Here is a 144,179-nt window from a genome sequence, read left to right as displayed (position 1 = left end):
ATTATTGTACACACTCCCCAAGTAAAGGTCCTTATGTGACATGGTTCTGCAACATTCAGAGTTTTAAACACCCAGTTATTAAATAATGTAATGATTTTCGAGCTCCCCCTGGGGAGCTATGGACCCACAGATGTGTCTCTAGAACCACCCCACATGCCAGCGAAGAGCCTAGAGGCCCTAGCTCTCTGTACCTTGATCCCACGTTAGAACATCTGACCTGTTTATATTCATTTATAAAGGGGTAAAAAGAGTGCCACTGTTCACTGGAAAACAAAACAAAATGCCCCTGTGAGCAGTAACCACATTTAAAAGTCAGTGGACTGCCAGGCTCATCGTACAGCTCTGTGTCGGGCTCTGCCTTTGTCTTCCCAGTTTGCTGAACCTGGATTTTTCTATGCCCCTCACTGCAGGCCAGGCCTGCTGGTGCCATGGTCAATCCTGTTTGGAGCAGGGAGCTTCTCAGCTGCCTCAGCACCACCCTCTGATGGGCATGGGATCCCACGGTGCTGCCCACATGGGTTCCTGGACCCTGTTGTCACCATCAGGCTGCTGTGGTTCCTACTGACAGGCTGGGGTGTGTGCCCAGTTTCCTGGGGAGAGGCAGTGAGGCTTAAGATAGAATAGCTTTGAAGTCAGACAGACAGGGTCTAGCCTGACTCTGCTATTTTTTAACTCTTTGATCTTAAGTAAACTGTCTCACATCTCCAGTCCTGCTTTTTAAGTATAAGCATAAGGGCATTCACCTTTTAGGGTCATTATGAGGATGCAATTAAATATGTAATGAGCCTAGCATATTACCTGATATTAGAAGGTACTCAATGAATGGTAGCTTTTTTTTTTTTTTAATTGCTGCTTAAGGTTTGTGTTGCCAAAGTGTCCCTTGTTAGTTGACATAACGCCACTAGACATTCCAGACTTCCCAAGGGTTCATATTTAGTTTCAGCTTGGAATTTGAAGTTATTTGGAGATGAAAGATACTTTATGTGCTGGCATTTAGTTAAGTGCAGAGTATTTGACAAATACCTAGTGATAAAAGAGGAAATAAATTAACCCAAAGCTAACTAGGGTTTGAGGAAAATAATAGAGACGTTTGGGGGAATCAGACATTAAGTGGGAACTTATTGTCTATCCCAGGTTTGCAAAAACATTAGCTCAAATCAGTATTAATTTTACCCTAGTTATAACTACTTAGCACCATTAATATATCATTTTAGCTTGAATTCTCTATTTTAACTCCTTCTAAGGAATTCTGTAGTAACATTAGGCTGTCAGACTCAAATCGCCAAGGTGACCTACTTCTTATTATCATTATCTAAATTATGTGGAATGCTCAGATTCCCGGGCACTATGCTAAGCATTTACACACTAATTTTATTTAATCACCCTACAATTCTCCGTATTAGGCAGTATTGCCATTCATACTTCACAGGGGTGGACACTAAAACCTGGGGGGTAAAAACCTGTCCAGGGTAACAAAGTTGTGAGGGGCAGGATGGCACTAGAACCCTGGTTATATGACACCAAGTTCACACTGAAGATTAGTTAACACCACGGCACTCAGTGTCCTTCAGTAGGGGCTTCACCAGAAAATGAAGAACAGGGCTCTTCCCAGCCCGGCAATTGCCCCTCAGTGTCTCTTTTTCGTCTGGTTCATCTGTGTTCCCAACTAGCAGCAATTCAACTCTGTGTTCAGGCCTTGGAAAAATTAAAGGAAGACAAAATTATCATTAATTGATTTTGCTGCAGGGGAAAGAGTGCTTCCATTTCCAACACTGAGATTACTTCCCTTGCATAAACATAATAGCTGTCATGATTTAAAGCTTTCGCCAAGAGGATGACGAATTGTTGCATGTAACACTTATGCCACCCAATGGAGTGTCTTCACCCCGATGGGAACCAAGGCACAGAAACTCAGTTATTTCAATACGATTAATTCGTTAGTAAATGATGGAACCAGGATTCCAGCCCTGACAGATCCGATTCTGAAGTTTGTGCTCTTAACTTCCACACCACATTGTCTTTAATTTTTGTAAAGGACTTATATATTTCTCATTCACATTAGTCTTCATTCGATAAGTATCTTAAAACTTCACTTTTTTCCCCCCACTTTCCTATGGGGTCCAGTACAAAGCAGTCTTCCCAGTAAAAGGATAATTTTGTTATCCAAGGGGGGGGGGCGGGGGAGAGGAGAGGTGCATTTACTAGCCAAATTTCTTTTGTCCTGCTGATTTCTGTGGACAAGCCTTCTCCCACGGAGAAATCTTACAGATCTGCAAAGGTGTGTGATTAGGTTTTCCCCGGGTGTGCAGTTTATCAGCCTGCCTTTGACTCTCCTGATAAGGTGCAGCCGATTTGCATGACTATCTCCGAGAGCCAGGAGGTTGCTAAGAAACGGGAAAGGTGACCTGAAGGGTTTCCCTGAGTGCCAGTGTCTCAGGCTGGGACCCATGCCGTTTAGTTTACTCTTCATTCTAAACATTCATCAGCCGAATGGCAGGGCTCTAGCTTTCTACTGTACAGATGTTGGTGTCTGTCTCTGCGGTCCTTGAATTGATACTGTCCTGGGAAAAAGACATGAGGCAACAAAGGAGACTCTGTAAGTCTGCCTTCTATGGCACTGAAACGCAAATACCCACACAAAACAGATTATAGTCTTTATATTATTTTCATAGTGTTAATTAGTAGAATTTACTAAGGTTTTCCTACATAAAGCATTTCACTTAATCCTCAGAACAATGCGGGAGGTAGAGATTATTGTCAGACGATGTGTAGAAGAGGAAAATTAGGTTTTAGGGGTAAATAACTCACCCACATAGCAACAGGGTTGAGATTTTAACCCAGGTCTTCAGGAGAGAAGTCCACTATCTTTTTTTTTAATAATATAGTGACATCACTTTAGTGTTGCTTTGAACTGGTATTTACAGTTTTACTCGACTTTTAAAGTCTTTTAATCTCATTTCTCCGTACTGTGTGTTGCTAGATCTCTTATGCAAAATTATTGACACAATACTAGAGAATCCTAGCTAAACCTTTTAGCCAGTTGGATTGTCCTCTGTTTTCCATTCCAGAAACACTCCCGGTAGCTCATCACAGCTACCGGGATCCATCAAAGTCTTCTAGGAGTTCTTGGGTGATAGCCATGCTTATGGTTACCTGTGGAAAGGATTTAAACCTGTGTTGAAAATTGTTTTTTGGGCATAGTTATATAACAGAATTCTCAACTGAACCTAACAATGTGATAAAGATGATGGTCTTATTTACCTTCGACTCACTTTAAAAATGATATTAGAGTAGTGCAACAGGAGAAGCCTCTACACAATATGAGAGCAAATGTAATATTCTCACTTGAGTCCTTTGCAATAGAGAGACAGGAGGAGAAAAATGGATCGGCAGATGAAATTCTAGACATTGTAAAGTTTCTCCTCAACCCATCTAACTTGATCATGTCTAGAAAGTCACCATTGTAGAGACTGTGTTAATATTAAAAGAGTTTTTGGTAAAGTAATAATGCAAGTGTTTTTGAAAAGTTACTAATGATTATAACAAACAAGTAAAATAAAAATGTTGCATAACAAATTTTATGAGAGTTCTAATATGTACTTGCAATGCGGTTTGATATCATGAACCAGGATTAGAATGACAGTATGGATTTCCGCTACTTTAAATGCTTCTGGAAGCAAGATGAGTAAATAATAATTTAAAAAGTAATTTCTCTTCAAGTCACGAGCTACCACAAACCTGATTCAGCATAGATTTTGGCTCTTTGCAGCTCATGTGGAATAAACATTCTCTAATTGGAACTTGGCTTTTGAACCAGTTGATAACAAGAGACTCATAATATTTAAACCGAGATCACGCGAGGTGATCTCAATTATTCTGAAAGTGCATGGCATTTATTCAAAGCATACTTACTATGCATCTACTGTAGGCAGAGGTATGATGTTTTAATTGTGTAGTTTGGCTGCTGCCACCACAGTCACCTTCCCATTGATTTAAAAGCTATCTTTAATCTTTCTGTAGGTTTTGTGCTTAGAATGTCAGCAAATCCAACCCATCACCTCTCTGAATACATTCATCTTCTGGTCAGTATAAGTGCAGTGTTTTTTTAAAACCAAGTGGGAGCTTTTCATGACTGCTTAGTTTCTGGTCCCTTAGTTTCTGTACCCATTGGCTCCATTTTTTCCTTCCTCGTAACTGTACCCTAAAGCAACTCCAAGCTTCTCCTGTTTGTATATTCTCCTGATTTCCAGATCTTGACCATGTTTTACTTCTAGTTTCTGACTTCCTTTCATTCTGAGTTGCAGTAGCTGTGTTTGTGTGTATTTCTTCCTGTGCTGCCATCCCTAGAATTCAAGGGATCATTCATTTTTTTACATTCGTCAACACCTTGGACTATTATGTGTAACCTCTTATCAAGAGGTACAATTTACGGCTACCACTTATTGAGGGCTTATTATGTGCCAAATAGTATACTAGTCAACTACAAATTTAAATTATTAATTATAGAATAGTAATTTAAATTATTTTCTATATATTTTAATAATTATTAAATATTAATTATAAATTTAATTATTAATTATAAGTTATTTATGTAATCTACATAGTAACCTGGTGATGTGACCACTATACAAGTAAACAATTTTTGTTCTCAAAAATCTCACAGTCTACATTTGAAGCGCTATGTGATTATGAATCATTTGACCATTAACTACAATAAAAACATCAGGAGTTCAGATGAGAGAATATTTTGACCTTGGTTTTGGAAAGCTTTTTAGAAGTTCAGTATTAAGCTGAGTTCACAGCTCACATTGAATGGTGGATAAGGCATATTGTCTTCATTAAAGTTTCACAGACTTATTCATATAAATCTTGCACATCTCTTGTTAAATTTATTTATATTATTATGTACCCTTGAGTTATTGTAAATTATATCAGTTTTCATCATGTTTTTTTCTAACTGGCCATTGCTGGTATATAAAAAGTTATTGATATTTGGATATTTTATAATCTATAACCTTGGTTGCAGCTCTCCACTACTTTTTCTTTTGATTCTCTTAGGTTGTCTGAGTAGTCAACAATCATATCATCTTCAAATTAAAATACATTTGGCTTTCCCCGCCCAAAACAAATATCTCTTAAATTCCACTAGAGCATTAAATAACATTGGTAACAGCTTTTATCCTCATCTTATTCTGAATTTTAATAGAAATATATTAGAACTGCGCTATTAAATATAATAGTGACTATCATTTTAAGATGAAACTCCTTCATCAGGTTAGGGAAGTATTCACCTGGTTCTAGGTAACAAAGTGTTCTAAATAGTAGTAGATGTTGAATTTTATCAATTTTTTTGGCATTGAATGGGTAAGATGTAGATAGAATAGAGTTGTTTGATTTAAAAGTGGGAAGAAAGGCATAATCAAAAGCGCTGCAGCAGAAATGCACATGGTATGCATGTCTGGTAGGCCAATTTAGTTGAAGAGGTGGATTCATGCTGATGAAAGATGTAAAGAGATTAGAGATTCAGATTTGAGTGGAAAACTTTGAATTCTAGGCTGAGGTACTTGGGCTTTACTTTGTAGAATACATCGTGGGAAGACAGTGAAGAATTTTAGAGAGAGAGATGATGTGAACAAACGATGCACTTTGGGGATGTTGAATCTCCCATCTTTGTTCAGAATCTTCTGGCTAGGAATCTTAGGTTAAGTCCATTATAATCATTGGGATGTAATATAAGGAGGGACTGGCCAGGCTACCCAAAAAGAAGAGTCTGAGTACAAAACCAGTCAGCTAACTCCATGGCATCTGGTGGGGGAGTTATATACCCAGTATGTGGTGCCCAAGCAGAAAGAGGACAGTGTCCGACATAAGGAAATGTCAATTTGAGCCATACTAGTATGTGAGGAGAGGAGTACAGCAGTCGTTTCAAATATAAAAGGAGGTCAGAGAAACAAGGAAAATAAAATCAAAGTGTGACAAAGTCAGAAATAGAAAAATAAAAGGTGGTAACAAATGTGAAATCAAACTTCTTAAATAGATTGAATGAAACTGAAGTGGTCAGAATTAAAGTTAGCTGTGGCTAAGAGAAAGGTACAGGCTGGAGGCACAGGTCTGCAAAGGATGCGAGCAATAGCAATAACTCAAATATTGGGAGCTAATCACTTTCCCAGGGCAGGGAGGCAAACGTAGGAGTTATTTAGGAAAGAGAATGAGTGTATAGAAGTGCATCGGAGTGTGCCCAAAGTATGTACATAGGTATTTTCTGGGGAGAGAAAGGAAAATGGCCTCAAGTTTCGCAGTGAAATAATAGATGGGTATCTTCTCAGAAGACAGAACCAGCCATAAGGATAGAAGAAAAGCATGGTAACAACTGCAATGTGGAATTTTCTAGAGAATTAATTAGGAGGGAAAAGTTCTGAACATTAATTAGGAGCAACCATCTGAATCTCTCCAGGGTTATTGGGCTAGAAAATGAAGTTTACTCAGTGTGTGACCTTTTCTAACTGTTTCTAGGGCATGAGGTGATCTAGGATTGAGACTGACATGGGGAATGGGCAAAAACTACAAGGGGGCCTAGGGCTTGGTGGTCAGAGTGACTAAACCATCAAAGGACTAACCAAAGTATCAAGACTGGGTAGAAATTCAGCAATAATGTAATTAGATTATTACAGATTATATTTATACAGCATTTATTATGTACAATTCAACAGGAGAGAAATAGACATAATTGTTCAAATCCTTAGCTGTGTAGTCCCAATTTTAACACATATCAAAAAAGCTGGCCCTCGAGCTACCTAATCTTAGCAGTAGAGTTTGGTGAAGCATGCTTTATCTTTGTGGTGACTTTATCATGGCACGATAGCGCCCAGTGAAGTGAGAGGGAAATTGAGTTAGAAACCAATACTCCTAGATTTTCAACTTTATTTCTGCTCCCAAGCTCTGTAATTTGGGGCAGATGGTGTCACCTCTTTGGATCTCGAGTTATCACCTGTTAAAGAGAGGGGGTGGGGAAAAAGGGAAAGGAGGGTAGAAAGGGAAGGAGGGCAAGAAAGGAAGAAAGACACAGAAGGAGAAATATTAAAGTGGGTTGCGTCAAAGGTGTCCTAGTTCTAAGAGTCCATGACCATAAACCAGTGAGCATGCGCCACGGCCTCAGAGCGCCTTTAACATCCTTTTTGAACAAGATCCTTCTTTTCTCTTTCAACTCTTCTCCATGAAAAGTGCCCAGCTTGTCTCCAACCATTTTCCTTTTTATTTAAAAATCTCCCCCCCTTCTTCCCTCCTTCTTGAGCTCCTTCTCCAACACAGGCTTTAAAAGATTAACGCCATGGTTTTTCTCATAGAAATTATTCACACAACCTCTTTCCTTCTCTTCCATGGTTCCCTCTTCCTATTAGGTATCTCTGAAGTCTTTTTAAAAGCTATAAGTATTATTTTATTACCATTATCATTATTATAGCATTGATGCTGCTACAATGCCTTCTACATAAAAATTATTTTTACTTTTAATATAGTATTTAGTTAGAGTCCTGCTAGAGAGGTTAGTAGAACTGTACAGAGGCCCCTGAGTTAAGCTCAAGATTGTTCCACTTTGGGCCATTGGGAGCTCTGACAGTTTGGTCCCTGTGTCCTTTGGACATGAGTCTATTTTTTCCATTTTTCTTTTTCTTTTCTTCTTTCACTTTTAAAGCATTTTCTTTCTGGCACTACAAAATGCTCCAGGCTCATCTTATTTCTCTTGCCCCAGCCAAAGAATCAGCCAGTCTCCAAGGAGCCTTGTTAACTAACTTTTGACTCATGAACTCAGAATCTTAAAATGAGATTTGTTTTCACTTAAGTGTCTGACAGCTGAGGCAAATTTCTAGATGGTGCGTCTTATGGGTATAGATCTTCTCTTGCTCTTTCAACATTTTCAGTGTCAGAAATCATATCTGGCATGCAATTGAAGAACTTATAAGTTATCAGAAAGCTTACTGTTACGGTTTTAACCAGATGAATGCCATCTACACAAGGTGAATATTCCTGCTCAATCAGATCTTTGACGACCAGGAATGATTTCATTAAATTGTACCCTAAGAAATAGGACAATCACAATTTCTGTTTTTGAATCTAGTGAAGGAGACTGGTGTAAATTTTTTAGCTTGCTCTTTCTAAATATATTTCCTAGTTTATCTGTACTGAAATATTTTACCAGCATTGTTGAGCTCTGGACAGCTGGCCAGAGCTAAAAGCAAGCTATTTCCCCCATGAGCCATATGTTCTGGGAACCACTCTGCTGATAGATTTATAACCTTTTGCCGTGATCAGGAGGAAAGGAGGTGTGTCTCTAAAATACACTACATACCATCCAGGCATGACAAGGGAGAGCAATAGTTCATTGCCACTTCTCTGGTTTTCTGAATACAAACAGTACAGAAAGTGAAATTTCAACATGGGAAAAATCAGACTATAGTTGTATTGTCAGGGAACCACATTTCCCCTGAAATGCTCCTTTGTTTAATCTATTTCTTTCTTTAAAATATTATTGCAACCTTCCTAGATAAGTTGAATTTGTTTCTCTGACTTCCACATCAATATATCTCACAGCACAATATCATAATATTGAAAAGCTAGGAAAAAACATACTTTTCAAAAGACCTTAAGTCTCCATGATACAATGCTTATTTGATTCAGTGCTCCAGTGTGTTCTTTTTAATAATAAGCTGCTTTGGTAATGGTCAAAAATCAGCAGTTTCATTGTCACATTTCTTCAATTTTAAAGGCCTATGTACTACTAGACACATAAATTACATATGTATATATATCACAGTAAAAATATGTTGAGGAAGAAACTAAGTCATGTTTATGCTTGAACACAGAGAACCAGTGTGGCCTTAAAAAACTAATTCATCAAAACCTTTGTTTCAACACTTCTGCTCTTGCATTATTGAAAGAAATTTCTGATAATATCATTCCCTATAGAACCTGAATGGGCCACACTGGTCAAGTTTCCATTCTGCCCCATCATTCACAATGTCTTTAGCTCCATGGAAACAAGCAAAACAGAGGGGAGAAGAAAGGCAGGTCCAGCAATTATGTCGGCAGGTTTCACACTATTACAAAATGCTCTCTGTGCTCCCTCTCTTTTGATACTCCTGTCAGTTATACCCAGACGCCGACTCAGGCCGAGCTTCTTGAGCGTCATTTCAAACACCCGAATGCTTTCACTAGCAGCAGGATCAGAGCAGCAAATAGGGAGGAAGCTCCAGGCCTTCTTGACACATCCAAGCCACCTGAGGATCTCCAAGGAAGCTAGCTCTCCCTTGACCCAGAAGCCCATAAAGTGCATTTAATCAGAGAATTTCCAGAAAATAAAAGGAACACAGATACAGTAGGGGGGATTGGTGGAGTGACACCAACGGCATTGAAGAACTGAAACTATGAATGGCCTAAACATAAGGCTATAAAAAAAGCAGTAGTTGCTGTTATTGTTTCCAGTTTTTTTAATTAAGTGAAGAGCCCCAGGACAGATACTGTAGATAAGAACGTGAGAGGTTCTATAGTGACAGAAATCTCATGAAGTAGCCAAGTTCACCTACACTGCTCCATTCCAAGAGCACCAGCTTCAGCTAAAGATTTACTTACGAATGACAGAAGTACAGCATCAGTTTTCAAAGCTAGAAAGAACCGCAGAAATTCCCCCAGTTTTCAAATGATGAAATGAGATTGTGAATTACTAACTTGTTCATCTCACTCAGAGAGATGATCTCTCTTATTTTTAAAACCTCCACCACAAGATAGCAGAATTGTTTCCTTTGTAACCCCTTCCAGAGTTCATCTGTGTTAACTGTCACGGTAGTTCCCCTAGCTTGAATCATTCATGCTGTAGTTTACGCCCTTTCCCTTAAGAAATAGGATAAAACAAAACACATATATTCTTGTTTTTGCATCTTCCTATCTCATTGGAGCATTCTTCAACTTAAGGAATGTGATTTGGGAGAATCTGTTTTTAGAACTGACAAAAACATGTCCTGATCCACACACCATTAACTCTTCTTTTTCAAGAAAGTCCTTTCTCCACTCCTTCACTGAAGTTGAAGCATTGCTTTTTTCTTTCTTTTTAATGTTTTTATTGATTTGAAAGAGAGAGAGAGAGGAAGGGAGAGGGAGAGAGAAAAACATGCATGGGCTGCTTCCTGCATGTCCCCTACTGGGGATCAAGTCTGCAACCCAGGCTTCTGCCCTAACCGGGAATCGAACTGGTGACCTCTCGGTGCCTGGGACAACATTCAACCAACTGAACCACACCGGCCAGGGCTATAGCATTGATTTTTAGAAATAGACTGCTCTACTACAACAATAGTTTTGTCTTTTTTTTTTTTTTAATATATCTTTATTGATTTCAGAGAGAGGAAAGGAGAGGGAGAGAGAGAGATAGAAACATCAATGATGAGAGAGTCATTGATCGAGCCTGCAACAGGGCATGTGCCCTGACCGGGAATCGAACCCTGATCGTCTGGATCCTAGGTCGATGCTCAACCGCTGAGACACTCCCGACCGGGCAATAGCTTTGTCTTTAAATGTTAAACATGAATGATTCTTCATTTATTGCAGATTTTCAATAATCAAACCTAAATTAAAGGTTTCAAAAAACACCTACTTAAAAATTTTTTTTATAGCTTTGCTAATTTTTTCTCTACAGAAAGATAACATTAACTTCAAACAACAATGGAAATTAAGAATCTACAGGGAAAAGTCACCATTGGAAATTTCTCTTTGAAATCACATAGGTACAAGGAATGCTTGGCAAAAAACTCTGTGGATAACAATAGAATATAATGGTTATGCAAAGCCTTGGTTACCTAAGTTAAATTCTCCTTATCAGGAATGTGTAAACTAATGAACCCAGGTATTAGTTTAGACATCAGACCATGTGTTTTTTTAGAATGGAAGTAAGATTTCTTTTCACTCTAGAGGGAATCTGCCAAGTTATAGAATATGTTTTAAAGAACATATATATTTGTTAAATATTAGCACATGCAGTACAGAGAGGACTTGCCTAGTACACCTACACACAGCATCCAACTAAGGTGTGTTGCTCAAGTTGACTTGTAATAAGGAGAATCACTTAGCCTGCACTTCCCAAATTATTGAGATATCCAAAAGTGACCACTTAGCCTGTTGGATGCCTTTTTTATCCAAATTCATGGCTATTGAGAACAGCATCTTGCTGGCTAAAAGAATGACTTTGGAACATTGTGGATATTAGTTCTCTCTTTGTCATTTTCCTTACAGTAAAAGCTCATTAATTGGCATTGTGCAGCTGATGCTAAATTAATGCCTAAGATGATGTGTTGAGTCTTTTTGTCAACTTTAATAATGAATGCACTCTCCCTAGGTGCTGCCATGTTTTCAAACTGCTGGAGTAGAGAAAGTCCTTGCATGTCATCCAGGTCAACCATCCTTTTTTCAGGTAAGAAACTCAGACCAAGACAGATTGAGTTACCTGCTCAGAACACTCAGCTCATTAATGAGAGAGCTTCAAAGAAAGCCCAGGTCTCCTGACTCCCGTCCTAGTGCTATCTGACTACAGTGCATATAACTACCCCTTAATCCTCTAAATAGGAGGTGTGGGGAACTTCTAGTTCAAAGTCATGGTGACACCTGGTAAAACTCAATGTGTTGTAAACCCAGACACTGAAAGGGGATAGAGTAGGACGTGGGTCTTATAATGAATGAGTGCAAAAGACTAAGGAGGACTTCCTGGGAGCTCTCACGGTGCTGGGGGTGGAGAATAGGAAAATCCCTGGGGTTTGGGGAACAACTGACCTATTGTTTTTAAATCTCATCCCATTGTATTTCACTGCCTTAAACAACAGTAAAATCGCTATGATTTCTTGAATGCCTGTTAGGGGTCAGAAACTATGTTAAACTCTTTAACTGAGTTATTCAATTTAATCACCACAACACTTTTGTACAGAAGATATTATCTGTTCTGTTATCCTCAGGTTGTACCTCCAATCTGCCATTAGGGAATTTGCCTTCCCAGAGCTTTATATTTAGATCCTGCATCTTTGTGCAGCAACTGGACTGGGTTTGACTCTGCATTCTGGCTGTACCATGGACAGTCAGATCCTTTGACCAATCTCCCTCAATTCTGTGTCTACTGAAACCCAAGAAACCCTTCACTGGTCTGGCTTCCAGACCAGATGGAAGGTTGCAGATACATCCTAGAGGTAAAAGTTGCTGGCCCTGGAACTAAGGCCTCCACTGGGAAGCTCCTTCTCCCTAAGAGCTGGGAAGACTCATTTACCCTGCTGGCCCCTGTTCTCCCTTCTATAGATGTGATTTAATGTTGACTTTTTTTAAACTAAAGTTAAGAATGTGATGTGATGTGATGTGATAGTACAAAATTTACTAGTCTCATGCTGTCATCGTGGGCATGAGTGCCCCTTGAGTCCCACACTAGCTGTTTAACCCAAGTTCAAATACTCCATGCTAATTCACCTCTCTGACTTTGCACCAGCTATGTCCTCTATTTAGAACATGTTTCTCCCTTCATCTCTATCTGGAAGTGTTGCACTCATCTTTTAAGGCTCAGCTCTAACGTCAACTCTGTTGAGACTTCTCTGGCCACTCTGTTCCTTTCCCACTGCAGAAAGGCTGTGCTTGTGGAAGAAGAAAAACCAGTTATGAAAACTGAGTTCTAAAGGTGCCAGACACCTTAGAGATCAATTAATCAAAGTTTCAGTTTAACTGGAGTGCTAAGGAGTTCCAGAAATACAAGAGTGGTAAGATGACCAAGGAATAAAGACCTTTTGACCTAGAACAGAAAGTGTGACTCAGGTTTTCTCACTGTGAATCCAAGGCTATCTTTACCACACAAAGTTGTGGCCACATTAAATTGTAATTTTAACATTTTCTATGGTGGAGATGCATTTGGTTGGCTGCTCAACCCCCTTCTGTGATTGCAGTGCACAGAGCAGTAACTACTCTTAAAAATGAGGTTGAGATGAGCATTTCATTTTGTGTTCCTGAACTGAGGCACATTAACGGAGCAGCCTGAATGTTAGATTAATGTTATCAGGAAGAGGCGGCAGTAACATGTGCAGCTTTGAAGTGTAAGGAGAAAGAAACAAGGGACAATGAGGACAGAGATCATTGGATGAGAAAGACAATGACAAATTGATCTTTGAATTAATAAATAAGGAAAGGATCTTCAGCCTACCAGTTCCTCCTCTATGGTTGACAGTTAAATGTCTGCCTGTTGGTAGAAAAATATTCCCTGGATGGTAGCATGCCCAGTAATATTTTAGAAAATGAAAAGCTATTAAAAAAATAATAGAATCAAACAGACAGTGAAAAGTTCAGAGAACTCATCAACAAAAGGGAAGCAAGCTACTTGCTAAAGACAACCCATTCTAAATGTAGCATTGTGTCCAGAGGGCAAAAAAAAAAAAAAATAGAGAACAAATTCTCCAACAATTGAATTTATGGTAATGGAATGTAAGCATATCTGCCCACCAGGACAAAGTACTCAACAAATAAGAGGGAAGGAAAATAATAACTTTGTGTTTCAGAAATACATTTCTTAACTTTAGGTAGCAGGAGTTGAGAGATTTCTTGATGAAAAATGCGTGAAGTCCTGCTAGTGCACCAGCCTTTATGGTCGGGAATTGGAGGATTCACTAAAAGCACCCTGAGATCAAAGCAGAAGGTGAATGTCCTGCATCTGATAGTGTCAGACACTCGAGGAGATGCAAAGGCAAGTTCTCTGTGAACGCCAAGTTCACGTTCCCCTGGGTAAGGGGAGGACAGCTGTCGGGTTGCTCCCTGATGGGGTTAATCTTGACAAGCATGTTGGCAGTTGTTCCATCTTTGTGATACCACAAGATAAAAATAGTAATATCTGTTATGGCTTGATAGTTTTTTAAATGCTTCAAATTATATGACTTTTAATAGCTTATGCTCACAATCACCCTGAGTTAATTCATTTTTGTTGTCTGAGCTGATCTGTGGCAAGTGACAGTCCTTTCCACTCTTTCCCCAGCCATCACCCACTTTCATGTGATCTTGAACCCGTTCCTTCCTGTTAAGACCTGACTTGGTCTTCTACCCTTGGCTCTGACTTCCATTTTCTGACCTATTTCTGCTCTTTGAACTTTTTAAAAATGCTCGTGGATTCATAGCCAGACTCCAAGTCCTCCAAACCCTTGAAGTTGCTTATGCTTTTCACTGTCATGCCTATCGTCCCAAGTTAAATCTCTCCTTAACTCATCCAGTCGGTGAGTAATAAGCCCTAACACTTCTCTGGTTACCCAATATTCTAGTTGGGCCCATTTTTTTAGGCAAAGAAACTGAAGCTGAGAGACATTACATTGGCCAAGATCACGTAACTCACAAATGCTTGATTTACAACCCAAATTCAAGCTATCTCTAATTATCAATAGTCTGTACATTAACCATCCATTTTTTACTCTCTCCTCACATATCACTCAATAGCAAATGCTATTTCATTGTAAATTAACTGCCTCTCCTCTAAGGAATTCAACACTGGAGCTGCCTCCTGTTTGTTAATTTTGTAGGTTTAGAGACAGTGCCATGGGCTAGGTTGTTTTGGCTTCATGTAAATAATATAAATATCCAATAGAATTACACAGTAAGACTGTGACTACAGTTATGGATGTGTGTGTGTGCATGTGTGCTTACATGTGTGCACGTACCTGTGTTTTGGAGAGCATGTTGGGAAGGGATGGTCAGTAATCAAGTTAAGGGTGTAATCAAGGGGCTCATCATAGAGGGTCTGTATGACATCTTAAGGAATTTAGATTTTTCCTTGAAGGCTCAAATAAACTTTAAAATGATTTTAAGCAAGAGAGTAATAGAATCATATTTATATTGCTTATATTATATTTTATGGCTTCATGCTCCTGTGGACTATTTATACACTCCCAACTGACTTAAAGCTATGGACAAAAAGAGGTCAAAGTCCTGAAGAGCTTACCAAACCATAAGCAAAGCCAAAAGGATCATCTTTTATCAAGCAAATTAATTCCCACATCTATGTTTATATCTTTCTGTTAGTTTGTAAATTTCACACAAAACAAAGATTAAATTAAATTATGTACAGAAAAAATATTTCAAATCAAATATCAGCTTCAGGGTTATTGAACCATTTTCCATCTCATTTCAGAATATAATTAAAGAAAACATATTCTGCGTTGTACACCATTTAATTTCCATTAATAATAGTACCCATTTGGAGATGTCCTTGGATGACTTAGCATTGTCTCTCAAAAGCAAAAAGATAAATAACAAGTGGAATGTTCACCAAGTGACATTGCTTTTGTCTGGAAACATATCCCATTGCTGTTGGAAGTTTTAAAAAAAAAGTTAAAAGTCCTGAATTGCCTGAGTTGCAGTTTTCTCAGATGAATATATAATAAATTATCCTCAAAGCTTGACTGCATAAACAAATAGTTTCTGTATTAAAAAGGGCTTGCTCTGAGGACCAGAGAATCAAAACAACTTTCAAGAAAACTAAAATAATACCATCAGCTTTTATAAATTATCTCTTGGGTCATAATAGTAAAAGAGCAATACTTAGACCCAAAGAGTGGCATCTACTATGCTCTATACTTCTTTTTTTTTTTTTTTTAATGTATCTTTATTGATTTCAGAGAGAAGAAAGGAAAGGAAGAGAGAGAGATAGAAACATCAACAATGAGAGAGTCATTGATCGAGCCCACAACCCGGGCATGTGCCCTGACTAGGAATCGAACCCCGATCACCTGGATCCCAGGTCGATGCTCAACCACTGAGCCATGTCCGGCCAGGCTATGGTCTATACTCCTACCTACAAGTACAGGGGTAACCCATAAAGCAAAATAATTGGCATGCCAGTAGAAGCAGATGAGTGCTTCCTAGGAGTTGTCCAGGCCTACCAACATAGACAGTGGGCCCTTACACAGAGGGACTGTAAGAACCTCATTAATGATGAGTAAAGCAGGGAGCTACCATTGGATATTTCAAGAGCTATAACTTCATAAGAAACCTGAAGGATGTAATTTGTCCAGTATGCTAGAAGCTAAACCACAGAGATCCAAGTCAGAACAAGTAATGCCAGGAAATTGAGAACTGAGAGAACTGAATACTGGAAGTGCTTGGCTCTCCTTTACTGCAGCTCCCGTGGCACTATGCAGTGGGATATTATCATGCTGAAGACCTGGTAGCATCCTGTGCACATCCCAGACAGGTTGGTCACATGCTAATCTTTAAAACTGATATTTTTCTAACTCGTGATTCAGCATTTATTTACAAGGATGGCTCAGGTGTGTGAGGGAAGAAAAGGGAAAAATGGCCCCATTAGCAGCCCCAGGTCCTGCACTGTACTCGTCAAAACAGAAGGCTGGTGTTAACATGCTTGATCCTTCTTGGAAAGCAATTTAGGTACCATCTGCTGATACATGTCCTGTGAGGGCCTGCTCCTTTACCTTAAGTGGCTTATCAAAATATTCCTCTAAAATATATGCAGACCTGCCCCCATCTCTTCCCTTCCAGGAGTTCTTGTAAATAAACCTTTCTTTTTTATTTTACATTCTATGTAACTTTTTAATGCTCCAGTCAACTGTTCAGTTGGCCTGGGTCTGATCACTCCTGGATGTCAGCCAGCTGAAGAGCAGTCACACATAGTCAATGCAGTTTATTGCTTTATGGCATATTTATAGTTTGTCAGGCTTATTTAAATACATTTCTTCATTTACACACCCCTCTGAGCATAGGAGAGAGTAAATGGCATGGCCAACATCATAGAGATCATAAATGGCTAACATAGAGATCAAAAAGAGCTAACCCTTAAATTCAGATCCTCTGACTCTAAATTCTGTAATCTATCCTATAAAGTGTGCTTCTAGATTGTGTCTTACAGCACTTCTCTGTGCCTAGCAGTCATTGCCAAAGCAAAAAAAAAAAAAAAAAAGAAGACTGCCTTTTCCTTAGGTTGTTAAAATATAAGTAAAAGAGGGCTTGCAATCTAGGTATGGCATCATGGCATCTGATGATATTACAAAACATGTATGGTGGTCTAAAATAGACCCTCTAATACTAATTGTCATCATGACTCTAAGAAGCAAAAATACTGATAGGTAGAGTAAACAATCTGGAGTAAACTGTACGATTTGGCAGCTCTATTAACCTCTGTATGTCTCTTGATAATAGTGGAAATTTTGTAATTAACTGACTGCTTTATAATATGACCAAGCTGAATCTTTCACCATATGTTGTAAGCAATTTGTAGAGTGAACTAAAGGGAACTTTATTTGTAGTTAAGAAGAGCACAATTTCCAAGTCTTTTTCAAAGTTCCATTTATTCACAAGTCAGGGTTTATATATAAAAAAATATATATATAGGAAATTTCAACTAGAGTAGGGTTTGTACAAGTTAACAAAAATCTGAAGTATAGATGTATTTTTTACATGTGAATTTTATTACTTTCATGTACTCATCGTATCCAGTACTAGGATAATATAAACTTTACAATTAACATATTAAAGTAAAAACCAAGGACAACTTAACTTTCATTTTTTTCAGTTCTAAATCAAAGCATGTTTATTGGGCACTTATTCAATAAAGAGCCCCAAGGATGATATATGAGTCCCTGCTCTCAAGGCACCTAAGTTGTGACTTCATTGTGTGAAAATGGAAGTTAATTTGGTGGCAGGCTTGACATGTTTATGACATCTCTCCCAACTTCCCATTAAAATACCTAGGAACATACAAAAAAGTTTAAAAAAAAAAAAAAGCTGGCAACATCACTGTAAACTGAAGAGAAGACCATATGCCAAATTCAGGTGGAAGCTCAACTAATTGCACCAGCCGTGAGGATAAATTGAAGAAGCACATTTTTTAACTGTACAACACATGCTCTAATCTCTTACTCAGAACAGGCTAGGTGAACCTAACAAGGTTAGAAAGGACTGATTCACTTTTTCTGTAAGTGCTTAATTGTGAAACTGTGAAGATGAACTGACTAGAAAAACAGGTGGCCATTCTCCAACTCTGAAGGAATTAATTTTGTAGCCAGATAAAGCCAAGGTCTTAACCCCTCCACATTTATCCCTATTATATTCCTTTTATTACCATCATTTCAAAATGGTAATTACCAGAACACAACACAGAAGGAAGTATATAAGGATGAGAAAAGAGTTGATAAAACAGGATTTTTGTCCCCTAGACCTGTGCATAGACAAGAAGACTTAAAAATACAGGATGGAAACTGTGATCTTTCATGTAATTCCATTGTTTAAAATATTATAAGTGGCATCTTACCCATCTCTCCCGATATAATTTTTATCTCCTCCTGTGCCCCACTCTCATGAAAAAGAGGTAGAAAATAATGGCACAGAAAATATTTGAAGATATTGTACTATTGCAAAATTTTTTAAACTTTTTAGACTATAAAGGTATATCATGACATGGGGAAAATATTTACACAATCATCAAAATAAAGAAATATATTCTGGTAAAATTATGATCTTCAAAGATAAGAGGGGAAGACATTGATCATTGAAAGCTAGTCATGTGTTATGGGGAAAAAATAAGATTCATTTCAGACTTTTCCACAGTAAGTTTTAACTTTAAAAATGCTATAAAATCCTCAAGGGAAGAAAGTGTGATCCAAGGATTTTATACCTAACTAATCTGTCATTAAGATATAGGGTTAGCAGACAAATAATTTGGAACACACTAAGTCTAAGATTCCTTGAGCTTGTCTTGGAGACACAATGAAAACTTTCACTAAGCAAGATACAAATGCAGACTGCACAGAAAGAGCTCTGTCACTGAATATTTGATTCATTTACCTATAAATCTGAAACTAATGCAAAAATGGGAATAATACTAATAGAACATAATACAGTCATACACTGCATAATGACATTTTACATATGCAACAGTGATTCCATAAGATTATAATTGAGTGGAAATTTTCTATTGCCTAGTGACAGCGTAACAATCATAATGTCTTAGCACAAGGCATTACTCATGTATTTGTGATAATACTGGTGTAAAAAAAACTTACTGTGCTGTCAATTGTATAAAAGTACAGCATATATAATTATGTAAAGAACATAATACTTGATAATGATAATAAATGACTATGTTACTGGCTTATACATTTACTATACTATGCGTTTTATTATTTTAGAGTGTATTTGTTCTATTTGTAAAAAGAAGTTTGCTGTGAAGCAGTATGTCATGTTATGCCAGCAACAGCCTCAGACATCTGTTTACAGTGTCTCTTGATTTTATCACTTTCTCCTGTGCTTGATTTAATCTCGTGTTGTTTCATTCATTGTCGCTCCTAAGCATATCAAATCCACTGCTAGTGTTTCCTATAAGAGGCCACATCAAGTGACTGACCTGGAAACAAAATGAAAAGTGATTAAGGACTACAAAGGTGGAAAAATCAGTGGTGGTTATTGCTCGTCAATCAGACGTGTCCCATCCCACCATAGCTATGATATTGAACAGCAAGAACAAAGTGATGGAAGCTCTTAAAGGATCTGCTTCATTGAATGCAAGGAACTAACAAAATTAAGGAAGGGCCTATGTCAGACTTGGAGAAACTTCTAATGACCTGGACTGAAGACCAGGCACATCCCTCTCAGCAGCATAAGTATCACAGCCAAAGCAAAAGTTTGTTTGTGATGTTAAAAGAAAAGACTGGGCTTGACTATGATGCTGAATTTACTGCTAGCTCTGGGTGATTTAAATAATTCAAGAACCATTCTGTATTACATAATGTGAAAGTGAATAGTGAATTTATGAACATTGATGTAAAGGAAGCTAAAGAACTTTTGGAAACTCCAGATAAGCTGATTGTGGAGAAAAATTACTTGCCAGATCAAATATTCAATCTAGTTGAAACCTCCCAATTATGGAAACAAATGCCTGAATGGACTTTTATCCATAAGGAGACCAAGTCAATGCCAGGTTTCAAGACTTTTAAAGACAGGATAACAGTCTTGCTTGGGTGCAATGTTGCAGGCTACATATTAAAACCCTTTGTGATGGTTGGATTCTGTCTTGGCACATGCCCTGGATTCAGGCTCCATCCCCAGCCGGGGGCGTGTAGGAGGCAGCAGATTAATGACTCTCATCATTGATGTTTCTCTCTCTCTCTCTCTCCTTTCCTCTCTCTGAAATTGATAAAAATATATTTAAAAACAACAACACACACCTTTGGGATCTGGCACAGTCAGAGCCCCAGCGCCTTCAAGCATGTCAGTGAGCACACACGGCCAGTGTGTTACAGGAGCAACAAGAAATAATCAATGACCCAGATCCTCTTCCAAGGTGCCCTCCTGAATTGCTCTGCTGAAATGGAGAAGTGCTGTTTGGAGAATAACATACCTCTCAAGATTTTGCTAATTGTAGATAATGCTCTGGATCATCCTCCTTTTATTGGTGATCTTGTTCCTCGTATCAAAATGGTGTTTCTCCGTCCAAATATTACATCTTCAACCCAACCCATGGATCAAGGAGTTATAGCAGCTTTTAAGGCCTACTACCTGAAGAGGACCCTTGCCCAGGCTCTTGCTGCTGCAGCTGAGGAAGATACTCAGAAAAATACTAATGCAATTCTGGAAGGGTTACAAAATCAATAATCTCGCTTGGACTTGGGGCGATGCCACCAAGGAGAGTATGAATGGCATTTGAAAGGGACACTCAAAAGGTTCATCCAGGACTTCAAAGGATTTGCCGAGGATGAGAAGGTTGCAGAAATCGATAAGGCTGTGAATGGGATGGCAAACAGCCATCACTGGGTGTGGGTGACCATGACACTGAGAAGCTTCCAGAAGTGTTTTCTGAGGAAGTGACTAATGAGAAATTGCTGGAACTGCATTGCTGAGGAAGAGCCAAGAGAAAAGGAGACTACGGGAAAAGAAAAAGAAAAGGAACCTCTAAAAAAATCCACAGCAAAGTGGTTAGCAGAACCTTTTGCAGACCTCCACAAGCTCCTTAAAAATTTTGAAAACATGGACTCCAGCACTGAAAGGATTTCATGGTGCATTATCTGCTTGCAAGTAAATCCAAGATGAAAAAAAGGAACAAGCCAAGCAAACCACTGTGGACAGATTTCTGAAAAGAGTGGCACAAGACGAGCCTCAGGCCGGTCCTTCAGGAGGTATTACAGAAGAGAGCTCTGTTATCACAGGAGATGCCAGCTCCATGAGTGTTATTGCCCGGAAGACCTTCCAGTGGGACAGGAGTGGAGGCAGAAAACAGTGATATTGATGACCTTGATCCTGTGTACGTGTAGGCTAATGTGTGTTTGTGTCTTAGTTTTAACAAATAACTTTAAAAAGTAAAAACATATTAATAATTTTAAAAATAGAAAACTGCTTATAAAATAAGGATATAAAGAAAGATAATATTTTTGTACAGCTGTACAATGTGTTTCTGTTTTAAGCTCAATATTATTACAAAAGAGTCAAAAAGTAAAAAAAATAAAAAATTTATAAAGTAAGAAAGTTACAGTAGGCTAAGGTTAATTTACTATTGAAGAATAATATATTTTTTAACTTAGTGGAGCCTAAAGTGTACAGTATTTTTAAAAAATATGTCTCTATTGATTTCAGAGAGAGGAGGAGAGAGCGATAGAAACATCAATGATGAGAGAGTCGTCATTGACCTGCTGCGTCCTGCAGGACCCCGACTGGGAATTGAACTGTGATCTTCTGGATCCTAGGTCAATGCTCAGCTGCTGAACCACACCTGACCAGACAAAATAAGGTCTATAGTGGTGCTCAGTAATATCCTAGGCCTGCCCATTCATTTGCTGACTCACCCACAGCAAATGCCACTCCTGCAAGCTCCATTCATGGTAAGTGTCTTATACGGGTCTACCATTTTCATCTTTTATACTGTATTTTTACTGCACCTTTTTATGTTTAGATATATTTATATACACAAATACTTACCATTGTATTACCGTTGACTACAGCACAGTAACAGGCTGTCCTGGTTTGTAGCCCAGGAGCGACAGGCTATTCCATATAGTCTAGGTGTGTAGTGGGCTGTACCGTCTAGGTTTGTGTAGGTGCACTCTCTGATGTTAGCAGTGACAAAATCACCAAATGATGCATTTCTCAGAATGTATCCTTGTTGTTAAGTGATACATGGCTGTATGGGGCTTTTAAGCCCAGCCAATGTATAAATTAAGTGTCTAATTAATAAATCAGAAAAATAAATTGCAACTAATAACAGCCCTAAGTAAATGAGCAGGAACCAATGAGTTAGAAATCAGACATTTGTAGAACAATAAACCTAAGCAGGGATTATTTAATAGTAACAAAAACTACAATCATAAAATAGACTGACAGAAAAATAAATTAAGTAAAATGGGGAGGTAGCACAAATTTACAAAATAATTGTAACTACAAGGATGATTTTATCACCTTTAAGAAACTGCATTTTAGGACATTGATGAAATGAGTGATTTTCCTGGCAGTCATAAATGCCCAGCATTGACCCAAAAAAGAAAATCTGAAGAGATCAATTACCTTACAGGAAATAGAGAAAGATATCAAAGAGCTAATCTTTAAAATATGTTCCAGTCCCCAGGTGGTATCACAAGGGAATTCTATTAAAACTCTAAGGAAAGGATAACTTTAATTCTGCTTAAAATGTTTACTAAGATAGAATTTAAAAAAACTAAATTCTTTTTACGAAGTGAGTATAACATTAATACCTAAACCCCAGGCAACAAAATGAAAACATAAAACAAGTTACTTACAAAGGAAAATTACCAGACGAACCTTAAACATCTTTGACACTGAACACTAGACAACCACAAAACAGTGCAAAATATTGTGACCCAAAACCTTGCATCAGAAATGGGGTCATTAGGTGTGAACGCAACAGAAAAACAAACTTACAGTTATGCAGTGACTCAGGAAACATACCACCTGTCTAATGTGCCTGAGAAGTCTATTTGGAAATATTATATCTAACTGAGGTAAACTAAATAAAGAATTAAGGAATGGGGGGAATCTGGTATAAGAATATTATTGTTAACTCTAAAATACATATATATGTTTTAAATCATATTCACATATAATTTAAATTTGATGCCAAATGTCCATCCATAAATGTATCTTAAAATATCTTATGGCAATAAATAAAAAATTAAATAAAGAAACACCTTTTACCAACTGGAAATGGGGGAAAAAAAACAAAAACCCAACTGTAAAGCCACTGGATCAAAGAGGAAGCCAAGGATTCAGTTACAGACTTTGAGATTCCTATAGGTCAACTGCAGTTTCCTCATATAAATCTCTCCATACATTGTTCAAAAAAACTTAACAGATACACATGGAGAGGAAATCAAACCACCCACCACTCATTCTTATAGCATAACTAGGAGGCAGAGTATAAAGCATCAAATTACATGTATAAAAGACATGGGGAGTAAATATTCCACGCTGTTCCAAAGCCAGCTGTGGAGCCAGGCTATAACAGAGAATGTGTGGCAGAATATACATGAGAATACAACAGATAATGCTTACATAAATAAAAATTTTAAATAGAAAATAAATGAGTTAAATTTCCCACTCAGAAAGGTAGATGGGGAAAGGAGAAAAAAAATTAAGTATAGAAATAGAAATCAATGAAATAGGAAGCAGAAAAATAGTGAAACTAATAAATAAATCAAAATGCTGGTTCTTAGGGAAGATTAACAAAATAGACATACCACCAGCTAACCTAACCCAGAGAAAGAAGAAATGACACAGACACATAAAATAAGAAATGATGTTGATGTGGGCAAATAACTTTTGAAACAGAGCAATTTAAAAAGTGCTGAGAGACTGTTCTGTGTATCTCTATGCAAGACATTTGAAAAATTAGGTGAAACTGACAGCTTCCTACTAAAATACAATATGAACAAAAATTAACATCAGTTGAGATAAAAGGCTTAAGCAGACAATTTTTACAGGAAAAGTCCATGAGATATGAAAGAATTATGCTACAAGAAGTATCAGGTCCAGACATTTCCTCAAGGTTATTCTAACATCCTTGCTCCTGAGCATAAAGAAGGGAAATTTTCAAATTTCTTTACAAGTATTACATTATTGCCTAAATCACATAAAATATGAAAAGAAAATTTAAAAAACAGTCCCATTTTTTAATATTAATGCCAAAATTCTAGATGAAACACCAGCAAACAGATTCTAATGGAATAGTAATAAAATATACCACAATCAAGTGATTTATTATTAAGAAAATTATTAGTATAATTCACTACCATTAATAGCAAAGGAAAAATAATAAACTAACAAAGCCTTTAACAAAATTCAACACTGATTCCTGATTTTAAAAATATATACTCAATAAATAAAAAGTGATTCTTTTTTAACACTAAGTATACATGACTCACTTCTAAAGACATATTCTTACTTACTAGGGACACTAGAGGTAGCCCCACTAGGATCAGGAGTAAGAGAAAGATGCCCACTATCTCTTCCATTGTTTAGTAATGAATTATAGGTATTAACTGATAAAATTAGATAATAGATGATTCGAGACACAAAAATTGGAAAAGAAGCAAAATAGCATATTTTTTAAGACTATGATAAAATATGTATAAAATTCAAATAAATGCTAAAACTAAAACAATAAAATAATTTAGTGTACAAAGATACAAAATAATATGAGCAAATAGCCTTCAGATATATAAATAATAACCAGTTAGAAAATTTAGATATATAAATAATATAGATATATAAATAATAACCAGTTAGAAAATAAAGTATAATGATTAGTAACTGAGCTAGAATAGAACTAAGGGCTAACTGATCTTTTTCTCCCTGTGTTCTTGCTAGTAGTCCCAGCTTATCTTGGTTTTACTTTAAGCTTCCTGTTAAGGACCACATCTTCTGTTTAAAGACTCCTCTATCTACACCTCAGCTATGATTTCAATGCAGAAAAATCAAACCATGAGTTCCTTACGGGAAGAATTCTTTCATGCTAATTTTTTTCTTAGGCATTTAATAGTGCTTAGCATGTAGAAGCCCCATAAATTCTTAATTTGGGGATAAATAAACAGAGAAAAATATATTGTGAAAAATACACAGAGAAATCTTTGATTTTGATTTTTTGCTAAGGAGAAATTTACACCTAAAATTTATATTAATCCCATCTTACTCTATTTACACAAAGCTGAAGATGAGATGAAATAAATTAAGGATGGATGAAGAATTAAGGGATGGTGACTCCCACTTGCAGGACGTAACACCATTTGGAGAAGTTTTGTTTTTCTATTCCGTATCTTTTACTTTCAATGACTATTTCATCAAGTTTTCCTGCAGAGTCCCTGATGACATAGTCAGTTATAGCCTTGAGCTGTACTAAATAAAGGAACAATTATAAATTTCTTAGCGAAGGTCTCCCTGACATTTCGTTCTCTTGTGGCGAGGTAGATGAGAGAGAAAGGTGGGGAAAATATCATGATTACTTGTTCCCATTGCCTCCTTTCTCCTCTTGCCCATTGTGTGTTTTACTAACATCCATCAGAGTTATGTCAAGAACAGGCTTTACCTAAAATAGCTGAAAAGTACCCTAGTCTATCACTTAACTCTGTCAGTGAGGCAATTTGAAACTCACTCTCTTTTACTAGGTCAAAAGGAATTGCTAATATTTTTAGAAAACATGATGGATTATAGTTAGGATTCTATCAAAAGATGGCCAAAATAAAACATCAACATCATTTTTGTTTCTGAATTGTATGGAAGAAGAGTGTGGGAGAGCATAAAAGACATTTCCCATTCAGTCTTATTTGCCATGTATTCTGTTAGGGAGGGAGGAGGGCAATGGGGATGAATTCCAAGCCATCATTTAAAAATGTGGCCACGGGCACTTGTTATTGATGTGTCATTGCATCATGCTACTTGATAAAATTTAAAATGCATTTCTCTTTCCCTGAGTCTGATTTAAGGTTGTCTGCCCCAAACTCCTCCAGGGACGCTTCCCTCTTTGTGTCTTCATTTTTCAAGGAGTGTGAATTTTACATGAAACTTTTTACAGAATTTGGCCTTGAAATCATAGAGGACAGAAAATTGCTGTTTGGTGGACTCAGTTCTCTCTCCTATAAGGCATCTCTTTGAGGCTTTGATGTTCTTTCTAGGTAACTCCTAAAGCAGAACCACTAGCACCCAGTCTCCGGCTGTACTTAAGATCTGGCTTTTCATTCATCACTTCAGATGCACCCAGTTAGTTTCTAGCGCTTTAGTGCTCACTTCTCTAGCACAAAGGTGTATAAATTGGTGTCTATGGAATACTTGAGGGGCAAGCATGAGGGTTGAAGAGAGTACCAAAGAATTGTAGAATCTGCCTCCCACCCACAATTTATCCACAGAACTTCTGCCTTTATTTGTTTTATAGGTTAAGTTTAATCCATATACCATATTAATTAAAGGCACCACTGGTTTGAAAAGTTGGAAAACCACTTCTCTACCTAATTTAGAACATCAGAAGAAAGGCAGAATCAAAGAAATTTAGAGCTAAAGGGGATTTAGGTGATAGTTTAATCCCATCCTCTGATTATATGATTGAAAAAATAGGGAGAGGAGAGTGCAGGGACATGTCTGGGCTCACGGTGATTCTAGTCCAAAATTCTCTGTTATATAAGGTCAATGATGCTTAAAGAATGAAAAGTGAGGAAACATCTTTCCAATGACCAAATAAACATCGTGATGTTGTTAGCTATATTAAAGATCCCATGAAGTATTAAAACAAAGTAGCCCCACCCAGCCGGCATGGCTCAGCAGTTGAGCATCGACCTAGGATCCAGGAGATCAAGATTATATTCCTGGTCAAGGCACATGCCCTGGTTGTGGGCTCCATCCCCAGTAGGGGGCATGCAAGAGGCAGCCAATCAACCACTCTCTCATCACTGATGTTTTTATCTCTCCCTCTTCTTTCCTCTCTCTGAAATCAGTAAAGATATATATTTTTTAAAAAACAAAAAATAAGTTAGTCCCCATTAGACCATTCAACCATCCATCTCCAGCAAAGGAAATGTAGGTTATTACTAGAATCCAATTCCTAATTTTATATAGATAGATGATAGATGATAGATGATAGATGATAGATACATAGATGATAGATGATAGATGATAGATGATAGATAGATGATGATAGATGATAGATAGATAGATGATAGATGATAGATAGATAGATAGATAGATAGATAGATAGATAGATAGATAGATAGATAGATGATAGATAGATAGATGATAGATAGATGTAGATGTAAATATAGATGATATAGATGTAGATATGACTTTTAATTGATTTGTAGAGAGAGAGAAATGGGGAGGGAGAGAGAAACATCAATGTGAGATCTGAACATCGATCAGTTGCCTCCTGCATGTCCCCTACCTGGGACTGAGCCTGTAACCTGGTCATGTGTCCTGACCGGGAATTGAACCAGCAACCTTTTGGTGCATGGGAAGATGCCCAACCAACTGAGCCACACTGACCAGGACCCTTATTATATTTTTTACAACACAAATACTATAATGAATCCATCTATTTCCCAAGCACTCAAAGTCTGAAGGCTGAAAGTATGTCTTCAAGGATCTTTAAGGAGGGCACATACCCCAGATCCTATATTTAAGAGAACAGTGAACAAGAGAATGGATATACCTATAATATAGGGCTTCTGATCACAGATTCCTGGGGACTTCCAGAAATAATTCATATTAAAAAGAGAAAATTCCTGCCTAGATTTTTCTTTGAAAACCTGGATATCCATATATCAGGTGGAATTACATGCTGATGTCACTTTTTGTCATAGTAACCCAGGTGTCTTCAAGTCATACATCCTCTCTCCTGGACTTGTATTACTCTCTCAAAGAGCATAAAACAAGAGAATTAGTGTCATTAACAACCTGTTTTTTCACGGGCTCTTACTGCTATCTGCTAGTATAGTATCACCAGCTCCCACACCAATCCCCCAGCATGTAAGTGGTGTCTTACATGTGCTTCGGATAATTCCTTCAGTGATCAAAAGCCATGTGGCCTTTTTTGTTCTGCTCCAGACTCACTCAGAGATGTCTGGTTCTAAAGCATCCAGTGCATGTGGACCCATGTGAAGGTCCCCTGCATCAGCTAGCAGAGCCCACACCGACTCTCTCTCACAGGGTGCTGCTGCGTTCATGGGCATCAGCATTGTCACCACTGGGCCCCGCTGCCACTGGGCATGGCCCCAGCCTCACCCTGGTGCTGCTTCTTCAGAGTGCTGTTAGAAACTACGGCCACAACATGCCCCTCTCATCTCAACACACCACCACCACTCACTGTGGCTGCCGTAACTCCTGCAGATGAGCCGTCAAGGAACCCGGCCAAAGCTGTATGGGGCTCTGTGGAAAACGGCAGAGCCCTTCTCTGTACCTTATGTTTTTCCTTTTGGTGAGCTATCACAAAATGGCTGTTCAGGTTGCAAGCTCTATAGAGTTTTCATGGAAATATCTGTGATGAGATAAAATTAACACACAGATGTTCACAGCTTTTATATATATATTGATTTCAGAGAGAGGAAGGGAGAGGGAGAGAGAGAGAGAAACATCAATGATAAGAGGGTCATTGATTGACTACCTCCCTCACACCCCCTACTGGGGATCAAGCCCACAACCTGGGCATGTGCCCTGACCAGGAATCGAACCGCAACGTCCTGGTTCATAGTTCAACATTCAACCGCTGAGCTACGCCAGCCGAGCTGGCCAGTGTGGCTCAGTTGGGTGGGAGCTGTCCTGTGCACCAAAAGGTTGCTGGCTCTATTCCTGGTCAGGGCACATGCCTGGGTTTCCGGCTTGATTCCCAGTAGGGGGCATGCAGGAGGCAGCCGATCAATGTTTCTCTCTCACATTGGTGTTTCTCTCTCTCTCCCTGTCCCTTGTTCTCTCTCTAAAAATCAATAGAAAAATCTAAAAAATAAAACAAAAAATGGAAAAAACACATCTCCAGGTTGAGGTGGAGCCTATGGTAGAGGGATATGCTTTATTGGAGACATATTGTGAATGCTGCATGCAGAGGAGACGGAAGGCTGATGGCGCGGACAAGAGTATGTAGATGGGAGAATTCTGTTGGGATTCAAGAATGAGAGACTTTCAGGAATTCGGGAATGCTCAAAAATTTGGAGAGCACAGGAGACTTTCAATAGAGTAACTGTGAACTAAGTTTCTCTACTCACATGATGCTGGAAAGATAAAGACGTTTACATTTCAGCGTGGACAAGGTGCAGCTTTATATACACCATGTAGTTATTTTTGTAGTTTTGTACCACACATCACTTTATACCCACCCTATTTCTTTCCCCTCCATAAGATGTGAGTTCAAAAAGACTAAGTCAGGAGACAGATGTGAAGGAGAGACACCAAGATGTGTACAAAATTGCCCCTGCCTCTTGAGCCTGGAGCTTCATGTCAAAGGCAGACCTGTCTGTCTCCTGCCCTGAGATGAATTCTCAACAGGACTACCCTTAGTCCCATAAACTTTTGGTAGGTCCACTTCTGAATTGGTCAGAGTTGGCCAGCCTTGCCTGAGCCACAGCCAGAGGAACAGAGTTTAGGTTCACTGTGACCCCCGCTATTCTCACATTCAGTAAAAAGCAGAATTGTCTTTTGGATCATGGCAAGTAACTCTTGCTCATGCACTTGAGTTCTTTGGGTGCCAGTGTAAGCTGACACTTTCATTGTTTTCTCATTCCTACACTCCAACTTTATAATCCCCAAATTAATTCAGAGCAGCTGAAGATGAATCTGCTTCAGAAGACAACACGCTTCCCAAAGCATCCCTGTTGATTTAAGGGCTGATTTATTGTAGACTGTGGGCTCGCCAGCTTCTAACCTCATTTTGCTTCCCAGATCAGCATCTGTGTTTGTTTAAAAGCCACTGGCTGAATCACTCTTAGAATCATGGAGGCCATGTGGAAGGCCCAGGGGCCACATGGCTCATCTCCTGAAGTGACACTGTGGGTGTTTATATCACTTGTCAGGTTAAGATTTATCTCGTGGAAATTGATTGAGCTCAAGGATTGAGTCTGCCAGTTTCCTGGAAAAATAAATCTCAGAATTCGCAGTGACATGAGGTTTTCCCAAGCATGTCAACATCTTTTCCTCCTAAAACCAAAACTGAGATGATGCCATTTTCTGACAGCAAGGAGGTTGTATTTAATTTCTGTTTCAATGTTTACTGCATTCCTACCATGGGCCAGTACTTAGGTACAGAGGTCACCGAAAGATACATGTATTCTCCATTCTCAACTCAAGGAGCTCACTACTCCTCCGAAGGGAACAGTCAGCTGCCCCCCACAAGGCAGAGTGAAATACAGAGGTGCTATGGAGGTGTACTTAAGGTACATGCCTAGATTCTGGTGGGTTGGCAATTAGATTTGGCTGTGGAGGGAAAAGTAGCCTGTGGAAGTCAGGACACTTAGTCATCTTTTACATGAGGGAAGGCACTTGGTTTAAAAGCCCTTAAACATGCCCTGCCTTTGTTTTTAAAAATGTTTATTGATTTCAGAGAGAGGAAGGGAAAAGGAGAGAGAGATGGGAACATCAATGATGAGAGTGTCATTGATCGGCTGCCTCCTGCATGCCTCTCACTGGGGACCGAGCCTGCAACCCCCGGGACTGGGAATCGAACCGCAATCTCCTGAATCATAGGTGGATGCTCAACCGCTGAGCCACTCGGACTGTGACTAGACTACTATCTCTACTATCCCTACTATCTCCTCCCAAATGCCCCACCTGAGTTAGTGTGGTGGTTGCATATCAAAGCATGTAAGGCACTTTTGAGGTGAGAGATGCCCAAATCCCACCACAGACTGACTGAAAGTGGATCTCGGTGGAATGGGGGCTGGATATCTCTATTTCTTAAAGCTTCCTCTGCAGAGGAGTACCTAGAGAGGTAGCCAGACAGTCTGGCACAAGCCTTTAGAGTGGCTTCCAAAAGCCATTGCTCTAAAAGTTCTCCCCAAGTGACCTCAATCAGAGTCCCTTACAGCCCACCAGTGGAGCTGGATGAGTAGTGTCTGAAGTGTGCTATATGCCATTGTCTGCCTTTAAAGTTTCAGCTGCAAGCCCAATCTGAAGATGCCTGTGAAAAAGACTGTATAGGCTAAACTTGGAAGTCCCCTAAGTCTATTTTGATCCCATCCATCATGTCTAGACTCTCATTTGCCACCATCAGGTAAAGCTATTTAGGACACAGGCAATCAGACCACTGTGGGCCAGGGCCGTGGGGTAAGTGGAAGAGGCCACCTCTAGGTTAGCTTTAAGGTTAGCTCTCAGCCACTGCATAAATTCCTGAGAGTTTTTGTTAGTCAGGTTGAAGTCCTTTTTCTCCTGTGAGTTGAGGACATGCCAGGTTAAGCCACTTGCTAAGATCAATGAGCTGACTGAAAATTTACAAGCATCCCTGAACCTCAGATGTTACAGGCGTCCTACCCGCATGTGCTTCTCTTGGTCAGTATCAACATGGTAATGGGGCAAGAGACTTCGCTTCAAGTCTTGGCTGTGCTACCATGTACCTGTGTGACCTTGGATGTCCCACTTAGCTTCCCTGGGTCAATTTCCTTGTCTACAAAGTGAGGGTAGTAGACTAGAAGATTGTCTAGATAAGAACCCTTTCCATTGGGGTAATGTATGATTGATAGTGGTTTGAAAATGGTTATAAAGTGATTTATATAGATATTGCCCCTGCCCATACTTTAAGTAGTTAGAAATGTGACTTCCAGAAACAATTTCTCAAAAAGTCATTCTTTATTAATTAAGATGGGAAAGAAGAAAATAACTAAGTATGTATTCAGTGTCTCTTAGGCACCAGGCATTGTCTTGGGTGTTGCTGTGAATTCATCTAACCCCTCTAAGAATCCAGAAAAATTTCTGATCTAGTTAGAAGACCCTGGAAAATTCTCATTCTAAATAAGAAAGCAGACTCAGAGGTAAAATAATTTGGCTAACTTTACAGAGTTAGTAAATGACAGAAATAGGGCTCAAGTTCAGGCTTTGTGATTCTAAATCCAGCGCTATTGATAGTTTAAATTCTATTGTAATCCTACTGGTGGAAGAGGCTCTTCCCGGTAAATGAACCAGCCAGTCCACTTCAGTGGAGAAAGAGTATGGATTACAATATGTGTGAGCCCTGCTATCTGCCCTTCATTTCATGCTTTCCTTCAGAGCCCTCCACAAGGCTTACATTAGCAACTCATTCCCCGACTGTTACCAAATGAATGCTCCTGTCCCCTTTCTGCTCTCAACAGCTCTCCCTTCTTAAAGAGGAAAAAGAAAAAGAAAGCATAGCTGTGTATTAAGGCAAAATTAATGTTGGGTTTTTAATCATGTAAATGCCAGCAAAAAGCTCAAGTTTAAAATCCCAAAGCAAATATAGCTGAGCCCATTGCACTAGCACAGGAAGAAATTAATTCCATACATGCTAATGAGAAACTTTAAGTATTTGCTAGGACATTGGAGTGTGGTAGCACAGGGAGTCGGGACTTTGCATTTTCAGCCTTCCTCTGTGACTAAAATACCAATGTTGAGACTGCATTAATTTTAACCATAATTCTGTACCATTTTATTAAACATTTTTAAAAAATGAAGCATCACTAGAAAGACCTGAAATATTAAAAAGAAATACATAAAGGTGTTATTAGCTCAATTAACATTCATAAAAGATGAGGAAACCGCTTGAAATGACGCTGAGGTCACACAGTAAGGTCTTTAGGTTTTCAAACTCCAGTTCACACTTAGCACCTGACCAACATTTAAGCGACACGTCTGTGGACCACTTATCCATTCTTTTGAGTGTTAGAAAGGCCTCATGTGGACTCTACTCCGGCAGAGGAGCCAGCTGGGCAGATGTGCTGTTCACCACAACTCCGAGGCTGAGCATTTTTCCTGGGGTGCAGAGGAGGCACCAGTGGTTCTTTCCAGGCTCAGCTGTCTCCTTGGCCCCTGAGGTTCTATCCTTTACTTAGTGCTCAATTTCCTCTCATCTCCTACCACTACCACTATCATTGCCATTTCTTCTTACTCAGAAAACATTGCTCTAATATTAACATTTAGATCAGTCAATTTCAGAAGCTAATCGTTCTCACCAGTCCTGACCTAAGACATCCATCTACCTATCTATCTGTCTATCTATCATCTGTCTATCATCTGTCTATCTACCACTTATCTGTCCTGGCTCTAAGCAGAGTCCTTCCAGTCTGGGTCTGTGACATTTTTCAGGTATTTTATTTTCTATTTTGTCCTCTTAATTTCTCTGGTTTGGTTTCAAGATAGACTCAGGAAGGCCAATAGGTGGAGCAGATACAGTATCAGCGGTTTGTGAGAGTAATTGCTTTAATGAGGGGTCTGACAAGCTTCTGTTGGTCCCAGGAAGCATGGCAGGGACTGTGTTTATAATTGACTCTAATCCTCTCAAATCTTCCACCTTAACTTCACCCAGAATTAAGTGATTGATTTTTGGTCTCAAGAAAGAAAATAAAGCCCTCCTGGGATGAAACTTGGCAGCTGCCCCAAAGACAAAGAGACAATCAAGGTCTGGCACCATTTGTATTGGGATGTGGTGAATTGTCTTGATCTAATCAGGCAATTTCCCTCCCACTTCTCCACAGTTCTTGGTTCCTAATTGAGCACTAGCATGATCCTGGGTCAGAGGTTAAACAGAATTTCATAACCATTTCTTTACTTCAATGCCAGATACCCGTAAGACACAACATGGTAAAAAAATAGCATAGGCAAAGGTTATTCTTTGGTGTTCTGCTTCCTCTAAAGGTCACCCATCACTCCCGTCACTCCCTGGCCCTCAAGTCCAAGGCCTGTGGTTCTCAGTTTGCTAATCTTAGGCTGAAAGCACGGCCCTTTTTTTCCTCACTCCACTCAAAAAGGCTACAGCCTTTCGTCTCCCTCTGGCCAAGCCAATTGCCCATATACATTGATGTTAGCAGGGACAACAATGAGCTATTGGAGCAGGAGCTGCTAACTTTCAAATTGGATATTAATCAGGTCCTCGTTTCTTTAAGCTGCTAATGAAATTAGGGCCAAAATTATGACCCAGTGGGAACGGTGAACAATGAACAGGCTCTGAGGGAACGGTGACCCTCTCCTCCCTTTCCTCTCCCCTCCCCTGCAACCCTGCTGTTCTCCCCATTCCTCAGCCACTTGTCCCTCCCCTTACTGCCCACATGCCCCACGGTAAGCAAATGCAAGTTCTCCCCACCTCCTAATGCCACCTCCTTGCCCAGCAGCAACGCCTGCCACACGTTCCCTCTCCTGCTCCCTGACAGCAGGTGGGGTCGGCTCCAGTCCAAAATCAACCTGTCATCTTGAGCCACATTCTCATTTCTCCTCAGAAGCCTTTTCTTTCTTTCTTTTGACCTCCTGTCACCAACCTCCCAGGCGACGGTTGGAACTTCGTGCTTCATTTTCCTCAGGGCTCCTCTTACCAATTTTCAACAGATGACCCACCCTCTCTTCTATTTACATCCAAGGTCGAGGGCTCAAATCTGATTTATTTTTTTTTAACTTTCTTTACTTCCCACATCCCAATATCAGAAAGGCCAATAGATACAGTACCACCAGTTGGTGAGAATAATCGCTTTAATGAGGGGTCTGATCAGCGTTCCCTCTGTCAAAGCGAAACCACCCTGCTTTCCTATTCAGTCTGACGACTCCCCTGCGCTCTGGCGCTCGGCCTCTCAATCCCATCCCAGCCATGGCCCTTTCCATTTCTCCCTCTTTCTAGAATTATTCGTCTCTTCCTCTTCAATGGCTGCTGCTTCTCAGCCTAAACCAAACGCTACATTTCCAAAAACCCTATCCTAAAAATCCTTAGCCGCTTCCCTCTGCTTCCCATTTCCAGAAGCATTCTCTGCCCCGGCTGCCCCTCCGTTGAGGCTCAGCCTCCGCGCACCGCTCCTTCGTCTGCCACCGCCCATTGGAACCTGTGGGTGAGGAACAGCGGGAAGGCCGGGCAGGGAAGAAAGGAGAGAGAGCGGGACTTGAGAGAGACCACACTGTGGAGTGAAAGGCGGGTCACCGACGAAGGAGAGGGAGAGGCAAAGCACCGCCCCACCCTCTGGACAAGGGGAGTGGGCCAAGGAAAGAGCCGATGCTCCTTTCCAGCCGGGCGAACCCTTAACCTGGTCAGTTCATGGGTGTGTCGCTGGGAGGGAGCGTGGACCCCCCGCACAGCAGTTATAGGAATGGCTGTTAATTGCCAGGTTTTGTTCTGATCTAAGGTTGTCCACTTTTTTCCTCAGTGCCTGTGTCAGAAGATGTCTTTTTTTTTTTTTTTTTTTTTTAATTAATGGAAAATGTTCTTGGTCTTGTGCCTATCAGCAAACTTCAGGATCTATCGTCAAACTTATATTTTTAAGGGGAAAAAAAAATCTCAAGTCTCAAGTGTAACTTAAAGAGAAGAGAACGCTTTATTACTTTGTCACGCTGAAGCCTTGAGCCAGACAGATCAAGTTTATGTCAGAAAGGATTAAAGAATCAACTCTACAACATGTGGATTTGGGGGCATATGTCAGATTTGATATAGGAAAGAGCAGAATATCCCATGACTGGGTATAAGGGAAATTCAGAGGCAAGTGTAGTCAATAAAAACCTAGAAGGAAAGGAAACCGATGCAGAAAGAACTCTGACTTTTTCTCAAAGAAAAGAAGTGAAGCTCCTCACTCAGATAGACAAGGCTGCCTGAGTAAATACCATCAGTAAGAGCATCCATCTTTGTGTCCCACTGTCTTTTATGCTATTATTCTAGGCAAGGATCATTTCTGTCTGGTTTCCATTGATTCCCCAAATATCACCGACGCATAAACACTAACTCACTTAGGGAACTCCACCGGCAGCAGGGCCCAGGGAAATTGTGTCATGCATTTCAGATGTCTCACATCCCAGACACACTGTTATCCCAGGCCACTGCCGGCTCCCTTGAAAGCAATGAGCAGACAATACAGGAAGCTGTCAGGAAATCCAATATCTAAACCCAATATGAGATTGTGGCCTCAATCTAATAAGAATAGATTCATCTTGCTTTATTCCCATATTGTCACGTGCTTTGTGGGGAAAGTAAAACACGATAAATCAGAACATTACGGTCACCTCTGAGTACATACTGACTCATCTAATGTTTTCAACCTTGTAAATTTGTGGAGCCTGAGTTTTTTAGCCATCCCCTCCTTTCTATCAAGGTGTTACAACCTTCCTCTGCTGAAGAAGCTTGAAAGACTTCCCCAGGGTTAGCTTAAAAGTCACAGTTGTTGAATGATCTGGGGCTAATTTAAATTCACAAATGAAGTTGATGGAGATGTAGACATTCATCTGATCTAGATTAAATAACATAGAACCAACACTGTGTCAGAAAGTAATTGGGGCAGGTGCCTTGGCTAACTTGCCTATGACTTTCACAGAACTTCATTTTAATAAAACTTAAATTTGATTTGTGAAAAATTGCTTAAGGAGGCAAAACAATAGAGAATCTGAGATCCCAGCCTCTTCCAGTTTAGTAGTTTTAAAGTAGATTTATTCATTAAATTATAAATGTCTTTTATTGAGTCTCTATGCCCTAACCAGTACATCTGTATATGGCTGTTGGGTGGCTGTTTATTTTTGACTTTTATCTAAGTCCTAGTAAGATCTTCCCATTAAGCCAATCACTACAGCATGCTATGATTAATTCACTGTTACATTGATTTTTAAGGATCAGAGAAAAAGCCTCCTTAGTGGGGGGGCAGGGAAGCATGAAGGGATTATAAGCTGCATCTGCCAGAATTAACATTTTCATCCATATAATTTATTGTAATTTTCTGTCTTATATGGCCTATCATCTCTATATTTCATGGATATCTTATACTTTATAACTTAATGGCAGGCCAAGTAGACTACATAATGTTTAGGTCTCTCAAAGTCATTTAGTGATGACCATTAAACTCGTCTTGAATCAATGAACTAGAGGCCATTTTCATTTGTGTAATCTTTAGCAGTTTACTACTTTGCTAATGAGGAAATGGGAGTCCAGAAAAGTTAAATGGCTTATCTGTCCACATCACTGAGTTGGGGGAAAGCTTTGTCTGGAAAGTCTTCCTTCTCTTACCTCCCCTCCTTTGCATCTTATTTTTATGAACTTTTTTGTGAATTCATTAGCTGTACTATGAGCCAGACTCAGTACTGAGCCTGTTTTCACTTATGCAGTTCCATTGCATTCTCATAGCAACCTTACTGAGGCTCAAAGAAGATAAGTTATTTGACCAAGGTCATTAACCTGATATCTAATGAATCCTAGATTTTAAACTAAAGCTTGTTTCCATCCAAACCCTAAGTTCCTGACCATGCCCTATACATAACATTGCTTAGAAAGATGACATTGTAATGTTCCCTCTCACGTGTCTCATTTCCCCAATATCTCTCTTAATGCAAAATGTCATTTTCTAAATTATTCATCTTCTGAGCTTAAATCCTTGTCTGAAAAAGCACTCTTTTTGAGCACCTTTTACTCCATACATCACTGTCTGTGTTAGGGATTCAAAACATAGCTGGGAACTTTAGTTATGATGGATGGCACTAACCAGGGCACAGATCACTTTTCTCCAGCTCTTTTGAATCTGTCGTTGACACAAGTAGAGAAAAACAAATTCATATTGTTTTCATCGAAGAAAGAATTAGGCAATAAATGCAAATTAACACTTGGCAAAAGATTATTGTTATTGTATTTTGTGTTAATAATAGGTCATTTTGCAGTAGGTTTACTTTGGTGCCAGGCAGTTTATATAGCATCAATCTTCACACCCATCTGTTTTACAGATGATAGGACATAGTAGCTCAGAGACGTTAAGCATCTTCTTTAGGTCACAATGCTAAGAAATGGCAGAGTGGAGAACTGAAGCAGATCTAACCACAGAGCACTTGATTGCCCCAAATTAATACAGGTATTTCCTTTATATCCATGTACAGGTTTAGGTGTGGTTTTTATACAGGGTTTTAGATCCTAACATGGCAAACCAATCTCCAGCGAAAAAGTTTCTACCAAATAGATAAGTTTCTGGAGGCCCAGCAGGATGCTACTTAGTCTCCCTGTGCAGGGTCAGTATTAAAAAACCACATCTTTTGATAGGTTGGTTGTTGATAATGTAAAGCACTGGGAAGGAGACGCTACCCTGCAGGTCTCCACGGTCACAGCAAAGGTCCTGACACTGTGGGAAACTTATTTCATCCCAAGATTGTTATGGACCCAGATTACGTTTTACTTGTAGCTTATTTTTCTTTTTCTCTTTCCATACTTAGATTTTTTTTTTTTCTCTTATTCTCTGTTCACAACATCCAGGACCTTTTGCTTTCATTTTCTGTTTAAAAACATATTCTCTACTTTTTTACTAGGATAAGATTTTGGTTTAATTTCTCTTACTAATACTCAATACCTGCTGACCATCCACTTAGCCTTCTAATTTTTGAAAAACATTGCTTCTATTTTTAAATATTTTCATCCTTCCCCTGTTTGTGTATTAAACTTCCTACCCCAGGTTGCCAATCACAGGATGATAATAGAGCAGGGAGCGCACACAGCGAAGGGGAAGGACTTCTTTCACTCGAGACTTCCCGTGATCATTCAAATGACGCTCCCAGCTCATTGGAAAAATGGTTCTCCACTGGCTCTCTCTGAGCTACTTAGACTATCTATGGATTAGCTCATGTTAGGGTGTATCTTAGGTCAGGGTCCTTGGGAAACAGACACTGTGGTGAGATTTTTCTATAGGAGGTTTACTGGGAACTGCTCTTGGGAACAATACCTTCCCTACAAGTGAGGAGAGTAAGATGGGGCAGAAGGAGACGTTGACTTGTGCTAAAGTTGAAACAGAGGCCTCATCCCATTCCCCAAGGGAGCTCTGGAGCTGGGATGACCTTTCAGAGTTGTCCAGAATTGAGGCAAGGGGCCAGGCTTTTGTACCTCCCCACTCATTATCTTCTCATTACATGAGGGCTGTTCCCAGGGAGGAAGCACAGATATGGCGAGGCAGCTGTCTGCAGATGAAGGAAGTCCTGGAAAATGACTCTGCTATGAGCCACTAGCAGGCAACACTCCCTGCACCAGGGGAAATGAATGCTTCAGTCCTTGATGGGAAAGTTGGTCATCACACCACAATATCTGCTATAAGACTCCAATTTCCTGAGTGCCAACAGCATGATTAATTCTTTGAGATGATTTTGCTTCATGATATCTTTAGTGTCTTGAATGATGCCTCCCCCAACCCCAAAGAGATGTGTAAGTCCTAACCCTCAATACCTGTAAATGTGACCTAATTTGATAAAAAGACCTTTGCAGATGTAATTAAGTTCCATATCTCAAGATGAGATCATCCTGAATTAAGTGGGTGGGTCCTAAATCCAATAACTAATGTACTTATGAGAAACAGAAGAGACAACAGAGGGAGAGGAGGAGGCCTTGTGAAGACTGAACCAGAGATTGGAGTGATGCTATCAGACCCCAGAAGCTGAAGAGCCAATGCACAGATTGTCCCCTAAAGCCTTCTAAGGGAGAGCAGCCCTGCCAACACCTTGATTTTGGATCTCTTGTCTCCAGAATTGTGAAAGAATAAATTTCCATTATTTTAAGCCACCAAATTGGTGGTAATTTGTTACAGCAGCCCTAGAAAATGAATATAATATGTGACATCATTTAATCGCTACATAAGACTTTTTAAAAACCCATGGTCTCTGATATTTCTGGCCAACGGAGTTAATGCAAACCATGACAACCAATGTCAGGATCTAGGACTACATGGACATTCACCATTAACCATCATATGATGTTGTAAAATGTCTTGATAGATATTTATGAAAAAGAATGTTCATAATTTGTAGCTGGGTCTGCTCCCCTCTTTGAAACCAGTCAATTTCTTAAGTATTCATTTCCTTTCTTAATAGGTCATGGAAGTATTTCACTGGCCTCTGATATGTGATGCCCCATATCAGGTTTCTTTCTCAATTATAAAGGTAAAGAATTAGCTGGAAAAATCCAAGGGTTTTCCCCAATAAGGGTTTCAAGTTGATGCCTGTGCTCACTCTCTACCTCTAATGTTGAGACATAATGAAAAGAGGAGGTTTATTTAGTGGTTAACACTTCTCCCCAGGGAATGCTCTTGACCTACAAGGAGGTGACAGACATGTTTGAAGTTAGGGGTGCTGATCCTTTACCTGTCTTTAAAAGCAAGATCTAAATGCTATTCTACTATGGTTAGCATCTCAAAGAATGCCTTAATTGCTTCATACACAGAACTAAATGAAACAATTTATCATTTCATTTTCTTCCATGGGATCTCTTCTGAGAGCCTCTTGCAGGCATTGCCAATAGGGGGAACGCTTTCCCATAAGACATGCTTTACATTGCGCATGACTAAAGTGACATTTTTTAAGCCTTTCCCTAAGGAAGAAAAGGGTCCTCATCCATTACCCTGCTGCACATTCTTTGGGGATTTCTGAGGTGCCTCCTCACAGAAGGGTGAGCCCTGCCTTGGTACAGGTCAACCGGCAAAGAAAGCCTGTGGCCTCTCCTGTGACCGTAACTGAAGACCACATCGTTGGTATCTATCTGCACATTACCTGTTTGTCCCTCTAGATCCACTGGGAGGCTAAGCTGTGTGGACTGCATAAATGAGGTCTCTCGACCTCTGCCTTCAGCAAATAAATATCTGACTTTACTCTCCTTGCTTCTAAGAAAGACAGTGAGGTCGGGATATTTATGTCCCCAGCTCCCTACCTGAGAGTTTGCCAGTTTGTCTGTACTTCTATACTGAGGCCACATTCCTGCCAGGAAGTCCCCTCCCTACAATTACTCTCTCTGGTGACTGTCTCCCATTTAGTCCTGGTTTCCCCTTGTTGGTAGTCCTTAGAACTATGCCAACCCTTGTTTCCCCTATACTCAGCCCCAACTTTATAAACAAACTCTATATAAAACTCTACTTGATTATCACTTGTGAGTATGCCTTCTGTTTTCTGCTGGGCTGAAATTGGTTCACCAAGTCTGGTGTAATGTAGCTCCCAAGGAACAGTAACTTCCATGAGTGCTAAGCCATAGTGACAGCAAAAGATGCATTGTGACTTTTCTGATATTTTTAACTATTATGTGCCTATATGTAAGAGACCTAGATTTTATCAAATTCATTTACCTATAGCTATAGCATTATACCCTTTAACTCTCTGGTTATCAGAGAAAAAAATCTTATCTGATAGGCACTGGTAGGCTTAGATTTGTTACCCTTATTTCTATCTTAAGTACTGAGATGGAATTTCAAGTCTCATGTGACAAGCTTTCTTCATTTTCTCCAGTTGATTTGAGCACTTGAAAAGTCAGCCATGAAATGTCTTTAAACTTTATATTCATTTTGTCAAGGTACATATTATCTGTACTTTTGTCAAGGTACATACTGTCTGCTCTTTTATGAGCTGCTAATTTTTTAGTTCTGTATCCTTCACAGGGGACCTAAAGATTATAATTGGTGGTGGATCCAACAGGGATCCTTGAAATGCTCGTACTTATAGATGTCACTCCTTTCTATGATAATGCTGAAATGACAGAGGGGAAGGGGAGAAGTTCTTTATCTTTGTCTCTGAGATCAATCCTAGTGCCTTACATATAGATGGAGCGCAATATTTGTCGAGAAGTTCATCAGAAGAAAAAAAAGTCTTATTTTTTGGACTATTTAATTAGTTTATTTTGATTTTGTGAACATTGTGAGATAAGTATGCTATATTGTTATTCTCCTTGATGGGAAATTGTCTTATTTAGTCAAAAGAGGATCACTCAAAATATTTATATAGTATCTGTTATGTGCTCAGTACCATTCTAGGGGCTGAGGATAGAACAGTGACTAAGGAGACAGCCTTAGCACACACTCTGCCCAAGCACAGCCCAAGGTAAGAGTCTGCTTACAGTTACTTTGGGATATTAATCTCTGCAACAGGAATGAGAAACTGAAAAAAATAAAGCAGGGGAAAATTGACAGCAAACCCAAAGGTGCATTACTAAGCAGTTTGCACCATGGACAAATGTGTCTGGGTACCCTGGGTGCGTTCTGAGGAGCTTTGTAAAATGCACCTTAGAATCCTTTACCTGAGCATCAGAAGAGGAGGGATTTATGCACCAGGTCCCTCTCCCTTGGGTCATGTGTTTTCCTGTGGAGTGTTGACTTCCTTGAACTTTCAGGGTTGTGCATGTGCCAGAATGGATGAGGCACCGTGTCTCTGCCCCGAAGATGCCACCTTAGAAAATGGGAGGCATTCAGGGCAGCTGGGGGAGAAGTGCTTTCAGGTTGTGCATGTGAGCAGCTGGTTGCCTCTGCACAACAGCTGGAGAAAAAAGGCAGTTTGGGGAGGCATGAGAGATGACTAATACACAAAGTCCCTGTCCTCACAGAGCTTCTATTCTAATGGAAAGTAATGATATAACAAGAAGATAAGCAACCTAACTTCTCATAGTGATAAGCACCATGAAGGACATAACAGCTCTTGATGTGACAGAGAGCCATGGCCGGGCTTCTCTAGATAGTTACCAGAGTCAGGAAAGTCCTCGAAGAGGAAGGGGAATGACTTCAGAATGAGATAATCCACTCATGTAACAAGTCTGTGGAAGAATATGAAACAGAGAAATTGGCATATACAAAGATCTTGGAGTTTAATGAACACAGAAGGCCTGAGAGATAGAAAGGAAAGAGGGAGTAGGACTGTGAATGAGGGAGTGTGGGATTGAGGGGGAAGGAGAGGGAGCTGGGGCCAACCTGCTCATGCAGGGCCTAGAAGGCTTTGGTGAGATGCTGGGTTCTTGTCAAGCATGTGTGTGCTTCATAGATGTATGAAAAGAGAAACTTGGATATTTACAGAGCTGACATTTGAGTTTACACCTTTCACAAGTAACTGTCAGGGTCTCAGATGACACCATGTTGTACAATTTTCTGTCACAGAGGCACACATCTGAGTTGCCAGTGCTGTGAAGCTATTGTGTGGGGGTGACTCACTTTTCTGGGGACTGAGTCTAGTTGACAACTTAGCACCCACATGTCAGCCTGCTTCCTTTACTCCTGGTCATGTAAATAGCAACATTCATGTAAACAGCAACAGTGGAGACGTGATTCATCTTTATGGGGAAAGAAATGGCCCAAGGTAAAGCCAAATCCTTGAGTTGGTATTTATGGTACAATAACTATGTAGCTTCAAGTTTATCATTTCTTTTTACTGGGCACCAGATTCCTCATTTATAAAATAAGGGGGTTGATTCTTCTGAAGTTCCATAGTCTTAGAACTATGGTTAGAGTCTGAAACTGATACAAATACTCCTAAATCCAAGGAGATTCTAACATTCTCAAAAGCAACAAGGCCTGGTTTTGCTTTAGGATAGATTTTGCATGCAGGATCTTCCACTTGCTGGAGGACTCTCCACACACAGTGCTTTCCTTTGCTTACTTATTTGCATCATTGGCTGGTTCTCCTGGAAGTGGGGCCCTCCCATCTAGGTGTTGGGTGATTAGAGCCACTTTCCCATGCAGCCAGGTTAGGTACTAAGGAGAGAAGAGAGGCTATAAAGAGAAAGAGAATTGTTTGGAGATGGAAATAAGAGGCCTATACTGCCTTTTCTGAGCAAATCCAAAGGGAAAAATGCATAGCAAATGGCTAAAGAACCGTGAAAATAAAATAAACTGATGCTGAGTTATATAACACCAGTATGTTGCTAATTCAATACCTTCGATAAAAAAAAAAATGGTTCATCTGGATTTACCCAGAGAGTTTGTCAGAGTTCCTCCAAGAAATCAAATTGAAGAGCAAGTAAGCAAACAACACACACAAACAGAAGCTCCTTGAACAAATATAAATATGTATAAAAATTACTATTGTTTCCACACAATATATAGGTACAATTTAAGAGAAATGTCATGGGAATTAAATTTTTTATGAAGTATGTTTTCTAGATTGGTTCTTATTTGTCCAGATATTAGAGGCAATTTTCATTTTAATTTAAAAAATGGTTGGTTTTAACGGTTGTATATGATAAGCTGAAAAACTTAATAGTGTAATACAAGACTCAATACAACAAGTAGCATGGGATTCTTTATAACAAGCTCTTTAACCTTGGGAAAGACACTTTCACCTTTCAGAGCTTAGTTTATTCATCTGTAAAGTGAAGGGCTCATTCTTTACAGTTTCTTCTAGCTCCAACATTCTATAGGTCTGGGCGGAAAATGGACTCCTTCCTATGAGAACATGCTCATGCCTCTGTTTTTAACTCTCCCACAAAAGTGCCAAATCTTTCCAAAGTTAGGCTTCTTTTCTGGAGGAGGGAAGTATGTTTTTATGCACAACTATCTTCTATATTCTTATGGTCCACTCTGGGGTCTGAGGTTCAGAACCATGTACCTAGTCTCTGTAAGAACCTCGATCACCAAAATAAAATGAAATAATGTTCATTACAAGGTTTTCATTGAGCCAGAAATGTGAAACAATAATTTTAAAAAGATGTTCAGCAATGAGGACGAACTTTCTATCTTACTCATTTCTCCTCTCCACTACAATCCTTCCTCCTCCAAGAATTTGGTTTAGCTCTCAATTACCAGGGAAATGCTATTAATCACAATATGTTTCTTGATTTCATTACTTAATTGAGGTGGTACTGAGCTACACAATCACAAAAAGTGACAAATACCAAAGTGCAAGTTTTCTCTCTTTCCCTCCCTCCTTCCCTCTTGTTCTCACATTCAGAACTCCATTTAAGAGAAAATTATTGGGAGGAAAGCAGGATGGAGGTGGGTGGGCATTACTACCTAAAGGTCAGATCCAGTCCTTAGGTGATTTTTACCTAACCTATTGTTTTCATCAAATATAGAAACACAATATTTCTATGTGAATCTACAGTTATAAAAATACAGTGTAGTTAAGAATATGTTTGTAGCTGTCTACAAAAGGATCCCAGTATGTGATTTAGTTTTATACTATCTTTTTTTTAAGCTCTAAAATCAATTGCAACACTTCTCAGTTTTACAAGGTGTTCTCGGCATTGAATGTGAGGAGATATTTTAAATAAATTTCAAAGTTTTGAAGCCAGGTAGAGTGTAGAATTTAAACTATTTCTTCTCCTTTTGGCTATGTTGTTAACTCTAGAACTATTAATGGTTTCTAAAATATATTTCTGGAAAAGTCAACATTATTGAGTTATTGTTGAGTCAACATTAGCTTCCCAACATTTTGGCAAAAATCAAGGGCTCTCTTCTCTCTCTCTCTCTCCCCCCCGCCCCCTTACTTCAACTTGCCACTAAAGAGAGATATTCAAAGATTACTAACTATAATTATTCAGTTAAACTTTATCATTGTATTTCTCAAAGTAAAACTTTAGGGAGAAGTTTTATATTTATTTTTCTTTAAATTATTTTTCTGTGCATCCATACAATAAAATATTATGCAATCATTTTAAAAGGAAAAAATTTATCTTTGTTTTATAACATGTGTATATGTCTATAGTATATTGTGAAGTGCAAAAAAAGCATAGGTTAGAGTGCACATGGTAAAAATAGTAAATATCAATTTTCTTCATGTATACATATTTATGTAAAATCTAAAAAGATATAAGACAAATATAAGTATTGTTTGTCTTTGGGTGGTTATGATTCCAGCTGATTTTTATTTCTTCATTAACCTTTTAAAATGTTTCCTGGTAATGAGCAGATATTGATGTTGTCATTGGAAAAATATATTAAATTAAAACCAATCTTTAATAGATGGAATTGAGCATGGTGGAAATGATGATGATAAAAGAGATTGTTATGCTGAAAGTCTCACAAATTTTTTTTCTCTCACTAGATGGCTATTCCTAAACTTATACAATTTGAGTGAAAACCAAAAGGAGGAACTTGGTGCTCATGAAGGCAGGGCCTCTATGCTGTCCCCTGGTTGGTGATTCCTTACTTCCTACGCAAAGCCCAGTGACCCTTTGACAATTGCTCCTTGGGTGAGTGGCTCTTCCAGCAGCAATCCAGCTCTATTTCTCTTAATTCTAATGCATAAAACTTCACAGGAGACTTTGATTCCATGTCCAGTTGGACAATAAGCCTTACCTCCCCTTTTTGAACGTCCATGTCCCTCATCGCTCTTTGCCATACTCATTGCCAATCACCAGGCTCTTGTCAAGAAGCATAAAATTCCCAACAGACATTCTGCCTCCCCTTTCTCCCTTCTTTTTTTCAATCTACGCATGCCAAATTAATTCATCCTTCCTTCTAAAATGTTACATTTAAATATGTTACTCTTTTGTTGAAAATTCTGTAATTCTGTCTAACATAAGAAAAAAGTCTGTAGGCTAAAATTCAAAGCCCTCCTTAACCTAAGCTCACTGGTTGGGCAATTTTGTCTGCCCCAGACCCCCAGTAAAGTCCCTGCCCAATGATAACAGCCAAATCACTGAATTAACCTTTAACTTCAATACTACCAAATGTTGTTTCTTACTGTTTTCTCTGCCTAGGGTGACTACCTCATGGATTCCACCAGACTCACTTCTGTAATATAGAGCCAAATTTCGAGTCCACACTTCAGGTGTTCCCTACCCCAGCTGATCCCTGGGAGATCTCCCCTTGCCTGGGAGCCTGTCCCACCTACTCATTTGGTCCTGTGCATTATGTTACTCGACTCTTTTGGTGCTCAGGGATGTTTTCTCTCCAGCAAAATGATAAGTGTCTAAAGGCCAAGAGGTGTGTTTATCATTTATGTTTTTAAATCACCTAGAATTATGGCTCTTTATAATCTTTTAAGATTTGGCACTCAATAAATATTTTTTGATTAGCAGAAACATTAAGCACTATGGTTTCTAAACATTTAGGGAAAGAAACAGAACATTCCACATTTTTTTTTTGCATAAGTAATTAAAGAGTAAAATGCAAGACAAATCAGCAATGTTTGAGTTAACCTCTATGAAAACCACAAAAGTAAGTTTACCGTTTTGCTCAGCTTCCTACTTTTGAAAATGTCCTTTTCTTGTTGAGGGTAAGTGTTTAGAAGGAGTCTATAAAAAGTTTGTCCAAAACAAACAATTATGGTTCGCCAGGAGCAGAAATAATGTGTGTCCTTGCTTCTCTTTGTAAATAATTGAATTTGCCTCTGAAGTTCAAGAAGTTCAAGATTTCTTTTTGTATGTGAAACTGACTGCTTCTGTTTTCTCTTTGTATGAGCAGAGTATACTCTAAGAAGAAACGCTGTGCAATTGGGATTTGGTGAGCAGGGAGGATAATAGACTAGATTGACATGACTTCTATAGAAGAGTTATTTTTAAGCTCAGCGAATGCCTATCCCCGTGCTGAAAGGGCCTTTAGAAAATACTCTCGGGATTGAAAGGCAGTGGAAGCAAAGTTCCCATCATCTGGCAGAGCTGTGCTGGTCTGCAGGGTGTTGCTGCCACCTGCTGCATAAAAATAGCCACGGAGGGGCTGGCACCTGGCCTTGCAACTGCAGGACACCAGGTGTGTTCAATTAAGATTCTGCGAGCATCTGAATTTTTTTTCCTCTCTTAGAGCCTGGGTGGGTCCCAAAGGACAACTAGTCAAATCTAATGATTCCAGGCTGCAGAGGTTTCTAAGTATAAAAACCATGAACCAGGCCCTGGATAAAGACCCAGAGAGCGAGATTTGCCCAGCAGCCACTGAATAGATACTTTGGGTAGCCCAACCCAATGAGAGGTGAGGATCCCATTAAAAGTGAGTCTGTAGCTCTAGAGAATAAATGACAATTTCCTTTTTTTAAAATTTAAGGTGTTTTATTTTACATTTTTTATCTTTTATGAACTTGTTTTACTTTAAAGCAATAAGAAATAGGAGACAACTAGCCCTGGCTGGTGTAGCTCAGTTGGTTAAAGTGTTATCCTATACAACAAAAGGTCTTGGGTTCAATTCCAGGTCAGTAACATGCTGGCCCTGTCCCCGGTTGGAGCACATATGAGAGGCAACCAATCGATGTTTCTCTCTCACATTGGTGTTTCTCTCTGTCTCTCTCTGTCTCTTTCTGTCTCTCCCTTCCCTCTCTAAAATCAATAACCGTATCCTCAGATGAGGATTTGAAAAACTTTAAAGAAATAGGAGATATATAAATACGTGAAGGGGGGTGTTGTTTTTAGAGAATTCAATAAATTTAGATTTTTATTGGTTTCCACTTAGGTAAATTCCCTAATATGAAAAACAGAGTGAGGAGACTGATTTCCTTCCCCAGGCTTGTAATGTGTCCCAACTTAATAGGGACATTAACCTACAGATCAGGATCTCCCCAGCATATCTCTTGAACTGATTTTGGCTCTAGAGTCCATCACTGATTTACTGGGGAAATGAGGACGAGATGAAGGCATCAGGAGCAGTGATGTCTCCTCCTCTTTTCAATCGAAGACTCTGAACTCCCCAGCTCTCTCCAAAATATCCTTGTCATCACCACCTGACCCAACACCTCCAGCAATCTGAGCCTTAGTGGGGATGTGGGGTGTGCGAATAAATGCTTGGAGAGCTCTAAATTAGGAAAAAAGTAACTCCATCTTCTGGCCTTTGCAAGAAACATCATTAGCTGAGTAGTAATGATTAGCCCTGTTTCACTACCTGCAAATCTCTCTTCTCCCAGCGAAATGCTAATCTCCTCAACAACAAGGGTGATACCTTTTGTCTTAGCATCATCCATATTTCCCCCAAGTCCTTGCATTGGACAGATGAGTATAAACTTAATGACATGACGTGATGTCATGATACGTGATAACTTGATACATGATGACATGACAGATGATGACAACCTGGTGAAAATTCTCTCTCCCTGACCTCAAAAAATTGTCACCTTGGGAATGAAACTCAGCTTTCTCCTTTGTCTTCAGGTTTTCTCGGTGCTGCCAAAAGGCAGTAGTGAGATTGAGGTCACGGAATATTTCGCCAATTGTTCATACTGTTGTATGTAGACACATACATTTAGTCCTTTTTACTCTTTGTTTATTAAACTTGCTCTGTAGTGTTCAGACTAATGCTTGTTTTCTTAATGTTGGAAGGTGAAGATGGTCTATTTTATCCTAAGCTGGGAAACCATGTAGTCATATCTGTCAGGGGCTAGTCATTATGTCCCAGGAGTCACTTTCCTAATCCCTGGTCTCCGTCCTCTGTTAATGGCAGTGACTGGGCACATGTAACAGGCCTGGTGGCTGTCTGAGGTAGGAGAGTCTCTGCCTTTGGATTCTGATTGTTTCAGCCTTGCTCTATATGGTTTTGGGCTGAGGCATAAGCTCTTCTGCCATCAGCAAAATAGGCCTCCAGCCAGCAGGGTGAGAGATGTCCCTGCCTGACTTCCAGCCTATCCCAGACAAAGGGTAGAGAAGGAGCCCTCACTCCTCCACCCCCAGGAAATGTGGGTCTTCCTGCAAGAGGGGAGACAATAAAATTTGTTTTAATAGCTGATGTTCCCCTCAGATATGTTCCCCTCAGATTTTATTAAAATTAAATGTGTTAATGTTTTGTTCTTTCACCCCAGAGCAATTCCGGAAAGCAAATATATTTTAAAATTGAACAGCAAAACTATTATAAAAGACATGAGGCTCACATTTGTTAAATGACTTTGTGCTCCTGGAAAGAATGTACGAAAAGCACATTATGAACAACTCTGCGTGATTTCCTTTGGATTTTAGAAGCAGCTTGACTGACACGCAGATCCTGACGAAAAGAATCTTTGGATTCTGAAAAGCCTTTGAACAAAGGTGATACACAAGGTTTCAGAGAACAATTTCAACACTGTTCTGTTGAAGGTTAAACTGAGCTCTGAACCGCATTACTTTCCTGTCTACGTTTCATTTCCTGGGGTCTTGCCAAGTGATAAACAGCCCCAGGCGTGTGGTAGATTCGGGGTTTTGCAGCACGAATAGGGTGGCTGGGGTTTGCTTAGTTAAAGGCATCATTTGGCTCCTGTGACCGTGATGGAAATGCTGGTGTGAGGCCTCGGGAGACGATGGAGAAGAAATGGACCTACTGTGCGGTCTGTTGCATCCTCCAGATTCATTCCGTCGGGGGTAAGGCTTCCAGCCGCCCTTCCTTGAGCCAGCGCGTCGGGGGTGAGGGAGGCCTCTGCTCACTGCACTGAAGCTGAGCGCCAAAGGCAGGCGGGTCCTAAGGTTTTCAGTGCGTTTCAGCGGCAGCTATGGCAGGGCTGTTAGGCTCCAGACAGGATTACTAACGACCCTAAAACCGAGAAGGGAATGGGTGGTTTGTGCCGCTGCTCAGAGACGTTTTTACCCGTTTCCTTCCTAAGAGGATCTCCGGAGTAATTGGGAAATTTTGCTTCTTAGAAATGAAATGCTCTCCAAATGGTAGCGAGAACAGCTCCGGGATACTAAAAGTAAATAAATAAATAAATCACAAAGCCATCAGTGCTCAGAGATCTTTGCTTAACTTTTTCTCTCTTTCAACTACCCTTTTTCTTTTGGATATAACAAGCATTTCTCCTCCAAACGCTCATGTCTTTGGGGGTCGAGCATATGTGGAATTTTAATGAGGCATGTGTAGGTACAGACCTGGGAGACGGGGTGGGGTCCTTATGACAGTGGGAACTAGTACCTAAAGGGCCTATTTAAAAATGATAGGAAGAAAGATTAGTCCTGTGGTCCCGAGTGTCTTAAGAATTAACTGTGCTTTTCAGATAGAAATACTAAGATTTTAAGGAGAATTTCTAAATCAAAGAAGATTTTGGAACATAATGCTGTAGATAGGATCAGAAGCATATTATCCAGCAAAGGGGAGCTCACAGGGAGTTACATTAAACTGTACTAACCTCTGCCTACCCATACTTTTGCATCCATAAAAGTATAATAATTCCTGTTTGTCGAGTACCTTTGAGAGCCTTGTTTCTTCTCAGTTGCTTGTCATCTTTTTATCTTTTCCCTTTGTTAGGTTCTGTGGTACTTGTCACAATAACATATCATTCCTGTAAAATTGTTCCATGTTCATTCTAAAACTGAAGCTTACACTGTTGAAGGCATGTCAAAGATGCAGTGCTTAACATATTTTAAGTGCCCTGTGCCATTTGGTCAGAGAGCTGATGGGAGAGAATCTTCTTTTATGTCTAGTGTTTCAAAGCATTGATTATAGGTGATGCTAACCAATGATTTATCTTTAGCGGACACTTTACCTGAGGTATTTCCTCCTCTCCTCCAGCCATGAACTAACTACATGGAGATGAAGGCCCTTTTAATCCATATATATTGAATATCAAATTTCTGACCCTTCTCAGCCAATTTGGGAGCAGTTTGGAGTTTATGAGGTTATAGAAACTGCACAGTTTCTAGGCAGTCGAACTCATGTTTTTTTTACTGAGATGTGACTTTGAACAAGCCATTTAATCTGTCTGTGCCTCCGTTTCTTCCTTGAAAAAGAGTGTTAACAACGTCACTCTGGTATGTTTGAAAGATCAAACAAGACAGTATATGTAAAAGCCTCTTCTAGAAATGCATTTTAAAAAACTGCTACACAAAGTTTAGAGTTATTTTTGTGGTTTTAGAAAATACCACTTGAGTGTTACACACAGCTGTTGATTCATAACCAAAAAAAGCCAATTGTATTATACTTAAAAACTGTTGCCACAATAATTTTATGGTGAGTTTCAATTTTAAATAGTCTTGATTTTTTCCACCAGTATCTATTTTTTAGATAGACCAACTGACGAAGAAGCAGATACTCAGAAGTCAGTAAGTTCTTCTAGTGTCCTAAAGTAAATGCCTCCCCATATGTATTGAGACTCATGCTTCTGTACCTGGGTCAAGCACAAGCTCTCTCCAGCCCCTGAGGCAGCAAGGAGAAAATCCCTGTGGTGCTCACTCACTTCATCAGAGTCACCCAGGTTTAAAATTAAGAGTGGCTCCAGCCCGGCCTGGCGTGGCTCAGGGGTTGAGCATCAACCTAGGATCCAGGAGGTCACAGTTCGATTCCCGGTCAGGGCACATGCCCGGGTTGGGGCACAATCCCCAGCCAGGGGTGTGCAGGAGGCAGCCCATCAATGACGACTCCCTCATCATTGATGTTTCTCTCTCTCCCTTCCTCTCTCTGAAATCAATAAAAGATATATATTTTTTAAAAAGTCACTCCATGTGAATCATGCAAACTGATGGCTGGTGTTCTTCCTTTTCAGGAATATGGGAAGGAAAATTCAATACAAGAGAAGACATTTATGCTTTGCCTGGCTCTGATGTCAACCTGACCTGCCAGACACAGAAGAAAGACTTCTTGGTGCAAATGCAATGGTCCAAGGTCACCAAAGAGGTGGACCTCATTGCCGTTTATCATCCGCAATATGGCTACTACTGTGCCAACGGGGTTCCCTGTAGGTCACTGGTGACGTTCACAGAAACTCCTCAGAACGTGTCAAAATGGATTCTGCACTTAAAGAACATGTCCTTCTCACTCAGTGGGAAGTATGAGTGCAGCTTTATTTGGTACCCAGAGGGCAGTCAGACTAAAACCTACAACCTTCTCCTTCAGAAAAAGGGTAAGCGTAACAAACATGTATTATGTGCCAGCCATAGGCCAGGCATGGTACTAAGTATACAAGGTTGAACAGAAAGAGGTATTGCTTGTAAAGGAGACAGAAACTGATCAAGTAATTCCACCAATAAATGTAAAATTGCAACAGTGATAAGAATTGCAATGGTCTGTGAGAGAGCATATACTAGTCATCAGGGAAATTGTCTCTGAGAGAGCAAAGTGAGCCGAGGTCTGAAGAACGTAAACACCATTTCAGAGGGAGGAGGTTAGTGAGTGATCTCGAGAGAGGCAACAGCGTGCGTGCAGGGCTATGCAGTGTTTGAGAAAGTGGGAAAATGTCAGTGGGACTGTGGTGCAGAGATTAAGGGGTGAAGTGTGAGAGGTGGTAAGGGCCAGATCATGCAAGACCTTGTCGGCCACGTTTGAGGTTTTGATTTTTGTCTAAGTGCCGTGGAAAGACATTGAAACATTTTCAACAAAATGAAGGAATGACGGTTATAGCCTGATTGTATTTGTGTTAAAAAGGATCATCCTGGCTTTAGTATGAGAATGAAATGAAGGTGGAGAAGAGAAAAAGGTAGAGACAACTTAGGAGACAAGCCTAGGACCCCAGAGGAGACAGAGCACTCACACAAACATGCTTTGGACACCTACATTTGCAGGCAGGAATCTTAGGTTTAAGTTCTAGCTCCTTTCTGGCTAGAAATGAATTTCACCTGGGGTCTGCCATGTCAATTGTCTGAACCCATCTGGAAAATGACTATAATAATTCCCACCCTAAATCACTTGGTCCTAAAATAAATGATTTCCATTTCTACTAATGAAAAAGAATGACATTAGTCAACAAATGGAAAGTGCACTGGAAATAGAATGTTTTTAACTCAAGGCAAAGTGGCCTGGCAATATAAGAAAAAACAACAAAAAAATAACTCATGAAGGCTATGCTAAGGGGGACATAGAGCTGCCCAGGGCAAGCAGGTATGGATTTATTACCCTTCTCTATTTCTTATCAAGAGATAAGACCATGGGACTGGAACAGTCTACCTATAGACAAGAACCTTTCCACCACCACCTTTCAATGCCCTAGTCCAATTGCTGTTTGTTTTCCAGAAGAAAAAAAAAATACACTTGGGTTCAACTGGGGATAGGGTGGGGTGGAGTCGAGTGAATAGAATTAAGGAGAGCTGTATAGTACATCGTTTAGCTACACAGCATTGGAGTCAGGTAGCTTAGATTGGAATGTTGGCTCTGTCATTTACTCTATACTTCACCTTTGCCAAGTTATTTCAAGTCTCTAAGCTTTTGTTTCCTTATATAACAAACATATAAGGATAATTATAGTGCCTCCTTCATAGATACCATTATTTTGATGATTAAATGGGATAATTTGTGTGTGTGTGTGTGTGTGTGTGTGTGTGTAAATGGTAGTTTTCATTAAGTATAATATAGTACTGAGTAAGCTATTTCTCGATTCTTATTAAAAATGAGTCCTCCCCCCTCTCTTTTATACTTGCCTAAGTTGGAGCCCAAGAGGACGTTTGTTATATATAAGCACAAGTACACATTGGCTTTGGCTTAGACATAGATTTTGTACCTTCTGCCTAGATCTGGAAACTATTACATCTCTGAGGACCTAATGTTTACTCCTCAGGTTTGGCAACATAGGTTGATGTGCCCTATAGGAAATAGGATTTCTTCAACATGAAGACAGAAATGGAGAAGAGGTAGTATGTTATCCAAAAAGAAGAGTGGAATTGCCTTTAAGGAAAGTGTATTTCTTAAAATAAAGGCCAACCCAAGGCACCCAACTGTAGCTACAAAAAAACTGCAAATCAATAGAGAGACAGAGCCAGGTCTGCATGCTGTGTGGTTAGAAAATTCCCAGTCTTCTGATTATAACCTTGCTACTGGTCAGCTGGGTCAGATGAAAAGCAATGGCCTCAGTGTTAGGGCAATGTTTCTGGTGTTGTGTATTTGGGTAGAAAGGAAGAAAAATAGAAAAAAAGCAAAACAGAAAGGAGAAAAAATCTTCATGATGGACCAAAACTGTAAGCCTGGCATAGAGCTAAGGGGGAGACACTTCACTCAGAGGATGCAGGTGCCATTCAGGAGCCCTGTCAGGTCCCCACCCAATGACACAGCTTTTCCCCCTTTATTCTTTTGATCTTCTCTCCCTTCTCCTCCTATTTGTGCCATTTCCCTGTTATATGCCTGAGAGATTTTCACATTTGCAAGCTACTTGGGTAAGCAAAGCACACATGAAGTGCATACATTTATGATGTACATAAACAAATGCAAATTGAAGTGGCATATAAGAATCTAAATATGAAAATGCTGAGAGACCAGAGGCAGTTGGACCTCTTCCTGTTTCCTTTCTGTTGTCATCTGAGTTATTCCACCCCCTCGTCTGCTCACACAAGATGCGTCTAACTTCTATCCCCTGTTCTCTGAGGGCCTCACTGAGAAGGGATTTTTTTTTCTTTTCACAGTATGTTGTTCCTCTGTGTGATTTAGTGCTCTGAGGCTGTGGGTGAGGGTAGAAAGATAATAAACAGTTTTATATTCGCTTCTTATCTTTTATTTTTTTTTTATTTATTTTTATTGTTGGAAGTATTACAGATGTCCCTTTTTCCCCCATTGACCCCTCCGCCCCGCTCCAGCTTCCTCTCCAGGCCTTCCCCACACTATTGCCTGTGTCCATGGGTTATGCATATATGCATACAAGTTCTTTGGTTAATCTCTTCTCACCCCCTCTCCTTCCTTACCCCTGAGATTTCTCAGTCTGTTCCATGCTTCCATGTCTCTGGATCTATTTTGTTCTTCAGTTTATTTTGTTCATTAGAGTCCACATATGAGTGAGATCATGTGATACTTGTCTTTCTCTGACTGGCTTACTTCACTTAGCATAACACTCTCCAGGTCCCTCCATGCTGTCCCAAAGGGTAAGAGAGCCTTCTTTTTTTACAACTGCATAGTATTCCATGGTGTGAATGTCCCACAGCTTTTTCTCCACTCATTTACTGATGGGCTCTTGGGCTGTTTCCAGATCTTGGCTATTGTAAGTAATGCTGCTATGAACATAGGGGTACATATATTCTTTCTGAATGGCATTTTGAGTTTCTTAGTATAGATTCCTAGAAGTGGGATCACTGGGTCAAATGGCAGCTCCATTTTTAATTTTTTGAGAAAACTCCATACTGCTTTCCATAGTGGCTGTGCCAGTCTGCATTCCCACCAGCAGTGTACTGGGGTGCCCTTTTTTCCACAGCCTCACCAGACCTTGTCATTTGTTGATTTTTTTTATGGTAGCCATTCTGACAGGTGTGAAGTGATATCTCATTGTGGTTTTAATTTGCATCTCTGATGATTAGTGACTTTGAACATTTTTTCACATGTCTCTTGGCCATCTGTATGTCCTCTTTGGAGAAGTCTTTTGTTCATTTTTTTTACATTGGATTGTTTGTCTTCCTTTTAAGTTGTATAAGTTCTTTATATATTTTGGAAATTAACCCCTTATCAGATGTATTATTGGTGAATGTGCTCTCCCATACAATGGGATCCCTTTCCATTTTGTTGGTTTCTTTTGTTGTGCAGAAGCTTTTTATTTTGATGTAGTCCCATTGGTTTATTTTTTTCCTTTGTTTCCCTTGCCCTACGAGACTTATCACCAAACATATTGCTAACAAGAGATGTCTGAGATTGCTGCCTATCGTTTCTTCTAGGATTTTTATGTTTCGCAACTTACATTTAAGTCTTTTATCCATTTTTACTTGACAAGGCTTCCTCTTAGGTTAGGAGCTTTCAAATTATTCCAAAATTTCTCTGAGTCAAGCATCGGGTTATTGTAATCCAGATGTCCTTAATTTGAATGATACTGGGTCCCACAGTGCTTCAGATTGTAAGATGTTAATGCATTTTAAAATTTGCAGTTATCAGAATTCATTATAAAAATACAATGTGGGTTTAATTTCCCAGATTACAACAAAAGCCTCAGGGGACTTTTGCCTTTAGTCACCATGCTGTACATTAGATTCCCTAGAAGTTATTTATCTTATAACTGGAAGTTTGTACTTTTTGACCGCTTTTACCTATTTTTCCAAGTCCTTGCTTCCACCTCTGGCAGGCACCAATCTCTTCTCTGTATCTATGAATTAGGTTTTATTTTATTTTTTAGATTATACATATAGGTGAGATCATACAGTATTTGTCTCTCTGTCTTATTTCACTTAGCATAATGCCTTCAAGGTCCATCCATCTTGTGTCAAATGGCAGGATTTCCATTTTATGGCTGAGTAATATTCCACTGCATGTTAGAACATTTTTTTTATCCAGTTATCCATCAATGGGCACTTACATTGTCTCTGTATCTTTGCTATCATAAAGAATGCTGCAATTAACTTGTGGATGCATATATATATTTTTTTGAGATAGTAATTTCATTTCCATTAGATTTATACCCAGAATTGGAATTGCTGGATCACATGGTAGTTCTATTTTTAATTTTTTGAGGAGTCTCCATGCTGTTTTCTATAGTGCCTATATCAGTTTATACTCTCATCAGCACTGCATAAGGGTTCCCTTTTCTCCACATCCTCACCAATACTTGTTATCTCTTGTCTTTTTTATATTAGTCATTCTAACAATTGTGAGGTGATATCTCATTGTGGTTTTGAGTTGCATTTTCCTGATGACTAGTGATGTTGAGCTACTTCTCATTTTGTTGGCCATCTGTATGTCTTCTTTGAAAAAAATGCCTATTCAGTTCCTGTGCCCATTTTTAAATCAAGTTTAAAAATAACAGTGGAAAAAGGTAAAATAAATAAAGTTTCTGAGAAGATGGAGCAATGAGATCCATAGCATTAGTAGTAGGACTATCTTGAAATGGAAAAAAGAACTTTTTTATTGTATCAGGAGAAAGGGAAACTAGGATGAGTACTTATGAGGAGGCATGTGCCATCTTTTATTTTTTCCTCTAAAATAGACAATGACATGGACACAGGCAATACTGTGCTGAAGGCCTGGGGTAAGGGTGGGCTCAGGGCAGAAAGGGTCAATGGGGAAAAAAGTGGACATCTGTAATACTTTCAATGATAAAGATAAATTTAAATAAAATAAATAAAAATAAAATAGAGAACAAAATTGTCTTCAGGTAAATAAGGAGGCTTCAGAAAAAAGCATTTGGAGAGGTTTAAAATACCTTTTATAGATAGAGGGAAAATGACAGGCCCTTTTTTTTTTTTTTAAGTTATGAGGTTGGAGTAATACTTGGAAGGAGCAATGGAGAGCAATGACCCCACCTCCTGATGTTGAGGAGTAAGGGTACAAGAAAATTAACAACCGCAATTTGAGAGTGTTGCAGGGAAGATGTTTACTGATGGAAAGGCCTGCTTGCAATTAAGGATAGGAGAAGGAATGAGCAAAAGAATAGCTGGAACTTATGAGAGATTAAAGGCTAGATGAACTTAACATTCTCAAACTGAGAAATATTCCACTTTAAATATATATACTGTTGATAATAATGAGAATGTTCATACCCATGATTCACTAATCATACTCCTGGGAGGTCTTCTTAAGTAGCTGAATGGTCAGAGGAAAGCTACTAGTATAAGGATGGTCTTTGCTATATAGATTATAATAGTTTAAATGAAGTAAAAACCGAAACTGAAAGAGCATAATCATTCAATAATTGGAAGTGACTAAACAAATGGTGATGGGCATATATGATGGGATGACATAAAGCCTATAAAAATGTCAACCAAAAATAGTTCAAGAACCAAGCAAAACATTTTCAAGTAAAAATCATAGGTAACGTGCGGGTTAATAAGATTGCAAAGTATGGGAAACACATGCATGCAAACAAAGATTTGTAGAGATATAAAAATAAGGTTTTCGGGATATTAGGATAATAGAATTGTTTTTATTTATAAATTATTATTTGTGTTACTATAGTTTAATAAAAAAAATGGATATATATGTATATAAAACTCCTCTCCCAAAAAAGACTATAAACAGATATTTATCTCATGTCACTTTAAAAATGCACCTAATTTATTCATAATGCTTCCTCAGACTTTATATATTTTTCTGTATCAATTTTTCTTTAAAGGAATGTATATGAGCTCTCTAAAGACAATTTTGAAGACAGGAAAAGATAGTGGTTGACAGGAGTTTGGTGGGAGGGAGGGATGAACAAGCAGAGCATAGACCATTTTTAAGGCAGTGAAATTGCTCTGTATGATACCACAATGGTGAATAGGTGTCATTATGTAGGTATCAAAACCCATAGACTATACAGCACCAAGAGTGGACCCTAAGATAAATAAACTGTGCAGTTTGGGTGATAATGGTGAGTCAGTGTGGGCTCGTTGATTGTAACAAATGTACCATTGTGATTAGGGATGCTAATAGTGGGGGAGGTTGTGCAGACATGGGACTGAGGGTAATATGGGAACTCTCTGTACTTTCCACTCATTTTGCTGTTTTAGATTCACAGACTTAAAAATATTAAGTCTATTAAAATTTAAAAATGAATTAGAGGCTAAGTTTTAATGTTTTATATTCTATGTGATTAAGGAAATGTGATCTGAAGACTAAAGCATGAATTTGGGGTAAAGCAGAGGAATATGCCAAATTGGGAGCTGAATCCTTTTAGGACAGATTCCCTATCATTTTTCATCAATAATTTTTGGTAGTGGCTCCGTTTTGCCATTTACACAGTCAGGACTATAATAGGATTTTGCCTCTTTATTTCGTAGGTATACCCTGAGGATAGATGAGTCTTTATGCTAAAACGGTTCTCATTTCTCTGATAAAAAGCACTTTATAAACCAATCACAGATCCATGTCTTTTCCACCTTCTGTTTTGTTACAGTTACACAGGAGGAATGGATAAGCAACAATACAATAGAAATAGAGATAAATCAGACTCTGGAAATGCCATGCCTTCAAAATATCTCCTCAGAAATTTCATCTGAGTTCACCTTCGCATGGTTGGTGGTAAGTGTTGCCCTTTTCAATGAATAACTTGAACGATCTTTAAATATTAATGAAGTAAAAATGAATAACAAATAATAATAGGGAAGAAAACACTGGATGAGAGGCAGGTATTGTGTGGAAGGTTGGGGAATGGCTGTGAGGGGCCACTCAGCAAGTCTCTGGTCTATGCACTGATTTAGAAATTAGCTTCTAAAAGGTTAGTATCTATTTCAAGTTATATACCAAGCCCCAATTACAGACAGGAGTGTGATGGTGCCCTGGAGAAGAGTCACATCCAATAGAAGCCTCTACTCACAAATGTTTGTTTTACAAACAGCATATGTTGAGGGATAGACCCCTTTTTCTCAGAACACTTACCATCCTGGGAAATATACATTACTTTACTTCGGGGAACACAGTCTAATGCTTATAAAATATAGGTGGGAAATATACCTGATAGAAGGAGGACCTATATTACGAACAGCCTCTGCTCAGCTCTATTACTGCCACAGGGATCGGCAGGCCCAGAGTTGTTATGTTGCCTGACTTCAAAATAAATAAATCTGGAAATCTGGATTTTTAGGAGAAATTTTCCAAGGCAAGCAAATCAAATGGCAGCCAGCTATTAGCCAATATACATAGTAGAGCTCTAATACTGTTAAATCAGATAATGTTATTGGACTGAAAGGGTCCATTTGCCTGTGTGCATGAAAGCCCAATAAGACACGAACAGGAGTTTGCAGCCAAGAAAGTAAGGATTTATTAAGGAGATGGAGCCATGCCGGAGTCACAGGTAGCTTGTGCTCAAAGACCTGGCTCCCCGATGGCTTTTAGGGCATGGATTATATAGGGAGGGGATCATTAATCATGGTGACTAAAGCAGTTAGGATTGTGGTCTCTACTGATTGGTTGGTGCCAGAGTAAGGGGTAATTGATCATTGCATCCGGTCCTGATGTCAGCCATGGAGTTGTTCTGTCCAATTTCACAAGGATTTGTTCTCTGGGATCGTTCTGCTTGCCTGGGTCCAGAGCTAAAACACAGCTGAGGCCAAGATATCATCTTTAGTTTGATTGAAAACTCTGTCTCCGTAGTCAATAGACCCAGGACCTTGTTCCTAAGACTACTGGATGCTGACCAGAACCTCACTGTCCTGAGGCCTAATGGTTAAGCAAGGGAGAAGGAGGTGGGTGAGTCAGAGCACTGGGCCAGGCCAGTTTGAGTCAAGGAAGAAAATCAAAATAAAGGGCAGATTCAAGAAAATAAGGTTTCTGCGTAGTTACAATAACACAAGACTAAAACAATTATAAAGATAATTATAAACACTATTTTGATAATCACATAATGAGTGTTCACTCAAGGGTGGGGAATATCCAGCCCATGGGTCTTATAGGGCCAGCAAAATCATTTGGTCTGGCCCTGCCAAGGCAACCACAGGAGGGACTCGAAATTCAATAAATCTCGGAGCTTTTTTCATAGCTAATTTTTAAGCTGATAATTTTGTATGGCTCGAGAATGATGTTATAAATATCCAAATGGCCCTTGGCAGAGAAAAGGTTCCTCACCCCTGATTTAGATGATCCAGAATATGATTATATTATTTTTAGATTGTCATCACAATAAAAACACAAAATTTAAAAATTCTTATGGAACTCATAGATCTCCAGGAACATAGCAGTTGATACAGTTTGCAAAATACTGTATTTGCACAATTTATTATTCATATTACAAGTTACCTAGGTTTTTCTGGACTGTCTTGGAAACTAGACCCTTCATATAAAAAGATTTCTCTAAGGATATGGCAAATCCAAAATAACCGACCTCCAAGCAGGCCTTGAAATACAACCTACAGATAATATTTCACTACCTAGATAATTTTGGGGCAGTCAGTAGGATGAAAAGAAAAAAATATTCTGAAGTAACTTTCTCAAACTGTTCAAAATTTTACAATGTCTCTTTGTCATCTGTCAGAAAACACTCTTTTCCTTTCATGGCATTTGGTTTCTAAAATATAAGGCTTCCTGGGCATGATGCCTCTGGTTAATATAAGTCAACTGTTCTTAACAAACACAATACAATGTGGTTCTTAGGAAAAGGTTTTAAAGCGGAGATGACCTCAGGAGGGCAGAAACTCACAATACTAAACATTACAGTAATGGAAATGCACTTTCTATTCCTTGCTTACATTTTTAATATTTCCACCAATAGGCAAAATGTTTCCACCCTAATTATTATAAGCTCAACTAACAATAGGAATAATAAAGTTTAATAATAATAAATAATAGTAAAATTTAGTAAACTTTCACTGTAGAGTTTTTTGCTGGCTAGTAAGTTGACCTGTAGCATCTTATCTATAGGATCTGTGTGATCTGTTTTCCCAAGCAAATGTAAAGCCCTCACTTGGGCTGTGTCTGTGTCCTTTGTGTGACTCTGAGCTTCTCCAGGGCAAAAAGCTGCATCACTCATTGCAAAAGTTCCTAGCATTTGGTATAGTGCCTAGAACATAGGCACTCAGTGAATAATCGAATGGCTGTTTCTCTTGGTCTCCTTCCCCCACAGTCCTACTCCTAAGCCTCATATTAAATTGATGGTCACCAAACTGACACTGTGCATTTGATTGATTAATGAATAGCAGCTCATTAAGTGTCAGTGACTAGATAAATGATAAGGCATCTTATCTAGTAATTTTCTTTAAAGAAAGGAAGGAGGCTAAGTAGACATCATCTTTGGATTCTGCCAGGACATTTAGGATAAATGAGGGGCAGGAAGAGTGCATCTAAGGTCACACACTGAGAGAGTGAATCCTAAACTTCTGCTAAAACCTCAAGCCGCGCTGTCACTTTAAACAATGCATCATGATACAGACAACTTGAGGTATCTTTTTGAAAGGAACCTCTCTTCAAAGGGAATATTATATTGGCAAATGTGCCGATTAAATTCCTACTGTGCATTCCATTTTTAAATGTCACAATCTATTTGCTCTTCTGATTTACATTCGTGCTCCATGCTGTTGGTGGCTGCGGGATTCTGCAAGTCTGATGTGAAATTATCTAATTTCCTCATATTAAAGAATAAAGTACAGCTCTTCATGTCATGACTGTTATAGGTCTGCAGAGGACATAAATATCCTCTTCAATCCCTATTTTAGTTCTTTAATGTCTTGTTAAACTAGCAATAATAATCATAACAATAAGCCAGTTGTTCTCACAAATATCATACAATGTGGCCTTTATAAAATGCAGAGATGGGGAAGATGAGCTCAGGAAGGCAGACACCTGCTAGACTGAACTCAGTAGCCCCGGGAAGCTGCACATGCTCCCATTTCAAGTCTGCATTAAATCCTGGGAACAATTATACAAGCTAAAATGAGTTTAATCTAGGTCACTGGAAAGCATAAGTCATGTCTTCTTATATGTGCAATTTTATAAAATCTAATTAAATCAGTTATGACTCTAATGGAGATTATTGGGATTCTCCATTATCATTAGAAAAATTATTTGTTATATGTATCCGATCCCATAATAAGGCTGTGTTAAATGTGTTGTTCCTGGGGCGGATCTTCTGGGAAGTTACTTTCCAGAATCGTAGCTACACTGAAGTAGACAGACATCGGGTGCAAATAGGGTATGCAACATTGACCTAGCATGAGAGGCAAATAAGTGAACACAAAGGGTTAACCCTTCAGTGGACACTGAGGGACTAAGTGAATGGTGAGGTGATGTATAAGAAACCCCACGATACATGAACGTTTAAATGGGATGCAGTTGGTAGATAAAGGACAAGTGGTAAATTTCCCATCTTATGTCCTTGGGCACAAACATACAGTTGTCAGGGAAATTCTGCAGGCTTGTTCTGGGAGCTTCTACATACACCCTAGTATTTTGTTTTCGTTCCAAATGATTGTCCTGATTTCCCACAGTATAAATTTCAATTCAATCCAATAAACATATGCAAATCTGTTTTGAGTACTAGATCCTGCAGGGATACAAACTATATTGGTCATATTTCCTACCGTGAAATACAATTTTGATAAAAATGTAAAAAATAGAAGGAAAATAGTTTGATTTTGACTAGATGGACCTGGGAAAGCTTCTTTCAAAGGTTATGTTTGAACAGAATAATTACAAAACAGTTGGCCAGCAAATGCCAGACATGTACTAAAACCTTGGGACCTGTGCGTACAATTTTGTGGTGGTGGAGAGGGTTTGAGGAAATGTTTGTTCCCTGAATTGGTGAATAAAAAAAAGTCATGCTTTTTCTCTTCAAAATCATGACAGGAAGGAGAGGAATATTTCAGCAAACAGTTCAATACCAGCGATAAAAGCATATATCTAAAACCTAGATGCTTATATATATTTTTAACTGTTATCTATAAATGTATGGTTTCAATATGCTGTTCTTTAATATTTTTTATGTTTTATAGTTAAACAAAGAGGCAAATGGTGCTAATAAAAAATGCTCGTTTCTCATGCCTATGGGAAGCTTAGCAATCTAGAAAACAAAACTGTTGCCTTCTACCTGATGACAACTGACTCTAATTGTCTTCGCCATAATCAAAATTAAAGTGCTAGCTAATCTACAAAGTGTTGACAACCAATTGTGATGATTAAATAAATAGTGTTCTGGTGCCCTTCGGAGTGAATGTGGGAGCTTCGCAAGCAGCTGCTTTGGCAGCTCTGACTGGAAATGTGAAGATAGGAAGCAGTGTGGAGATAAAGAAGTAGCAGTCAATACTGTTAACAGAATCTGCTGAGTGAGCTCTCTACACTCAACACCCACCATGTGCTGTGGTCAACACCGTCAGCTCTGACATGGAGCCTGTGCCATCCCAGGGATGAAATAATGTCACTAAATCCAATAGTACCAAGGTCTCTTTTGGGGATTGAAAACCCTGATTCTAGTACAAAAATAGGAAAGTCTCCACAAATCATTCCCAGGTTTGTCAGGTCTTTAGGGGACACAGGGAAGCAGTGTTTCATGATTCAATAGACCCCAGCCAGCCCTCATCGTGCAAATTATCTTATCTAATTCCTGTTCTTAACTTAATTATGTGTTTGTTTTTCTTCTATGGGTATGATTTTGTATTTGTTTTTATTGTGACTTAGCTCTTCTCAAACAGACTCTAAGCAGAAAAGGCAAGGACCGTTTATTCTACTATGCTTGTGAGGCTGTATATAACAAAGTCATTAACAGTGTGACTTTGGGAGGGAAATTGTTTTCAAGTCCTGGTTCCTCCATTTATTATCCGTGTGACCTAAGAGTTATGCAGGGGTGGGAGCTTTTTTTCTGCCAAGGGCCATTTGGATATTATAACATCATTCATGCACCATAAAAATTATCAACTTAAAAATTAGCTATGATAAAAGCTCCTAGATTTATTGAATTTCAAAGTCCCACCTGTGATTGCCTTGGCAGGGCTAGACCAAATGATTTCGAGGGCCAAATACAGCCTGTGGGTCAGACGTTCCCCACCTCTGGTTAGGGTAAATAGGGTCTTCCCCTTGTGTGCACAATTCAAGGGAGTGCCCAAAAAATCAGTAATCAAAATATAAATATTAATAAAATATTTTTTAAATAAAAATTTAGGGAAAATCCGTGAACAAAAAATATCAACATTTTAAATAAAGGCAGGCTGTTGTTTGTCTGTTTTGAGATCCAGCAACACTGTCCAAGGACTGGTGCTTCCCAATCAGTCTGTGGTTCCTGGGCCTCATGGCATCATGTCCCCCACATCCCCCACCCACATGTATGAGAGTTGACAGAGGAGAATGGATTGAGCAATGCATGGCTTTATGTAGTCATTTTAAAAAAAATTAATTATGGAATTTTTATTAACTTTTTCCACTTAGGCAAAAATCCTTACTCAAGGATATATTTTCCATTGCTTTTCAGAGAGAGAGAAAGGGAGAGGGAGAGAGAGAGAGAGAAAGAAACATCTACGTAAGAGAAACACATCGATTGGTTGCCTCCTCCTCTCTCCTCAACTGGGGCAGAGCCTGCAACTGAGGTAGGTGCCCTTGGCCAGAATCCAACCCGGGACCCTTCAGTCCTCAGGCTGACGCTCTAACCACTGAGCCAAACTGGCTAGGGCTGGGAGAATATTTTGATAAGTGCGCGTAGGGGCACGTGTTTTTCCTTTTGTCTCAGAATTCATATCTTGTTTATGTTGCCTAGCCTACATTTTATTTACATCATCTATAAAAGGGGATCACTATAGCACCAACCTCATAGTATCTTTGTGAGTTGTTAATAAGGTAACACAACCGAATAATGAACTCATTCCTGTACTCAGTATGTATTAAAAACTCGTCTCTAAAGGGTTAGGGTTAGTGTTAGGACTCGCCATGATTCCTCGGTTTAGTCAGGCAGACAATGAATACTTGTGAAGCAGCTGGTTGGCCATCACTGAGGCCGGAGGACAGTTCGTATTAATTGAACATGTTCTGAGTGTCAGGGGTAGAGTAGGTATGTTAGTTCTATCTATACTTCCCATTAAATCACAGGGTCCATTAAGCTGAGAGTCCCAGGAAGTTTTAGAAATACGTATTTATATTTTAAAAAGTTGTCAAATTTTTTTCTTTAAAAAACAAGAAGAGAAAAACAGGCAAGAATAAGGATTCTATATAATAAGACCCTCTTACCAGTCTGTTTCCTGCAGACCCTACGCTTATCATTATCAGGTAGCAGTTCGAGTGCCCTCTATGACTCCTAGAGTCATAGGGATTATGACCCCCAAGGGCCCTTCGAATCAGCAAACTGTCCACACCTCTGTGGTCTACAACTTACATATAGGCCATGGCCTCCTGGAATTTCTTTTAAATTTTTCATTTCTGATACCCCCGTAGGTTTTTTGTTCTGTTTTGTGATGTTTGGTTTTCATTAGTGTGTGTTGTCTCTGAGGCTTACTTGTTCCTGGTCCTGGGCTTCTCCGCTTTCTGATGCTGTGACTTAAGTACCTCCTTACTTTGTGTGACCTTTGAGCAAGTTACTTCACCTCAGTTCATTGCAGATTGTTGTGAGGAGTAAATCAGACTTGAAATAATGTTGCTTAGTGCCTAAAATAGTAGGTGCTAAATAAATTTAAGCTATGATTAGTAATATAAAATTTTAGTAGTGGTCATAGCATTATTTTTCCCTCTCCCGGCTCTAGACATTTCAATGTTTGCGTGCGCTAGTTTTTTTCTGCCTCTCCTCCCATTTGCTTCATGAAGGCGGCCACTCACATGCAGTTTTGCCTTGCTCCCTTTATAACAGGGACTTTAGATTCTTTCAGGATCTCTATATGTGGTAAGTTACAAGGCATACTTTGCAACTGAATCCCGTCTTTCCCAACAAAAGAACAAACCCTTCCCTCTACAACAGTCAATTGAGAAAAACAAACAAACAACAAACAAACCTTTGAATAAATTGGGTATTTTTGTTTGTTTGTTTTATTTTTGGCATATCTTTCCTCCACCAATGAAACCACCCTGGCTAGTCACACTCAGCTACGCAATAAAGGAAAAAGTTTTCCTCACCAGTCTCCAACCTCGGCCTCTGACTGCCCTCTCTCCACAACTAAATGGCAGAGGAAATGCTCGAGATGGCGAGTCATTTGCTAAATGTCAAGAAGCATTTTGAACTCCAGTATCCTCACAAAAGCAGTCCCTGTGCATAAAGCAGAAGCTATAAAATTAAGCTAGTTGCTGGAGGACCTGCAGGGGGAGCCTGACTCCTTAATTATTGGCCTCCAGGTCTGCAAATGCTGAGTCAAGTGCCACCCAGTCCTTAAGGTTCCTTTTGTAGCCCCCGTCTCCAGAATATAAGCTCTCTCCCTTTAATTTTTTGTACCTGTCTTCATTAAGAAGACAAGAGGATAGACTCATAGGTCCTTCTTTATGTGGGTATAAAGGTGTGTGCATTGCTTCAGAAGTAAGTCTTAAGCAGGGTGTGATTCTTTGCAGGCACTACTGTTTACATAGATATCTATTTGTAAAGCTGATACCAATCCCAGCCATAGTCACTCGTACAATTGTGTCTTACATAAGAATTTGTACTAAGTAGATTCTGGAAATATCTATATAAACTATTTTCATAGTTTACCTTCATGTTTCCACTGTTTCTGCTCCTAGCTCAGTCTTGAATTCACTCACTCACCTGGCTTCCATTTCTTCTACCCTGAACCTGTCTCATTTTTTAAACTATAGAATCCAAGTCACAGATCTTTATTATTTCATGATTTCTTCCCCACCAGATGTATTCCTGTTCACCCTTTTCCACTTTAGTTCCCTCCATTTCCCCGGACCCCTGTGCATAAGATTCATCTGTTATTTAGAGTTAGACCAGTGGTTCTCAGCCCTGGCTCTTCTGAGGACCTTTATAAAAAACAACAACAACAAAATACTCCAACCTGGGTCTCACCCCAGAACAACTGAGTTTAAATCTCTAGAGAAGAAACTTATGAATCTAAATGTTTCAAGGCAACTCAATTGAGAATATTGAGTTATACTAAAGGGGTATAAGGACATACCCCTTCCTCTACCCTGTGGCCCTCAAGAGTCCCCTCCTCACTGGGCCCTTAGTTAACACAGTTACTGATATTGACCAACACTGTGACACCCCCAAGACCTTGGCCACGGAAATTCTGAGTAGGGCAAGAATAACAGTGGCTTTTCTACAAAGACCCAAGAAAGGATATAGAATAGAGGAACCAAATATTCCAAATGAACTCTGATCTCCAAAGTTCAGATTAACATTTACAGCCTACTCTTCCTGTGTCTTCTTTGAAGTTATCGCAAACACAAAAATAAGGGCAGAAGGGCAAGGACCATGACAAGGCTGAGGTGAGGAGGAAAGAAGGTGCCTACAGCACAAAATTTAAGGAGGCACTCACTCTCAGGTGCCCAGCCTGAATTTACAAAACCCTGAGAGTGAGTGGCTCTTTATATTTTGTGCCCTAGAAGTCTCCTTACTTCATCCTAGTCCTGGCCCTGAGGGGACCTAAAATGAGAGCTTTTCTAAAGTAATACTGGGGAGAGAGAGTGACTATATCATCTAGTTCAGTTGAAGATTTTATGAGCAAAACTTATAAAGCCTTCTCAGCACATCCTACCATTAAGATTTCTGAACTTGGCATTAGAATTATGATCTGTGATAGCCCCCAATGCTGTGTCCCCCAAATCTCACCCCAGATATGCGGCTTATGGAGGGTTACAAAGGGGAAGTTCTCATCAGAAGAGCAGCAAGTTTCTATTCATATTAGGAGAAGCTGACAGTGGTTTTTAACTGAAAGTCAAGTGTAAATGATACTTTGTCTAGTGCCATACTAAATACCTCTTAATTTCAATCCTTCATTCATATCTCTCTTTTTACAAGATATAAATGAATGAATGAATACTTGTGGAATACCAAGTTGAGCGCTCAATAACGTAACTATTTTCATCACCAGGAGGATAATGGAACTCAGGAAACACTTATCACCCAAGGTCGCCCCATCAGCAATTCCACATCATTTAAAGACAGAATCAAGCTAGGAGCAGACCACAGGCTCTACCTCTCTCCAGTCCTAATCCACGATGACGACCGCAAGTTCTTTTGCCACGTTACAGTCAGGCTTGGCAAAATCTTGAGGAGCTCCACCACGGTCAAGGTTTTTGGTAAGAGTTTTTGTTCCCTGGACTCCCTGCCATCCTCTTGTCAGTGTCGCATACCTCACTTTTCCCCTAGGGAGGAAGCTGCCTGCTACCTGGAGTGCAGCCACGCCATTCAGGGTAGCCATTCAGGAGTTCTGCTCACCTTGGTATCTGTCATTCATGTTGGGGGTGGGGATGAGAGTAGGAAGGAAAAGCCTGAAGGTTCAGTTAATAGAATGAAATCACACAGAGAACCATAGATTGGTCAGTTTCCTGGTAACCACTCCCTTATTTACAATTTTAATGTTTCCTAAGAATACTGGAAATCTCTTTAATTATAGCTGCCAGAGTATAATTGCTCAGTTGCCTAATTGTCTTAGTTGCTCGCTGGAGCAAGACAGAAAAAGGCAAGTGTGAGAATAGGAAGATGCTAAGCAAGCTCTGGGGAAACCGCAGGGCAGCCCCTCCCTCGCCGAGGCCAGCCGGGGTGAAGGCGGTGCAGCTCCAGCTCCTCCCGCAAAGGAGCCCGCAGCGAGAGCCTCAGACTCTGCAGGGTCCAAATTGGGAGTAAATGTGAAAATTCTATTTTGCTCAGTGATGCAAGGAAATGTTAATAAACAGAAACCCCCTAGCTTTGAATATTTTTTTTCATCTTTGGGACTAAGAACTGTGTTTTTAAAACAGCATTTTTAAATTAAGGCAAAGAGAAAAGCAGTGATGTGGACGAGCAATTAATTGTTTCTGAAAATGAGGTAAACAAAAAGAAAATAACTTTATAAATCCTAAGTTGTGCACGCGACAGAACAAGTGAAAAAACTCTTTGTATTTACTTTTACTTAGATTCTTATTACATTATTAGAGGTCACACAATTCACTATTTTGAAGGAAATGCCAGCCCTGCAGTTCATAAGGATGGAGTAGCTGCAGCCGAGGTTAATATAGTTTGGAGCCTCTTGCTTATAGCTTTTCTACTTCTCCCTCTCTCTGGCCTTCACCCTCTTCCTCCCGCCCTCTCTCTCTCCCTCCCTCCTGCCTTCCCTCTCCAGCTCTCCCATGGATGAGCGAAGAAATAATCAATCGCCCCTGATGGTCAGGTTCCTTATGGAGCCTAAACAATGTTCTGTGAAGAGTTGGAAAGGACTATTCATTTCTTTTACCGATTATCACCCTCAGCTCCCTGACCTAGGTGTGACTGTCTTAGCACAAACACGAAACCCATGGACCTGATTTATCTGGTCTTAATATTGGCAGATCAATGGAGGCAGCCATCCAGGATGTGCAAAGAAATATCACTTCTAAATAAGGCAAACTGTGCCCCACTTGACCAAGTGTTTTTGTGCCTTAACTTCATCAAACTGACTTACCAACAATTAAACTGTGTCCTGTATCTTTGCTGTATTAAAATACCTTTATCTTGGTCTCGACTGCTGTTGGCTCTTTTACATCTCACTGTTACCACCCCGTCTGTACATCTGTCTCAACATGTCTGCTTCTTCTTTGAACTCCTTTCAGTAGATGCTTAAAACTATGAGACTCTGCCTGCTTGTTGACAGAATTATATTTTCACTGCTTCCTGGGCTTTCTCCTTTATCAAATGGGCCAGCTAAGCTGTGTCTCATCTAGTCTTGAACCTGGATGTTGGTGTCACCCGCACGTGTATTGTCATGGTCCTGGCACAGAAGTACAATGCTTGTCTTATTGAGAACCACTCTGCATTCCTTGGTGATTCCTCAAATAGACTAAGCCAAAAATAAAAACATGAAAACCTTAAAATAAATACCCAAGTGTACCACACACCCATTCTACATGCCCTGATCCAGCTTATTTCTTCCTCCTGAACAATGCCTTTACTCTCTAACAAGACGGGGGATCGGAAGCTTGTCCAGCTCCCCTGTGGCTTCCTGTATCTCCCTCACTAGTCTCCTTAACTTTCCTTTCCTTAGTGGGAAGTCACCTGCCAGCACGTATTTGTTCTCCCCCACTCCTTAGCTCTAAATCTGATTGTCCTGAGCCTCAAAAAGAATCTCTATCACCCCTGCAACTTTTAGTAATTGTTATTCCTCCTGGGTCCTTCATTCTACTGGTATTTGTTGCTAAGAGGGGGTCAGAAACACCCCTCCTCTCATTACTGTTTTGGGGTTGTATCTTGATTTGGGTTCCCCCGAAAGAAATCGCTGAGACAAAGATTTGAACTAAATTCATTTATTTGAGAGGTAATCCTGGGAAACATCAGAAGAATGAAAGGAACATCTGAAGGGAAGGAAGATAATAGAATGGACATGATCAAGCTGTGGGCTTAGAGCTCTACTCCCTGGGGGGACTCTGGGAGAATACATATCAGAGTTAGCCCAAATGAAGCAGGGAAGCTGGGGGATTAGCCACCAACTCCCCATCTGTTATCGCCACAAACTCTCTGGGACTTGCAGTTTCCCCTACTTGTGGACTCAGCATGCTTCCAGAACCCCAAAAAATCCTTAAGAGAGAGTCACAGAAGAAAATCACGGAGAATCACATTTGCCTCTACTTAATGAGGGCTCTTGCCCAGCAAGTAAGTAGAGGCAAATGCCAAGTAGATTTGCAGGTATTAACAGCACCTGCGACAGGGTCTTAATTTTTCTCCACTACATCATAGACGGCTTTGTCTGCTGTTCTCAAGAACTTGAAACCACTCAAGTTCAACATGATATATTCAACGCCTACTTTGTCCTGGACTCTGTTAAGTGTTTGAGATGAAGAGATGATTAAAATAGTCTGGCTTTGAGGCACCTACAATCCTGCAGGACAACAAAATCACTGAAATAGTCCCTGATATTTTCTAGTACCAAACAACTAAAGTATCAAGTGGTTTTTTCTGTCCCTTTCAGAGGCCTGTACATTATACTGTATTTCTAGGCCTTTGGACAAGTAGAATACTCCTCTCTTCTCTTTCCCCACCATCTTCCCCTCCCCTCCTTCACATTCCCCATTTCACCCGACTCACTAATAATCATAATTCTAGTATCAGTTAAATGTTGCAACTTCCAAAAGCTTCCTCTTATCCCCCAAGGTTGGATTAGCAGCTTCTCTTAAAAGCTTTCTTCAAATCCTACATGTTGTCTATTATGGTACTTATCTCAGTGTATTCTGATTTCTAGATTATGTATCTGTATTTTGCATGAAAATATAAATTTCTTTAGCACAGGGAAGATGATTTGCCCACCTTTGTTTCCTAAAAACCTGACACTCTGCCAGGCACACAGTGGGTGTTTAATGGGTGTTTAATATTTGATGAATGATGAATCTTACACACACTCACACACACTAGTGGCCAAGTAAGATGGCATTCCATGCCACTAACTGTGTTTTCTTTTGTGCCACTAACTGTGTTTTCTTTGCCTTTAAGCTAAGCCAGAAATCCCCATGATTACGGAAAATAACTCCATGGATGTCTTGGGAGAGGTGAGTCACTTTAAAGCTTTTGAAAATCTGTAGTATAACATGCGAGGTGTGTCAGGTTACATTGTTGTCCAGAATGTTTTTCCAAAGGATCTTACTCCTTGGCCTTCAGCCAATTCATTTCAGGTGAGGAAGAAGGGAAGCTGAATTGATTCTAGAAACCTAATAGGAATTCTTACCTTCCAACTTAGGTCTCTCAGAGCACGTAATCTGTGACCCCCAAGTCCTTATGTTTCCTGGGAAAAATAGTCTCAATAGCTCAAATTTATTTTTTAATAACAATTGAAGTGGATAGTGAAGGAAAAGTAGGGCAGAGAGCAGTCTGAATCCTGGTGAAAGAATGAGTTTTATGCTCAGCTGACATTTAATTTGTTCAAAGCCATTTCCTGTACCAGCTTACCCATTGTTTTTATTTTGAAGTTAACAAGAGGAGACCTGTCTTTATGTGCCCCTGCCGAACCCTGGCTACTTCTCAGGCAGTAGGAGAAAGGGCAGGAGTAAAGGGGAAGTAAAATGGGTCCTCTGACTTCAATTTCTAGCAGGTAGTTCCCAGCCTCTAATCTGTGGAAGCTGAGCTCACTTGCCAGCTCTTCTTTTTGCTGGCTGTGACCTTGGGCAAATTATTTCACATCTTTGCAGTCAGTTTTCCCACTTATATGAAGGGGATAAGATGAGTATCTGCACATTGTTGTTGTTTCCAAGAATTAAATGAAATAATGTATGAAAAGTTCTTAGTATATGGTGTGGCATATATTAATTGCTCAACAAGCACTATTTTCTTGTTTGGTTAATATTACTATTATATGTATTAATCAGCTATTTTGTGGCATTGTGATTTCATTCAAGCTTTTCAAAACTCCAAGTAAAAGAAATAGTTTCATTAATTAGAAAACATTTCCTATTACATGGGATGAGAGAAAAGTATGCTAGTTTCTTCTAGTCCCAAGAACATTAAATAACTTATGATTTCTAGTCCTGTTGAGTATCAGTCATTTAACTTGACAGTTGAATACAAATTATGGCTCAGACTCTGTGGGATGGTTTTAGATGAGTATATATATTTGGGTCTTTTGCTGATTTTCTGTATTAATCTTTTAGATAATTGCTATGGTAGTTCTGAGGATACAGGAAAAGATTTTAAATTGTTCTGCCACAATTAATTCCCAATTTTTATCACTGGACTTTATTTCAATAATTTAAATAAAACCAATAATCTAATGGTACAATGTTTGGTAGGTGTTTTTGTTTCTATAAGGATTTCTTGTAGGTTCTTGGTGCCAGTGCTTATAGGTAATATGTATTCAATCAGATATGTAACTATACAATTTGACCCAAGAATTCCAGTTTTTGAAAAAAGCACTTTGTCTTACATGTTATCAAATTTCCTCTTCTGTACCCACACTTGCCTAGGTGCTGAGAGGGAAAAAAAGAAAACCTTTCTTCCTAGGGAATTAGTGAATAAACTCTCACCAAATCTATAAAACCAGCTACAAGACATGGCTTGTCTATGGATCTTTTAACATCTCGCCAAACATTAATTATTCCTCACTCTAATATTCGTATAGTCCCCATTATATTTTCAATAACTTATGAACTCTGTAATTCCCTTTCACATGCTTTTACCATGTGATGTTCCCAAGGAGCCTCTAAAGTGGGTTTGGTATCTGTCATTTTACAGATGAGAAGTTGGGGCCTAGAGAGTCTGAACAACTGACTGAGTCACTACTAAAGGGCAAGCTGAAATGAGAATTTAGCATGCCCATATCCAGGCCGGGTGGTACAATAAAAGGAGTCAGCTCCAGCGGCAAGTAGAGATAATGTCAAATCCTAACTTGACCACTGACTAGCCACATATTCTCACCAAGTTGTTAACCCCACTAGTCTCAGCTAACTCATCTCTAAAATTGGGGTCATAATCAATATTTCACAGGGTTCTTAGGTGAATTAAATGTATGTGCAGTAATGAAGTACATGACACATAGTAAATGTCTCAGTGATATTTCTTTCCTCCCTACTATTTATCATTCACTCACTCTCTGTCACTCATTCTTTCCTCTGCATTTATATTCATAAATCTACTATGTGACTGATTCTAGGAGACAGTGTGGGATAATGAAAAAACAGAACCTAGATTGTGGAATCTGATAAACCTGGGTTGAACTCTCATCTATCGCTTATTAAGTCCCGCCCCTGGAAGCTCAGTTCCTTAGCTTCGTTGTCAGCAAGTAGAGACAATGATCCCAACCTCACAAGGGTGACATATGGATCAAATGAGAGAATGAATGCAAAGCAGCTACCATCTGGCTACCATAAGGGTTGCGCAGTGGTAATTTTCTATGCCCTCCCTTCATTCTGTAGAAATTAACGAAGTCAACATGCACGTATTAAATGCTACTATGTGCTACATATTCACTGTACCAGCAATGCTCAGTGTTAGAAAAATAGGCATTTGGTCAGTCGTGAATAATATCTTCCAGCATTACTAGTTAGACTTATAAAGTTTATGGTTAATTTAGTTTTTCTGTAAATAGAAAAGTCCCCAAATTATTCTAAAGATGATGCCTCTCTGAGACAGGCCAGGGATGTCCAAGTGTCACACCTGTAATAGCATGTTCTTGTGTGTTCCTGAGACGGAGGCTTCACCAGGGTTCCAACATGGCACCAGCCTCCCTTTATAGCTGAGATGGAAAAGGTACATTCAACTTAAACCTCAGGGCTCCACCATGTAGCAGATTTTTACATTAGAGCAAAAGATGCTGAGCCAAAGAGCCCCTCAGCACAGGGTCCCTGGCCCTCTACACCCAGCTTTGATGATACACAAAAGAAGGCACAAGAGAGAGGCATAAAAATTCCAGAGCTGATGCAACAGTTCAGTCTCTCCACAAGCCCCATGTCTCTCTTTATGCCTATGCTTTATACTTTAACTACTTTATTTTAAAATATATGTTTCTATTGATTTCATAGAGAGGAAGGGAGGGGGGGAAAGAGACAGATCAACGATGAGAGTGAGTCATTGATTGGCTGTCCCCTGAAAGCCCCCTACTGGGGATCGAGCCCACAACCTGGGCATGTGCCCTGATGTGGAATCGAACCCAGCTGTGACCTCCTGGTTCATAGGTTGATGCTCAACCACTGCGCCACACCAGCCGGGCTATACTTTAACTACTTTAGTTGATCATCTCCATAGGCCCTGGCCTTGTCTCTTAATCTTTATTATGTTTGACAAAATTTAGGGGAAAAAATATAAAGAAAACTACCTCACATGAAACAGGAAACAAAAGCAGTTGGGGTTAAAAATGCCTAAAAAAGAAGAGAATAAGAACCATATAAAACAGACACCATAACCTAAAAACACATATCAGAGTTAGCAGAGAAGCTCTAGGAGCTGTGTACAGAATTTGATATTTTGTGTATTTAAGTTTGGGTTTGTAAAAGGCTGAATCTTTGGGGAATCCTTGACCTTCTTAGGAGGCATTCCAGGCGTGTGTGTGTGTGTGTGTGTGTGTGTGTGTGTAAGACTAGGTATTGTGGCGTCTTTTCTTTTTTTCTAGCATATTGTGGCACAATAAGTCTCTGAGTCCCCACGTGTGGTCACGAGCCCACCAGCCGCCGTCATCATTGGGGAGGTGTGAGCCTGAACTTTCCCACGGCTGCAGAGGGCCTCAGAGGGAACCACCCCCTCTGGGGAAGCCGCATGGGAAGTGAAATCTTTCCTATCAGTCAGGTGTCTAGGGAGACGGGATTACAGGACTGCAGCACAGCCTGGGTTTTTCACAAGCCTGGTGTTTGAACTTGTGTTTGTTCCACAAACATCTCACAGGAAAGAATGATCCGGTTGTTAGAGCTGCTGACAGGGTGTAAGAACAAGCACACAGGCGAGGACTGAATTAGGCAAGACACCATTATTATGCCAGGATCTTGTCGCTTTCAGGGGGCACAGTGCCCATAAAGTGCTTAGCCTGTCTACAAGACAATGGGGAACGACTGTATTTACCTCCTCTTGTCTTTCCCCACTTTCACCATTCCCTTTTCCACATTCTCAACCTAGTTTTTTTTTTAAAAATAGGTTCTAGAGGAGTCATCTGAAACCAGCTCCGTTGCAAAGGCCGGGGTAGTTCCCACCTTGATTTTATTCTATTGCATTTTAGGCATGTCTTCAGCAGCCCAGGGAGTTTCCCTCTTCCTATGGACTGTTAGTCTCCCTTTCTTCAAAACATCTCTGAAAATTTAATGATGAATCATCTTAAAAACTCCAAGAACAATAGATGGGTATAAGTTAGCACTTCAGAGGCAGGAATAAAATCCAAAACCTACTGCTCAAGTGGACGAGTTGTCTGTGTGTTCTGTGGGAACAAAACAAAAGCAACGGAACTCATTAAAATTGACCTCAGAATCTAAGAAAATGTTCCCTGTCCTTCACACCCCCAGACAGTCATGGTCTCTTTTATCTTTCCATGGTGAATTTTGCCCAGGGAGCTGCCTCTTATCTTTACAGTTTCTCTAACCCTTGCTTTCTTTTTAACTTTTCTGCCTCTGGTCCACATTCCTCCTATTTATCCCATCTCCCCACCTTTTGCTTTTTCTTGTTGGGTTTCTTTCATCTCTTCTTCACTCATTCCTTCTCCTTTAACAGACCTTACTGTGAAACTAGATTATATTTTTAACTATTTATAAATAAATGTTATGTCCTCTATTCTTAATGTTTAATTCAAATGAATAGTACAGTCTTTAATTCTCTCTGCACTAATGATGCATTAATCACTTCTGTGTTAAGTTGTGGAAAAGACTTACAAGACTCAGACAGGTTAGAGTGATGGAACAGCTTTAATATAAGCAGGTGGCATAGCACTGCCACAGGGGAGAAAGGTATGCATTGGAAGGGTCTGGGGATCTTGGGTTCCAGCTTCTCTGTCCTTCCACTGCTGGATTCCACAGAGCAAGCTTTGCATGCAGTTCTCAAATCACCACCAGTGTGCATGCAAGAAGCCTAAGCTCTGCTCATGGTGGGGTCTCTTACCGAGAGCTGGTCATGCAGGCACATTCCAGCTACCTGACCAGCCTCAGCTGTCAAAACCTTCAGCTTTACCAAAACCACCTGCTAGGCGTACATCCCATTATTTTCACTCATCAATGCTGACAGTCTGGTACATTCTGCCCCAAAACATCTCACAGGCCTGTGGTGGTGAAACATCTATATTTAGTTAGCGTATTTTAAAGTTTTGATCAGTACAGCACTAGGAAGCCTGTAGCTAAGCATTTGGTTAATTCAGACCTGCTGAGGTTGACCCCTAGGAGGTACTCTGTCTCTTAAAAACAAAATCCCACTAAATTGCTTTACTATATATTGAAGCTGGAACTAAAATGGCCCTTTGCTGCGAGTGTAAAGCCAGTGTTTTCAGAATAGGTTTCCCCAAGCCCGACTTAAACAAAGTGGAAGGGGCGAGCCGCTGCCAGCGGGTCTGTCTCCCTCTGGCAGGCCTCCCTCTCCGCCCTCACCCTCCACTTCATCTCCAGGATGGCTCTCTCCACCTCCTCCACCGCTCGCTCCCTCCTCTCCACAGCCCTCTCCCGCCACTCCACTGCCCTCTCCCTCCTCAGAAGGTCCTTTTCTCTTTGGCTGGCCCACAGAGCCAGGGCCCCCACCTGCTCCAGCAGCCTGGCCCACTCGCCCTCGATGCCCACGGGGAGCCGGGGCCCTTGGGGCCTTGGGGCCTGGCGCTGCCCTGCCTGGCCGTGGCCACCCTTTTCCAGTTCCCCTCTGTGCATGCTCTTCAGGTGCTTCCACAGGGCTGTGGTGCCCACGTTCACCCCGGGGCCACGGCTCACCTGCCTGCCACACAGGCGGCAGGTGGCGTACTGGTTGGGGTGGTGCCCAGCGCGAGCAGGGGCCAGGTGGAAGTACTCCCACGCCTCGGAGAACCGGCCGCCCTTGCTGTGGGGCGCGGGGGTGGGCACGGTGCTCACCAACGGGCCCACCAGCTGCCCCGTCTCAGGGATCTCCGCCTCCTCCTTCACCTGACCGTCCCCTTTGGCCTTCATCCTGGTTCCCTCCTCTTCCCCCTCTTCCCGCCTCATACCGTCTCCTTTTCCACAGGTTTCTTTGAGCTAAAAGTCTCAGCTGGCCCAGGGCCAAGGCCCACGCGTAGGTGGAAGGGAGGCGCGGTAAGTCAGGGATTCACGGTAACGGTCCAAGGCCGGCCTGCCCGGGCCGTGTGATGTTCTCTCCTCTCTGCTTCCCTGGAGGGTCCGGGTGAGTCAGAGCCGAGCTAAATGGCCTCTGAGGCTCCCCTGTGCATCCCCTCTGTGCCCCAGATACATACTGATCCCTCTGTGGTCTGGCCAGAAAGTCAAAGCAAATTAGCGCAACGATTGCCAAGCTCGCCTGTGAACTCGGTGTTCTCCATCTACATCAAACAGCACTACAGTGTTTTTGAACGTTGAAAATTTTAGGTTTTCTCCCAGCTGCTTGCACCGTCTCTGTGCTCCCCGATACCTATGAAATGCGCTGGGAAGCAGGAGGAGCAGCCTCAGCGTGCAGGCTGCTCGGGGCGGCAGGTCTCTCTGGGCGTAGGTAGCCGCGAGCACGACAGGTGCTGATGCGAAGGAGACTCTGCTTCCCAGGAACTGTTGCAACACGCAGTCAGAGGCTACAAAGCCTGCCAGGGTCCAGGTAATAAAGTTCTTAATGTGAGGTCAGCTTATCATTAGAGAAGTCCTCTGGGTCCGGAATCCTAAGAAATCCAAACAGCAGGCTTAGCTGTTTTCAGCAGGAGGAGCTGGCACGCACAGGGGAGAAACAGGTGGGACATAGCTCCACAGGCTCAGTGTCGCCTGGCGGTCCTGGGCAAGCAGCTCAGCAGGCTCCACTTTCCCAGGCACCATCACCTGCAAAGCCAATAGCTGATAAGACCTTCCTGACAGCAGCTTAGTCCAGGTGTTTGGCATCTTTACCCCATGTTAAAGATTAAAAGAATAAATGGCAAATTATATTACATTTTAAAAGCAGCCTGACCTCTGACTCCTTCCTTGGGTCATTTCTGGAGCGAATAAGAGCCTTATTTATCAAGCTTTGCAACCCCAAACAGTTGGGAAACACCCACCAACCGCAGCGGGTACTTACAGGCAAGGGAGGCTCTGGTCTTGTCGCCAGCAGCTCCGGGTGCAGGGTGAGTGCTCTGTGCGCCTTGAATAGTTGTTAGCTGACTCCTGCCCCGGGAGGAGGGCGCCTCCAGTTCCTGTTCCCTCCTACTTTCAGAGGAACCTTGTTTCCAAGTGGGTGTGTCCCTGCCTGTGAGTTTTTCTGCAACATAGACACAAATGCAAACTTTTTCTCCGCCCCTTCCAGCAGTAAAGAGATGTTCCTGGCAAGTGTCATGTAGTAAAACAGCAAATCCAGCACCTACGTGTCTTAGTTCTGTTTCCAGATGACTAGATCATCTGGCTTCTAAGCCAAGGAGATTTAAGGAGGAAAGTGGGCAGAGGAACCACATGCCTCAAGGGCAATCTGTGGTTTCAAATATTTTGTGAATTCCCCACTACTTCCCAACAGAGACCACCTGTAGAATCTGGTCTCATTTCTAACCTGTCCAAAAATGCAACTCTGTTCTCTTAAGTTATTGTCAGATTTCACTCTTCTTTGAACTCCTGCAGAACTGTCCAAATATATTTTGGCACTTATTAACAATTCTTTGTGCTATTGCTCCCGTGTTCCCCCGTGTTCCAGGTGGACTTAGAATAATGTGCTGGAGAAACCAATGATTTGGCTTGTCTCACAGAGGCAACAGGCACACAACAAGCAAATGATTTTACTTTAGAGCAGAGGAACGTGTCTCTGTGTGTGCCTGTATATGTGTGCTCAGAGACTTTTGTGCATATTTACTTCTTAATTTTTAAATTTAACATGTTTTCCTCTTACTCATTTGGGCCAAGTAGAAGTTTCCAAATAAGGACAGCTCAGTAAAACCATATATGATGATGTTTCCCAAGATGTTTGGCTTCAACTTGAACTAGTTTAGTGTACAGTTTTTCAATTTTAGAGTGACAGGGAGGAGTTTCAGGACAAGAACCATATTCCTAAACACTATCTTGGGACACAATCTGGAGATGGTAGAGAATATTTCAGTCATTCCGTAAAATCTGAATTCAGAGAATCCACAAAAGTTAAATCTTTCAAACATTTTTATTAAGTGGACAAGAGAATTTTTTTCTTTTCTTTTAATATATCTTTATTGATTTCAGAGAATTTTTTTCAGTGAGACAGTACCTTTGTAAAATAATGGAACCCCCCACTTGTTACTGATATTAGCCTATCATTGTCCTTGGGTGGGTTAACTGAGCATGGAGGAAATGAATCATAAGGGTAGTTAAGGGTATTGGCATTTCCTATAACTCTTACATCTCTTCATGGACCTCCTGGAGATTATCACCAACCTTTGGCGTTTTATTGGTTTAAATAAACTGAATCCTTTTTCCTTTACTTAATAAGAATATATTTTAGGGGACCTGATTTTACTTCTGATTTTCTAGGGAAGGAAGTGAACTGATTTCACACATCTACCTTCTTGGCACTGCACTTATCCCCAATGTCAAGTGTTGAATGAGTGGGAAAACTGGATACGCAACAGACAGCTTCCTCTGAAAGTCCCATTATTTCCTTGAGATTTTTGTAGTGACATACTGAGGGATGTTACACTGCACCTCAGGAGGATCTCGCCAGAGAAATGTAACTTAGTATGCTTAAATTTGGTTTCTCAGCTCTGCAGGCCCACACTCTTTGGGCGAACTAGCCTGTGGGAAAATTGGCACCAAGTATCAAACACAGCTAACTATTCTTTATTAGCTAACTAGTATATTCATCAACTGGAAAATATTTGAGAATTAAGAACAGGGCTTGTTAATATGTAAAACTCCGCACATCCCTTGATGAGAAAACAAGTAATTATAAATGGAATTATAATTTTGTAGTACCTCAGATAAAATAATGAGGATCCAGTATGTCTTGTTGGATATTTTCACCAGCTATTGAAGAAACCACCATCTTACAAAGAACAAACAAGGTGTTGAAAATAAAACACGAATTAACCCTACCTCTAAACTTTCTAGTTTTGTAACATAAACTACCTGTTCTTCTATTTCTATCTTATTTTAATACAATGTGATTTACTGGGAAATATTTTGCACTGGGACTGAGGTAACATTGTTTCCAATTGTGCCATCAACTACATTCTACTCATTCTCTGCCACTCTGTCATTCTCCGCCTTGGTTTCCCCATCTGTCAAGCGGCAATAATAAGGTGTGTCCTACCTACCCTATTGTAGTAACATGAAAAATGAATAGAAAAACTCTCTACAAGTCAAATTGAGATATTTATATTAAGGGGTTTGAGTGGTTGCTGCTACAAATAGTACTTTACATTATTTGGGGAATGGAAATAACCAAAGTGTAGCATTTAGTCTAACAATATTCTTCTCAGGCCTCTGCCTATTACAGCTTCTTCTTTCTATCCTTTCTTTTCCACTTAGTTCTTTTTTATTCGGCATGGCTAGAGTTGTAATTTTCCTTTTTCAAAACCAAGAATTCGGGTTTGCAATGTTAGTATTGTCTTGGATTCTAGCCATTAATTTGTAACATCTTTATAAAGAGAAAATCTACTTACAGTTCAGATTTTCACATTACCTCTTAAATGTAAACACTGCCTTGTTAAAAGTGAAGAAAATGTTTCCTGTGAGGGTTGGTGGAGATATAAGGGGAATTCGTTTCTTCTAAATTTGCAAATAATTCTCCCTGTGTCCTGCCTTTACCTTCAGAGAACATTTACCTGCTCACTGAGGAATGTATTTCCTACAGCAAATCTCACCTGGTTTGTAGACAGAAGGTTTCCTCAAAGTGAAAGAGAAGGTAAGGAAATCGTTCAATGGAAATGGGTTTGGCAAAGAAAGAAAACAAAGGACAATAGAAGTAGTGGTTGCCTAAGTTTATCTTGGCATTTAAGAACAATTCTTATTCCAAGAAAAACATCATCTTGCCAAACAGATGCCATTTCCTGATGATAGCTCATCTGGCTCCTCCAAGAGAATGGGGGTAACATTTCCCAGAATGTGAGGAATACAGTTGGCTTCATCAACTTACATATAAACACTAATGTTTTATTTCCCTGTTAGTAAAAGCAGATCTCTTATATGAGAGCAAAAAAGTTTAATTCAGCATACATTTATTAATAATTTTATTTAGTTCAATTAACTTAGCACCACTGCTGTAAGTCAGTAAACAAATGATTTGTACATTTTCTTGTAAGGACCTGGGTGGAGTGGGAGTTGGGGGAACTGGAGGAAGTGCACGTAGAGGATTTGGCTCTGTGACAAGGAACATGCTCACCCAAAGGATTAAAAGTTCCTGGAGTAGGAACACACATTGAAACACTCAGGTGAGACTGCACAAAGCCATATTTTTCATAGGTGATAAACATGACCCCCTCCATCAGAACAATCCCAGTCATCCCCTGCCTGGGACAACAGCCCTTCTCCTTTCTCCTGAGTCATTTTCCCTCAAAGCACAATGTATTTTCAACAGTAACTCAATCATATAGTGCTTACTGCATTATTAGCTTTAATGGATACAATTAAAAGTTTATGCTGATGAATGATTGCGTTAATTCACTTGATTCGTTTTGAGACTACCATTGGTTTTGTTATTAGTTTGCTTTAAAAACAGCTCACCCACAATAATGACAGAATGCAATCCTGATATCTGTTAAGTATCATTATAGATATGACCTCCTGTTAAACATGCCACGATTTGATGTGCCCACTGTTACCCAACTAAAGGGGTTAGTTTGCCTAAGTGCATCAAAGTCCAGTAAGACATGAATGGTAGTTTACAGCAAAGAAAGTACAGTAAAGGTTAATTTAGGGAATTGGTGCCAAGCCCAGAGGCACAGGTGAGTCAGTACTCTAAGACCTGGCTCTCCAGTGGCCTCTGGGTGATAGATTTTACAGGAGAAGAAATGGTTAGTCATTGGTAGCCAAGGGAGTTGGGGTCATGGGCTCTACTGATTCTTCAGAGCTAGAGCAAGGAATAATTGATCCTTGCATCAGGTCCTGATGTCAGCCATGGAGTAGTCCCGTCTTGTTTCATGAAAATGTGGTTGGTAGAGTTGTTCCACTTTCATGGGCCTGGGGCTAAAGCATAACTGAGGTCAAGATGTTATCTTTAGCTTGGTAGAAACTCTGTTCTCATGGTTGACTGACCTGAGGCTTCGTACTTGAGACAGTTTGATGCTGACCAGAACCTAATGTCCTAAGGGCTTAATGATTAAAAGAGTGGACGTGCAGTATGTGCAAAGGTAGAAGGATCTGGTTGAGAGGAGGCAAGTGAGTCATAGCACTATTAGGTTGGACAAGGGTAGCTTGGATGAAGGAGAAAATTATATTAGAGAAATGAAGTTCCTATGCAGTTATAATTATGCTCCTAACCAGAAGGCCAGACTGTGTGGTCAGAATTCTAACAGCACACAACTGCATTTAGTTCTGAGTTTGGCCAATAATAACTTCAGAACTAGCATTTAAAACCTTTAATGTAATGAAGCTGTGAGAGTTCAGAAAGTTATGGCCTATTATGACAGATGGTTTTACATTAAATTCCTGCTGCCACCTACACTATTTAAAGGTTGTACTAACAGTGGTGGTTAAACAGGGTTCTGTTTCTAAAGAAGACTCACAGGACCCAAAATGGCAATGGTCATAAATCTACACTCTATTGCAGGAAAAAGATACAATGCAGCAATACCATTAAAGTAAGAACATGCATCACACGTACATTTACAGCAAGGGATCCGGTGCGGCCAGGCATGGGTTCCTTTGTCCTCTCTCCATAAGGGGGACCTGTGGAAGGGAGAACCACTGACATGGCATAGAACACCTCAGAAGTGGGGGGCCCCAAATGGAGTCCTAGCTGAGGTCAATTATAGTTTCCTGGTCACTTAGGCATATTCCTGCTGTGTCTCCAGACCCTCCCAGGTTCTTGCCAGGTCGGGAGCAATTCATCCATCCTGTCCCCAACCCCGCCCCTCCCCGCCCCCCATGACCCATGATTTAAACAAAGCAACACTCTTAATCAACATATTTCACACCTTGACCGTGAATCAATGTCATGCAGCAGCCAGAGCAAAACAATTCCAGTTAATTCCAGGCCTGTTGAAGCAAACCCTCACTGCCTAGAAGCTTCAGTTGTGAAACTGGACACAATGGGTCTGGGCTGCCTGTCACCACTTGAGCCAGTTAAGCAGAGACAAGGCTGAATTGTATATGAGCATTTATTCCAATAATGCCGGCAATATGGGAGAGAGCAGCAGGATTTATCCACATAAAATCTGCTGTCCTCTCCCCTTATTCGCTGGCTGATTATATAGGGATAAAGAAGAAAGGAGACATGCAAAGGGGGAAAGGAAGAGGAGGAGGATGGCTGCAGGGTCTGTGGTCCCTGTGTCTCCTTCCAGGATCTTGAAGTCTGATAGCAAGGTAGTTAATTTTCACTGGTGTTAAAACCCAGCTCTCCCAGTTCTTGGGACCTGAGAATGGTCAGTATCCCTGAGGCAAACTCCTGGAGGGGGTTCAGGCTCCAGACACAGCAACCAAATCAAAGTGCATCTTGTCCTTTGTCTGTTCTCAAAATGCATTTTCTTTTCTGAGCAATGGATCCATCCAGGCCCCAAGGTGTCTCATCTTTTTATAGCTCTGTTTTTCTTCTTGCAGAGCATCCTCTAGTTTCCCAGGGTCTGTAAGAAAACCTCTCATCTATAGTTAGTCACGTGAATAATCATTAAACATCTATGGTCCTGTTCCTATTAGGTGCTTCCTCCCTTTCACAATCACAGTCAACAGAATATGATCAACATCTCTGCCCCCAACAGTTGGACTCCTTTAGACTCTCTATTACCATAGTCCAGACTGTGCATCGGCATCACTGTATGGCTCATACAGGAAATGTTAGTGACTAACCTTGCTCTTATTTGTTTTGTAGAAATATTCACTACTAATGAAGAGAGAAAAGATGCAAGTGGATTTCTGAACGTGAAGTCTGTTTTCACAAGGGTGTATGGCAATGAACCAGCCCAATCAAACAACCTGACCATCTGGTGTATGGCTCAGACTCCAGCACCTGGAAATAAAGTGTGGAATAGCTCATCCCAAAAGATCACTTTTTCCTTGGGTGAGTTTTCTGTTCAATAAGATCAGCAAGGGGTGGCCAAGACTGCCATAAGTTCAGAACATTTCTAATTGGAACAAATAGAATACTCATTATTTCCATGATATTTTAATCTTGGAAAACTCTCGCTACATATCTCAAAATTATTAAATTTCAGAGTAGTAAACATTTTCTGACAAATGGGATACTACTGAAAAAAGTTCAAGTAAAAAGCTGATCCAAGAATGTTTTCAAGAATTTTGGGTGAATACAGCAATTTTGTTTCAAGTTTTATATAACTTGATAATAATTTTAATAATAACTCTTAATTAACTGGAATTTTTGTTATACTACCATATAATGAAAATTAACACTACTATATTAATGATCATTTAGGATTTTAAAAAATCTTAAAATTCTTTCTGAATCACTAAAAACACTCAAATATGTATAGCACAATTGTAGACCATGTATGAGATATAAATATTTTGAAGATAGGGACTATATCTCAATGGTTTTAGGACCCCTGATTTTAAGCACAAAGTCTGGCACAAAGAAGATTTTTATGACTTACAAATTGGTATGTAGGATCATTCTACTTATTACAATATTTGTTTAATCCGATCAAATAATGGAGATTTTACTACAATAAAAGATGTGAAAAAATGTTTTGACAAGCACTGTGGCAACAGATTGCCTGTAAAAAAAATAGAAATTTGTAATGACAACTGTGAAATATGCATTTATAATAGTAAAGTAATGCCTATAAAACTTAAACAGATTTGCAAGTCATTAATAAACTGCAGGACTATTAACATCTTTACTACTTTCCTATTTTCAGAGGTATTACAGTCTATATCATACTCATAAAAAACAGAATAATTTATGAAGGAAAGAGTTTCTCTTTGTTTCAAGGCCACAATCTGCATCTTGGGTCCTTCCGGCCCTGTCACAAATGCAGACATTTGGTTCCTGGGATCCTTGGATGGACAAAGGTGTATGGATGGCTCAGTGCAAGTCCATTCTCCACTACTCAGAAACAAGTGCCAATCTGACACTGGGCCAATAGTACCAACCCTGACCTTAGAATTAGTTATTCAGAAATGGTCATGGGTTTACAACGGAAGATCCATATTCAACTTTGCCTAATTATTTCAAAAATAAATACACCTTCTTTCCTAAAGGCTGACTATAGTTAGAGTACAGTCTTGGAACAGTGAAAGTTCTCGCATAGGTTTGCCAGTAGCTTTAGCAGAACCTAACAACATGAGCTAAAGACCAAACAACCTCATATTCCAAAGAGAACCCTATTTCCATCATAGACGGAACTGTTTTAAAAACCAGTATTTTGTGATGTTAAAACTGTGCTTGTGTTTTTCTTTAAAGACTTTGTTTTTAGAGCAGTTTTAGGTTCACAGCAAAATTAAAAGGAGGATATAGAGATTTCCCACATACAAACCACCCCACACCCACACACACAAGCATGTATATTCTCCCTCGTTAACAACATCACACACCAGAATGGTGCATTTGGTACAACTGGGAAACCTACATTGACACATAATTATCCAAAGTCCATAGCTTACTTTGGGGTTAATTCCTGGTGTACATTTGATGGATTTGGACAAATGTATAATGACATGTGCCTATCATTATAGTATCACACAGAATGTTTCACTGCCCTAAAAATCCTCTGTGCTTCCCCGATTTATTCCTGTCCCCCCACACCCGACCCCTAGCAAACACTGAACTTTTTTAACTATCTCCATAGATTTGCCTTTTGGGAATGTTATATTAAAATCATACAGTATGTACCCTTTTCAGATTGGCTTCTTTTATTTAGTAGTATGCACTTAGGATTCCTCCATGTCTTTTCATGGCTTGATAGCTCAAATTTTGATTTTAGCACTGAGTAATATTCCATTGTATGCATGTGCCACATTCACCTGCTGCAGGGCATCTTGGTGGCTTCCAAGGTTTGGCAATTATGCATAAAGCTGCTGTAAACATTCGTGTGCAGATTTTTGTGTCTTCATGAATTTTAGACTGCTTTACTACATACCAAAGAACACAATTGCTGGATTGTATGATAAGAGCATGTTTAGTTTTGTAAGAAACCACCAAACTGTCTTCCAAAGTAGCTGTATCCTTCTGCCTTCCCACCAGCGACGGATATGAGTTCTTCTTGCTCCACACTCTCACCTGCACTTGGTGGTGTCAGTTTCTGGATTTTGGTCATTCTGATAGGTGTGTAGTGGTACCTCATTATTGTTTTAATTTTCATTTCTCTAGTGAGATGTGACGTGAAGCATCTTTTCATGTGCTTATTTGACATCTGTGTATCTTCTTTGGTGCGGTATCTGTTAAAGTTTTTGTCCCATTTTTTAAGCAGATAGTTTGTTTTCTTGTTGAGTTTTAAGAGTTCTTTGTATGTTTGGATAATAGTCCCTTATCAGATGTGTCTCTTGCAAATATTTTCCTCCCAATCTGTGCCTTGTCTTCTCATTCCCTCGAACTATTTTTAGTTTTAAGATTAAAAAATAATGAATACTTTTAAGGTAATAAGGAAGAGCACTGATTCTGACACCCAAAGCACATGATAATTCCGACATTACAAGATAGCTTTGGATCGAGTATAATTTTAGGATCTGAGCAGATGGTTATTTTTAAATTTTTGTAATGAGTTTTTATCCTTTGCGATAAAATATGAAAGACAATAAATCTTGAAGAGCCCAGTTTCCCAAAATTATAGCTTGTGTTCTGGTTGCAATCTGACATACACCTTTATGAATGATTTAGAAAATGCAGTTGAGACTCTGTAAAGAAATGTCATCGCTACATCATATTTTTCTATTTGCTATAGTTCTTAAACACTTCCAAACATGCTTTCTCTGCCTGTGGTGGCACCACTGGATGCTGTAGAAACACTGGAGTTAACTTCTGGTGACTTGTCCAAGGAGCATTGCCTTATCAAGCTACTATTATTGACAGATACTGAGATGAAAATATAGAAGAAAGATCTGTTGTCTCTGAGTGCTAAAGCAGAGAAATCCTGGGAATATTACAGAGCAGAAGAGAGAGTTGGTGACAGGAAAGCAGTTTTGCTACCTTTTGTTCCCAGAAAAGTGTAACAATGTTCAAAGGCTGCAAGATAACAGCATCTGAGGTGCTCCCTTCCCCACCTACCCCGGTCTCCCAGGAAGTTCAAATGCTCAGTGATTCTTACTCTAGAAAACTCAGAAAGGGAAAAGGGTCAGGGTGAGGACGATCGGCAGCTCATCAGGCAGCTATTTTGAGTACCAGGGCCTGCGGATTCCTGTGATTCAACAGTAAATTCTTTTAAAAAGCTTTCTCCAAAAATATTCTGTCCTGCTGGCCTACCCTATCAGAATGTCTGAAATTGTAGCACTGCAGAGTTCATTTTCTGGCACATACAAAGCATGTTTTGTGTTGTTGAGGTGGAGGGGATGTTTTGTTTGGTTTTAATTTAAAAGTTGAGTGTGAATACCCCCTGGTGAGGGTAATATCCTGGCTGTCATCAGCCTTGACAGAGACTTGTTTATTAAAGGGATTGCCAACTGTAACTGTTAAGGTCAAGACCTTTGGGATAGAGAGTTAAGAGTTAATGAGCTGTGTGAGTGTGTGTGTGAGTGTGCATGTGTTTTTTGGAATGTGGAGAGAGAATTTAAAAGGGATATATCAATAATGGGACAGGAGGATCATTGGATATTGGGGTGGAATGTGCCAGACAAATACTGCTTCAGGATGTACCCAGGACATCCTGAAGATCCTGAGAGTATCAAAAAAGGACTTTAATAAAATACAAATCACCCAAAGATCTTGTTAAAATGCAGATTCTGATCAGTAAGTCAAGGGGGTGAGGGAAGGTCTGAGAGTCTGCATTTCTATTAAGTTTCTAAGAGAAGCTATGGACTGCATTTTGAGAAGCAAGGACCTCGCCTGGGCTGGAGTTCATGCCCAGGAAGCCCTAAAACTGACTCGGCTGCCCTGTGGGGCAGACACAGGGTCACTGCTGGTCCTGAGGGCCCCCACGGGCCTGCTGCAGAGTGAACACACTCGGGAGTGAATGGAGTTGTATTAAATGTAACAGTCTGCAAGCTGCCTGACATGTTTTTGCTAAATTCTACATATGAGCTTTGGAAAATATTTTTTTCCCTGTTAGGCTTTAGCCGCTTCTTTTTTCACTCCCTGAGTTTTGTTTTGACTGAAGCAGAGTTTCGACTTTGCAGGCCAGTCTTCAACCAGAAGGATATTTTTTGGCCTCAAGTTTCATGTTGAAAGCTATACATCACTTTTGTCAGAGGGTGAAGAGTTCCTGGGAGATCGGGGCTACTCTTTGTAACTCATTGTTACTCTTCTCTGAGAACTAAGAGCAACAAAAACTGCTCTCCTCCCACTAACTCTCTTTTGTGCTCTGTAATATTCCCAGAACTTCCCTGCTTTAGCACTCAGAGACAAGAGACTTTCTTATATAGACAATACATAAACAAATGGGACTGGCTGTGTTCCAACAAAACTTTACCTACAAACATAGGCGATGAGGGGGATTTGACCTGTGGGCCATAGTTTGCCAAACTCTGTTCTAAACAATCTACAAAGAAAAATACCTGGCATTATTTTTGCAGGTCCATGCTCCAGATGATTAAGGCTATTTCTTTGGAAGAGCATGCTTATGATGCACTAGTAATCAGCTCTGTACTTAAAGCTGGTCTTCTTTCTTCCAATGTTAAGAGGAAATTTGTAGGTATTCAATCATCATCCACCTGCATAGAATACAAAAATACCAAGTGAGGAACAATACAATTACTTCTCTTGAATGGCATGCCGATGAGTAATAAGGCCTTTGCAAGGTAAACTCCAAACACATCATAAAGATCCTTAGGCTTCTTTAAGTCTGAGGAAATGCATCCCAGGAGATGTGAGGGGGCAAAGTGTTAGAAACCGCATGCACAAAGATCGAGTGGTCATAGAGAGCATATTGTGTTTGAGAAACTGGCTTGAACTATCACCTGTTGGACGGAGGGTGTGACCTGAGAGAAATGTGAAAGATGGTAGTCAGCATCAGGAAATGAAGTTGAGGATGTAAGAGGGGCCAAATCATGATTAGATATGCATATCACTCTAAGAGGTCCGTCCTGTTTGAGATGGCATTGGGGGAAAGAAGACAGTCATTCTGCCAACTTACTTCGGTATAACAACCCTCTCCCACCTCCGCAGAGATTAATAACAAGGACTCATGTGTATGATAGCAAGTCAGAGCCAGCTGTGAGTGCCACCTACAGCTAACAGCAATAACAACATGACTACCAATAGGAATAAAACATAGATGCATCTAGATTACAATAAGAAATTCTTTCCAATATGCTATGTGATATCAAGTGACATAACTTAAATAATATATTTTTCCCTTAAAGTAAATTACAGAATAGAACCAATGCTATAATTTGTAATTAAGTATCCAGATAACTGACTTCAGATATGTGACACTGTACCCAATGCTATTTTATCTAGAAATCACAAAATCCCCTAGCATCAAAATCACTTACCCATATTTAACCCACTTGTTTCTAAGGTCAGTAGATTTTTTTGGCATTTGTAAATTGTTTTATATTGCTAATAAGAATATTTTATAATAAAATAATGGAGGCTTTAAGGAATTAACATGGATATATAATAAGTCAAATAACATATCCCAGCCTCTCTTTCATTCCTAGCCCCCTCCCACACACCCACAAAAAAGTGAAGCCAGCCCAGCCAGGTGTGGCTCAGTGGTTGAGCGTCGACCTAGGATCCAGGCGATCGGGGTTCGATTCCCAGTCAAGGCACATGCCCGGGTTACGGGCTCTATCAATGACTTTCTCGTCATTGATGTTTCTATCTCTCTCTCTCCCTCTCCTTTCCTCTCTCTGAAATCAATAAAGATTTTTTTTTTTTTAAAGTGAAGCCAAATAAAATTTTAAAAATAGACATTTTAGAAAGAGCATAATAATACCATCAATCTTAGGTTCATTGGTGTTACATCCAATCTGATAGTTATTATTTCTACTCTCGCTGATAAAACAATGTTTGTGGGTATAAAGATTTGTAAACTGTGTGGTTACTTTTCAAACACTTCAAAATATTAGCCACTGCTATAATTGTTTTACGAGGTCTTAGTCAAATGTTACTTTCTACAGAAAGCTTTCCTGGACCTCCCAATCTTGGTTGGTGCCCCTCCTTTGCATTCCCATGGCCCTGCACTTCCACTATCACAGCACTCAACCCACTGCCTGGCCACCCACCTATAATCTAGGCTGTGTGCTCCTTAAAGACAGTCCCGGGTCTTTGTCATTCACCATTACATCCACTGCCTTGGCTGTAACAATAATGATTTGTTAATCAATAAGCAAAGTTTTGGTGGAGAGATTAAGTCAATACTTTATCATTCTGTTACAACACTTTTATTTATCATACGTGTCTGCTTCATCCTTTCAGGCTCGGTAAGCCCTCCAACAGATCCTGCACCCGTTGTTACTGAGTCTACCCTTGGCACCCAGCCTTCTCCAGCCAACAGCGTATCTTCCACAAGTAAGAATGGCTTCACACTGTTTTAACTTCCATGAGCTATTAATTCTTTAATGAAGCATATTGATAAAGAAAAAAGTTTCAAAAAATTTGTGTCATCTATGACCTTTTCTAATCTATGCCATTTTAGATAAACATATTAAGTACTATTCTCATGGTTTCCAAGAGTTTGCTCAACTTCCAAAGCCCTTCACTTGAAGCCTTGGAAAAATCAGGGTCAATAAATATTCAGTGGGAAATTAAATTTTGTAGTTATTATTAAATAGGTTAATAAATTGATAGTCTTCCTCCAAAGCTGTCTTCTCAGTGGGGTGTTTAAGAAGTTGGTTGTAAATGGAGCAGAGGTAGGTAGATAAAGTTTTACACTTAAATTTGTTCTGGTTCCAATTAATTTTGACCAAGTTGACTACTGAGGGGCATTAGCTTCACAGGGGCATTACTAATAATGGAAGTCAGGCTGGGTCAGTGTTTCTACAGCAGGGAGATAATATTGAATTTCAAAAGTTGGCATTGATGCAAACAAAATGTAAATTTCCATGTCCATGTCCTTTGTATTTAACAAAGAACCATGGTGACTTTCTCTAATATCAAAAAAAAAAAAAAAAAAAGAAGCATATTCTATGAAAAGTAGAAATAAAGTTTTCATTCTTATTTAATTAAAACTATTAATTTTAGCTCAAAATGAGAACTGAAAATGGAATAAAACAGAAGCAGGGATGAACAATTCCTTCAGTCACTGCCACAACTTGACACCACTCAGGAAATAAAGCATGTGGAAGACTGAGCAATGCCTTCAAATCTCCCATTAGAGACTTTATATTCATGTGATTTTTTTCTAGTTCTTAAGGTTTTGTCATTTCCTTTTTAAAGCTTCTTTTTCTTTCACTTCTAATTCATCATTCAGCAACAAACCATAGGAGATTGTGATATTCTTCATTTAACAAATATTAGCATATTAAAAAATAATACCTTGAATCTTTGTAGTACTCTATGGATTATTTACCTATTGCTTCATAACAAATTACCCCAAAATTTAGCAATTTATAAATGGTTCTAAGGGTCAGAAATCTAAAGGCATCTAAGCTGGATGGAATGGCTCATGGTCTCTCACGAGGATGTAGTCAAGCTGGTGGCTGGGGCTTCATTTACCTGAAGGCTTGACTGGAGCTGGAGATTCTGCTTCTAAGCATGAGCATGATGGCAGGAGGCCCTAGTTCCTCACCACATGGGGCTGCTTATAAGGCAGCGGCTGGCTTCCTCCAGACCAAGTAATTGAAGAAATAGGGTGACCAAGACAAAAGCCACACTGCCTTTTTATGATCTCGCCTCCACAATTGTACACCGTTTCTTTTGCTTTATTTTATGTTGTTAGAAGCAAATCACTACGTCCAGCTCATATTCAAGAAGAGGAAAATTAAGCTCCACTTCTTGAAAGGGAGAGTATCAAAAAATTTGTGAACAAATTAAAACCACCATAGTCAGTCACTTAGAAAATGTTTGCACATAAAATGCAATGTGGTTGGATCTTCTTTATTATGACAGGTAGACAGAACAAGCATTATCATTCCCATTTTCCAGATGGGGACACTGAGATGCTGAGCATGTAAATGATCACATGACTAGTAAGTGACCAAGTTAGTATTCACACCAAAATCTTCTGACTCTAAATCTCGTTCTTACCACATTAAATACCATGTTTTCTCCAACTGGTCTAAACACTTCATGAAAACAGGGAGCGTATTTGTTTTGCCTCCTAGCACATGCCCAGTACAGAGTGGGCCAATAAAAACTACCAGTTGAATAAATGAATGAATAAAAGAATTAATGAGAATAATGTGCCTTCATGATGTAGATATCATTTAATAGACTCTATGGTGTTAAAAAGTGATAATTTGTTCCTGCTTTCAAAAAGATTGCAGTGTACTTGGAGAGAAATGATGTGCACACATGAAAATGATTATTCAAAATCACAAGGTGGCAGATGCTGCATCTTATAGAACTAAAATGCACAGGGAGAATTACAGACCAGTAAGTCTTAGGCTTTGGACAAAGAAAGGTCCTCATGAGTTTATGGACTCAGATATTACCTAAGAGAGATGAAACAAGCTGATTCTTGAAATATGTGTTGTGATTATTTGACTCAGTTAAGAGTTTTATAAACATTCTAAACAAAGAGAATAAGCTGAGCAGTTGTTTACTGGCAAAGATGTCTGTGAGAATTTGAGAAAATGTTAGTAGCTAAGCTTAGGTCAGAGGGGTGGGATTGTGTAGCAGAGAAGCACAGACGAATATTGGAAAATGCAGAATAAATAGAGCCTTAAACCTCAGCCTAAGGATTCCAGTGTTCTCCCTTAGGAAATGGGTCAGGGATCCCATTAAACATATTTTTAAAAAAGGAAATGACATGATTCATTTATTACATATTTATTGAGCAGTTGGTATGTACCAGAGACTCTTCTAGGTGCTGGAAATACAACAGTGAACAAAGAGAAGAAAATCATGCCAGCATGACATTTATATCTTCCAACTGAAAGCAGAAATGAATTTCTTCTAGCTGAATCTTCTACGGGGTTAGTTGACATGCATCACATGCTTTCATCAGACCAAGCACCATTCTTATTTCTGTGAAGAAATTCAAGGAAAGGGAAAGGACAGTATTACCCTTAAGGAGTCTATAATTTACTATAGCTCTCGTATTAGAGAAGGAAGGAGAGCACAAGTAAATATACTTGTTAGAAAACAGAAAATGCTAGCTGACCTACTGCCACACTATGGTGATATAGTTGAAAAATTTCTGAAGAATTAAAGGCCTCCTTAAAATAAGATCCCACCACACTGGCCCTCGGGACTGTTTTATTATTTATTTATTTATTTATTTATTTATTTATTTATTTATTATTATTATTATTATTTTAGGTTTCAAGTGTACATTTCTGTGATACAAAATCTTAGGTGCCCTGACCGGGAATCGAACCAGTGACCTTTTGGTACATGGTAAAACGCTCAACCAACTGAGCCACACCGGCCAGGGCAGGACTGTTTTAGATCAGTGGTTCTCACCAGGGTAATTTTGCTCTCCACCCTCCAGGGGACATGTGATAGCATAGGGACATTTTTGATTAGCACAATGGGAAGGGGGGAGGGTATTACTAGCATCTAATATGTAGAGGCCAAGATGCTGCTAAATATACAACATTTTGTAGGGCAGGACAACCTCCATAACAAAGAATTATCTGGTCCAAAATGTCAATGAGGTTGAGCAACCCTGTTTTAAATCAGGCTCTGATTTAAGAGTAGCTTTTTTTTTTTTTTTCTTTACAAAATTTCAACCTCTGTCCAGATAGTAACAATAGATTATGTTTGGAACAATTCTCAGTCTGATTTTTATGTAAAAAGACAACACATTAAATCAATGGCTGAATATATCTAAATAAAATTTTATTTTCTTAGACTAACCACTGAATTACAACCGAAAATCCAAATTTTGTCTTGTCAGCTGGGGGGTAATGAGGACTGACTGCCTCAGAAGCTAGTAGGATTCACCCCTGTGTGTTCTTTTAAGAAAGGAAGTGAGCAGGATGGAACATGTCATGGGAACCAACTTCAAAAGGCTATGGTTTCATTCCAAATTCTAAGATGTAATGAACTACATAATTCAGTCATAATTATTAAGCTACTTATTTTGCTGCAAACATCCAATTTGTATTTTTCCTCAGTGAAAGGATATTTTTTAAACAAATGTTGACAAAAATAGAAGCAATATTCTTTAACTAGAGGAGACCCATGTAACTTATAACAAACTTCATTAGTTACCCAGAGAAATCCAGCTCAATCCAACCTGAACTAATTGGTGTTTGCTGCATTTTCTATCCTCAGAAAAGACGTGAGGCTGACAAACTAAGTGGCGAGATGAAACAAGCCCACGTGGAACAATCAGAGACACCTGACAAATCCAGGGTGGGCCAATGCTGGCATAGCTCAGGGGTTTCTCCTGCTTCGAGGCACACCCTGTGCCTTCTATAGTTTATTTACTCAACAACAATTAAACATTGAGTGCCTACAGCGTGCCAGGAATTTTTGAGATGCTGAGATATGGGGATAAACAAGACAGGCAGGGTCCCAGTTGCACAGAGCTTATGCCCAATCAGGACCTGCTTGCCCAGCCTGCCATTACACTGCCCACCAGGCCACAGACCTCCCTATTTTTTATGGCTGTGCACAACCCTAGACCTGATGTATTGATTTTAATATTAAGTTCTCTAAAAACTTAGCTGGTCCCCACAGTCTGGATATTTCTGCTCCTGGACACCTTGAGTAGCCATTGGCCAGCTCCCCAGATGAACACACCTGATCCTTGGCAAGTGGGGGATCAGACATGGAGGGATATAGACTAAAAGAAGCAGTTGCCCAGGGGATGCAACAAAACTACTAATTTATGAGCAAGCATGTCAGAAAGAGGTAGGGGATTAAACTGGAAACTATGCCATTGGATGAGATTAGCTGCATACAAGTCACAGGGGAAGCAGACAAGATCAGCTGTAGGTCTAAATATTGGGTCTGAAGCTAAGAGAGGATTCCCAGAGTCTGCAAGGCAGTAAGAAGACTCTGGTGATGTTTGTGACAGCAACTTCTGACACCTTCACTGGTTGTGTCACTCCTGCCTTAAGTGTCCAGATGCTTCCGTTGCTGTCTGACAAATTACACCACTGTCATATGTATCCAGGAAACAAAAAGTATGAAAAATAAGTGAGTGCTGAGGGTGAGGGGATTTTAATCAGGGAAGTCTGCGCCGGGCATGGGGTGGGGACAGGAAGGAAATATAGCCCCAGATGGAAGAAAGAGAAGGGATAAATATTCAGACAATAGTTTTGATCAAAAACAAAATAAAATGAGTGCAGGACATAAGAAGACAAGCAGGCCCAGCTGGTGTGGCTCAGCGGTTGAGCATCGACCTACAATCCAATAGATCGCGGTTCTATTCCTGATCAGGGCACATGCCTGGGTTGCGGGCTCGATCCCCAGTGGGCATGCAGGAGGCAGCCGATCAATGACTCTCTCTCATCATTGATGTTTCTCTCTCTCTCTCCCTCTCCCTTCCTCTCTCTGAAATCAATAAAAATATATTTAAAAAATAAAAAAGAAGACAAACAGAACGAATGCTGGCAGTACTTGCAGGGGAGTGGCTGTAAGGTTGCTCAGGTGAAGCGGAACTCCGTGAGGATAGACTTAAGTTAGAGAACCATGGACTTGGACTGTGATCTGAACATCACCACACGGCCACTGTGGCTTATTTTTTTTAATGTGTTTTTATTGATTTTAAAGAGAGAGGAAGAGAAAGGGGTAGAGAGATAGAACCATCGATGTGAGAGGAACATCAATCGGTTGCCTCTTGCATGCCCTATACCGGGGATCGAGCCAGACTGGGAATTCAACTGGTGACCTCTTGATTCATGAGTCAATGCTCAACCACTGAGCCACACCAGCCAGGCCACTGTGGTTTTTTGAGTAAGTGAATAATGTGAGTAAAGCAGAAGCTATGTATATAGTAAGTAGTAGCAGCAAGAACAGGGAGCAAGAAGACCAAATGATGTGGTTTGCAAGCAATTTGAAGTGATGATGATCTGAGCTAGAACAGGCATATGTAGAAATGGAGAATACCGCAGCAGGAGACTCAGCAGGGTTGTCTGCCTAAACATGGGGGGAATAAAAGATTCTCAGAAGACTATCATACAAAAGCCTTCCAGTTATTTTCCTAGCAATTATCCAACATGTTCTACCAACTGCCATGATTGTATTAATAGTACCAAGCAATAATATTAACAGTATTTGTTAATATTTGAGTGTCTCTACTGTGTCTGGCACCATTCTAAACTAGTAAATGTATTACCTCCTTTAATCGTCCCAACAACACTAATGGAGGTAGTATTATTATCCCATTTTACAGATGAATACTGAGGCACAGAGGTTAAATAACTTACCCAACATCATACAGAAAGTGGAAAAGCCAGGATGGAACCCAGACAGTCAGACTTCAGAGACTGAGTCCTACAGCCTCTGAGAGTGCATGATGGGTACTCGATAAATATCTTTAGACACTGAACAAATCCCTTCCAGTGTGAAGCTGGTAGAGCTGCTATGAAAATGTCGACATGACAGCTGTGCTTCTATTAATCTTTCCCTTCTCTGGACCAGTGTTTTCTGAGAAATGCAGTCTCCGGGAGTGAGGCTAGCTTCCTCAGTTGGAAATAAATCAGAGAAAAAGACCCTCCTCTTTTTGTTACCCCTTCTCCTCCTGAAATTATTATAATTCTTATTGCCCAGAGATATGTGCAGAATCCATGCAAAACTCCAGTGCTCTCCCTTGAATTCTGGGAAATACTGGTCATTACACCCTTCTCACCACATTTCACCTGGGGCACATGTTGCAGGTTGTTAAAGGCCTTCTTTTATTTTTCCCATACTTGTCACCACAAGTCAACAATGGTAGCCTTCTTGATGACTGGTTTACTTTCGATATTTGTTTATTCCGTTTACCCCCTTAAAGTAAGATGTGTCTTGGAAACAGCTATCAGATGACCTATTTTTTTCATTTCATTTCATTTCATTTCATAATTATTATTGTCTACAAATGCATCACATGATGTGTGATGAGCCCCATCCTCCTTTCTATAATCTCCCATCAAGAGAGTCCTGCAAACCCTTTCTAAACCAGTAATCCAGCAATACATTGTCTTTAGTCATTCAGAAGCATGTGTTTCCCCAAACAATCTGCCTCCAACACGAAAACAGGGCCTTGTGCAGAGATCAGGATCTCACACCACGTGTCTCCTTTATGCTGGTCAATATCCACCTCATCCTAATGTCGGGGGTTGGTGAGACTGACTCAAGTGTGTTTAGATGTAGTTGATAGCCTATACCCTTTTTTTAAAAAAATTATCTTTTTATTTTTGAAAGTATTACAGATGTCCCCTTCCCTCCCCCCCACATTGACCCCCTCCGCCCCACCCTCACACCTTCACTGCACTATTGTCTGTGTTCATGGGCTATGCATATAAGCTCTGTGGTTGTTAATCTTTCCCTCCCCTCACCCCATGCCTTCCCCCTGAGTTTCTCCAGTCTGTTCCATGCTGCTTCCATGTCTCTGGATCTATTTTGTTCGTCAGTTTGTTTTGTTCATTAGTTCCACATATAAGTGAGATCATGTGATACTTGTCTTTCTGTGACTAAGCCTTTACCCTTTTAAGTGCAGTTCTCTGGTTAATGTTGGTATGGGTTTAAAGGCTCTCCGTGCTGCAGGTGAAGTAATTGATGTAGGTGCTGTGATTGATGGAGTACAATTACACATTTGTTGAGGAAATGAGGTGGCTATGCCAATAGATGCTATGTTAATGGAGTGGAAGGCCAAGTGAAAATATTACTATTTGAGAAAGTAAGTTACATTTTCAGGTTCAATTTTACATAGAAATAATGCGAAGTCTTGGATAATTGAGTTTGATTAATCAGATCACTCAAGCAGTAATAGCCTGAATTTATAAATAACTTTTACCTTTGCAGTCAGTTAATAAATAAGCTGGTCTGGATAGGTTAGCAAAAACTAATTTTCTTTTTTCCATCATTCCCTGACCAAATGAGTTCTAGTGAATAATTTCTTCCTGGCCTCTAAAAGACATTTCAGGCTGACTCCTTTGCTTTTTTTTTTTTTTTTTTGCCATTTTCATATAATAAATGCTCTCTGGTCCCTTTCAGTCACAAGACCAGACCCCTGTCAATAATTAACAAGTCTTGTTAAATATAATGTCAAAACTTGCAAAAGTTAATTCAGTCCAGTCCTCTCTCCCTCCTCCCTTCCAAGCCTGTTCTGAGTCAGCTGTGGAAGCCTAGGTGTGAGGTTGTGGGCTTTCTGTCTGTGGGGGTGCAAGAGAGATGTGGGAGATGGCTTTGTGACTTCCTGGCTTCTTCCTCTCCTCCACTCCTAGCTATTGGCCTGAACCTATTTTGGGGGATCACAGGTAGAGCGAAAAGGGGAGAGATAGGTGGGGAAAGACCTTCCCTGTCGTGCCATCTGTAATCTGGGTGAGGTGATTTCTGGGTAGAAGGATAAGAATGGTCATCCTGACCTCAGGGGCATGTGGTATATTTCTCAGAAATCTGTGACTGGCCCGTGGTTGCTGTCCCTTTAGTGCAGGTCACACCTCTCCTCTGGTTTTCTGCATCTTCCCTTCCTACAGCCCTTGAGTTTCTGGAGGCCAATCTCATTTGGGGGCTTCTTTGTTCCTCTTAGGTGTTCTTCTTGGGTTGAGAATTCTTTGCATGGCCTCCAGTTTTATCTGGGAAAATAGACACCGTGACCTCCTCTTTAGGAAAAGTGCTCCTTTCCCTCAGTATGATTATATCCCTCTTCTCTATGTCCATTTAGCACTGCTAGCCAAGCATGGCTCCCAACATAGCCTCTTCAACCTGAGTCAGGCATTGGTCCTTTTTGTCCCAACCTCCAGGGCACACAGGCCAGGAGCTCTGAGAAGAACAGTGTTGGAGGCATCACACTTCCTAATTTCTCACTATACTACCAAGCTACCAAGCTATAGTAATCAAAATAGTGTGCTGCTGGCATAGAAAGACACATAGACTCATGGAATTGAATAAAGAGGCCAGTAATAAAACCTAGCATATATGGTCAACTAATTTTCAACATGGGTGCCAAGAGTACACAATGGGAAACGATAGTCTCTTCAATAAATGGTGCCTGGAAAACTGGATATTCACATGCAAAAGAAGGAAACTGCACCCTTATCTTACACCATACACACAAAAAACCCTTCAAAATAGATTAAAGACTTAAACATAAGACCTGAAATTGTAAAACTCCTAGAAGAAAACTTAGGGAAAAGGTTCCTTGACATTGAGCTGGGCAAAGATTTTTTAGATATGACACCAAACCTCAGGCAACAAAAGGAAAAATAAAAAAGTATACTATGTCAAACTAAAAATACTTCTGCACAGCAAAGAAAACAACCAACAAACAATAAGGCAGTCTATGGGTTGGGAGACAATGCTTGCTAGTCATGTATCTGATAATGGATTAATATCCAAAAGATATAAGGAACTCATGGAACTCGATAGCAAAATAAGAAACAGCCTGTTAAAATGCAGGCAAAGGACCTGAATAGACATTTTTTCCAAAAAAGATATACAAATAGCAGAAGAATTGAGGCAGGAGAGGGAGGTGGTGAGAGTTTTCAGGCAGAGGACACAGCACATCAAAGGCGTGGATTAGTAATAGCAGTGTATGTGCTGAGTAACAAGAGGTAGCAATGCTGATATTGTTAAAGGTCAACCCAAATAAGGCCAAGGGGCCTTAACCTTAAACCACCAGGTAAAGCCAAGGAGAGTGAGTGGGATTTAATTTATCTAGGAAACTAGATAGCTCTCTAAATGGCTTCAGCTCCGCCTTCTACAGGATGAACAAAGTCCCATAGTAAAGGGATCACTCTTTCAATAACCTGTGCAACCTGGTTCAGACCCTCAGGACAAGATCCAGACAAAATTCAGCCAGAGACCATCAAAACTGAAACGACCTTTGGCTTTCTCGGGATAGTGATGGGGGTGTCATTGATCCTTTTGTTCTCAGTAGCTTATTGGCTCTATTCAGCCCTCCACAACCTCCACAGGCCTGCTTGTGAGGGGAAGCACAGAGCAGCTCTGATATCTAAGCCAGGCAGGAGATACAGTAATGTGAAGACCAAGGAAGCATGCGTGTGCTCCTCCTTCCACATGCAAGCGAGTTACATGGAATTGAAGGGATTCTCCTTCTTTTGCAGTAAACCCGCAGTAAGCAAGGATTTTTTTCACATTATTTTCTGACCTCCAGAAAAGAACATTGAATCAGTCATTTTAATACAAGTGAAATGCCCAGTCCAGTTATCATACTTCCTCAGGGCTCCAGGGACACTGCCAGATGAAATCATCTGGAACTAATCAGTGCCACCCAGCGTGGGCAATCTGACTTGCTCAGGAAAATGTTGCTTTTAAGTAAGAGTTATTTTAAAAGGTGGCCGGCAATTGCTTCGTAGCCTGAGATTTCTAGGTAACAGCAGTATAGCTTACAAATTAACGCAGTGTTCTCTGGTGATTATTTCCCAGTTCTTCTTGGTTGTTATTATCACCACTGGTACTGCATCACCACTGTTAAAACAATTCCTTTCTGTCTCTGCTTACTAAGTCACTTGGTGAATTCTATGGAGGTCAGTTCTCAGAGTGAGAGGTAGAGAGGAGGCGAGGGAAGAGGGGTGAGTGAATGAATGAGTGAGTGATGCTGGTCCATGGGAGGGGAGGTAAGAGACTGCAGGCTCTCAGTGGAAGATAAGCTTAGGAGGAGCACAGCATTATCACTAATTCACAGTATCTAATGATTATTTGTGGCTAGTCATTGCTTTCTTCTATGCATTTTTTTTTTACCTTCCCTTGATCCAAAAAAGATATGAGATAAGTTAAAAAATACAAACAATACAAAATTTTAAAAATAGGTAGCTGAAGAAATTGCTACAGAGGAACAAAGATAAAGCCATCTCAATGAGAGAAATAAAATTCAAATGGAGTCTGTGATCCATAAGTTCATAAAATATTACCAACCGGTTACCAAAGGAGAAGCATAGCTGCTCTTGATACAGAGACGGCCTGGACCTCCTCTTTGATGAGTGGTGGGAGGCAGTGAGCTGGAAGCTACAATTACTACACAAGGATCTGAACCACTGGTGGCTCAGTGGAGATGTAGGGAGATGAAAGAGGAGATGACTGCCAGTAGAAATTACTTCCCCATCATAAAGCTGATGCCCCAGAAAGCTGCCGCTCTCTTCACCCCTGCCAATTACCCCTTTCGGATGAAGCCTTTGGGGATGTAGTTCTTGACTTGGGTCAGCCTTGGGAAAGGGAGATTAGTTACCTTGAATCAGCCTCCTAGAAAGACCACGGGAAATGGGGCAACTGTAAAACTCATCAGGAGATTCAAGTCTCCCGTTGGTAGGATATGCTTGTAGTTTCAACACCTGAACTGAACTGTTGATGCCCTATTTTATAGCTCTAATATTACATTTTAACACTTAACCTCTTGCCAGGCACTCTTCTAAGTACTTGATAGAAATGACTCTCAGTCTGTGCAATCACCCTAGTGGAAAAGTACTATTTTACAAGTAAGGAATTGGAGGAAGCAAAAAGAAATCAATAGACTTTCCCAAGATTATACATCTAACATAGAACTAAGCCAGGATTCAACCCAGGGAGTCTTGCTCTGGAGTTCAAGCTTTTAATAGATAAGCTACAATGCTTTTGCAAATCTTCAAGTGCTTTGCAAATCTGTCTCCTAGACTCTGTCCACAGGTTGATGGGCCAAATGCAATGGCTTCCTAGAAGTTGAGATCTGTATGGAAATCTGTCCTCTTGGCTGTGTTTGACACCACTGACCCAGCAACTGGTGCCCAATGTTAGCTAACAAATACTTGCTGAGTTGTCCTGGCTTTCTCTGCTTCTGGAAACCTTCAATCATCCTGGCTTCTCCATCACCATGTACTCTGTCCCTGCCTCTCTGGCTCCTTCGTTTCCATCTTCTTTCTTCTGCCAGTCCATTACATGAAAGGACCCTTCATATTCCCTCTTAGGCTCACTTTTCTCTCCAGACCCACCCTCCCTGGGACTCACAGCTACTTCAATTATTGTCTACATGCTGGTGTCTCACAATATCTATTTGTATCTCAGCCTTACAGCTAAGATTTGGACTCACATAGTCTACCTTCTGCTGGGATTCAATGTCTCATACGTACTCAAGATAAATCTGCCCCGAATTAAATTCATCTTTGTGACTCTGGCCATTTCTAAAACTGCTTCTTCTCTGTTTATTTTCTCAGTTGATAATAGCATGACCCAAAGAGCTGCCCAAACAGAAATCTGGGAGTTATTGCGATAGCTCTCTCTTCTTAGTTATCTTTTCTTTATTTTTTATATCCAATTATTTACCACACCCTGGTGAGCCCACATTTTAAACCTGTCCATTTCTCTTTGTCCCAACAGCCTTCACTGTACAGTTCAGGCCACCACGGACTTACCATTAGGTTAGAGCATCTTGTAAGATTCGATTGAATGTCATTTCTTCCATGGGGCCTTTGGGATATAGCTTCTCTTACGTCTCCATCCACATCTCTCTTTTTTTAAAAAAAATAATAATAATCTTATTATTTTATTTATTTATTCTGGAGGGAGAGAGAAAACATCAACTTGAGAGAAAAACATTGATTGGTCGCCTCCCACATGTTCCCTGACCGGGGATCAAATCTGCAACCTGGGTATGTGCCCAGACCAAGAATTGAACCTGAGACCTTTGGGTGCAGAGGTACTAAGCTCAGCTAGCTGAGCTACACCGGCCAGGGCTCTATCCACATCTCTTTACTGTGCACAAAGTGCCTCCAACCTTTTGAACTGACTTCAGTTCTCTCCTGCCTTTTCTGTTCATGCTGCACGGAACCTTCTTCTCACCTCTCCTTTTTCTTCCCCCAACCCCCAGCTTGTCTTACTCATTGATCCCTCAGGCCTGGTTGCTATGTCACTACTTCCCAAAAGCCTTCCTCGAGGTCCCTTCTTGCTTATGTTTCCCTCCTCGGAACCCCACAGAACCATTCTCTACCACAAGCGGCGCTATCACCTTGAACTGCAATCAGGCTTCTACTGTTTGCAAGGGAAGGGAAACAAACCGCAGTAGTGACAAATTCTGAAATTTTATTGTGTTCCTTTATACTTGATATAGTATAGGTCCCTTTATCATTAAGAAAAGAGCCAATGAAGGGCCAAGCGTGTGTCTGGGTGCTCTGTTCCACAGTCATTCAAGAACCCAGGCTGCGGGCAGCTCTGTCACCTTTCAGTTACGGCTTCTAAGTCTCCCTGCATCACAAGGTCTGGATAGTACACGAGGAAAGATAGTACATGGGGGCTTATCCGTGGGAGGCTTTATAGGTCAGTCCTTGACATGGCAATCACCGCTCCCACTCACAATCCATGCCTAGGACTCAATACATGGCCACACCTAACCACACAGGGGACTAGGAATTGTGCTTCACTGTGTCTACGCTAGAAAGAAGGGGCTGGCTCGGTGACCAGCCAGGAGTCTCCCACACTGACCATTATTCTCACCAAACTGTGTTTGATGAGGGCAGAGGCAAAATTTCTCTTTCTCTTCACTTCGTCCCTGTTCCAGCACACGTTATGCACTCTGTATTTGTTGGATTAGTAAAGCTATTCATATCTGGTCTTTACAACAGTTTTTTTGCCCATCCTCATGCTGGGTGCCCATTTTAGTTCCTCGGACAGCATGACCTGAGGCAGCTTCTGACACATCTCTCCACATGTGACTGTCCAGGGAGCTGGGGGGGAGTATGTCTTTGATGTTCACTGGTAGGCTGCGTTGCAAAACGATTGCAGTTGATCATCTCTATAGGTGAACTGCTTATCGATGCAGAAACCATAATGCCAATTTATTTATTTATCCTACATATATTTTTTTAAAGATTTGATTACGCAGGTTTTCTATTTAAGGCATACCCTTACCCAGAATTGAGGTGCCTGGGAAGCTGGGGTGCCATTCACTCCTATCTAAAGCCAGAGAGTGAATGAGCATGCTGGCTGTCAGAATGTAAGGATATTGTTGAGAATATTGTATACATTATACAGTATTCTTTTTATAAAGCCTGGGGAGAAATTTGGGGGTTTTTTTGGTTTTTGTGTGTGTCTTTTAATAAATGTATCTGTACTCAAAAATGCATTATGAGTCTAAGAGATGTTTTTGTGTAACCTTTTCAAATCTTCACAGATATTAAAAGAGAAATTTGTTTTTAATCATAATAAAAGAAATAACTGTATTTTCTCTTGAAAATTGACTATTTTTGATCTTATGATGTCCATCAATGGCATAACATATATTCTTTATTTCTTAGCATTGTTACTAGAAAGTTCTGACCAAATGTTGGGCATATAGCTACCAAAAGCCCATGACATCAAGAAATGCATTTTGTGTACTATCTCCACTCAGGTTTCAAGGGGACTCAACATACCTTTTATAACTATATTTTCCTTGCCCTTATTTTTCCTTTCTCTGCACTTCTTTTAGCTTCTTTCACTGCATATTTATGTAAGTCACCTAAAATATGTTTTGGAACAAAAGAGAAATACACATAAATAAAATATATTGAAAATTTGCCTTTCCAAGAAACAACACGTTTTCAATTAAGTGTGGTTAGGTATTTTTCTTCTTTAATTTGCTTTATCCTCAGAGATATTTTCAAATGAATATGAACTAGTCTTTCATTTTAGGGGGAAGGGAGGGTAGAGGAGAATGAAAAATGAAGGATTATAAAGATAGAGATGACTCTGAAAGCTAGAAATTGATGTAAACACAAAAGCATATTTAGTATGTTAAAATATTATATACAATTGTGAAAATTCGCTGTAAGTAAGTTCCATGAGGGTGAGGACCTTGTCTTTATTGTTATTTGCATGTAGAATAGAGTCTGGCACATAGTAGACACTGTAACAATATATTGTGAAGGTATGAATGTAACACATTTGGCATTAGTTAGGAGAACTAGGTTAGAATAAAATAAATGATGCTGAATATTCGGTATATAACCATAAGCATGTACCTTTTGGCCTCAATTTCATAATTTATAAAATGAAGTGAATACTATATTCACTCAGATTCTTTCCAGCTCTAACATTCCATGCTCTGCATGCCACCATTGTTAATCACAGTGACAGAGTTAAACATGTGAATGTAAATAGCTATGACAATTTGGAAACTTTATTTTCAAAATAGGATATCCAGCTACGTCTTCAATGACCCCTGGAGATGTGAGTACACTGACTGCAAACAACACGCCTCAGAGTGAGTATAGCAAGGCTTTCCTGATATGATTCAAAACAGGCGACAGGTTCACAATTTTTATTACAGACCATGATAATGTTGAGGGTTGGGCAAAAGGCTCTATTTTCTCATCTGATGTTGATATTTCGGGTTTGAGTTACTTGTTGTAATTAGTAATCTGGTTACTACATGTTGTTATGACAATCACTATAATCTTAAAAATAAGGGTTGGTGATTTTTTATTAAACTAATTTGTCATGTACCTTTTATTTGTCATGGGATTCTAAGGTATATTTAACTAGTCTCAACAGTACTCCCAGTGATCTGAGTTGGTTACAAGAACAGAAAAAAAAAGCAAATCATGACTAGTTGGCATTAAACATAAGCTGTAGAACTTTCACGCAATATGCCAGCTAGCATTCCCTTGTAGGGAAGCATATTTCAATTTTCAGATTTCCCTAAAGTCACATAGATCAAAAATTCAGCACATCAAAGCAAAGTTAAATTACAGCTTTATGAAAAGGTTGGATTCTGGAAATTTTGTCTTACAGCTAGCAATTCCAATGTGACTACCCAAAGCTTCAACTACTCCTGGACCTCCATTGAAAAAGACACCAGCAACTGTAAGTATGAGTTCCTTTCAGGCCTCTGTGCCTCATTCATTCAACACGTATACTGAGCAACTCCTATGTGCTTTGTTCGTAATATTAACAAATATTTACAAAGCATCTACCATGTTGAAAGCATTGATGTTGGAGCTGAGCATATAGTTATTTCTCAATAGATAGTCTTGAACAGATAAATTAAATTCTACTTGTTGGTTACAATGGGGGAAATTATGTAGCTGTGGGCAAAAGAGTTTATTGGACAATGTTACAACAAAAAAGCTGAACTCCGACTTAAATTTATGCTATAATTACATATATATATGTATTATCCCATATTTTAATTCTCAGCATAACACTTGTTTTCTGATATTTTTCTTTATTTTATTTATTTGATTGTCTATTGAAATTATACAAGAATGTAAGATGCACAAGTACAGGTACCTAACCCTTTTTCTGCCTTGTTCACTGTGGTATCCTAAAGTTTGTAGCAGTGGCAATGGCAGGCATACACAGGTGCTCAGCAAATATTTCTTGAGTGATTGAAAGAATATGTGTACATATGGGCAAGGACAAGAAAGAAAGCATGTAAATACAGTGAAAAGAAATGATCTACTTAAATGAAATTTTTGAACTTCTTATTTGTTTGCTTTATAAATTATTATTACAATACTAGGTGTGCCAGGAACAAAAAAGAAATTCTTTTCACCCCATGCATCACATCAGTGTGAAGCATGCAGGCCACCCAAGGTACTTTCTGCCTCAGAAATTGGAAAAGCTCAAAAGTCCTTTATAATTTACTCAAGTCTATTCTTGGTTTTTTTTTAATAGATTTCATAATGAGATGAAATATTGTAATCCTTCACATTTTCTGTCTTTGCCAAATTGAAAAGTCTATTTATCTTCACACATTTTTTTTTATCATTTTTATAACAAAAATAGCCATAGAAATTGTGAAATCTAGAAAGGAACTTTAAAAGCAATAAATAATTTTTTTCCTGGCCGTAAAACCCAGATTTTTACTTGTGTAAGAATAAGGAGTCCTTGTTAACTAATTGCCATTTTTTATCCATAAACTTACAGAAAAAAATCCCTGCAGTGAGTTGTTCTATTTACAATCATTTACAAAAACACATTAAGATCCAACAAGTGAATATTGATTGCTTACTGCCAAACTGTTTTTGAAACATGTTTCTACTCGTTGGATTGTACTGTAATGTAACAGCCAATATTAGATGATGCATTTGGCAAGACTCATGATGGGCATTGGTGATGGGATTTTTTTTCTTCCAGTATGTTTATTTCAATAGATTTATGAAATGTTCAGAGGCAGGAAAAGAATGATAATGGATGGATTTCTGGTGAAATAAACACACAACAGTGTTTCTAAGGCCCTTGTTTTTTGTGAACATGTGCATAGGATATTTGTTTATACATTTATTTTATGTAGCTTATATTTATTTGGATATCACTAGATGGTTCTGAGTTCTTTGTATTTACACTAAATTTATAAATACATGTTTTAATGTATTTTTTTGTTGTCATTTTGTTTATCAACTTGAAGAAGTCTAAGCTTGGATTTTAGAATACTAAAGTCTAATCTTAGTTCAGCTTCCAAGTTTCCTCAATCTGAAACAGAAATGCTTATTTCACTTTAATCACCTATGAAATGGGGATACCAAATCTGACCATCTAAATGCCCAAAATTTATAAGGCTAATAATATCTAAGGACATATTTTCATCCTGACACTCAGGTGATCAGGCCATGGGGCAGAAAATTGGAGCTTAATTACTTTTTTCATTTTGGTTTTCCCTATCATCCATCTGGTCCACTGGAGATGAATGTCACATTTAAATCAGTCAGTCTGTCAAGTTAGACAAGCAGAAAAATGATATGAATCTCCATGGTCCCCTATGCTTCCAACTTGCCCCATTACCAAAATCAACAAGCTTATTATCAACACATACACACACACACACACACACACACACACACACACACACACACACCTGGGCCTCAGAGTACCTTTTATTGACCTCACATGGGGTCTTTATTCTGTTCTTTAACCATGCATTGCCTGTCCTTCAAAATTCATGTATTCTTCTTAAATCTTAAAGATGCATTGCTTGTCCTGTCTGTGGTTCTGTCTGGGTCTTCCCAGGCTTTTGGTAGCTGTACCTAACAATTTCTTAACAACCCTTTCTACTTTCCATTGGCAGAGGGTGATGGACAGGCTAGAGTTGAGGGGCTGAGAGTCAGTGGCAGGGACATAGCAATGAGAGAGCCCACAGCAATGCTGGGCCCTGTTCGTCTTCCAGTCTCCATGATAACCTTCAGTCCCTCTGTTCCTTGTTGGCTGGGATGCTGATTCTTTAAATTCACCACTCTTGTCCTCAAATTCTAAAATCTTATATGTCTCAGGTCTCATCTCATTCCATTTTCCTTTTGTCTAAAATGCTGTTCTCCCATTCTGTCATCTAGTTTCCAATTAGTCAGTCTCAAATTAAAGATGTATTTCTCTGATTTAAAATTCTATTGTTTGTTAAACTACCAGTTTCTGGGGCCTTCCTCACAGTGAGCACACAAACCTCACACTTTGAAAGCTCATGAATGTCTTCTTTTTGTGGTTGGGAAGAGCATGAGGGTCCTATCCTTGGACTAGGAGATCATGGCAAGAGTAGACACTGTAGCTAGTTCCAGCATGTATGTTCTGGTGGAAGAGGCAGTGCTGGCCGAGTACACAGTCACCCTGAAGAGGAAGATAGGGCAGACCAAGGTCACTGAGGTCTCCATATCTAAGCCCCTCATCTCTGGTTATTTTGCTACCTATGTCAATGTTCTAGGACAAAATTAAGGACAGAAGAACTCAGAGTCCCTTTAGGAAGACTAGATGACCTAGAAAAAGTCTGGACATGCAAAAATGATTCCAGGATTTCAGAGAAGTTCAGTTTACCACAAATACCCTACAAAAGTAACAGAAATTACCTGTGGTTTCATCAAAAGAGGAGCTGCTGAACTTCAGATAATCAGAGACTTTGATATGACGCTAAGTAGATATTCCTACAAAGGGAAAATGCCTAACATGTCCAATTCTTGACAACTGTAAACTGGTTACAGACAGACATCTAAAAAAAGTTACTGCAACTAAATGAAACATACTGTGCTATTAAAGTTGATCCTGTTTTTACCATAGAAGTACGCTTTTATGGTAGAATGGTACCACATAGTTTCCTTGTTGAACAAGCTTTACCAAAAGTAAAATGTAAAGATATTGTGAAAGAAATCAAGGTTATGCTAAAAAGAGAATATAAAAATTTATGGGAGAAACTCCATCAACACAGTATTCCTGTGTTCATGTTTTTAGCTGATAATGGTGATGTACTAATGGAGGTTATCCATCAAACTGATGTTTATCATCCAAATGTCAAAGTCATGTTCATTTGTGGATTTGATAAAAATGGGTGCTCAAAAGTTTGAAAGAGATTTAACTCTAGTATTTAAAAAACATGACAATGCCTTGAAGAGCACAGGCTAGTTCAATCAATTAAAAAATAATAGAAACACAATTCTGCTGAGGCTCTCAAGACTTAAAAAACAGCAGATGGAGTAGTAGATGTGGAACACATTCTAAAAATTGAGTATCTAAATGATAGAGTATAGGAGCTTTTAGAAAAGTATTGCTTAGTGAAAGATAAATCACTGGAGGTAGCCAACTCTGTCTTCCTGAGGAGGCTATAAACAAGCATTCTTCAGGAAGCCCTCTCTCCTGTGGGAGCATTTGATGCAAAAATTGTTCATCTCTTCATCTTGCTGAAAGACTTTTATTTATAATATATTCTTTCTCCTGAAGATTTTTTTTTTACATTACTTAAGTATGTTCCGACATGTTGAATCCATCAACTGGAAGCTCCTTTTTCTTCATATCCCTCAATACACTCCCCACTGTATTTTTTTAAACAAAGTTAAAATACAATCTTAAAACCAAATTTAAAAAAATAGCTCCCTACTCTTTCAAAGTAGCTTTTGTAGTTTAATTCTATCACACATTTTTTAAGATGTCTTTTTACACTTGAAAAATTCCTAGAAGTCTAAAAATAAGCTTTATAAAATGGTCAAATAATTTGCATGATTTTAAATATTGCCATTTTTTTAAATTTGGATGAATCATGCTGATGATATCACCATCTCCCGAAATTGTGTTATGCTTAAAAAAACAAATTCTTGGTGTTCACATGTAACTGATCATTAAAAAATGTTCTCTATTAACCTGCTGATAATAAATATGAGATGGAAAATCTTTTTTAAAAATACCTGTTTTCCTTAAAGGGATAGCACTTGATCAACTATTTATATCTTAGTATAACTAATTAATCACATACTTTCTTACAAACTGAATTTGAAGAGATAAGGTATAAAGACATCAAGCCTTAAAGTAAAAAGTAAGCAAATTGTTGTACCTAAATCTAGGCCTGGTCCCAATTTCTTTTTATAGGTGTTGCCCTTTGTCAATCAAATTCCTGGCTTAATGGCTTAACCATTAAAAATGGACATTAAAAAAATGCTCCATCATCATCTGTAGACCTTGGTATTCTGTTTATAAAAAAAAAAAGAGCCAAGATCACAGGTGCAGGGTTAGAGAATTATATTGAAGATAAGAACATCTCTCTGGCCTAGTCAAACTCATAATAGCTATGTGAAAAAACACCCTTTCCTGTGGGGTGACTCCACATGGAAGTTGCCATGACAGACTGTTCTGTGACCAATCCCTAGAAAGCACTGACTTATACCTCTTCTGAAGGACCTGATAATATACCTTTGTCTGCAGCTGCAACTGCCACCGGTATTCAGGGAAAAGCCAAGAAGGGAAGGCTAAGGTTGTTTTTAAATGTTTGTTTTATTTTATTTTGGTTTGGTTTTGCTCCTTTGCTTTGGTCTGGACACACAAGAAAACATTTAACTTGTAAAATTATGTATGCCAATGTTTTAAATAAATGAGCATACTACTCATGCACCACTATAGTTATTTTACTTTACATCATATTATTGGCCTGTTATCAAATACAGATATGGGGAGTTTGCCAAGTAGATTTCTCTTGCCAGAGATGGGGAACTAAACAAAATGAGTTAATGGATCTATTTCAAAAGCCATATGTGCTGTCTGAGTTTGCTGCCATCCACTTAAGGGGAAGGTTTGCCTCTGAATGCATCCAAAGGACACACCCAGCAGCTAACAGGCCTGTGACCATGGGGGTTTGATAATTCACTGTTGACAGAGTTCAGTTTTCACAGTTGAAGGAGAATGTCAGCTTACCCACAAATACAAACTAGTTTGTTCCCTCCTGTGTTCTACCAAGATCTTCAAAGTCCTGTTGGCACCTTTCCTTGACTAAAGGCCACTGTGACACGCCTGGGTTTTTGTTCTCTCCTGTTCTTTTAGCTCATCTATGGGATGGACATGAGAATAGTCACAACACACTCTCTGTGGCTGGAAGAACCTCTCCTGGTATTTTCCTTTCCTTTCTTCTTCTTTCTTCTACGTAGCTATAATCCAAACCTTCCCTATTAGAGACATCAGGACCACAAGCATTCCCTCAACTCCCACTTTATCTTGGGACTTTCTAATGTGTGCTGCAGAATAGTTCAATGATGATACTTTGAATGTATATTAATATCCCTTTTTATAATCATTAGATTCAATTAAAGGTCAAGAAGAGAAAACAGCTAGTCTTACACAGATTGATTTTTCCAATATGCTCTTTCTTCCTTTAGCAGTTTCATGGATGCCCAGTGAAACGTACAGTTCACCCCCCTCAAGTGTAGGCTCGACACTTCAGGGTGAGTACATGGAGAAAATTTAAGGTCAGGGAAGGTAGTGGTCTGTTTTATCTGGGTGGAGATTAACAAACAAGGACTGATAAGAACCCAATATTAGATAGGTACTTAAGAGTACATCTTGATAATGAAAATGAGTGACAATGATAATGAATGGAATCAAAATTCTTCCCAGTCACTGAAAGAAGTTAGTCAGAGACCAAGTCTTAGATTTTTCTCTCTTTTATTTCAACATTAAATCTACACAATAGCTTTTTTTAACCAATTAAATTCATTAAATGTTTATTTTGTTTTATTTTTTCATTGGAAAATTGGATGATTTGTCAATATGGACTTGTCTACTTGAATGTTGCAAAGGAATTTTTACTGAACTTTTCAAACACATTAGAGTTGGGAGAATTAGTATTTTCATTGGCTGGACTTCTGATATCCTGAGAAAATAGGGATAGACCTCATCTTTCAATGATTCCAAATTAAGATATTTTCCCATAATTACTTAAATTTCTCATGGAGATTCTTTAGCAGATATTGGCTTATTGTGTGTGCTGTACAGCTTTTCTCTTTTTTTTTTCTTTAAACCAGTAGGAAGTTTCACTACTTTGGTAGCTGTTAGGTAGATCCTAGGATCCTAGCCTTACTGTAAATTAGTCCTTAGTGAACTTTACACATTAAATTTTAGGAGCATTTAAGCCATTCAAATTAAGCTTTTCCTAATAATAATGGAAATCCAATCATGATTTTACACCATTTGATCAGGTTGAGATGGCTATTAAGATCTATTCTGATAATCCCCTTTGTATCCCTAGGTGATGACTTCACCAGCACAACCAAAGAATTATCAGAACTTCCCACAACTGCCAATAGATCCACTAAAAATAATTACAGCCATATCACCAGTGAGTCATTTGCCACTTATTTTTGGATGTTATGTTTTATTCACTCAAAAAAAGTTTATTGAGTATCTATGGTTTGCCAGAAGCTGTACCGTTGTTGGGTATACAGTGAAAACACTGGCTTCCTAAAGATTATAATCTGTTAGAGATGATAAATAGTAAATAAGTAACCATACAATTAAATTTATTTGTGACATGCTATGATATAGTACAAGGTATTATCAGAGTCTAACAGAAAGACCTGATTTTAATTGGGGAACAAAAAAGGACTTGCTGAAAAAAATTAAAATTAAAACCTGAAAAGTGAATGAGATTGATTACCCAAGTGAAAAGTAGTGAGTAACACTTCAGTCTTGTGAAAATATAGTTGGAGTCAAGAAGAAGAGTATTGGAACAAAGAGAATTTAATTCCTATATTCAACTAATAAAAGTTTTTCAATGCTTAGCTTATGTCATAAGAGGGCAAGGGATTCAATAAAGTTAGGACCCTCCTAGTGCAGGCCTTGATTGTAAATTCAGAGGTATAATCGACACTTTCACTTCAGGGGTTATTCACTTGACTAGTGAACTCTTCACCTGGGTTCTCAGCTTGTTTCATATGGAAGGTCATGCAATCCTCAGATTATTAGAGCATCATCCTTCACACAACATGGCAATGGAGTTGCAAACAGAGACCCTACCAATATCTTTAAGATATTGGTGCCTTTAAGAACTGCCTACCTTGAAGATGGGGCAAGGTTGGAGCTCTGCTTCTGCGCTGAGACATTCCTGAAGTCAGTGGTCTCAGTTTCTGTATTTGGTTTGAAGAAAATTTGTAAACATTAATATAACACCCATTGAAAACCTTTTGTTTTTCATTTCTTTGAAACTTTGGGGATAAAAAGTCATATCCCACCTTACTGCTAGTCTAGAGCCCAGTCAATTTTGACTTCACTAAAACAGAACTTTGTGTGGTCCTGAGTTGTCCAAATGTATGGTTGTTTCTTTTGTGATCATGATATTCTAGTGGTCTGAACTACTATGAACTCTCTCTAGCCACCTTCACATACCCAGTACCACATGGTTGTGCCTTATAGACTGCATGAGCTTGCAAGGTACCCTCAGTGTCGGTTTCAACAGGGCTGAGGTAGGGTGACCATCAGGAAGACCTTGAATCCCTGGATTTGAGTTGTAAAAGGGAAAGCCTTCAACACTGATAACCAATGTTAACATGACATCATGTGGCTGCATAGTTTTCAAACTATGTAAAACAGAAAAGACTTGGTACCAAATATTTATATCCATTTTTTTAGCCTGTATCTTTTTTTTTGAGACTTTGCTGTATTAAAACCAGCATAATAAATCTAGACAATAAGAGAAATTTAAAACCTAGTTTCCATCTACAAATAGTTTATAATCTAATCAAAACAATAAAAGAAAATCAATCCAGATAATTCTGATACAAAAATGCACTTTTTCCCCAAATGATCTATGTAATCTAAAGAGCCAAAGATCTATCTGTAATGTATAAGGATTTTGCTGGAGTGTTGTTAGAAATAACAAAAGCCTGGAAACAATTCAACTACCTAACATTAAGAGACCAATTAAATAAACTATGGTAGATCCATACATTGGGGAATTAGCCAGTAGTTTAATCAAATGAGATAAATCTCCATGCACTTCTTTGGGAAGTATTCCAAGAACTTCTTTTTTTTTTAAGAGAAAGAAACCAGGGGACAGACAGAACAGTATGTACAGGATTCCCCCATTTGTAATAAAAGGAATATATATTCATGATATACATGTTTATATATGCATAGAAATTTTCTGGTAGAATATGTAATTAACTATTGAAAGCTGTTGCCTCTAGTGTAGGTAACTGGCACCTGAAGTAGTAAGGGCGCTTCCTTTTCATTGTAGTTTTATATTTCTGTGCTGTTTGAATTTTTAACATGATCATAAGTGCTTTTTGAAAAGGAAATACTTCTATTTACTTCCAGGTAGAACCAGGCAACCTTATTTACTAAAAAAGTAAAGCCATCCAGAGTATGATATTTATTTCACTGCTGGTCTAGAATCCATAATATTTCAGTGTTTGATTCATGCAGTTTAACTTAGTATTCAAATGTTTAAAAGTTAATGAATGAGTTGAGTATGGGTATGGTCAGCAGAGATAAAAAAAAAAAAAAAATCAGCCTATTGATTGATTACTCACCGATATAATTTTAGCCAGTTCTTTATTTTCAACTTCCTTTTCAGACCACAGAAACAGCAAAACAAACTGGTTTCATTTTAACCCCTTTTGTCCATCCTCCCCTTTCTATTTCTGAAATGGATATGGGGAGAAAAAAAGAGGGAAAGTGATAGAAAAGGTCAAGAAAACCTCTCCCCTGGATATGATTGCCTGAGTGACATTCACATGAGACGTCTTGGCACGTAGTCTTTTCGGCACTACAACTCCATAAGTAGTGGCCAGCACTGCTCGCTTTGGCCCTTCAGGACTTTGGAATGTCATGTCGCTGTCTCCTCTTTTGTCCCCCTCCTATCACACATACTTCCATAAAGCATTTAATGGCTTCTTCAAGAATAAGAAAATCCAAAGCTAGACTGTTGGTTCACAGATAAAGTTTTCTTTACTGGATTAAATTTGTAATACAGATGAAAAGATTATCATTTTAACTTATTCATTCCTACAAATTCGTTCCAACATTTCATTGGGTACCATGTGTCAGGAATTGTCCAGGGCCTTGGGAAAATGAAGGAAAAGATCAGTCATGGAACATATGCACAAGAAAGACATTCGTGTAAAAATGCAGTTGTTTAAATGCCAAACCAGAAATGAGAAAAGGGCATAGACATGATCCCAAAGCACGACTGTGCTCAAGGAACACCTCATGGCCCTTGAATGAAATATGTGTCAGGTAGGAGAAACAGTTCAATTAACTCTGGTTTCCAGTGGCCAGAGTTTGGCATTAAAATTCCTCTCTCTTTATGCCCTTTTCAGGTATTGTGATTAATAAGCCCAAAGATGGAATGTCCTGGCCTGTGATTGTAGCAGCTTTGCTCTTTTTCTGCCTGGTATTGTTTGGTCTTGGAGTGAGAAAATGGTGTCAGTACCAGCAAGAAATGTGAGTGTAATGCTAAGATATGCAGAAACAGATCCTTTTTCAACATGCCTTATTCACTCAGCACTATAAATATCCTTCCTATATGAGTCTCTCTCATATTTAACTGAGGAAACAAGGCTCAGAAGGGCTACATAGCTTTCCTAGCCCCACACTGTTGGGATTAAGTGCACAACTTCTGACTGGGTATCCCCTCTGCCTGCTCTGGCTGTAACACTACACTCAGCAGATGAGACAAGTCAGTGGGCATGAAATAAAAACCGAACCTCACCTTACCTCAAAATTGAAAATAATTTTTCTTTTAATCTTCATTATTTTTTCATTTTCATGCATCTCTGAACTGCCTGGGCCTAGCTGTGCCTAGATGCTCAAGTGTGAAATTGAGTGAGAAAGGTAATTTTAAGAAATTTCCAGCTGCTTTTCAGCAGAATGGGCTTTTACTACCCTGTACCTTTTTCCCCAAGAGGAAAAGAAAGGAAGCAGTGGGTCACCCCTTTTTTTTGTCTTATTGGAATATTTTCTGGGAGCTCCTCTTCCAATCCACAATCCGAAATGACATGTAAGGTGATGCTCCACTCTGGCTATTTTGGATCAGTACAGATTAGTCCATGATTAGAGGAGACCCTCCTAATACATAGGGCTGATCTCCCATGTACCTTACGACTACTATCTAAGATAACATTGACCATGGCGCAGTACCTTGTACTTTTCTGAGAGTAACCACAAAGACTATAACCACGTGCAGGGAATGTTTCATGGTGAATGACATACTAAACCAGTAGTGAGAAATTGTGGATTCTTATCCAAGTACTACACTTTGGCTACCATGTGACCTTAAGAAATTCATAATTTACCTAAAAAAATGGAAGTGCAAATTTCTTAGAATTTTATCTACCTTTTGATAAACATTGTCTCCATTAAAGCACCACAAAACCAGGTAACAGGCATTGGGATTTATACCATAGAATGAGAAAATGGGACTCTAAAAATCTGAAATGATTTTTTGTTGTGCTGTAGTCAAATATCTGTGTTATATAGAGATGAGAAACAATCTCTTGAAAGATGTGTGTGTGTGTGTGTGTGTGTGTGTGAGAGAGAGAGAGAGAGAGAGAGAGAGAGAGAGAGAGAGAGAGAGAGAATGAAGTTGAGATGCTATGGATTGACAGACAAGGGGTGCAGATGTTTGAGTCATGGACATAAATCTGCTCACAGATATATTCCTGTTTTCTAACATCAAGAGGGGTGGAGCATTTGTGCAGCTAAATACCACACTCACCTCTATGCTTGATGCATTTCAGGCAAGAGATGAGTTGTGATAACAGAAAACAGTACTTTATACAAAGATGACATTCAGAATGTTTACTGACTTAAAGAGAGGGATCATGGCATTATCTATTTAGTACCAACCAAGTCAGAAGAGCTTTACTTCCCACCTCAACCAGATCCCCACAGCACATAATGAGTGTGTGGGTGAAGGCTGGGGGTAAGGTTGGTAAAGGGACTATTTGAAAAGCTTCAGTCTTTGGTTCCAGAATTTTAAATTTTTTCCTCTGGAGGAATGTTTTAACTCACATAAGAGAAGCACTTCTATTAGGAAGCAGTTGCCATGGAGAGTATGGGTTTTGGTTAAAAGACTTGAATTGCTGCTCTGGTCCTGTTGAGCAAGATACTTAAAACCTTTGTACTTCATTTTTATCTGTGGAATGGTGTCAGTAATATTCAATTTCTAGATACAAATTAAATAATGTAATGACAAAAGCCCTTTGCAAACTATAAAATTACCATATAAATATTAATTAATGATATGATCATGATAAAAGTAGCAAGCAGAAGGTTATATGGGTACCAAGAAAATCTGAGAGAGTTTAGTGGGGTATTTCTCTTTCTCTGTTTCTTACTTTAAAAGAATATTTTATATATATGTGTATATGTATATTATAAATATGTACATATATATCTCTTTCAATCACCCTCTCACATTCTTAGCACTGAAAGATCCATGTGTTTTTCCTAGCATGGAAAGACCCCCGCCTTTCAAGCCACCTCCACCTCCCATCAAGTACACTTGCATTCAAGAGCCCATTGGAAGTGATCCGCCCTATCATGAGATGGAAACACTCTAGTCCTTTAAGGCTTTGCCATACAACAAAACTCTGCTAGAATCCTGTTGAGAAGGTAGATATTTTGCTGTGTTAAATATTTGCCCTCTAGCCAAGCCTCTCCTGCTGCTGAAATGGATGTCGGAAGAGAATGACCTGTTTTCCCAGCAACTTTCATCTGCATATGCCTTTAAAGAAGAGAGAGGATATGTTGTGCTGGCACCCAGTGCAATCTGTAGGAATGTTCTTGCTTATGTAAGAAGTGCAAATTAGGCTGCTGCCATTAAAAAATACTTGCAGTGTTTTTATTTTTCATTTTAATTATCTGACTGAGGTGACAACAATGGTTTCAAGCATATGTCCCTAACAGATCGTTTTCTCTTTGGGCATCTGCCAACATTCTAAACTATTTGCCAAAATCATGATAATCTCTGAGGTTTTTGCATTCCCTAGGAAAATTACAGGAAGAAAATGTGAAAGTTCTAGCAAGAGTTCCAAATAATGGAAAATTGCAACTTGCCTCCATATTGAAATTCTGTTGTTTATTCTCACTGGAGGAAAACAGAATATTCTGCACAAGAACCCCAGCTTCAATCCTCCTTCACCCTTCTTCCCAGTACATGTAGCCCAAGATTCTGTCCCAGAGGATGAGGAAGGATCGAAGAGACAACTAACCAACAACCAAGTAGCCTAGTAGATACAGCCCTTAACTGGCTTCTAAAGTTATATGAGCTAAGAGTGACTTCATTCTCAGCTTTACCTGTGTGTGTGTGTGTGTGTGTGTGTGTGTGTGTGTGTGTGTGTGTATCAAACCACTGACAAACTGTTCTATAAGTAAACAGACAGCCTAACGCTAACCTAACTAATTTAATTCCCATTAGTCTCTTTTTTATCTGGGGACCTTTCTGTTCACTCAATGTACCTGTTTGATATTGATATGTCTTGAAACAAATAAAGAGCCTCAAATCAGACTAGCATTGATGAGTTAACCCTGCTCCTACCAGTCTTTTATAAAACAGTTCAAACAGAACATACAGGTGGTGGGGAAAGAAACCTAGTCAGCCTGATCTGCTCTGTATTCGGCAGTAGTTTGTGAGTGAATAAATTACTGATGCCCCTTGTCCCTCTAAACCTTGCCACAGTCCCCTGCACCAGGAGGGAAGAACAGATGCTGATAGATATGATAGCAAATTGTGTAGGGTTTGAGTCTCAAAAGGAATCTTTACTTCATTTTCAGTGTACTTATCCCTAACTTGGAGAACCTTTTTGATATCAAGGCTGTCCCTCCTGATCAATTAAATCAGAATCTCTGTTCTAGTAGGCCCAGGCATAAGCACTCTCACAAATGGCTCAAGTGTTCAACCAATGTTGAGAACTGCTAAACCAGTGGAAGTCCCTTCTCATTGATCAGAATCTTGAGTAAGCGCTTAACTCTTGTGGTACCCAGCTTCCAAGTTGTCCCTCATGATTCTTTTTTCTTTTAAAGACTTTCCACTGATCCCTAGAGAGAGAGGAAGGGAGAGGGAGAGAGATAGAAACATTGATGTGAGAGCAAAATTTCAATCCTCTGCCTCCTGCATGCTCCCTACTGGGGATCGAGTCAGCAACCCAAGCATGTGCCCCAACTGGGAATCAAACTGGCAACTCCATGGTTGCCCAACTAACAATGTCCAACTAACTGAGCCACACTGGTCTGGGCATCCCTCATGATTCTTACCTTTTATATAGTCCCCTCTGACACTGAATACAGCTAACATGTACAGCTGGTCAGGACTAGATTTAAGCAAGCAAGGCAGAAAGAGTGTAAAATTTAAGGACATATTCACACTCAGGGTGAATGCACTTACACAATTTTGTGAGTGAGTACCAGTCCTAGGCCTGGTATAACCAATAGAAAGCTGCAGAAATTACCAGAGTGTGACTTTTGAGGCTAGGTCATATTGTAGCTTATGCCTTGATCTCTCTTTGACCACTTATTCTGGAAGAAGCCAGTTGCCATGCTGTGAGAGCACTCAAGCAGCCCTATTGAGAAGTTCACCAGTCAAGAACTGCGGTCTTCTGCTAAAAGCAAGTATTAACTAGCCAGCCTTGTAAGTCATGTTGGAAACAGCTCCTCCAGTCCCTACTCAAGCCTTCAGACAACTACAACCTCAATTGATCTTTTGACTGGGGCCTCATGAGATCTAGAACCATCCAGCTAAGCCTCCTCTGAGTTCCTGACCCACAGACCCAATGTGAGACAGCAAATGCTTCTGATTAACAGCATTAACTTTGGGTATAATATATTACTCAGTAATAGATAACTAATACAGCCCAATGAATGGAAAAATTATGTTTAGCTGCCTTAATTACCCTCAATTTCTCATTAGTTCTCAGGAAACAAATAGCCTAACTTCATAATATATGACTATTGTTTCATGTGTAGTTATTCTTATTTAATATAACTTAATCATCAGTAATGTATAATTATTGTGATTTTATACTATTGCTTCATTAGGAGACATGAAAACAAATGAACATATTGAGGTAAAAAGTGGCAGAGTTAAAGGATGTTAGGTTATTTCAGTAAAGGGATAAACAGTTTTACGTACACAAGTACAACATAAGTCATGTGATTGTTCAATCCATCATATAACAGGTATCTCACAGTGTTTTTGCATTAGCTCCTATCTAATGCACCACTTTTTCCTTTTATAAATACATACTGGTCAGCATTTGCAAAATCATCTCCAACTTGATTAGAGTGAGCAGGCGGTTTTCTAAGGAGGAATACTCGGTCAGTGATTCCGAGGAATTTTTCACAAATCTGCAAATTAGAGGGGCTCCAGATGCTTTTCAGGCAGTGCCATGATCTTGACCTCCTTCATTTGACTACAATGACAGTTTAGCCTGCAACTTAAAATTGCATGAAATAAGTTCATAAAGGCTGCCTCAAAACCAGCAACTCCTCTCTCTAGAAGTGCATTCAATTGTGTCCCACAGGAGGAAAGGTTGCAACAGTAGACTCTAATCCCCAAGGTTTCTGCATGTCTTCATCACCGCCTTTATATTCACTGAAAAGAAACATTTTCATCACTCATTTCCAAGGCACAGTTTGTGAAATTGTTGTTCACAACTATTCACTTCCTTATCCGCCTGCATTGTGAGCATCCTTTAACTTTGGGCTTGGCCATGCCATTTGCTTTGGACAATGGAATATCATGGACATGATCTACCCAAGGCTTGGATGGTGCTCATATGATTGAACTACTTACTCTCTTATTCTCTGCCATTACTATGAGAACATTTTCAGACTAGCCTGCTGGCTCCAAGAAGATGAGACATCCATGGAGAAGAGCAGAACCACCCAAGCCATGCTCAATTTAGATCAACCAATCTCCTGCCTTCCTCAAAGGTGCATAAATTAAATATTGTTATAAGCCACTGAAATTGTGAGATTGTTCCACAGCATTATTGTAACAATAGTTAACCTATGCACATAAGTCCAGAGGTAGGCATATTTTTGTTCATATGCAAGTGCCTAGGGTGAGTGGTAAAATATGTGCCTTAGTCAAAAATAGTGTTTCCTTTGATTCACCATAAATTTTGTTTTAACTGAAGAACATATGGTTGGCTTGATGGAATTAACTTTGCAGTATGGATCTTTACAATTACATAACACTTAATCTGGATGTGCATTACAGGTCATATTACAAATAAGGAGTTAGAGGCTCTGTGAAATTGATTTTCCCAAGGTCGTATAATTAGAAGTGATATAGCTAAAATGATGACCCAGCTTCTTGATTTCCAGTCCATAGTGTGATCAACCTCTATTATATCATGACATTTAATTGCTTTTGTATCTCATCTTACTATAAATAAGAGCTATTTTATGCACAGTTAAGTAAATATTGATTTTTTTAATGCCCAGGCTGTATATTCCAAAAAATTGGTGACAGAAAACAAAGAAAAGTAGAAATAATTGGGCCCTGGGGCTGGGATGGCTAAGAAAGTGTGGGGGGGAAAAATACTTTAAAATGAAAAAGAATAATTAAGATCAGAAGCTGGAAAAAAAGGTTTAGCAAAACTAATCAAAGCCAGAAATAATGAAGAGGACTTTGTCTCAGAGGCTCTGAGCAGGGGGAGAGGTTCTGGAAAGCAGCCCTCTTAGCACTCTGGCTTGAACTTGAAGGTTGAATCTGCAGAACACAGAAACTTTTTTCTCTGAGGTCTGACATACATAGCTCGAGTTTTTGACAACAGCAGTCATGGCTGAGTCAACTAGCTGAAGCTTGAGTGTCCAACAGAGACAGCTGAAGCGGTGAATGAAAATCACACTATTGGAGAACATGACATTAACTGGCAGGAATGGGCTGATGTTCCAGCAAGAAACAGGACATTTGATTCCCCACATGGTGGGAACAGGGCATTTAATTCCCCAGCTCCTGAAAATGGGGCCTTTTTTCCAGGATTCTGTGATTACTACCAAGTCTCCATGCTGTAGCCAGGAGGACATAAACAGAGAGTAGGACAATGTGACTTCAGACAAGGTCAGGGCCAGCAAACACTTTTGAAATTATTCTTAAGCCTTGTTTCATGCTTCTGTAATGGGTGTGGACCTTGGTTGGGTGCAAATTAATATAGGAATGAGAACACTAGAATCTGAAGTTTTCCCCCAAGCAGCATCTTCTAACTCTTCTAACTTCTGTTCTATTCTTTGCCTGGTCTGCTCACTCAGGTTCCTCATGTTTGCTCAAGGGCTCTGTGAGGTTACTATTATAGGGAGGGACACTGAGGACAATGAAGGGGAAGAGTAACAACCCAAGAGCACAGCATAAAAAAGAGAACTTGGATAGGGCTACTTCTAGGTACCCTTGGCAAATGCCAGCACCATGTTCACATTTGCCCTGAGTTCTGTCAGACAATTCCTCATTTTCTGTCTAAAGAAGCCATACCATCAAATAAAACTGAAACAGTATTATGCTATTCAGTGATCACCAGAAAATACTCAAAACTGCTAGGGAGGCAGAGTGGAGGGGATGGAACAAGAGTTACATGAACTGTGAAGAGAACTTTGATAGTGGGCCTGACAACCTGAGAACCATGCATTGTATACTTTCTTTAAGACATAAATATCTGGTAATGCTGAATTGGGAGAGGAATGGAGATTTGAGAATTGCATCGATGGTAGAACCGTTTTGCACCACTAGTTTGGGATCAGCATAATTCTACTCTTACAGATAATTGGGTCGCATTGGATTTTTCTTACGCATTAAGCTGTTACGCTGATTCAAAGGGACATGCTTTGTTGACTACTAGATCTGAATCTGACAGTTATAAATAGGAATTGATTCTAATTTCTGTGGCTAGTTAATGGAAAAGTATGACAAGCACTCTTCCTGGTAACTCTTGGATGGCCAGGTTAGGGTTTTCAGACTGGACACCCAAGAAACTGATATAAAAAACCACTCTAGGCCGTGAGTGAGTACAGAGTTTAATGGCAGAGACAGACATTTAAACAAGTAGAGTATAGCTTGAAACATATGAAAATAAGAGCATGTGCAAAGAAGAGAAAAGAATAAAGAAGAGGGTATTATTTCAGGGACAGAGTGTGAGAAATACTTCTAAATGGCTTCAAAGAGGAGACCATCAGTAGAGGCAAGGGCAATGCAATAGAGACCCTGATATCTGAGACATAGTGATGGGACTTGAAAACCTTACCTGATAATTATACCAGGAATGCAAGGAGGGCTCAATAACAGAAAGTCTATTAATATAATTTACCATATAAATAGGGCTAAAGAGGAAATGCATAGGATTAATTTCCACAGATGCTTAAAAAGGCTTTGGCAAAATTTAACACCCATTCCTAGTAAAAAATATTCTTGAGAAACCGGAAAAAAATATATATAGAGAGAGTATATATCTATATTTAGATATAGTTATACTTATGTATGTATATACATACACTATTGTTTCATGTATAGATATTATAACTATATAGTTATATATATACATATACATACATATGCTACAATATATACCATACTATGGCTCTAGTATATACATATTATAACTGTTACTATAACAATAACTATGTATAGAGAGATGCAATGAAAGGACAGATGGATAAAGTTGACTACTAAAATAAAAACAATTTGCATGAAAAATAGCAAAGTAAAAAGCCAAATGATAAACTTGGTAAAAATATTCACAACATATATCACAGCAAAAGGGCGATGAAGAACTTAGAAAAAACTGATAAAGAACTTACAAATATTGAGAACAAAAAGGCTAAGAAATTCTGTGGAAAAGTGAGCCAAAGTTATGAACCAACAATTCACAAAAAAGATATAAAAATAGCTTTTAAAAACTTGAAAAATTTTTAAATTCATTCATATTTTAAAAATGCAAATTAAAACTTGGCTGAGACATAATTTCTTCCCCGTTCCCTTGACAAGAATTTCAAAAGTTTGACAATGTGCTCTACTGTCAAGTCTGTGGGGAAACAGGCACTCCAATATGCTGCTGAAGAAAATGTGAAATGGAACGACCACGAAAGACAGGAACTTGAAACTATCAAAGAGAGCTACATATTCATTTATCCTTTTACTTAGCGATTCTTCTTCAGGAATTTACCTTGAAGTTCTACCTCCAAAAATATTTAACCCTATATGCACAAAGTTATTCTTGGCAACATTATTTGTAACTGTCAGGTATTGAAAACTATCTAAATGTCCAAACATGGGAGATTGTTTGCATTAAACTATGGTAAATATGCAAAATGGAGTCTAGCACAGCTGTAAATACAAGAATGAAGGAAATCTTTATTGACTGATATGGACTGATTTCTAGGAGATATTATTATGTGAAAAAAACAAGCTGCAAAGAGTACATAATATGCTACCTTTGTGTAAGAAAGAAGAAAAATAAGAAATAAAATTACATATATATGCCTATGTTTACAAAAAGAAACACAGGAGAGATAGACCAAGGAACAGTAGAGTTGATTGTCTACCAAGAATGGGGGCTGAAATGAACAGAAGGGATATGGAAGGGAGTGACAATTCTCCAATTATGCTTTTCTGTATAATTTCTACTGATGAAAGTATGCTAATGTTCCACAAATTTAAAAATAAAATTAATTAAATAAAAACAGAAAGGAAAAAAATCCTAAAGCTGAAAGCAAACTAAAACCGATGAACTCAGTTGTATTTCAAATAAATACCATAATCGCATTGAAAGAGAAAAAAGAAAGAAAAAATGTCAATCCAAGTAACTATGAACAAGTGTTTAACTACATTCTCCAAGTCTTATGTAGGAGGGGGAGGTGGGAGGTGAGGGGATAATCTGGAAGACTTTGTAGTAGGTCTTTTTTTTTTTTTATTGTAATGATACGAATAAAGCAATTTGGAACCTGTTTTGTATGTATTATAAGACTGAGTAAATGTGTAAATGTTGTGTTTTGGGGAGCTCAGATTTTCAATCTGGGAGAAGGAACATATAAATATAGATCAGTACAGGAGAGAACCCTGCGTGGGTGTGGAGATGGATTGGAGGTGTCAGTGTGAACTCATGACTTCCTCAATGTACTAATGTACGCATTTGTATTTGCGTAGATAATAGTGTCCTTCTAGGGTAGCACCTCTGGAGGTCCATGATGTCCAAGTGTCCTTCACTGGTGATGTTTATTTTGATCGTGTGTGTGTGTGTGTGTGTGTGTGTGTGTGTGTGTGTTGTAAGTATATATACACGCCTATCTTTCCTTGATCTGTCTTTTGAAAGGATCAAGAAGCAAAGATATTCCAGTAGCAATGAGCAACACTGGCCCTCAGATCTTGGTCAGTAATATCATTTTCTGCTAAAAGGAATGAGAACTTTTCAGAGAAATGCATGATTAAAGACAAAGTAGCTATAATATGAGATTGGAATATCTTATTATATCAAAAAATAGTAATGAACACCAAAAAATGCTGGGATTCAGGAGTCAGCTTGAAGGGACTCCTACTGGCTAAACCTAAGACAATTATAGCACCAATATAATTAAGTATACTTATGAATTAGAAACCATTGAACAAAAGTAGGAATTTGTGAGTTCTTACTAATAATAGATGATTAGGTGGGGGTGGGGAGAGAGAGGGAGGAGAAAGAAGGAAGAAAGGCAGGTAGGGAGGGAGGGAAGCAGGGAGGGAGGGAAGGAGGCAAGGAGTCAGGGAGAGAGGCAAGGAGGCAGGGAAGCAGGGAGGGAGGGGAAATAAAAAGGACTCTTGCCTACATTAGAATACCAAGGTCCAACAGGTAAACATGGGATAAATGATCAAGTCAGAAAGTTATTATTTTGTAATCCTTATAATAATGATTGAATCAGGATAGAATCAACAGATTAAATCAAAGAGGAAATTTTTACGACAGCCAGATATATTTGCAAGGTCTTTAAAGGCCTCCCTGGCGTTTGCTTGTTAGTTACAAGGGAGAACAGTAACTATGAGGCGCAGAAATTAGACAGCAACTTGAAGGACTGATCAAAGCTAACATCACCAGAGACGGACAGCTAGATATCCTGCTCCTCCGAATGTCACACCTCAGGAAGGTAACAATATCACCTATGCAATCACAAGGTAATGTCAAGAAAATCACAAAGTAAGAAATGTCTGAAAGACAAAGAGAAGCTCTAAGAATATTCCCCAGATTAAAGGACGCTAAAAAGACATGAAAATTAATTGCAATGTCAAGTTCTAGACTGGATTGTTTATTGGGGGGGGGGGGGGGAACACTATAAAGGAAATCTGACAAACCATATCTGACATCTGTCAGATCAGCTAACAAAATTGGAATATGGGCAGAAGGCTAGATAAAAGTATTGATAACTCTGCTGTGCTTATGTAAGAAAGTATTTCTATTCTTACGTAATACTCACTGAAGTATTTAGTGATAAATGGTCATGATGTAGGTAACTTACTCTCAAATGGGTGTGTGTGCATGTAAATGTAATACATACATGCATACCTGCATAGACACAGAGAAAAAGAGAAAAGCAGATGATAAAATGTTAACACTAGATGAATCTAGGTAAAGAGAATGTGAGGGGGGTTCTCTACTGTTTCTATTTTTGCACGCTTTTTTAAAGTTTGAAATTATTTCCAAACAGAAAGTTTAAAGAGTACTTAAGATGCTAATAAATGATACTAAATTTGACTCAAAACCAGCCTATTTTCCCCAACATTACAACACTTAAACTGCATGACAAGATGCAACGATCTGTTTATTTCAGGAGTTTTCTTTCTCTAGTCTCTGGGTGTTATTTAATCCGAAAGCTCAGAATAAAATAAATGAAGATTCATTCTGCAAGTTTGCTGTTTTTGTTTCATTTCTGGGTCTTATTTTGCCTTAGGTACTGGCTGGGAGCCACCAAAACTTCAATCAATTTTTATTTCTTAAGGAAATGAACAGACCCCTTTGATTTTCCCAGGACTCCAGGGCAAGCTTTTCCTTCCACCATTAAACCATTTCATATCAAAGGAGACTAAACTGGATCTCTCCAGACTTCACCCAAGAAAGAGACTTCAGTTCCTCCTCACACCCTCGGGCAGTGTTTTTCATTCTTCCCCTTAGTAGAAACTACAGAAATAGCTCCAGGTTGACAGCAGTCCCTGCAGCCAGATACCACACCCAGGGCAGTGGGTGCAGCTCCATTCCCCATTCCTACTAGACTCTCTCCAACCCAGGGGCAGAAGGCTCAGCAATCATTGCCCTTTCTCCTCCTACAGAACTTTATCTGGCACCCCAAACTTGGCGTAAAGGATGACCAATATATATTTATTCAATAAATACTTAATTTTAATAAGATACACTCTATTTTACTGAAACCAAACTTCTTAGTTTGCTGTCGTTACTTTGGTATAATGTCCAAATTAAAACTTCCAATGTCACTGCCAGTTAAGCAAATTCAGGCCCTGAGCTCCTCTGTTGGACTGGAATGTCCTCAAGAGCATGATATTGCGTTGCACATATCAGCACCCCTGAGTGAGGGTGAGGACTGGGACAAGTTAGTGGTCAATTAAGTATTAGGCGACAGGTGTCACCAATGACAGGTGATGGCGAATGAGTGAGTAGGTGAAAGAAAAATGCTAGCTAAAAACGGGTGATGATCTCTCACTCAATATGGTGAGCTGAGCTTCTTTGGACACACTCTATGTCACAGACCAATATGTCCGTTGATATCTGTGTCCTTCACACTGTTCTTATTGGGGCAGTTCAGTCAGGCTAGGAGAGATCAGGACCTAAATCTGGGTGGTTTGGCAGATGCTTAGATTGAACAGGCCTCTGGCTCAGTTTCAACGTTTCACTCAGATTGGTAGAATGAGGCAGGTATCCAGTGGTGCAGAGGAAAGGCCAGATCCGGGGAATCAGTGAAGACTAAAATAAGTCAACATAAACACCCTGGGGGTGGGAGGAATGGGGAGATGTTGGCAAAAGGGTACAAACTTCTAGTTATAAGAGGAATAAGTTTACTGGGGATCGAATGTACAACATGGTGACTATAGTAAGCAATACTGTATTGTATACTTGAAAGTTGCTGAAAGAATAGATCTTAAATGTTCTCACCATAACAACAGCAAAAAATTATAATTATGTAAAGTGAAGGATATGTTAACTAACCTCATTGTGATAAATATTTCCCAGTATATATGTGTATCAAATTATTGTATTATACACCTTAAACTTACACAAGTCAATTATATCTCAATAAAGCTGAAGAGAAATAAAAGCACTAGTTAGCCAGGTGAGGCACTATGGTATAAAACTTGGAGTAAGAAAGGTCTCAAGAGGTCACATGATTGCCATGGAAGTTCTAAACCTGGGACAAAGGCCTCTGTGAAAACTGGGCAGACTATGCTACTGTACATTCAGTGGTAAGGCAGGCAGGGCCCTACAGGTGAAGTTTTTCCTGATCAAGTCAAGAGCAAAAAGTTAGCTCTTAAGTAGAAAGTCTTTGGTCTTCTAATCTCTTTAAAAACATGGTCATGTTGAAAGGGGCACTTATAATGTCCAAAGATTGAGCACCTGAATTAATCTGAAATATAATTATATTACTTATAAAATCGTAGAACACATATACTTATGTAAGCAAGGACTTAAGTGTTTTTTTTCCTTAGGCTTCTTTCTCCTAGGCCTTTGCACCCTACACTCTCCTTGATCCTAGAATGAAGCAATTAAAGAGGTGGCACAGCTGTGAACAATGTTAAGCTATCACATTATTGAGACATCACCAGGCAGGTGACCAAGATCAAAAGAATGACTTCCAGGACTGCATGTAGCTGCATTCCATTCCCAGCCTCAGTTTGCCCCACATAACCCGAACCCTCAGGCCACTCCTTAAGACAGGTTTTGGATGCTCACGTGCTCCCTGTTCTCTTGGTTGGCCAGCCTTCTCAATAATTGCCTTATATGATTCAACTCTACCTCCGCTGAATTGGATACAGCAACAGGCAGCCCCGAGCCCCACTGGGGTTTCCTGGTAACAGTGTCACCCGGCCGGGCCTGGCTCCGTGGTTGAGCGTCGACCTAGGGTCCAGGGGATCACGGTTCAATTCCTGGTCAGGGCACATGCCCAGGTTACAGGCTCGATCCCCAGCAGGGGGCGTGCAGGAGGCAGCTGATCAATGACTCATCATTGATGTTTCTATCTCTCTCTCTTCCTCTCTCTAAAATCAATAAAGATATATTTTAAAAAGAAAGAAGAACATGGTCATGTCTCTGACTGCAAGAGAAATTTGGTCCATATCCCTGATTCTCAACTTGCTGTTGTCCCTGTTGCCTAAGGTTTGGACAAATGGACAGAGTTTTGAGTTTTGACCTCAAATCCAACTGCAGTCTTCTACCTTGCTGAATTGGGTTAGAGCATGAGTGAACCAAGAGAGACTACCTGTGTCTAACTGGATACTTGGCACCTTTCCCTCAGACCTGAAACTTGCATATTAGGGATTACGACTACCCATGGATATGGATGTGCCCCAAGAAGGACTCACAGTCACAGGATAAACATAGCACATCTAGACCCTCAATTTTATTCAAGTGAAATAAAAATAAAAAATACATGCATACAAATACACACACATACACACACACATATATGTAATTTGAGAGAATTTGAAAAAACAAACCATGTATCTTGAAAGCAATCCCATGATCACTGCTTGCCACATGGGTCTATGGACAGTGGCTGTAGTTAGGTGGAAGTTTGCCTTAGGAGTGCACACACCAGTGCTACCACTGTGAAGGTGTTGAAACTGGACACAGTGGGTCCCAGCTACCTGTTAATACTTCAGCCAATTAAGCAGAGACAGGGTTGAATCATATATGAGCATTTTATTCCAATATTGCTGACAAAATGAGAGAGCAGAGGGATTTGTTCAGATAAAATCTGCTCTGTCTCTCCTTACTAGCTGGCTGATTATATAGGGAGAAGGAAAATAGCTGCATGCAAGGTGGAAGAGGGGTGAGGAGGATGGCTGCAGGGTCTGTGGTCCCTGTGTCTCCTTCCAGGATCTTGAAGTCTGATAACAATGTAGTTAATTTTCAGTGGTGTTAAAACCCAGCTCTGCCAGTTCCTGGGACCTGATAATGGTCAGCATCCCTGAGGCAAACTCCTGGAGGGGGGTCAGGCTCCAGGCACAGCAACCAAATCAAAGTGCATCCTGTACTTGGTCTGTTCCCAAAATGCATTTTCTTTTCTGAGCAATGGATCCATCCAGTCCCCAAGGTGTCTCATCTTTTTGCAGCTGTTTTTCTTCTTGCAGCACATCTTCCAAGTTTTCCAGAGTCTGTAAGAAAACCTCTCATCTATAGTTAGTCACGTGAATAATCATTAAACATCTATGGTCCTATTCCTATTAGGTGCCCTCCCCCCTTTCACAATGAGCGTCAACAGAGCATGATCAACATCTCTGCCCCCAACAGTGTTGGAAGCATAGAAAGGTGACTCCCATGCAGGCCATTTATACTTCTCACTCTGAGAACTTTAAGTGTTTTCCAAGGCCGACTTCCTGAGGTCAGAGCATCTCAGCCTAGGTTCTGAATGTGGGGATAAATTAGAGAAAAATTTCAGTTGTCCCAAAGGCTAGATAGAGTGTGTTACCAATATAAAAGTTTTATTAGAAAACTGCTCTTCAAACCACAATCTCAAACTTTTACTGCTAGCAGCAGAATTTTATAGTATCAGGTCCATATTTATACATATGATGTTCCAGTAGTCCCCATTCCAGCAAAAGAAGTCAAAGATTTGCATAAGAAAAGGTAATAAACAGGAGAGGAAGGAAAGGCTTAGCTGTGTAAAGATACAGTTCTACAGCTGAAGGAGGAAAAAAACAGAATATGCTTGCAGAGACCGCAAAGACCATCTAGTTCAATCTTTCATCAAACGCTTCAATCATCTCTACACAGTCACTGTCTTATTGTTGCAACACTTGGCTTAGATGCTTTCAGTCACAGGGACTCACTTCTTCCCCCACTTCACTGTATTGCCTAACTGACTGCTAGGGCATTCTTCTTTACACTTGGCTGAAACAGAAAGGCATGTGAGATAAACTTTATTTTATCTTTAACTTCTGCTACTAAAAGGAAGCAGAAGCTGCGGGCGCAGATAAAGACAAACTATGATTTTTCCCCAAGACCAATTTCAGCAGTTTGGGAAGGGTGGAGCAAGACATGTGGTTGAGCTGGAGGGTTAGCTGCAGAGACTTAAGCAGGTCTGTATCCTTTGAAACTAAATCATCAAAAGGCGAAGACACAGACTAAGGGCTTTTGACTGCAACCTAACATTCAGAGAGAGTTGATAAGGGAAAAACACTGAAGATGTATTATCTTTATTTACAATGAAATTTATTTACTTTGTTTTTTAATAAAGAATTATCCTATTGGTTAAAGTTGTTTGCACAAACTTGCAATTTTAATAATAAGGTTGGGAGGGAGTGATAATATCTGTTCTTAGTTACCCTGTTATTTACCCCTTTGATGATGTGACATGCTATTTCCAACTGATGTTAGCAACCCAAAATGCAAAGTCAGGTCATTAAAAAGAATGCATTTCTTTTTTAAGATTAAATTTGCTAAATGAATAACAAATGTACAGAGAGCATTCTGATTGTGACTGAAGGTCAAGTGACTACTAATATATACATTAGTATGCACAGGTTCCCCTAACAGCTGATGCCATTCTCATAATTCCAGGAAACTTGAGGTGAGATAAGTAGGGAGAACAGTTGGTTTTCCTGCCAGTCCGGCCAAGATATTCTCCTCTGATTGCATAAAATTATATACAAAATAGAAAAAAATTGACTACTCTGCCATTCTACCTATTCTATTTTTTAAAAGAGAAATTGTTTGACATTTCAAAGTCTTGATCTAAAGCATTTAGGACACAAAAATCCTTTGGGAACTTATTTAAAGGGAAGGAAAAATGGTGTCATCCCTAGGGGATCTTATTCAGTAGGGTTGGAGTGTGACCCAGGAAACTGTATTGTTGCATAAGTTCCCAGTTGTTCCTACTGGTGCTGGTGAGTGGAGACATTTTTAGGATGATTGAAACCGAAAGGAAATTTACCATGTGCATGAAGTGTACCTTCAGGACCAGAAGGTGGCTCCATAACATATTATATCAGGCACTTTGCAACTAACTAGCTAACTAGCTGGATATTCTTCTCCGATTGCATAAAACTATATACAAATGGATAAAAATGGATTAATCTGCTATTCTACCTATTCTAACTGCTGTGCAGCCTTTATAGCCTCTCAATTATTTATTTTGGTGATGGGGTGGAGGAAGAGGGTACAGTTTTGTGGTAAAAGGTATACAGTCTTGTGCTGCATAATGACATACAGGTCAGTGACGGACCACATATGCAAGGGGACAATGGTCCCATAAGATTATAATGGAGCTGAAAAATCCCTATCACCTAATGACATCACAGCTGTAAATGCATTACTCACATGTTTGTGGTGACGCTGGTGTAAACAAACCTACTGCGCTGCCAGTTGTATAAAAGTATAGTACATACAATTATGTGCAGCACATACTTAATAATGATAATAAATGACTATGTTATTGATTTATGTATTCACTATACTATACTATTTATCGATATTAGAGAGTGTGTTCTTTCTAGTTATAAAGAAAGGTTTGCTGTAGAACAGTATGCTGTTATGCCAGCAATAGCCTCATACATGTGTTTACTATACTATTTACGCATTTCTCAGAACTATCCAGTTGTTAAGTGGCACCTGGCTGTAAATGGATGTTTAAGTTTAGTCATCACTTGTTATTAGTGCCTCTCAAAAGTATCATAGTAACATTATGCTGTTGTTAAAGAAAATTTTCCTTAAAATATATGAGAAAAAAAATTGATGTCCAATAAATATAAAAGGGAGAGAGAGGCTCTCAAGATCTTTGTGAACATCAAGCTTTCAAATCTGGGAAAAACAACTTATGGACAGTTAGTTACTGCTGCCATTCAGTCATCTCCCTACAAAATCCTAGTTGTGGGCCATAAAGACCAGGTGGGCCTGAGGTGATACCACATATCACGACTTCCTGCGTAAGTTGCTGCGGCTCTCCTACTCAGTTTCTCAAAGACACTCACCTGGGTATAATAAGGGCATGGGTCGCAATATCATGGCCTCTGGCTCTGTTTCTATTCAGCACAGTAACTGGATCCTGACTCCTGACTCTGCCTTCGATGTCAGGAACATCTGAGCAATTCGTTCACATGCATTCACGAATCAGTATGCTTCCTTAGCCCCTTCCCTTGGAGGCCCCTGAATGTTGCGAGTTGCTGCAGTGATGTCACTCTTCCTGGAGGTAATTGCTGCTGCTGCCATCATGTCCCCAGCACCACCCACGTGGGTGACATTTCTTCATTCTGCTATGATCCTTATTACATAGTTTTTTTACTTGAATTGGAGAAAGAAAGCTGGGCATGACTAGGGATAAATAAACTCTGCTGATATGAGACACAAAACAAAGCAGCCTTGTACTCCAGCCATCTTTCACTTACTTGACTCCTCATTTCAGTCCCTCACCCTCCCCATAACCTCCATCCAGGAAAAAAAAAAAAGTAAATGACACATCACTGTGCAACTCTAAGCGTCATATAACCACACTCACCTCCAGGCAATGGCCCTGGACCAAACTCGTGCCTGGGTTCTGATTGTCTTTGAAGTCCATTCCTTTCCCCTTGAGCACACAGAGTGGGATGTAAGGCAGCGCAGAGTATTAGATGTGAGGGCCAGAGACAGCCCCAGCCACAGTCTCATTAAGTCAGTATGTTTCCTCTGAGGCTTTTAGGTTGCCTTCAATCAGCTAAAATCCAGGCCAGCTTGCCCCGCCAATCAGGCATGACAAGTTATTTAGGTGCTTACTCTGGGACCCTCACTATTCATTTATGACAAGATTCCAAAGAAAATGAGCCACAGACACTTTCAAAATATAATGTAGCCTCCAAGAGAGGTTAACCCTGCAGTGACCTCTTCAGCAATTCAGTGCGACCCTGGATCAAATAACAAAGAAAAAAATTTCCATAAAAACCCCCCACAAAATTTGTAGATGAATTCATATAAACGTGTTTGGTTGTACATAACAAAATGGGCGAGACTTTCAAGCAATGAAAGATAATTTCAGAGGCGGCCAGGCTGCCCACTCAGGCCCTAGAATTATGGGTCCCTGGAGATGAGAAGTGGGAATGAGGGGGCAAGCGCCACAGTTAAGAAAAGCCATGTATTTAGTCTGTGTGTCAGGCCTTCTGCAGTGACTTACCTGAAAGATGGCATTTCTCCAGCCATCCTTCAGCATGCCAGAGTTATCTTCCTGAAGTACGATGTGAATCATTTTACTCCCCTTCTCAAAAACCTACAATGGCCCATTTTGTCTACAGAAGAAAAAAAAAAGTCCAAACTCTTTATATAGTTCGGTCATAAACAGCCTTACCAGGCTTGCAGTAATATTGTGTAACATGTAATGGGAGGCCACGGGCACAGTGATTCCGAGATGTGTAGTCACAGCTCTGCCGCTAACTAGTTCTGGAACCTTGGGCCTAGAGCTATGTAGCCTCTAAGCTTCATTGTCTTTTGTAAAACGGGGCTAGGAATAGTACCTTAGTCACCGGGCTCTTGTGAAGATTCAATGAGAGTAAATGAGTTATACTTCCCACTATTTCACCTGCTGTTTTTCACATCTGCCACTTGTCATAGCTTTGCTTATGTTTTCTCAGCTGCACATCTTGTTCCCTTTCCAGAACCCTGCACTCATCTTCCATTTGCAGAAAGTTTTGCAGACCTGGCTTGAATGCCACCTCCTCTAATAATTCATTCTTGGCCCTTCCCCATCAAAATGTATGTCTCTTCACTGACCTCCATGTGTGCCTCTATAATCCCTTCACTTAACTTCCCATTACAATTTGTAATTCACAAATTTGACTCTTTTCTGGATTATATATGATCTGAGGTCTCATCAGATACCAACTTTTATTTAAACTTTCTTAAATTTCTAGTACTTATCAGAATGATTTTTAAATAACAAGCACTCCGTTTGGTTGTAATTATTACTTAAAATTGGCTTGCTTTAAAATTTCAACCCTCCTATTAATTTAGTCTCCTCTTTCTTTGATAAATTCATAAAACGGTAAGAAAATATTAACTATCCAAATTCCAAATATTGATTTTTTTAGAATTATTTATTCCCTAAACATCTGTGGTATAGTATAAAAATCCAACTGATAATTTAGTTTCTATTACATTTATGACAGAAAAATTACTCTCTAATAGAGATTCTTAACTAGAATTTTTAATGCAATTATTTAAATTATAAGTGATATAAAATATTGTAAAACCTTGGAAAAGATAGAAAAGAAGCAATACAGAGTCCACCCTATCAAACATTATCCTGCTTTCTAAGACCTTCCTACTCAAAGTGTGGTCTGAACCAACAGCATCTGCATCTAACAAGGCGAGAAACTTGCTGGAAATGCAGACTGTCATGCCCATCTCAGACCAACTCAATCAGAATTGATTTGATTTGCACTTAAGGTGTGAAAAGCACTGATCTAAGGTACTACCTAGAGCCCAGCAGAGCATTCTACCAAGCATCTCCCTCCTAACAATTATTTATTGAGCACCTGCTACATGCCATGTGCTGTGCTAGATTCTGTGTTTCCATCTTCAAGATTTCTTCCAGGACTTACTCAGGAATATAGGGAGAGAGTGTTGTCTTCTCTTGAATCATTTTCTTGAGCAAATAAAATAGTTTTTATTGAAAAACTGCCAGAGGTACAGAACATCTCATTCTGAAGTGGTTCCACTCCTCTTGTTTTAAAATTCTCATACAGTGGGTGTTTCTAAGTCTGAAGTTTAATGCTTTCGTAATATGCTCACTCCTTCCATTAAAAGCTGAAAAGTAAGGGAAGTGGGGAGCATTGAAATTAACTTTCCACAGCAGAGCTTAAAGAACACATTTTGTTTGCCTTGGGCAGCTTTCGTGTCGTTTTGTGTTTGGGAATTTAACATTTTAAATTCAAGGAAAGCTGAGAAACGTTCAAAGGTAAATCCTGGGATATTCCTTCATAGTAATTTTCCAGGGGAAAAATATTTGGTAGACTCAAACAACTAGATGATATATTCCCAAATATCCTGTGATATGCTTGGGAAAAAGAAAAAGGAGGAGAAAAAAAAGATGTACTCTAGAGAAGTGCCCTTTAAGCATGAGAAGACACATTATGAGTAGTGTACACTTTTTATTAGTCAAGGGATACTCCTCCAGAAAAGAAAAAACCTGTTGGTGATATTATGCAGCTCAAAGGGCTGAAAAGCAGGCTTACACGAGTGCTAAGAATAGCCTGGGAGAGGAGATTTTAATACGGATGTGCAAAGGGAGCAATGTGCAGCTATTCCTAAGGAAAGGTGGCTGGGCCTGCTGTGGGGTTCCCTTGGCCATGAGGCGGGGTGAGTCAATGCCAGCTGGCACACGGGTCTCTATAGCACCTTCAGGCTGCTCTTAGCAAAGGCTGCCTTCTCCTTTCCCCACAAGCCCCTCGTGAGTCGCTAAGCAGCAGCGGCGCCGCAGCCCTGCAGGACCCACATCAAGGCCAGGGTGTTTTCCCTGCTGTGCCAGTTTGCCAAGATGTCCCTATGATGATCGGTGTGCCAAGTTCGCCTATCATGAGACGTCCCAGAGTTTACCACCGTGAAATCAGACCCGTCCGAAGCCCGCCTGACCCCAGCCCGCAAGTTCTCCCGCCTGCAGTCCCCGCAGCGCCGCCGGCCCGCGCACGGGGAGGCGGGAGTAACGGGGGGAGGAGACTCGGGCGGCGGAGGGGGGGGAGCCGCTCGGAGGGGCAGCCGGCCCGGCGCCGACCAATCCGAGCGCGCCCCGCCCGCGGCCAATCAGCGGCCGCCTCGCCCGGCGAGTCTGCCCCGCAGTGCGGGGCGGGGCGGGGCGGCCGCGAGTCCGGCGCCGCGCGTTGCACTTGTGAGCGGCTCCAGGAAGCGCGGGCCGGCGAGTGTGCGCCGAGGAGCCGGGCGCGGGGGCCGCCCAGCCTCTGTGGCTGCCCGGTGACATACCCAGGCGCCTAAATCGGGCTGGTGGTGGCGCGTGCCGGCGCTCACGTGTGTAGGGACACACGGGCTCGCCCGTCTGCTGTGTAAGCACCTGTCTTGTGAGTGGCTCCGGGCGTGGCTGCCCTTCGGACGTTCAGTTTCTGGGAGGTTTACCCCCGGGGGCCCTGCCTCCCCCGAGCTCCCGAGGCGGACGCGAGAAGTTTCACGGAGCCGGGACTGAGCGGATTGAGCGAGTGGAGAGGGCGGGGACGGCGGGGGCTGGGCGAGGGCAGGCGACCACCTAGGTGCCCCGTCTTCCCAGGCAGAAGGGCCTGCGGGCCGGACGCGTGACACAGTGGCCCTGACATGTCTAGGGAGCCCGGGCCATGAGGATCACTGAGCGAGCCGCCCTGGACTGAGCCTGGGCGGTGCGCGGACTGACAGGGATGCTAGCAGTTAGGAAGGTAAGGAGGAAACTCAAGATGGGGACCATCTGTTCCCCCAACCCCAGCGGGACGAAGGCGGCGTCGGAGGTCTGCAATGCCGACTGGATGGCCTCGCTGCCCGCTCACCTCCACCGCGTCCCCCTGTCCAATCTGGCGATCCCAGGTATTCCTTTCTCACTTGTTTCCGCCGCGTTTGCTTCCGCCGTGACCGTGTCGTTCATGGGCTGGGCTGCTGTTCTATTGTGCTGAGAAAATAATGGTCAGTGACCTTACCTCAACCTCTTTGTATTTCCAAACCAAAAAAAAAAAACAAAAAACAAAACTTAACACCGAAGCAGCTGCTGTAAAGAGATTTAAGTACACTGCATGGTGGGCAAAAGGGACTCAGGAGAAAGGAGCCACCGTTTTGTTTTGTGTGTGTTTTTTTGTTTTGTTTTTACTTGATAGCCTTATTCTAAGAATATTATCTTCTGGATGTTGGGGCCAGGGTATGGGAGGGTGCATTTACTTGAATCGCTTACCCCCCAAAAAAGGTAAGGAATAAAAAGTCATTCACAGTTTGAGATCTGAATCAAAATCAAGACTGAGAAATATTTCCTTTCTAACTTATCTGACCTTGCATATGAAAGGGGGAAAAAAAAGCACAAAACAAACTAGCATGAAAGAATAGGTTCAGAACCAAGACCGAGGATAAAGACGCATATTTTTGTTGTTGGGAAAGCCAGAAATAGAGAATGGAAGTGCTTGTCACAGGCAGTCATTAGGTGTGATGGGTGGCGGTGTTTGAAGCTTTGTCTATATATACAGGTGTCTGCCTGACTGATCTTGAACCACAGCCATGAAAAGCACTTCTGTGCCAGCTACTGTCTCTTTCCTGGGGTTTTTGTAACTTGACATCACTCTCATTAGATTAGTTAAATAGGTGCTCTTCCATCCACTCAAAAGCTAGTAAAAACATGGTTTCCAGGGAAGGACATTTGGACGACAGTGATCTTGGCTTCGTGTACTGGACAAAATCCTAAATGCTGGTACTTGGAAAGCATTCCTAGAAGCAGAGAATGGACTACTGCCAATCCTTTCTCTTACCTGGAGACATAACAACTGACTTCACCCCTGGACTACCAGACAAACTCCCAAGCATTCCTGGGAACAGTCTGCCTTTTTGAAGGTTAAAAGATGACCTCATGCAACCCCAGGTCTTTGCTTTCTATGCATGAGGAAGAGCAGCGCTGGTCTCAGGTGCAGCCTTTTCCTTACTGACCTCTAATTTGGAGGTCTTCCGGGTTCATTGTCCTTTATGGGCTCTTGCTGCTTTGGAGCAAGGAGAGGGCTGCTAAATTTCATGACTGTCATGATCACTTGTGTTTTGTCAGCCATTGACTACTGCAGCTTGAGAAATGCTCAAGCTTCACATGCTCATGCTTCAGAACAGGTCTTCTCCTTGTCTAATTGATGCCTGTTGAGTCAACACTGGAATGATACACAGACCTCTTTTAACATTAGTCATTTGACAACATGCATTCTGATGGATTGTTTTGTCAAGTGGTACTGCAGGTAAGTATGTGTTTGTAAACAGAATGGTATCTTAGGCAGGCCCTAAGTGGCTCTGTCATTTAGGGCATGTCCAAAGTAGGTTGAGGCTTCCTCCTTCCTGTTGGACTTTGGACACTTGAGACCACAGCAGCAGCTCTGCCTGTGGCTTGGCAGTACACTCTAACTCCAGGACTCTAGAAAGGAACTGGACATTTGTTCTGCAGTCTATAGGGTATCTCACAGTAACTAGAGTCTCCAGGGACTGCAAACAGCCAGCATCTGCTGCAGTTACTGGAAATTCAGTGATTAGCCACGATGTAGGGCATAGGAATTTGTTCTCCCTGCTTAGTAAAGCCTGGTTCTTCTAAGCAAAAAACAAAAGTGGGGGGAGCTTGACTCTTCAAAAGATGCTGAATTCACTGCTGTGAATGCACTGGAGGTATAGGTATGTATATATAAGCTCAAGACAGGAAAGTCACATAATAACTGCTAGCCACCCCTTTCACACCCCTGCCCCATCAGCAGTTCCCTTTCCTCTACCTCAAGCTTAATATTCCCTGGTTCAATGCTAGCAGTTAAGTTCTGCCAAACCTTGCTAAGAAACACAGAAAGCATTCAGGAAGTGGAGGCTACCATCTTCCTCCTTTTCCCCTTCCCCTTCCCCTTCCCCTTCCCCTTTCCCCTTTCCCCTCACCATCACCTTCATTATAGCTATTATTTACTGAGCACTACCATGCAGCACCCACTGGCATACATTAGCTCAAATCCTTACACCTCCGAGATAGGTATAAATATCATTTTGGAAATAAAGAAGTTATTGTTCAGTGCAGTTAAGTAATTTTCTCAAATAGTAAATAGCAGAACTAATATTTAAACCTTTGTGTAGCTAGCTCCAAAACCCATGCACTACCCTTGTGCCCTTAAGGGGACCTTGGGAAGTGCAGAGCAGCGGTGTATGGGGGTTGGGGTAGTCTCTAATTGAAAACCAGTTTTCACAGACAATCCTCTGCAGCAAGTGAAAGAATGTTTTAAACTAAGTGGTCTTTCTTTTTTTTTTTTTACATTTTTGTTAGATTTATTGGGGTGGCATTGGTTAATAAAATTATATAGGTTCCAGGTGTACAATTCTATAATACATCATCTGCATATTGTATTGTGTGTTCACCACCCCAAGTCAAATCTCCTTCCATCACCATTTATCCCCCTTTTACCCTCTTCTACCTCCCTCCACCCCCAAAAACTAAGTGGTCTTTTTCTGAGTGATTATGTATTACTGTGAAGAGATAAATTGATACATATATATATGTGTGTGTAGGTATTATATGCCTGAGTAATACAGGGGTAGGGCAAAAGTAAGTTTACAGTTGTGAGTATGTGAAACAGAGTTTATTCTTGTATTATTATTTATTGTATTATTTATCTGTGTTACAACTGCAAACCTACTTTTGCCCATCCCTGTAAATACATATGTATTTCCTTGTTTACAATTGGAATAGTAAATAGAATTTTAAAATTGAAACCCAGTAAGTTTTAAATTTAGTGCTTAGACCTATTTTGTGTGCATGTGCACGTGTGTGTGCACATACCCCAGTGTGTGCTTGCATGTGCCAATCTAGGGCATCTGTAAGATAGTGTCACATCTATCAGGATGGGACTGGGGCAGCAGCAACATGGGAATGGGTGAGAAAAGGGCAGGGATTCTGGCAGTAATAGCAGACCTGGGTCCAAATAAACTATGTCAAATTTGAGTGCACTCAAATTTGCCCAAGTCATGATGGGAGAGAACATATGTGACTGTGTACCTCTCTACAAGGCTTTGATGTGTTATTTTACTTCCACAACTGTTAAGGACACCTGTTCATGACCAGTGTCACCCAAACATACTGAAATATCTTGGAGAAGAACCTCAGAACACATTTCATTGCCAACTGCATAGTGTGATTAGAGGCCATAAGGGTAGAGGATCTGGAAATTGCAACAGTCATATTTTGAAATTAAAGCTTTAAACTCAACAAACATTTGTGCTGAGTGAAAACATGATATTCTTTATGGACAAATGGGCTGATAGGGAATTTTTTTCTATAATGTATATAGCTTTTCAATGAATTCTTTTTCTTTGCTATTTTTTTTTTTTTTTACCATGCTTTCCCCCTTCTTTTTATTAAAGGTAAACTATTTGGTCTATTAGAAAGAGCCTTGAACTTAAGGGTCTCAAAATTTTATATTGATGATTCTGTCTGTGTGATATTAACAAAGTATCCAAATCTCTTGGGACTTAGTTTCTGTGTTTGTAATTAAGATGTTGGATTAAATGAAATATAGAGTCCTTTTCAAATTGAAAAATTCTTTGATTAATTTGAGGGTTTGGGGGTTGTTTTGTTTGTTTTGTTTTTGCTTTGTTTTTTTGCCTGTTTTTTTGTCCACATGTAAAAAGAAGTGGGAAAAATGATTGGGTCATTTTAGGTCAAAGGCCATTTCTTTTATGCCTCTTCCAAAGCAGCATTTTTGGCATGTGCAAACGATCACTCCCAATTGCCAGAAAGAAGCAGGATCCTCTTACTTTGGCATCCTAAAAGAGACTGTCATTAGTTGTTCTGAGTACATTTTAAGAAGCCTCCAGGCTGAGGCCTATGGGAAACCGAAAGATGAATTAGACCTCAGCCCTGCTGTCAAAGGAGCTTATAATCTAATGGTAGAGACGCCATGCATAATTAAAACAAACAAACAAATAACTAATTGAGGTAAACAAATATAAATAAAGTGTTTAGAAGCACACAGAATGGAAAGATTAATTCCAGATTTTAAGATTAAGAACAACTTTGTTGAAAAAATGGCATTTGACCTGGGATTTGAA

At 39.8% G+C, this 144,179-nt stretch overlaps 3 protein-coding genes and 1 pseudogene across 5 annotated transcripts in view; 3 read left to right on the top strand and 1 right to left on the bottom strand.

Moving 5' to 3' along the window:
* Positions 1-49,927: 49,927 nt before the first annotated feature.
* Positions 49,928-120,753, top strand: CD96 (CD96 molecule). Of its 2 annotated transcripts, none has more exons than XM_081138630.1 (14): positions 49,928-50,098; positions 52,210-52,566; positions 59,434-59,558; positions 68,963-69,170; positions 72,529-72,584; positions 82,389-82,479; positions 85,600-85,788; positions 92,260-92,352; positions 107,201-107,269; positions 107,800-107,871; positions 113,625-113,690; positions 114,494-114,583; positions 117,564-117,687; positions 119,699-120,753. In XM_081138630.1, exons 1-14 carry the CDS (start codon positions 50,038-50,040, stop codon positions 119,805-119,807), a joined length of 1,710 nt encoding a protein of 569 aa, XP_080994756.1. In that variant the 5' UTR covers positions 49,928-50,037; the 3' UTR covers positions 119,808-120,753. The 2 variants fall into 2 exon arrangements, with proteins under 2 accessions (XP_080994756.1, XP_080994757.1); XM_081138631.1 differs by having other exon boundaries at positions 49,934-50,098; positions 113,628-113,690.
* ZBED2 (zinc finger BED-type containing 2) lies at positions 77,389-79,792 on the bottom strand. Its single transcript, XM_081138632.1, has 2 exons — positions 79,702-79,792; positions 77,389-79,466 (listed from the first exon to the last, which is right to left on the bottom strand). Exon 2 carries the CDS (start codon positions 78,654-78,656, stop codon positions 78,003-78,005), a length of 654 nt encoding a protein of 217 aa, XP_080994758.1. The 5' UTR covers positions 78,657-79,466; positions 79,702-79,792; the 3' UTR covers positions 77,389-78,002.
* Positions 110,776-111,593, top strand: LOC308557901 (cytosolic 5'-nucleotidase 3A pseudogene; annotated as a pseudogene). Its single transcript has one exon. The product of its transcript is annotated as a cytosolic 5'-nucleotidase 3A pseudogene (transcript).
* Positions 120,754-139,227: 18,474 nt separating the features above from the next.
* Positions 139,228-144,179, top strand: part of PLCXD2 (phosphatidylinositol specific phospholipase C X domain containing 2) — a 44,635-nt gene continuing 39,683 nt past the window's right edge. Inside the window, exon 1 of the mRNA XM_081137940.1 lies at positions 139,228-139,955. Within this exon, the coding sequence (XP_080994066.1) occupies positions 139,793-139,955 (163 nt within the window). The 5' untranslated portion in view covers positions 139,228-139,792. The remainder of the gene's footprint in view (positions 139,956-144,179) is intronic.

This window comes from Miniopterus schreibersii (assembly GCF_964146895.1).
Source record: "Miniopterus schreibersii genome assembly, chromosome: 5".
In the NCBI taxonomy this organism is placed as follows: domain Eukaryota; kingdom Metazoa; phylum Chordata; class Mammalia; order Chiroptera; family Miniopteridae; genus Miniopterus; species Miniopterus schreibersii.
The sequence above is the reverse complement of the archived record's forward strand: the minus strand, read 5'-3'. Positions and strand labels throughout refer to the sequence as shown.

Excerpts from the sequence above, each read along its gene's own strand:
- CD96 (XM_081138630.1), top strand. The coding sequence starts at position 50,038 with ATGGAGAAGAAATGGACCTACTGTGCGGTCTGTTGCATCCTCCAGATT. Across the intron at positions 50,099-52,209 it reads CCAGATTCATTCCGTCGGGG|GAATATGGGAAGGAAAATTC; the intron begins GTAAGGCTTCCA and ends CTTCCTTTTCAG. Across the intron at positions 69,171-72,528 it reads CACCACGGTCAAGGTTTTTG|CTAAGCCAGAAATCCCCATG; the intron begins GTAAGAGTTTTT and ends TTTGCCTTTAAG.
- ZBED2 (XM_081138632.1), bottom strand. The coding sequence starts at position 78,656 with ATGAGGCGGGAAGAGGGGGAAGAGGAGGGAACCAGGATGAAGGCCAAA.